This window comes from Cnephaeus nilssonii (assembly GCF_951640355.1).
Source record: "Cnephaeus nilssonii genome assembly, chromosome: 9".
NCBI lineage: Eukaryota > Metazoa > Chordata > Mammalia > Chiroptera > Vespertilionidae > Cnephaeus > Cnephaeus nilssonii.
In genome coordinates this window covers 80,780,471-80,902,366 of record NC_137080.1, presented here as the reverse complement: position 1 = coordinate 80,902,366, position 121,896 = coordinate 80,780,471, and the positions used below count along the sequence as shown (strand labels likewise).

The window sequence follows — 121,896 nt, the reverse complement described above, 5'->3', positions numbered from 1 at the left end:
AGAGTAGGCCTTCCTTTCCCTGGCTGCCGTTACGTGGGACCTGGAGCGACCCCGGCTGGTCTAGTTAGCATATCACCCTTTTATTATTATAGATTAGTTATCTGGAAGATAAAAGTTAAAAACAAAGTTTGGGTATCATTTGGAGTACATTGTTCAGAAAGCAATGAGAGAAAGGAATAATTTTCCCCAAGGAATTCCAAGCTGCTTAAGAGGCCAATTAGCCTAATGACTTCAGGCTTCAGAGTCCCACAAACCCCGGTTCTGATCGTGACTCCGCCACTTTTAAAACCTGCATAACTTTTGGTGAGTCATACTACTTCTGAGCCAGAATTCAACATCTTCTCCTTCACAGGGATTACGTTATACATCTCTGCTATTTGGCACAATTGTCAACACATAGTCAAACGTTAAACAAACGGTAGGCATGTTAACTATTAGGAAGAAAATAAGGGTATAATATTATTCCCATAGATCATGTAGTAGTCACGCAGGCTTAATTAATGCCAAAGATAATGAGTATCCTGGGGCAGGGACGAGACCATATTGTCCTGAGAGCTTTCTGGACTCTGTTCCTTGGTGCTGCACCGCCCCCACTCCCCCGGTACCAAGGAGACATTTATTTCCAGGTAACCAGGAACTCTGGACGATCTAAGCAAGAGTCTTATTTTTTTATTCCAAATGATGCTCTCTTCCAGCCAGTTGGTTTACTTTTCTCAGGACAAACACCTAACATTGGGTTTCCCCTTATCTTTGTAGGTGGAATTTTGGGAACCTCTGTGAGATAAGAAACCAGTATTTTCTGCATGGCTAAGTGAATGTTATCCAGACTAGACAGATGCAACCATTGTGCGGTGCCTGCTTTTACTGGAAATGAGAGGCTACTGTCTACACAAACAATTGGAACCCACATTAAAAAAAAATACTGACAAGGATAAAATTTTGATTTAATTATTTAAGCATTTAAATTTCCTTTGCAAAAAAGATACATGATTGCGTGAAAAGCAAATAGATTGAAATCAAAATGACATCAACCTGGCTTGGCCTCCAGCACTGATTATCTGTGTAATCTTGAAGTCATTTGTTTTCCTCGGTCCTCAAATTCTTCATATGCAACGAGAGAATTAAAATGTATTATCTCATCACAATGCTGAGTTTATATGCAGAAACTATGAAAGAAAAATACTTATATATTTATGAGTGTGTGTATATGTATGTTTATATGTGCATCTGCGTATCCACATTCACATCTATATATGCATCTTAGTTTCTTAAGAAAAAGCAAATTATAGGCAAGGAGGCTGGAATAGGTGATAGGTAAGGTCCAGTCCTATGCTGCATCATTGACTAGCATTTCTGGCATTAAAATGCTTTTATCTGCTTTCCCCCATCCGAGGCAACTAAGCAGTGGGGATTTGTTAGAAGGGAGAGGCTGTGTTGTAACCAGCCCTGCAGGTGACTCTGAAGTGTATCAGATGTGAGAACCACTGCCTCCCAATACTCCCAGGGAAGGACTCTAGGCTAGAGTCATAGGCAGAAGTAAAGAGCCAGGAATTAAAGACGAAAAAACAGAACAGTCCACAGAGAACTGGGGTCAGAGGTGGTAGGCACTGCGTTTGGGGAGACAGAGCAATGTGGGCCCAGGTTAATGTTACTTAGGGTAGCAGGGAACTGGTGTGGTTGTGAGACTTCAGAGCGGAAGCCCAGGCAGGTAGAAAGCAGTAGCCACACGCTCCCCTGTTAAATCATTGTCCTCCTGCTGTCATTTCCGCTACTGTGCTGAAAACTGCTGGCTGCAGGACCTGTTTCCTGCGGTGGATCCCACAGGAGGGTCATTCCCTCTGTTACAGCCACAGCGACCCCTGACCCCGGCTATCTATCCATCTATCTATCTATCTATCTATCTATCTATCTATCTATCTATCTATTTACCTACCTACCTACCTACCTATCAATCTATTTATTTTCTGGTTATTGATTGTAAAAACCTGAGACAGGGCTGGTTAAGGCTTCTCAGGCTGAGCCTGCATGTTTTCTCCAGGATTCTCCTGATCCCAGTTTTCATTTTCTCTTCACTGGCCGTTAAGGAGGATGTGAATGCTCAGGGGACGGAAGATGTTGCCTGCTGCTTCGCTGGACTAGAGGTGAACTTGGCTGGACAAAGCTGCTGGGGTGAGGATGAGCCGGTGGAAGCGACAAGGCAAGAACTCGGCTTTGATCGTCTTCAGGAGGCTTATGGAGGCCACGTTGTCATCGAGGACGTTGCCCTGCATGGGGAAGCCCCGGCTGTGCAGCTTCCTGGCCAGGGTGAGGGCCACCAGCTGGCTGTACCCTTTCCTGCGATGCTCTGGCAGGGTGTAGCCATGGCACATGGTGGCAAACTGGTCTGTGATAGACCAAGAGACCGGGCTTCCGTTCTCATCGCGGACACACACGCTGGGGAAGCAGGAGATGAGGTTGGCGATGTACCGGAGACACTGCTCATTGCCGCCCCGCGACCAGGTCCGGTTGAGCAGATCAGCATCAGCTACACTCAGGTAGGTGAGTCGCGGGGGAGAACTCCTTCTAGAAGGAAAGGACAGGAGAAGAGATGGGAACTCAGGGTCATGTGACTTCCAACAACTCCTTCTCTTTGTAGACTGAGTTAAGGGGAGACGCCATCCCAGAGATAGGGCCTAACCAATACGAAGACAATGTCAATGAATTAGATTCCATCTCTCCCCCCCCATTCACAGACATCTTGCAGAATTTCATTTCTGATAGGACAAAATACTCATTATTTCAAATTGATGTCTTTCCTTCTAATTTTATGCCCATTTCTTATCATCCTCAGTATAGATTAAGGCAAGTGGAACAACTCTCAGACTTCTAAGTCCTGATTTTATTGACACCTTCCCTGAAGCCTTGAAAAGACCTGATTCTTGGGCCCCGAATCTTTTGGTTTACAAAAAAGCCCAGCTGGTGTGGCTCAGTGGTTGAGCGTCGACCTGTGAACCAGGAGGTCCTGGTTTGATTCCCGTCAGGGCACATGCCCAGGTTGTGGGCTCGATCCCCAGTGTGGGGTGTGTAGGAGGCGGCCGATCAACGATTCTCTATCATTATTGATGTTTCTCTCTCTCTTTCTCCCTCTCCCTTCCGCTCTGAAATCAATAAAAGTATATTAAAAAGTGTTTTAGGATAGAGCTTCTATCTTGATGCATCCATGCCCAGAAAACAAACACAACCTTAACATTCCAGGCATATGTAGATGCTCAAACAACGCTAGCTGGGCTCTGGCCGGATGGCTCAGTTGGTTGGAGCATCGTCCTGTGCACCAAAAAGTGGCGGCTTAAATTCCCTGTCAGGGCACATGCCCAGGTGGCGGGTTCGGTCCCCAGGAGGGGAGCACATGGGGAGCAACCAATCGGTGATGTTTCTCTCTCTCTCCCTTCCTGTCTCTCAAAATCAATAATAATAAAAAAAATTCTACTTCTTCCAGACCTTCCCCTACAAGGTTTGGAAGAAGGTCTACCATCTCATGGCATTAAGGTAAAAAAAGATAAGAATTGGTGCCATTTCTAAGAGCCAAGGTGGGTTATTTGGTTGAAAGCATATGGGGCTGGTTGTGTTTCAGGATTTAGCTAAGATCTTCTTTATAAAGCTTGTGCTTTCTTTTCATTAGTTCTGCAGTGTTAGCTCACATCCCAGGCATCCTGTGGGCCCTGGCACTGGGACAATTACCTAAGCAGGGGTAGAAAAATAAATAAATACAAGCAATAACTGGCTTAATAGAATTTTTATATTTAAGTTTCAAAAGGAACTTGAAATAAAAACATTGCTGAGACTAGCCAAGTGCTTCAGTGGTTATACTAGAGACTATGACCTTGTATCTGAAGGGCAGGGTACCCTAAATACAGCGCACACATTTGGGTGATGACTCTGTTAAAAGACAAATTGTCTAACTTCCCATGCAGAAGGGAGCAATTTAACTCAAAAACTGATTTTAAAAGGCCTGATAGGGGATAAAGGAAAATTTTAAATAACACCTCGGGGAAAGGACATTAAACAGACTGTGGAAAACCCTAACACTCTAAAGGACAAATAGCCTGTTTTTTTGTTTTTTGTTTTTTTACAAAAAGTAATGTAAGAAATATAAAATGAAATGAAAGGGGAACCTATATGTTAAGAGAGATATTAACCAGTTGCAATGTATGAACTTTATTTGGATGCTTATTCAAAACAAACTGCTAAACATCATGGTAATTTGGGAAATGTGACCACTAACTGGTTATTTGACTTTAAGGAAATATTGTTAACAAAATGCCAGGTGTTGTGCAGGCAGAGTTCAGACGGCAGGCTTGAGGCCACTACCGATAGGATGATAGGTTGCCAGGTTGGCCCTTGGCTGGGGTCGGGCAATGTGAATTTCTGGAGGGGCCCTGCCATTCCCGGAACTGCTAGGCATGGCTCGCTGTGCCTGACTGTTTGCACAGTCAGTGTGGTTTATGCTGAACACCTGCTTTCTGCTGGGATTCTAGGAAATTGGCATACTAGGCCAGTGGTCAGCAAACTGCGGCTCGCGAGCCACATGTGGCTCTTTGGCCCCTTGAGTGTGGCTCTTCCACAAAATACCACGTGCGGGCGTGCACGTACAGTGCGATTGAAACTTCATGGCCCATGCACTTAAGTCAGTTTTCGGCCTGGGCGAGTCTATTTTGAAGAAGTGGTTCTAACGCCGAGCCACTCTCAAGGGGCCAAAGAGCCTCATGTGGCTCACGAGCCGCGGTTTGCCGACCACTGCTCTAGGCAGAGGGTGCCTCTAATAACAGTCCGATCACACGCTATCACAACTCATTGCTGGGGAAATTACGCATTTCATGTGATTCCACCAGGAAAGGACTCTGGGAAGCTTGTGCCTGGTTTCCTCCGGACTTAGCCAAAGCATCTTAGTCCTTTGCTGATTTTGATTTGTATCCTTTCATTGTGATAAATGACAATATATATTGGGTCCTGTGAGTCTTCCTAGTCTATCACTGTCCTGTCACACAAGAGATATTAGTAAATTTTTAAGAATCCTTATCTTTTCACTGTATACATATAAAAATCATTCTTTGATATCCTCTTTCCCCAAATAATTCCAAATGGCCTCTGTTGTCTGAGCCCAGACAGACATATATATCTTTTGGAGATATATATCAGAATGTTTAAGAATAATGGATAATATCTGGAAAATTTCCTTCAGAATAATCCACGGGTGGAAAGAATAGAAAGGGGTATGGATAAAACAAGAGAGCTCACATATTGATGGGAAGGTTTATTATACTACTCTCTGTACCTTTTGTATGTGTTTGAAAATCTTCATAACTGGGGAAAAATAAGTAAAGTCCAGCCTGGCTGGTGTTGCTCAGTGGTTGAGCATCAATCTATGAACCAGGAGGTCACGGTTCAATTCCCGGTTGCCCGGGTTGCGAGTTTGATCCCCAGTAGGGGGCGTGCAGGAGGCAGCCGACTGATGATTCTTTCTCATCATTGATGTTTGTTTCTATCTCTCTCTCCTCTCTTAAATCAATTTTTAAAAAGTATATATATTTTTAAAAAGTAAAGTCCAATTGCTTTATGTAACTTAAAGCGTCCATTCTTGTTTAGGTTTAGTCTTGTTCTGTTCAATAATTCCTTCAACATATTTCATACAAGTGAAGAAAACTAACATTCACCAAGCTGGGTACTTTTCAAGTACCATGTTTCATTTGCTTAAGAAAAACAGATAAGGAAGATATTATAAATTAATTTTCAAGAAGAAGAACTTGATTGAGGCTCAGAAAGAGGAAGCAAAAGGGAAGGTAACTGGTAAATGACAGACCAGAGACTCCAAAGCAAGAAGAAAATAAGAATGCAGATATGAACCAACACGTGTTTGGAAGAATTGAACTCGGATCCGGCTTTGTGGGATTTGTTTCCTGGCTCTACAGTTCACTCCTGTGTGTTACTTTGTTCAAAGGGAATGATAATAGCGCTACTTCGTAGGGTGGTAGAAAGGGTTCACGTGGTCATCTATTGAAAACATCTAGTGCCTGGCCTATAGAGCTCCACACGGCTCAGTTACACACCCTCATCCCTGAAACAACACAACCACCACCACCACCACCTGGGGCTCAGACAACAGAGGCTGTTTAGAATTATTTGGGGAAGGAGGATATCAAAGGATGATTTTTATATGTATACAGTGAAAATGCAGGACTCCTGAGTTCATTTGTTTCTATGGACAAAGACACTGATTCGATTTTGTAGGAAATTATGAGCAGTCAAGCACAGCAGAAAGGAAAGGCGTACACACACACACACACACACACACACACACACACACACACATTTAGACTCAATAGCCCCAATTCAAGGTACCTAAATATTCCTTACTGATCCTAAGTACTCCAGGTACCACTCTTGGTACTTCCATAGCACTAAGTCCTATCCCAAACGCAGAAACTGGATTTACATACAGGAGACTGGTGTCTGGCGGAGCTGAGACCAGGGACAAACGGACCGCCTTGCTGGAAGTTAGCTTCACATCCAACTGCTTGGAGTTGGCAACAGCTTTGGAAACGTCATACAGCTCACTCTGCAGCCCTGTATAAGGAAAGACATCAGGAAAATCGCGGCATTTTATCTGAGACCACAAAAAGGAAATTCGTTGCAGTGTTTTTGAACCTATTACCATCAATACCTCCGTGCATGATCCTAACCACTGTGTATTTACATATGAATCATTATAACTACTCCCTATCTGATTTTCAAACTTAGTGCGGGGTTTTCAAATTCCCATCATGTTGCCCATGGTCAGTGGTCGGCAAACTGCGGCTCTGTTGACTAATGAGTTTGCCAACCACTGGGATAGGGGCTTAATCACAAGGAACAACAACAGCCTGTAATTATTGGAATCGAGAGTCTAGGTCAGTGGTTGGCAAACTCATTAGTTAACAGAGCGGCAAACCGTGGCTCGCGAGCCGCATGTGGCTCGCGAGCCGCAGTTTGCCGACCACTGCCCATGGTGATCATGAATGTCCATGGAATCTTCTGATGGAGACATCCCCTAGGCATTTGGAATGTCTTGTGGGCATCTGGATTTCTCTGACTTCTCAGGCTGATCGGGGAAGAGACGTTATGGCAGCTGGGGGTGTAAAGAGCTTAGATTCATTTGGCATGGAATTCTCTCTTCCAGCTTCGTGGCGTCATGCTTGCTGCAGAAATATCCAGGTAAAACTCAGTGTTGGTGAGAGTTACCCGGAGCTTAACTCAGCCGATCCCTCGCGTTGACCATAGCTATACTCTGTGATCTGCAGCTCTCTAGTCAGTGCTTGTCCTGGGCACTGCTTCCCAGTGGGAAGGAAGAGTGGCCGGCCTGTTCTGACAGAGCTCACAGCGTGGCAGCCTCGCTTCTGCTTACTAGGCCTGACTTGCTCTGCTTCTCCAAATCCCCACCGCTCTGTCCTTTCCCGTCAGCGTCCTGATGGATGGAGTCCTCTGGACATGGACTTTCCCGCTCCCTTCCACGTCTAACGGCTTGTTTCCTCCTCTCAGTAAGTCACTTCCTCTTGATGAAGACACAACTGTTAAGTCATGTTGAACTCAGTCGGATACCTAAGCCTTGGCTCCACCCTCAGGGAGTTACATCTAAGAAAAGATAAGGAAGTCTTCAAGTTAATACCATCAACTTTATAGATGCTGTGGCTAGCATCCCACGTAATAACACTGAATTAGATCGAAGTGATTCAAAATACTATCTGAGGGGAAATAAGAGTAGGGCTAACTAAAGGTAGGGATGGTAGTTCAAACAGAATTTCTTTCTCCTGAGGTAGACTGAACCAGTTCTTTCCAAAAGTCAGATTAGCCCTGGCTAGGTAGCTCAGTTGATTACAGCATCACCCCGATCCACCAAGGTTGTGGGTTTCATCCCCAGTCAGGGCACATACAAGAATTAACCAATGAATGCATCAGTAAGTGGAACAACAAATCCATGTTTCTCTTTCTCTCTCCCTGTTTCTCTCTCTCTCTCTCTCTCTCTCTCTCTCTCTCTCTCTCTCTCTCTCTCATTAACCATTTGTACGCCATAAGCATCTATAAACACAAGCAGCGGACCTTTTTAAATTAAATATATTGTGGCAGTTAACTGGTTAATAAATAAAAATTTAAAAGTCAGATTAACATTTATTTAAAAAACATTTAAAATGATAACATATACAGAAAACTGCAAAAACCAAATGTATAGCTTAATAATTATTACATATTTTAACCATGTACTGCTAAAGCCTCAGCTACCTTCTATTTACCACTCTCCCAATCACAACTCCTTCTCTTGCCTCTAAAAATAACCACTATCATCGTTTTGATGATAATCACTGTTTTCTTTATAGCTTTATTATCCAAGTGTGCATCCTTAAACACTATAGTTTGATTTTACCCATTTTTTTGTCTTGTAAGTCTTTTGATCTGAAGGTTTTCTTTTAATTCCCACTTCCTCTTTAAAAATTATTTCAATTTATTTGTTCAAGAACCCAGTTGTTTGCTGGGTAGCGTTTCCTTAGTCTGGACTTTGCTGATTGTCTCTCCACAGTGTTGTTGACCCTGTTCTGTCGACTGCACACATGACCGCTTTTAACAAATGATTCTCTCCTTTCTCACCGAAGATAGGAACTGCCACGGATTGTTCTGCCTTTGTACCCACCTCCACAGACAGGAGGGATTGCTAACTGGATGAGCCAGATTCAGGACATTCATTGGACCACAGTTACCCGTGGACAGGCTTTCAAGTTAGTGCTCACGTAGACAAGCTCTCTCTCGCCCACGCAGCTAACAGTGAGCCAAAAGCCTGGCCTGTCTGGGTGACTGTATACTTTTTCCTCACTTGCCCTCGCATGGCAGACACAAGGAGTTGGGCTCCTCTGAGTAGGTTAGTGGCTTAACCCTGATTTAATATTGTTTGTGCTGCTGCTCTGAACACCCAGCACTGAAGCAGCGTGATCTGTCCAGGCAGCCAGCTTGTCGCTCTGACAGAGCCTGCCCTGTGGCAAAGGATGGGACACGTACGTCAGTAGATGGGCTTTGGAGTTGTTCAAAAGATGGAACACATATGGCAGTAGACAGGATTTGGGAATGTTATGAAAACAGCATCGTTTTGGGTGCTCTGATTAAGATAGGGAACATACTGATGGCCTCTCAGAAGCTCTTCAGTATTCCAAGCAGGTTCTAGCTATTGTCACAGAAGCCTACAGCCAGGAGACCACGTCAGAAGCCACGGATAACACCTGCTCTGACTTACATGCTGAGTGAGGGGCCTTCGCCACTCCAGCTATATTAGGTGCTACTAATTCACATCTGTCCCCACCAAGCCTCCAGGAAGAGGGGATGAGTCCATTTAAATGACTGTAACTGACTCGTGGCTATCAACTTAGCCTGTTGGAAAAAGAATATTGGCAATTGGTAATGCTGGATTCAGGTGATTTGAAGATTGTAGGCCTATAGCACCAATATCCACCCAATTACAGCCATGATTTCTCACACCAAGGAAGAGGTGTACTCATCTCCACGTTGAAGTAATACTGGTGAGAACATTTTTCTGAATTGGCTAGACAGTCGGTAAAACCATGTGTCCCTTCTAACCAGCGTGAGTGGAGTAAATCTATAAAGGCGAGGGATGGTTAGAACGTCCTCCATAAGGTCTTTCTGAGCATTTGCAAATGGATTTTATACAACATCCCACCTCCTTAGATTATGAATATGCATTGGTCATTGTTCATAGATGGACACAAGGAAACCTCGTGAGAGGGCATCAGCTGTATGTGACCGAAAAAAAAAAAGACCAGACTTCATATTTCTAACATGGGATTTCCTGCCTTCGTGTCAAAGGATCAAGGAACTCATTCCACTGGAACGGTTACAAACAGGGACTTCATCGCCTGTATTAACCCCCAAACATTAGGAAAAATTGAAAACAGTAAGTGACACACTGAAGCATAAACTGTCCATCCGAACGATCAGAAATTTTTAACCTGCTTCTTCTACCTTGGCCTACAGTTCTTCCAGTAGCATTGGTGGCCACACAATTATATCCTGGGAGTTCACATGTATTCTTTCCTTATAAAGTCACTTCAGGACATACGAGGCAGATTAGCTGATTAGCCCTTTCTAGAATTATTTGCTTCAGAAAGAAGAAAAGCTTACCTGTTGGCTTAAATTGAAGTTAGAGTTATTTTAAAAGGGTGTAACAGCAAAGGGTTAAGAGTAATAAGGAAAAATATGCTGATACTCACTGATATCCCTATTACATAACAGTAAAAAAATCACTTAAACACAGCCCATTTCAATGGCCTCTACGCACCCCCAAAGGCAAGCCTCATTAGGAGTAAAGTAAGTGTTCTTATAAAACTACTAGAGGCCCGGTGCATGAAAATTCATGTACTGGAAGGGGGGGTCCCTCAGCCCGGCCTGCCCCCTCTCATAGTCTGGGAACCCTCAGGAGCGGGAGGCGACCCGGTGATCAGGGGCAGGTGATGCCCCCATCACACCTCTGCTGCTGCCACTGCCGGCAGCGCAAGCCTTGGCCGGCCCTGGTTACCTGAGCCGTGGGCTGGCCCTGAGCGGCTGGGCAGCCACCATCCGAGGCTTGCCTGTACCTCGGCCGGCCCTGCTTGCCTGAGCCTCAGTCAGTGGGGGGTGCAGGAGGACCCGAGGTCCCCGGTGGGGCTGAGGGGACTCCGGTGGCAGGCGCATGGAGTGGCTGGCCCTGGCTGAGGAATGGAGGATACTGTCAATGACATGAATTATAATTTCCAATTTGTTGGACACAACAGTCAGGCTTCAGCTTCAGGGGAGAGATGAAGAGAGGGATGAGCAGCTCGTTGGAGGAGCCTGGGCGAGCTGTCAGTGGGGGGTGCAGGAGGTGGGGCTGAGGGAACTTCAGCAGCAGGTGCGCTGAGCTGAAGGGACGTCTTATGACAGTGTGATCATCAATTTACATATTACCTCTTTATTATATAGGATAATACATGAATTGTAAAACATATAAAATGCATAGACATCTGTTTGTGCATATGTGTATATATATATATAGCGTATATATGAAATATGCATATCTGTCTATCTGATATATGTAACTAAAAGGATTTAACAGTGACCTAGTGTCTTGCCCTTGACCTCACCTTGTATGTGAAAAACCTGGTCCCAGTTGATAACGTCAGGTTCTTCCAGCAGCCGTTGGTAAGCTCTCACATCCTTGTAGAACACAGCATAGCCGTTTGTGTAATGGTCCAGGTTGTCTGTCTCAGCCTGGGTCAGAAGACACATCATAAATACGCATCCTCTATCAGCGGTCGCCAACCGGTGGTCCATGGACCACTGGTGGTCTCTGAGGTCCGAAAGATTGGCGACCACTGGTTAAAGGAAACCTTTGGATTAGCTAACTGAAATCCTAGATGGCGTGGATACCATTAGCTGTGCGTGTCCAGGTAATTTCCATTAGCAAACTCAGTCACCTGCACACAGTGGCTATGTGGGAATGTGGCTAATCCCCTGCAGTGAGGGAAAGCACAGACACTCGGAGCCGTTGCTTGACTATCTCTTCTAGTGTTAGGGAGCTTTTACATTTATTAGTTCCAGGATTTGTAATTTATTTGTAAAAATATAAAGGGTGTGACTCAAGGGACCCACCGATAAGAATTAAATAGAACTCTCACTATGTGGTCACGGCAGCACGTCTTTGATGACTTGAGCCTCTCTTTGGTCCCAGAGTCAGAAGTGGGCAGATGCTGCCTTTTTCAGTGTTCTTCCATATTCACACTCGTGACCAAAGTCCCCAACGTCAGGGAATCATCAACCCAGTAAAAACACTGGTATGTGCAAGTATGCATGCTTTCTGCTTTTAGAGATTATGAAACACTAAAGATATAGTTTATTCAACGCATTTAGGCTAGAGGTTTTCCGTACGTCCGATACTCCAAAGACAGTCAAATTAGAAGCCAAGGATGAAATATGTAGCTTTGTAAGCTAAAGTATTTGGCTACGATGGTTATAATACCCCCTATACCTAATCTTTTCTTTCTAGTTGATGCCAACTCTTATTTTTTTGGCCTTTCAACACTGTACCTCTTTCTGACGCCGAGTGATGACAGCTTTGAAGTCTGGCCATGAGTCCAATACCACTTCCTTTTGAAAGGGGTTCCCACGATTTATGTTCATCACTGCTCCATACACCTGAGCCAGAGAACCCAGAGAGACAAGCCAGCGGCATCACCAGCTGTTGCAGTTGCACTTTACCCTTTTCACCTGTTGTTCTACCGAAGAATTATGGCCCTCAAAGCAGATATTATAAATATACACACAACATACACACATACAAACTTCCCCCTTGTTACTTCATCAGTGCACATGAAAACTGCTAAAAAGTCTATGAAAGCCTAAGAAAACTCTCCCTAAACTTAGTGCTTCACAGTACAACTAGGAGAGGTACTAAATCAATAGGCTTACTAGGCGGGTGCTGGGTACATAGGTTAGTAATAAACATTACTGAATGAATCAGGATCTCTTGTATGGCTTTGGGGCTCATACATCTTTTAGAAGTTCCACAGGTGATTTTGATGCTCACTGCTTTTGAAGTGTATTATACTATCTAAAAAATAATCTGTGAAGTGCAACTACTCCTTCCACCCTGAGTTACAATTAAACATCACAAACATCACAAGATAGTGAAATACACCCCCCCCTGAAAAAAAAAAAGCCAAAAACACACCCCTGTATTTCAGATTTGATGAAGCAAGGCTCTGCAGTATTCCCTGAGGATTGTAACTATGTCTCATTCATTATTACATCTATGGAGCCTGACACAGCTGATCAAATGCTTTTTAAAAAGTATATTTTTTTTTATTGATTTCAGAGAGGAAGGGAGAGGGAGAGGGAGAGAAAGATAGAAACATCAATGATGAGAGAGAATCATTGATTGGCTGCCTCCTGCACACCCCCTGTTGGGGATGGATCCTGCAGCTTGGGCCTGTGCCCCGACCTGAAATCGAACCGTGATCTTCTGGTTCATAGGTTGATGCTCAACCACTGAGCCCCACCAGCTAGGCTCAAATGCTTTTTTTTTTTTTAATAAATATATTTTTATTGATTTCAGAGAGGGAGAGAGAGAAACATCAATGATGAGAGAATCATTGACTGGCTGCCTCCTGCATGCCCCCTACTGGGGATTGGGCCCGCAACCCGGGCATGTGCCCCTGGCCAGAATTGAACTCGGGACCCCTTCAGTCTGCAGGCTGATGCTCTATCCACTGAGCCAAACTGGCTAGGGCTCAAATGCTTTTTGACTAAACAATACTAAATAATAGTATTGGAATTCTCTGTGGCCTTTCACATTTTTTTCTTCACTAAGAATCAAAGATGTCTGTCCTATAAAACAACTCCCGTATGTCACCTGTGTGCTTCTAGAGTAGGAAAAGTGTGGTGGTAATGAGGAGAGCTGAGCTCTATGCCAGTGTTCATAGATAAAAACTGGAAACAGTCTGTTCACCAGAAATGGAAAAATAAATCAATTGTGGCATATTCATACTCTGGATTACAAAACAGCAACACAATGCTGAGCAAAGGAAACTAGATGCAAAAAGATAATTCCTCTGTGATCCAATGTATATTAAAAAACACGCAAAACTAAATGGTGGCTTTAGAAGTCAGGATAGTGGTTTCCCTGGGGGAGCAGGGAAAGGTAGGATTGGAGAGGAGCATTGGTGGTGGGAGGGGCAGCCTCTCAAGTCACGTTCTTTCTTGGAGTGGAGGTTAGTCAGGTAATCCTTTGTGAAAATTCACTGAGCTGTGTAAGTATGTATGTGCACTTTTTTTTTTAAATCCTCACCTGAGGATATTTTCTCAGAGAGAGTGGAAGGAAGGGAGGGAGGGAGGGAGGGAGAGAGAGAGACATCAGCATGTCTCTCACTAGATTGGTTGCCTTCCACACCCACCCCAACCGGGGCTGGGGGTCAAACCTGTAACCCAGGTACATGTCCTTGACCAGGAATCAAACCCACGGCCCTTTGCTGTGCAGGTCAATGCTCTAACCACTTAGCAACACTGGCCAAGGCTCTTGTGTGCACTTTCTAGTATATGCTTTACTTCAGTAAAAAAATTTAAATTATAAGGGCATTAGTACCTATGTTTTATCTCCTTTATCACTTAGGTCAAATTACCTCAACACCTAGAACATTTTCCAACTAACTCTCTTTTGGTTTACCCAATCTGGGATTTCACTCAAATCTTCTCAAGGAGCCGAAACCGGTTTGGCTCAGTGGATAGAGCGTCGGCCTGCGGACTGAAAGGTCCCAGGTTCGATTCCGGTCAAGGGCATGTACCTTGGTTGCGGGCACATCCCCAGTAGGGGGTGTGCAGGAGGCAGCTGATCGATGTTTCTCTCTTGTCGATGTTTCTAGCTCTCTATCCCTCTCTCTTCCTCTCTCTGTAAAAAAATCAATAAAATATATTTAAAAAAAATCTTCTCAAGGAACATATTTTTCCCAGTGTAGTCTGGCTGATACCAGTGTGTAACATGGATCACACTTAGTGAAAATCCAAGAACTAAAGTAAACTGGAAGGGTAATGGCTTTTTCTGCTAATCATTTAATCTGACTTGTTCTGTTAACCATTCAATGCTAGTTTGCTGATCTTACATATACTACAGAGTAATAAGTTTATCAAAATGGTTTCCCAGAGGAAGCCAACCACCCTTATTCAAGAATGGAGCTTAAGTATGCTTGGAAGCCTTCTAGAAGGGTTAAAGGAAAAACTTGTTGCAATATTCAGATTCTGCAAGAAAAAAAAAAAAAAACAACAACATAGCTTTCCTGCCAAAGATTTGGAACCAACTTCAAGATTTCTCATTGACTGAAAACAAACCAACCCTTCCAATAGTTATTTCTTTATTTTTAAAATATATTTTATTGATTTTTTACAGAGAGAAAGAGAGAGGGATAGAGTTAGAAACATCGATGAGAGAGAAACATCGATCAGCTGCCTCCTGCACACCCCCTACTGGGGATGTGCCCACAACCAAGGTACACGCCCTTGACCGGAATCGAACCTGGGACCCCTGAGTCCGCAGGCCAACGCTCTATCCACTGAGCCAAACCGGTTTCGGCTCCAATAGTTATTTCAAAGGGTGAGTATTGAGAGGAGATGGGAAGTGGCTGGGGAAAGTAAAGATGCTGGAGGAGTGAGCAATTAGAGCTTGTGATGGAAATTTGGAGAGATGTTTAATTACTTTAACACTAACATTATATTAGATTATAAAGTGCATAGTCATAAACCCCAAAGAATGGGAGAAGGGTGCCCTGGCTGGTGTTTTTGTGTTTAGAGCATTGGCCTGCACACTGAAGGGTTGAGGGTTCCATTCCAGGTCAAGGGTACATACCTGGTTGCAGGTTCGATCCTCAGCCTTGGTCTGGGTGTGTGTAGGAGGCAACCAATCGAGGTGTCTCTCTCACATTGATGCTTCTCTCTCTCTCTCTCTCTCTCTCTCTCTCTCTCTCTCTCTTTCCCTCCCTTCCACTCTCTAAACAAAAAGTCAATGGAAAAATATCCTCGGGTGAGGATTAACAACAACAACAACTGAAATTCTATGTAATAAAAGCCTAAAATGCTAAGTGGCTGGTCATCTGTTCAACCAATCAAAGCATAATATGCTAATGATATCCTAAGGTCCCTCAACCGCTCACTATGACATGCACTGACCACCAGGGGGCAGACGCTCCTACCGGTAGGTTAGCTTGCTGCTGGGGTCTGGCTGATTGTGACTGAGTGAGATGGGCCAGACACACCCTGGAGCCCTCCCACGGTCCCTCCCTGGCTGACCAACCTCCCGCATCCCTCCCCGGCCTTGATCATGCACCAGTGGGGTCCCTTGGCCTGGCCTGTGCTCTCTCACAATCCGGGACCCCTCGGGGGATATTGTAGAGCCGGTTTTGGCCCAATCTCACAGGCCAGGCTGAGGGACCTCCGGGCCTCTTAGTAATAAAATAAAAAGCAATGGAAAAATCCTTGGGTGAGGATTTAAAAGATAGCATATATGCACAACTCATGCCTACAGACAATAGTGTGGTGAAGGCCTGGGGGTGTGTGGAGGGGGTCAGTGGGAGAAAAAAAGGGGACATCTGTAATACTTTTAACAATAAAGATAAAATTTTTAAAAAAGAATGGAATAAGGGTAAGTAACAAAACTCCTTTATCTTTTTTATCTCTAAAGGACTTAGGGTAACATCCTTGGTGAGGATTAAAAAAAATAGTGTTAGGAAGTTATTGGAAGACTAAAAAAAAATCGAAATTCTCTGTGTGCTAAAGTACTATACAAATATAATAATTATAATTCAAGGGCTCGTCATTTGTCTTGATTATAACGTCCTTCATGACCCTGTGAAGGTCACTGAAACCTTTTCAGGTCTCTCTGCTAAAAGCGTTAGTCAAACACGTTGTCAAAGAAATGTAGCCGATCCTCTCATTCCATTTATTCACCTCAGTGCAGCATTCAAAACGGGAAAATTTAGGTCAGCTGGTCCATTTGGCACTTTTTCAGCTGCATGCTTCCACTTTATCTCTCTGATTTTCCCTGCCACATACAGTTTAAGCACAATCAATACGGCAAGGTGACTAGATTTAATCAACCCAGTAGGGGGCACAAGGACTTTCTTTAGGTCATTTTTGTTCCAATTTTAGTGTAAATAAGGGTTATCCGAGTGTTTTTTTTAAACATATAGGTCCTTGGTCTCTATCCTCAGAAACTCCGATTCATTATATCTCTTCTGGGTTATTAGCAGCCACACATTTGAAAACCATTGTTGTCGGGCTCTTTGCTCAAGAAACTCAACCCTCAAAGACAATTTTCATTTTTTCTTCGAGTGTTTCAAATATTTCTAATCTTACATTGAATTGTGATCTTTGATTAACGTCATCCACAGTAACACTGAGTTACCAGTAAGCCCTCAAGGACTTTTAGAAGATTTCAACAGATAGAGGCTAGATGACCAAGAAAACCACTGAAAATACTTCAAAAATAAAGCTTTTGAAATAAACAGGAAAGGAATTTATAACAACCCCTAAACTTCAGTTCCACTGTGTACCTAGTACACATTCTTACCAGCATTGCCAACCAGTGCATACCCATTTGCTATTTAAAAACATTTAGAACTCAAATTGACTTTAAAAACAATCTAGTCCAGCATGACCTAAATTTTCCCAGGAGTCATCTAAAGTGACTGTCAGGAATATAATTATCTGGGTCATACCCACAACCCATTGAATCAGTCTCTAGCCAGTGGGGGAGTGGGAGCTGTGTATTTAACAAGTTGCCCCAGAGTCTTATCACTGGCAGCTTTGGGAAACAGCCACCAGTTGGACATTATTTTCACAGATCAACACAATAGAGAAAATAAAACTCAAATGCACAGTACCTTGAGTGATTCGGGAAAGTGACTCTTGAGCACTTTTTCCAGTGTCAGTAATTTGGTAGCACAGTTTAGCACCAGCATCTTCTCCAGAGCTCTAGCAGCTCCACACCTGGTAGAAACGTGAAGGTATACATTTAACTTTTGCCTGTTAGCATATGAATCCACCTGGGAACATCCTGGGAAGCCTGTTTTCCCTGGCTGTGATTCTCAATGCCATTGATCCCTTTGAAGAGGGAAGGAGGAAGAGAGGGAGGCCCTGGGATGGGTAAATCAGAGAACACCTAGAAATGGAAAGTGTTAATGACCTGATTCTGGAAAGATGTATCTCCACTGGGTAAAGCCTTCATCATGTACACATGCATGGTACTCTGAACTCCTCCTTCAGGATGCAATAGCAGTTGTAAATTTACATGTATGTGTGTTTCTTTTGATTGAAGTCTTTCTCAAGTAGACTGTGAGATACATGAAGAAAGGGACCAGGTCTGCTTTGTGCTGCACCGTCTCCCCAGCACCTACCACAGGGCCCAGCACATAGTAAAGGACATTCCAAGTAGTTGTTGAATGGCTGATGTGAAGCTCAGGGTAAGACTCTTCACAATGTGGGACAAAGACCTGAGGGGCTCAGCTATCAGGTGCTCCGGAGGAACAATTTGGAGAGGAACAGCTAGATTGCAGATGAAGAATCCCGTGTGAGCAAAGGCTCCTTTCAGCCATATAAAATTAAGGAACAATAACAACCAGAAAAGCCTACAAATAATGTATACAGCTTCACCCATTCTGATGCAATTATATTTTATAGATTTGGGGGCTCCAATCTCCTGCTCTTTTGCCCCAAGAAAACTTTTCCCTCAACATTCCAGTCAAGTCTTGACTAGATTACAGATATTATATATATAGTATTCAACTAGAGTCCCGATGCATGAAATTCGTGCAAGGGGCTCGGCCCTTGCAGCTCCGGCTTCGTCCGGAAGGTCGTCTGGATGGTTGTACCGAATTTTGGCCATCGGGTCTAATTAGCATATTACGCTTTTATTATTATAGATGTAGCAGAACTTTTGCACCTCATCTTCACAGCCAGGCACTCAGAAGGCAAAGAAAGCTCAGGAGACTTGGGAACCGGGGTCTTCTGGATTGTGGTGGATTATTCCCTCACAACACATTTCCCATGGGGCATCTCTGTGTGGCCATAAGATACTCAGAGTGTTCGATTGTGATTTACTTAAATCCACTGTATAAAACCCTGTCATATTGTTTACGTGAATCTGAACTTTTAAAGGGCATGTTTGTGATGACTGAGCTGGCTCAAGGTCAGTGAGGGGGGCACGTGAGGTGTTTGCATTCTCTGCAGGAGTCCGAAGAGAACTAAAGGTCCAGGCAGCATCAGATAATAGTCTGGGCCTCATTAGAAACTTTGAAAAAAATCAAGTTTCCAGAGTTCAGGTTGAACAAAGAAAGAAGTGTAGCCACTACCTCCTCATCCTTGTACCTGCTCACATTTTCACTCCCTTGTGTCAACTCTACATAAAACTTTAACTTCTTCATTAAACACATTAATTTATTTTAATTCGAGTCATTTTGGGAGAAAATGAAATATTATTTCACAGGGAGGTTGATCATGCATCTCTTATTAGGTTTGATGCCTAGATCATGCATCTCTTATTAGGTTTGATCCTAATATACAGCAAATAGCTAGTGCAAAGAGGAGGAATCCTAAGCTGACTTTTTGCCTGGTTTGTTCCCCGAAGGATTTAAAACCACTTATAAGCATAGGTAAAATATAAAATAAAATTCAGGCACGGGGGAAAATAGAGGTACCAAAGTAACATGAATGCCAAGCCGGTGTTGCTCAGTGTTTGAGCATCCACCCATGAACCGAGAGGTCACTGGTTCAATTCCCAGTCAGGGCACATGCCTGGGTTGGGGATTAGAGCCCAGTATGGGGGTGCAGGAGGCAGCTGACCGATGATGTTTCTCTCATCAGTGTTTCATCGGTGTTTCTCTCTATCCTTTTCCCTTCCTCTCTCTCTAAAAATCAATAAAAACATATTCAAGCCCTAGCCGGTTTGGCTCAGTGGATAGAGCATCGGCCTGTGGACTGTAGAGTCCCTGGTTTGATTCCAGTCAGGGGTACATGCCTGGGTTGCGGGCTCGACCCCAGTGGGGGTGTGCAGGAAGCAGCCGATCCGTGATCTTCTCTCATCATTGATGTTTCTATCTCTCTCTTCCTCTCCCTTCCTCTCTGAAATCGATAAAAATATATTTAAACAATTTTTTTAAAAAAACGTAACATGGAGTCAGTCAAGAGAGAGGTCAGCAGGCAAAGCATGTGGAGAACGAGCCCTACACGTAGAGTTGATCCTTTTTATATGTGGAGTCCATATTTGTAAGTTCACCTGCTTGCTCATGTATGTGTATCACCCCAAATCAATACTGACAGTGCTTTTGCAGTCAATTGTGCAGAGCAGTAAAACATTTGACTCACCTAATAACCACATTTCCAGCTAACGTTGAAGAAGGTGATTTTTTGTTCCAGCTCTCATGCTGTACAAAAGTCTTTTATGTGTCTATTGAGTGCCAAGGTTTTCTCTTTTTTTTGCTTTTTTGTTGGTGATTTCACTGTTTAAAATGGCCCCTATGCCCTGACCAGTGTGACTCAGTTGGTTGGAGCATCATCCCCGTGCACTGAAGGGTCGTGGGCTCGATTGCTGGTCAGGACACATGCCCAGGTTATGGGTTTGATCCCTGGTCAGGGTGCTTTAAGGGAGGCCGCCAATATATGTTTCTTTCTCACATCCATGTTTCTCTCTCTCTCTCCCCCCCCCCCCACCCTCCTTCTTCCTCTCTTTCTCTCAAATCAATTTTTAAACATTAAAATCATAAAATAAAATGGATCCCAAGTATAGTGAAGTACTGGTTAGTGTTCCTAAGTGCAAAAAGGCTGTAAAGTGTCTTATGGAGAAAATACGTGTATTAGAGAAGCTTCCTTCAGGCATGAGTTATAATGCTCCTGACTGTGAGTTCAATGATAATTAATCAACAATCTATATTAAATCACGTGGCTTTAAACAGAAATATACATAAACAAGGTTACCGGTTGATCTGCTGATGTACACGTTGGGACCGGAAGTTTGTAGGAACCTAACCCTGTCTATATTTTCCCTAGGAGCATTGGTTCAAAATTCGCCAAGACAGTATTGTTGCCTTTGATGTAATTGAACACAAGGACTGTGGAGAATGAGAATTAACTACTTGCAGGAGGTGAGAACCCATTTTTTTACTCTGAACTTTCTGGCGGCTAATACCAAGAGAAAGAAAGATGGGTAGTTACATGACTCAGTTTCCCATAGAATTATCCTTCTGGTCTTCACCACAGCATTTGCTTGACTTTTCACTTGTGCCATCTCTAAATGAAGTCCAGATCTCTAGCTTCTAAATATTCAAAACCCTCCTTGATCTGCCTTTAATCTACCTTTCTAGACTAAGCAGCTATTTCAACTCACAAACAAATGACTCAGGATGACAAATACTGATGACATTAAAATCAGGGACATTTCTCCCAGGAGTTCACACAGAGAAAAGATACTATAATTAATGAGCAACATTAAAAAATATCCTTTCAGTAAACTGTGATGAACTTCATAAGGATATTTATTTTATTAAATGAAAAGATAGTTTTTTTAAAATTAAAATAATTTTTTTTTTGTTAATCCTAAACTGAGGATATTTTTCCCATTGACTTTTAGAGAGAGTGGGGGGGGGGGGGGGGGGCGGAGAAGAGAAAGAGAAGGATAAAGATCAATGTGAGAGACCTCAACCAGTTGCCTCCCATACTCACCCTAACTGGGGGCCAGGGATCAAGCCTGCAACCCAGGTACATGCCCTTGACCAGGAATTGAAACCCAAACCCTTCTGTGTGCGGGCTGGTACTCAAACCACTGAGCAACACTGGCCAGAGCTAAAAAGATAGCTTTTTTTTTTTATACCCCTAACCTATTGACCATCATATTAACCTAGCCTACCTTAAACATGCTCAGAACACAGCATCCAAAAACCACTGACAACAGAGTACACTGTAGAATATTGGTTGTTTACCCTCATGATCACTGTGACTCACTGCCACTACCCAGCATTAGGAGAGAGTATCCTACCACACATAGCAAGCTTGGGAAAGGTAAAAATTCAGAATTTGAAGTATAGTTTCTACTGAATGCTCACTGCTTAAAAAGATAGCTTTTGAAGGCCACAAGAACATACAGAAATTCTCATAAGTGCAGAAAATATTTTTTACACATTATTGAATTATATCCGAAAGTCATAATGGCAACTATTAACTCTGAAAGCTGCAAGATTAGGATATCATATTCTCACCACTCAATTATAAAGTCTCTATAATTAATATGGGGCCCAAAATTGGAAGGTAAATGTTTGTAAATCCCTTAGCCAAACTCTTATCAACAGAGTCACTAAATGAAGTCTTTGTGAAGGAAATTATCATGCTCATATAACTTGATTTATTGTTAAAATAAATTTTTATTGATTTTTTTTTTTTTTACAGAGAGGAAGGGAGAGGGATAGAGAGCTAGAAACATCAATGAGAGAGAAACATTGATCAGCTGCCTCCTGCACACCTCCTACTGGGGATGTGCCCGCAACCAAGGTACATGAACTAGACCGGAATCGAACCTGGGACCTTTCCGTCTGCAGGCTGATGCTCTATCCACTGAGCCAAACTGGTTAGGGCTCATATAACTTTTAGAAACTGAAGTTTCTTTGGGGCACCTAAAGTATTTTATTCATATTAACTAGACAATAAAAGCACGGTACTCTCCTGGGAGACTTTTAATTCTCACAAATAAAGAAAACAGAAGGTCCCTGTGTTTATGGAGTAAGGCACCATTTGTAATAAAATAGTCATTATTTTTTTCAGACGATAGATTTTTTCTGTTTGCAAAGATTCCTGTCTTATCTGTTCAGGAAGAAACCTGTCTTACGTGTTCAGGAAGATTCCCGTCTTATTTGTTTGCAAAAACTTATATATTTCATAGTGCTTATTTTCCCCATATCAAAATTTAAGAGTAAAAAAAAACAAAAATAAAAACACCCATAAAACAACTTTCCCTCCGAATCTAATTAAATTTATTCTTCCTATACAATGTTGAATTTCCTCTCTCCTTGTTCTATTTCCCCATTTATTCTTGCATTAAAATTAATGATTTGAAACTTAAATTAAAATGTATTAATTAAAAGCTGGGTTTTCATTGATAAATGCTTACCTGCTGTTGAGCGGCTAGCCTGTAACAGGGTTTTCACTGGGCAAGCAGCAGCTCTTTCTCCCCAAATGGCGAGTTTATTCCTCAAGCCTCCTTCCTTAATCCTTAGTGCACAGAGAAGGGAGGGAAAAGGAAATATCACACCTGTAGAGAGGGAGGAGTTTCTGATGTCAGGTGAGATTTACCACGAATGCAGCACCAGTGTTTCCCACCACCTCCTCCTTTCGATCACATTTAATCTGACAGTGGAAAAGCCGCTGAGTACTCATTTTGATTTAGATCGGAACATTTTCTAGACACAAAACCTGTCTATCATCCACCAGGCTCTAATGGAAGAGAATAAAAGGTCAATGGGGAAAAAAAGGAGACATATAGTACTACTATTCGTAATACTTTAAAGAATAAAATAAAATTAAAAAAAGAAAAAAATGAAACGGGACATAGGCAAGTGGGGAACAATAAAAGCATGTGGATATTGACTTCTTATATTTTTTTTATCTATTCTAAAAAATAATAATTTTGCTGCTCTGAGCTCCCCAGGCTGAAAGAGGGTAATGTCTAAAGAGGATGCTTGTAAAATTGAGAGTATCTTTGAAAATGTTAATTCTTTTACCCTATTCTTTTAAATGAAAAATCGTTCACAGTTTACTTGCTTCCCTCTAACCATTAGTAATGACCACAGAAGCATTTGCAGGGAATCTCAGCACAAAACACAGTCCCTGAGTCTTAGATAACAAACAGTACAAATATCCCCAAGGTATATGAAGACTGCTTCAATTTGAATGTGATCACCTGGGAGGATACTGTTTACCACGTATGTCTCATAAAGTCAAGTTCAAATGAAGGGGTAGGTTAGGGCATTCTTTACTTGAAGATGCTGGTTTTAAGTAATACACTGGGTAATTGGTGGATGAAAGTGACTGAAAAACTTGTATTCGATGACAATTACTGGACGTCAAAATAAGTGTTTATGGATCCTGATATTATTGATAACTTTGTTTTTTAAAGGTGTTATGGAGGGCGACATATACCTGTGCATGTTCCTAAGGATACTATATAAATCTCGTCTTCTGTAAATATTATTGAGGAAAATTGATTTAAAAATGAACAGAAGCCGTTACTGGTAGAACAGAATCTGCTTTAGATATAAAGTACAATACCAGAAACACCTTAAAGTTAGGGGTCAAGTTATTTATGGACTCAGAGAGATCTATACAGCAAATGTCTTCCCAGATTCAGGTTACCTCCTGTTTCCTGGTGCATCCAAAACGGAAACGTCTATTCTTTTTTCAAAGTTCTTTGCTCTCTATAAAACATCAGAACTAATTAAAACAGTTGCTTTTTGCCATTAGGAAAAGTAACCAATAAGGCAAAGCATATTACTTTTCCAGGAAAACTACATTGGTTGAAGATAATTACAATTGAAATATGTGCATTACGCTAAACTGAAAGGTTAACTCTGGGATTTACAAGGAAAAAGTGGGAGGAAAAGGAGGTTACTAATACAAGATAAATTTAAAGAGATTTTCTTCTATAAACTCAAGTGAACAAATCCATAATACATATTATCATAGGAAAATAGATGGACTTGTACATTGTTTTTAACATGATTCACACGTCAACTTCGGTAGCCCCTTCTATTTGTAGGGTATCAGCAAATTCCTAAGTCAAAATTACAACTTTTTTTCGCTTCCTAGTTCTATTACTTGCTATCGGAGGATCTTATGACAGTCCCTTAGTTTCCCATGCCTCAGGTTCGTCACCTCCAGGATGGGGATAATGGTGACTGTTATGGGGTTCAATCCCATAATGTTGTTAGGATTAAACACTGGCATGAATGTATGTACACATGCGATGGGCTTAGAATAGTGTCTGGCACAGAGCACGCATCAGGAAATGTCAGCCGTTTTTATCAGTTACTATTGTCATACGGTGCTGTTGTCTCATGTGAAAACCTACACTAATTTTAAAGACCTCGTTGGGGGTATGAAATGGTGAAATTGCACATTTGTGTCTATTGGTTAAAAAATGAATATTTTCACTTTTAAAAAGCCATCTAGAATCGTTTATTGAATTCGGGGAACAGCCCTCTTTCTTCTTCCTGTTTGTCCAATTTTAACACGTTAAGCGCCAAGCCTGTTCTGTCTTCCTTTCCGTTTAGCCCGCGGTATCCGTTTTCACCCATATGCTGGCGGCCGGAGACTGAGGCCCAAACGGAAAGTATAGTGTCAGTCACCGGTGACTGACATGGCGCTTCACGTGTTAATAACTATAATCTGTCTTAAATGTGGCGGCTACAGCAATTTCCTAGCCTTGGTAACGGCAGAGGTCACTTTAATGAGAGCAAACATCTAAGCCAAGAGAGACTATTTCTATGGTGGTGTAGTAGTGAAGGACCACCTTCAGTGGCAGCAACTTTTAGTAAGAAAAGCTAGTTAATACACACAGGGCTCAGTCACTTTTGACATGGTCAAGTCCAAATGGGAAATTTGAATTCCTCTCTGCTTTTGCTTTCCTTCTTTCCTCTCTCTCTCTCCCGCAAAGCTGAATATTTCTTGACAATGAATGAAACATGAGAGGATTTAGAAGTCTTATGTTTGGAAACTAAACCAACCTGCATTCAAATACTAATTTTGACGGGTGCACCTGTATTTATTTTTGGTAAATAGAGAATGCCAGGAAATTCAACCCAACCAAATAGGAGAAAGTAAATCCTTTAATTTTAGGTTCCAGCGCAGGTCAAATTTAAACAAAACCTGTTTGTTAAATATATGCCCCTCTGAGATTTGGGGGAAACGGAAGGGCTCGTATAAAGAATTTTTAATGACTGGCAGTACCCTAAGGTTCTGCAACATATGTGTACAAGCTGCCTCCCCCTAACCCTGGTCACACACACAAATTACACCAGTTTACCTTCCTTCCTCCAGCAGCATCAGTGGGGACCCATTTTCCCGTATGTTCAGCAACTTTCCTTTTTAGCCTTTTTCAATCTGATAGGTGAAAATGTTTTATTTTGCATCAAAGTGAACATCTTCCAAATACACATTGGCCATTTATGGATCTTTGAGAATTGACCACTTACCTACTGGTATTTAATCTGTCTGTTACTGATATTTTAAGTTTATGTTTAACTTTATTTGGAATCTATCTATACTAATAAAAGGGTAATATGCTTATTAGGGTGGACGTCTTCCAGATGTCCATCCAGATGTCCATCCAGACAAAGCCACAGCGGCTGTGAGGGCCTAGAGCCGTTGCCACATGGGAGAGGTGGGCGGGTCCGGCCCTCATGGGAGGGACGGGTGGGTCTGGTGCTCGTGCGGGAGGGGTGGGCCAGGCCAGTGCCACTGGTCCAGTGCCACAGCCCTTTTGCAGAGGCAGAGAGAAGGTGGTGCTGCGCCCCCTGCTGCAAAGGTAGCGCAGGACAGGCTGCGGCGCAGCCCGGTCCCAGTGCTGCCCCTTCCACAGAGGCAGCAGCTCTGGCTGGGTCCAGGAGCCACGTCTCTGCAGAGGCTGGACAGGGTGCAACCTGCTGTGCCTCAACCTCCCACAGCCAGCCTGGCCCCAGATCTCCCCCCACCCACCAGTGGGCAGGGGGCGGGGCCAGCACTAAGAAGTGAGGGCCAAGGGCCAGCAGTTGCGGTGGCTGGCAGTGGCAGCAGCAGCGGGGTGATGGGGGCAGTGCCTTCCCCTGATCAGCCTCCCACAGAGGACATCCCCTGAGGGCTCCTGGACTGTGAGAGGGGGCAGGCCAGGTTGAGGGACACCCCCCCGCAAGTGCACGAATTTTTGGGCACCGGGCCTCTAGTCTATATATATAAAAGCCTAAGCAGCAGTTACAACTGGACAACCGGCCGGTAGCTGTCATGCAGTGACCACCAGGGTGCAGACGCTCAACGCAGGAGCTGCCCCCTGGTGGTCAGTGCGCTCCCACAGCCAACCTCCCGGAGCTGGCCAACCTCCTACTGTTCCTCCCCCCGGCCAGCTGGCCCTGATCGCTGGGTAGGCCGAGAGGCCACACACATGCACGAATTCGTGCACCGGGCCTCTAGTTTTGGCATAAAGTAGGAATTTTAACCACTGTTTCTCTGTCCCCATCTCTGGTGTGGTTAGCAGTTTTCTCAAGACCATTTATTGAATATCTTTCTGCATTTTACTTGAAATGCTATCTTTATCATATGTTACGTCTTTACACTATATATCCTCCACTTCAAAATACGTATTTTTAGTATTTAAAGTTTCTGGCATTGGCACTTACCATCTCCTTGCTAGATGGTGGGTCATAGTTGGCATGGACTGTGCATGTGAGAACTCAGGTGGGCGTGGAAATTACTAGGAACTACAGCCATTTGAATTATTGGTACCAAGTACAGTTGAATTTTATTTGGGTTTGTAATTAACTTATATTATTCATAAAGAGTACACTAACATGCATCCTTTAAAGAAAATATTATGTATGTTTTAAATTGCCTGATACCTGCCAGAAGAACTGTAGATCTCTCAAAATTAGGTCACATACTTTTCAAAGCTCCAAGAGTGTAGTATGACCAGTTCATGAATGAAGAACTGTCACTCAGTAAGTACAAGTTCCAGTTGATGTTCAATAATCTGTTTAACAGATTTTCTGAGAGAAACAAGACTTTAAAAAAATCAGTGAGTTGGGGCTCTATTAGACACTTTAAAACCCTAAAGCTCTAAGTCTCCAAGTGAAGTTTTCTAAGATATTTTGTAAAATCTTTTAGTTGCTTTGCCTGATGTAGCAGACAGTCCAAAATACACATAAATACTTTCTTTAAATGCTGCAGTACAGGTTTCTGTTATTGAAGGCTTTCTTTCCCTCTAAAATCCATTAATGGCCTTTTGGACCATTGCTTCCTAAGAGGTTATTGCTTTTGACCCTTTTACTGAGCTGCCCAGGGTTTCCTGTGGCAAGTGGCCTCGCTCGCGGCAGTGAGCGTTATACTGAGCTTGTTCCTGGTGGTCTCCGCCTGGAGGATATTAACAGATTTGTGGCACCTTCTACATTAACTGGCAAAGTATTCTAGGTGAGACAGAAAAATAATTAAATTTCAGTTATTTTACTTATAGATAAAAGCAACCCAGACAATAAAAATAATTTTTAGTATGTTTTACTGATCATTTATTTACATGTATATACATATTATAATCACAACGAGGAAAGGTTTATGAAATTCATTTTTATTTGGTTTTTGTTTTAAGGGAGTAAATGTGTTTATGTTCCATTTTAATAATTTTATGAAATGAAAGTATGATTTGATGATAAGGGAAAATAAGTATGCAACATCTATTCACTAAACCAACCAAAGAAATAAAATGTTCATGCTACCTCCAAAGTTAAAGACACATGGTGAATCTTAATTATACCACAAAGTCTAGAGAGTTACATAAAAAAGTAAAGGCATTTGGAGATTTCTCAAGTTTCAGATGACCAGGCAGAAAATGCAAGTCATCAGCTAAAGAATAATAATGACAGCAAAGATGTTTTTATGAACTAGGTCCTTTAAACACGTTACATATATTAAGTCACAGTATCAAATTTCCTCTGCACTGATCAATAAATGAGCTTTATCTAGCATATAAATCATTGGACTGTGTCTGTTCTTATTTTTGTGTCAGGTAAATAACGGGAACAAAAATGTGAGCTCCTGTACGCAGCAATTGCTAAAACCAGTTTTCAGGACTACACTAGATGCTAATGGTAGATCTGCAGAGGCTCATTTTAAGCTCCATATTAGGAAACAATAAACCCTGAAGAAGCCTTAGCCTCTGAAATATCATCAGGCTAACAGTTTTACAACTTATAAACACTATAAATTAATGTGGAATAACCTAAAAACATTCTTCAAGAGGCATCCAATCTCTTATAGGCTTCTTCGATGAAAGTTAGCATGTTCTTTGTCTGAGACGAATTATGGAGAACATCAAAGTCCTTCAGAAGAGCATTCTGGTTTGGAATTTGTGCCAAAATTTCTTCCTGTGGGTACAATGTTTAAAAATGTTTATTGAAATATAGTTGACATAAAACATTATATTAGTTTTAGGTGTATAACATAATGATTCAATATTTGTATATACTGTGCAGTGAATCTAGTTAACATCCATCACCACACAGTTACAAGTTTTTTGTGTGATAAGAACTTTTAAGATTTACTCTTACAACTTTCAAAAATACAATACAGTATTATTGACTAATTAGTATACTGTATATTACATCCTCGTTACTTATTTATTTTACAACTGGAAGTTTGTACCATTTGACCACTTTCACCCATATAATTGTTTTTTAATCTTATTATGAAAAATATAAAATGTATGTTATTTAGAAAATGGTATAATAAATCTCATGTTCCCATCATTCAACTTCAAAAACCATCAACTCATTCTGTTCTCCTCTCAAATCGATATTATTCTGTTTTTTTCTCTGCCCATTTTGCTCCTTACATCTAGATGAATTGTAAATAGGAAAACTTCAAAATACCTTTTGAGAAAATATAAAGACTTTCTACCACTATACCCATTTACACTATAATATCTACTAGAGTCCTTGAAGAAAGACAAGTTAGCAGTATATAGCCTACTACAAATAAGACATAATACTATTTTATGAAGAGTTATATGTCATTGTTAGAAGCATAAGCAAAAGCAACTGTTCGAATTTACTTCCCTAAATCTATTCTACAGTCATATGACCACACAAATGCGTAAAAATGTATGTACAAGGGTATACTCAGCATTATCTGATAAAACTTACTTATTTCCATCAGTAACTCACAACTTATATTATGGTACATCCATACAATGGAATATCATACAGCTACTAGTAGCCCTTCGCAAGAATCCGTGTGTGAGTAGCTTGCTGCTGCTGCTTGCCTTAGCTGGCCACCCGCCCACCACCACTGGTAGCTCTCTGCTGTAGATCGCTGCCCCGCCCTCCTGTAGCTCTCCACCACTTGTTGATTAGTTGTGATGTTATGGTGTAATGGATAATTAGCATATTCCTCTCATATTATATAGAATTAACAAGGACGAGACACATCTACATAGACTGACAAAGAAAGATGTTCAAACTATAGTGTCAAATAAGAAATAATTGTGTGTATATGTATACCATGAATTCCATTTTTTTTAAAGAAACAGGATATATAATGCTTTTAAATATTAAATTAATAACTGGTGATACAGTCAATATAGTCAGTTGTTACTTACCTGAAGTGTGGGTGCTTTGAGACTCTTCTGAGAAAGTTCTGGAAGGGAGAGTACCCCACTGCTATCTATTTGAAACATCTAAAGTAGAAAAAGAAAACTATAGGTTCTTTAAAAAAGACTAATATCTCTGAACTTATTACACGGAAAAGTTGTCTTGGTAAAATGTAAGCATTAAAAATTACACCAAGTCTAGCAATATATTATTAAACAGTTACCTGTTTAACTTTCTCCTCCTCTTCTTCCACCTCACTTGTCAGAATTTGAATTTTGTTCTTTAGGCTCTGGATATTCCCAGTCACTGCCTCTGTGGTCTCTACTATTTTATCTATTTCTTCCTGAGTCAGAAAGAGAAAGTTAATGTTTCAAATTAAATATTTTATTAAATAAACCCCAAAGATATTCACATATCTTTTAAAAACCTTATATATTGCAACACTGTTAAAAAGAAACTGGTAAATATATATATTTTTTCAAAAACCAGACTTGCTAGGAACTAATTGACCACTGTAACAATGCATTATAAAGAAGTGAATTTCCTGAAACAAAAAGATATACCTACGTACAAGAATATTTCCTCAAAAACATACTGAAGCTGCTAGCTTCAGATTCTGGAAGCCCTGTGTAAATCCAGCAGAGCCCGAGGGCTGATGGCCTGTTCATCTATACCCCCACCACACACCCTGGCAATCACTCTCCTTTTATTGTCCCCACAGTTTTGTCTTGTCCAGATGTCACACAGTTGCAATCATATAGTACACAGCCTTCTCAAATTGGCTTATTTCACTTAATAATATGCATTAAGTTTCCTCCTTGCCTTTTTGGGCTTGATAGCTACTTTCTTTTTAATGCTGATTTTAATATCCCATTGTCTACATGTGCCACTGTTTATTTATCCATTCACCTACTGAAGGACATCTTGTTTTTTTCCACGTTTTGGAAATCCTGAATGCTGCTACAAAGATCCATGGGCAGGCTCCCTCTGAAGGCTCTAGGGAAGATTCCTTTCTTGCTTCTTCCGGCTTCGGAGGCTGCCAGCATTCCTTGTAGCTGCATCACTCCAACTTCTGCACGTTTGTACAAGGCCTTTTCCTTTATGTCTATCCCTTATAAGGATATTTCAATCACTTGAAGGATACTTGTCACTGGATTTAGGGCCCACCCAAGATAATCCAGGATGATCTCACCTTGAGATCCTAACTTAATTACACATGGGAAGATTCGCTTTCTAAATAAGGTCATATTCCAGGAGTTAAGATTTAAATGTATTTTTCGGGGCCCACCATTCAAATAATATAGAGGGAAATGAATAATAGCACTGATGGGAGAGTTAATAATAATGACTAAATTTTTTCATTATGAATTTTAAAAAATTAATTTTGTTCCATTGCTTTGGTTATTTACTTTGGGTATTCCTACCATACCCATGTTGCAACTTTTGTATTTTCCATTTTTTTCTCGATACCTTTAAAAAATAATCCTTCTTTTTGATTCTTAACATTTTCTCATTTCACCTTCTATGTATTGTATTATCAGTTGTATTTGTTTGCTTTAATACTCTTTTTAACTCAGTCTGCAAATCCGAAAGGCTTTTTCTTTTATTTCTAACTAGAGGCCCGGTGCACGAAATTCGTGCACTCGGGGGCGTTCCTCTCAGCCCAGCCTGTGCCCTCTCGCAGTCTGGGAGCCCTTGGGGAAGTGGGCCTAAGCTGTCAGTCAGACATCCTTAGCACTGCCTCGGAGGCGCGAGAGGCTCCCACCACCGCCGCTGTGCTCTCCAGCCATGAGTCCAGCTTCTGGCTGAGTGGCACTCCCCCTGTGGAAGTGCACTGACCACCAGGGGGCAGCTCCTGCATTGAGCGCTGCCCCCTGGTGGTCAGTGCACATCATAGCAACCAGTTGTTCCACCATTTGGTCAATTTGCATATTAGCCTTTTATTATATAGGATTCTTGCCTGAATTTTGTAACTTCACTTTTTGGTATAGCATTCCTCTAATAACATTGTTTCATTCAACCTCATCTATACTAACATAAGGGTAATATGCAGATTGGTCCAGATGCCCTCATGCTACGACAGAACAGCAGGCTGCGTGGGACGACCAGGCCGGCAGGGGGGGCAGTGAGGGGCGACCAGGCCGGCAGGGGGGGCAGTAAGGGGTGACCAGGCCAGCAGGGGGGGGGCAGTTGGGGGCGACCAGGCAGGCAGGAGAGGGCAGTTGGGGGCAACCAGGTCAGCAGAGGAGGTAGTTGGGGGCGACCAGGCCAGAAGGGGGAGAGCAGTGAGGGGTGACCAGGCTGCTGGTGGTGGGGGGACAGTTAGGGGCAATCAGGCTAGCAGGCAGAGGCGGTTAGGGGTGATCAGGCTGGCGGAGGGGGGGGCAGTTAGGGGCGATCAGGCAGGCAGGCAGGTGAGCAGTTAGGAGCTAGCAGTCCCGGATTGTGAGAGGGATGTCCAACTGCCAGTTTAGGCCCAATCCCTGGGATTGGACCTAAACCAGCAGTCGGGAATCCCCCGAGGGGTCCTGGATTGGAGAGGGTGCAGGCTGGGCTGAGGGGACCCCAAAGTCACCACCAGCAGTAACTCTAGGCTGCAGTAGGAAAAAGCTTTCTAAGTAATGCACATAGAAGAAAACGAATGAATACAAATTCTACAAACTCCTACTTCAAAGACTCTCTCATGCCAACAAAGAACTCTTATGCCCAAAATGACAACAGTGCTTCTGCTGAGTAACTGACTTATCAAGCAAACCACAGACTGCTGTAATACAAGAAATATACATTTATTCAGTCTTCATCCTCAGTTCCTGGCACAGTTTCTAAAAACCTTGTAACTCCTAATTGATGGGGGGTGGGGAAGGGTGGGATTAGTTATATTTGATTTTTGTCCTGGTTCCTGGCACAGCTACCAAACCCTTGTAATTTTCTGAGTGATTGGGGTGAGAGGAGCGTCTTTCGTTATTCATAAGTCCTTTCAACCTTACCAGAATTTATGATAATGCACACACAGAGGATGAAGGCTGGTTGCCAGAACAAGCAACCATGTGATCAGAGGTTTGGAACTTCCAGCCCTACTCCCTGATCTGTGAGGAGCTGGGCTGGAGACTTAGTTAACAATCAATATGCCTATGTGATGAAGCTTTTATAAAAACTCCCAACAACGGGGTTCAGAGAGCTTCCAGGTTGGTGATCATATGAAGGAACTGGGAGGATGATGTGCCTGAAGAGGCATGGAAGCTCCACATCCCTTCCCATATACCGTGCCCTTAGGCATTCTTCCTTTGGCTGTTCCTAAGTTGAGTCCTTTATAGTAAACTCGTGGCCTGGTTAGTGTAAAATGTTTCCACCTGGCTATAAAGCAAGTCGTATTCCTGGGCTGAAGAAACTGCAAGGAGGCTAGTTGTTGCTAGGGAGAGGAAGCTGGGTGTTGCTATGTGATGTCATTACCCGGACGGACACTTAGCATATTAGCATATAGACTAGAAGCCCGGTGCATGAAATTCGTGCACGGCGGGGGGTTGTCCCTCAGCCCAGCCTGTACCCTCTCCAATCTGGGACTCCTGGAGGGATGTCCCACTGCCCTCTCACAATCCAGGACTGCTGGCTCCCAACTGCTTGCCTGCCTGCCTTCCTGATTGCCCCTAACCGCTTCTGCCTGCCAGCCTGATCACCCCCTAACCACTCCGCTGCCAGCCTGGTTGATGCTTAACTGCTCCCCTGCCAGCCTGTTTGCCCCCAACTTCCCTCCTCTGCCGGCCTGGTCACCCCTAACTGCCCTCTCCTGCAGGGTTGATCACCTCCAACTGCCCTCCCTTGCAGGTCTGGTCCCTCACAACTGCCCTCCCTTGCAGGCTGGGTGCCTCCCAACTGCCCTCTCCTGCTGGCCATCTTGTGGTGGCCATCTTGTGTCCACATGGGGGCAGCTATATTGTGTGTTGCAGTGATGATCAATCTGTATATTACTCTTTTATTAGATAGGATAGAGGCCTGGTGCACGGGTGGGGGCCAGCTGGTTTGCCCTGAAGGGTGTCCCGGATCAGGTGGGGGTTCCCTTGGGGCGTGGGGCGGCCTGAGCGAGGGGCCTGTGGTGGTTTGCAGGCCGGCCACACCCCCTGGCAACCCAAGCGGAGGCCTTGGTATCTGGAATTTATTTTCCTTCTACAATTGAAACTTTGTGGCCTTAAGCGGGTGAGCCCGGCCAGGGTGTGCGGAAAGCTTTGCTTCCCCTGTTGCCGCCGGCAACCCTGGCCTGCTCTCTCAAGCTCCATTCTGCTGCCATTTGTTTGAATTTGTTTACCTTCTATAATTGAAACTTTGTAGCTTGAGTGGAGGCTTAGGCCTGCAACGGCTATGGAAAGCTTGGCTTCCTCTGTTACCTGGGAAACCTTGCTCTCTGTGGCTGTAGCCATCTTGGATGGGGTTAATTTGCATACTCGCCCTGATTGGCTGGTGGGCGTGGCTTATGTAGCAGAGTGATGGTTAATTTGCATATTACCATTTTATTAGAGAGGATTGGTAATAGTAACTATTGCTTTCCTAAGTTCTATGAGCCCTTCTAGCAAATTATCGAACCTGATGAGGGGGTGACAGGAACCCCCGATTTATACTTGGTTGCTCAGAAGTACAGGAGGCTTGGGCTTCAAACTGGGATCTGGGATCTAAAGTGGGCATGGGGGGGGGCAGTCTTGTGGGACTGACCCTGTGGGGTCTGTGCTTACGCCAGATAAGTGTCAGCATTGAATTAAAATGTAGGACAACCAGTGAGAATTGGAGAACTGCTGGGTATGGAACACCCACACATTTTAGCTGTAACACAGAAATGCCTCCCAGTACTACAAAAATCACACTGTCATTTGCTATCTCTAATCACTTTCAAGTGATTTATGGAAATATTAAATGTTAAAGTAACATTTACTATTATTACACTTTAAAGCCATTTAAAATAACCTCAAAAAAGTTGAAGTCATAGAAACAGAGTAGGAAAGTGATTGTCAGGGGCTGGGGAGTGGGAGAAATAGGGATGTTAAAAGGGTACAAAGTTTTAGTTACAAGATAATGAGGCCTAATAATCTAATGTAAAAAACAGTGATTATAACTGATAACACTATCCTATATAATTCCTATATAATAAAAGGCTAATATGCAAATAGACTGAACGTCAGAACTGAACAACTAGCTGCTATGACATGTGCTGACCACTAGGGGGTGCATTCAGAACATGGCTGGTGTCAGCAGCATGTGGCAGAGTGAGGAACATGGCAGGCATTGGCCGAGGTCGGGATGGTGGAGCAGGTGAGCGGGGGCGCCAGACCAAGGCGGGGCACCAGTTGCTGTCATTGGGGTGAGCCTCTGGTGGTTATTGAAAATTCTTTGCTCCCATGCGCAGTGGTCCTGCCCAGCACTTGCACCTGCTGCCAGCACTGAAGCCGCCACTTGCACCCGCTGCAGGCACCAGCCCCAATCACTCAGCGCTGTCAGCGGGTGCGAGTGGCAGCTTCTGGCCCCAATCGCCCCTTAGGGCTTCTCCACCTCCCCCTGCTCCTGAAGGGCAATCGGGGCAGCAACCGCTGGTCGCACCCACTGCTGGCACCGGCCCCATTCGCTCCGCGCCGTCAGTGGGTGTGAGTGGGGCCAGCATGGTCAGTGCATGGGAGCAGTGGCGGTGGGAGCAGGGCTGCTGGCAGACAGGGGACCAGGGGCTGCAGCGGGAGGGGCCGGGCGGGGGCGCAGAGGATGGGCCAAGTCCCACCCCTGTGCTCAGTGCAGCCTCATGGCCCACAGTTCCTTTCAATAATCCTATATAATAAAAGCATAACATGCTAAGTGTCCAACTGTTCGGTCGACCACTTGACCAGTCGTTATGACATGCACTGACCACCAAGGGGCAGATGCTCCGAATGGTAGGTTAGCTTGCTTCTGGGGTTCGGCCAATTGGGACTGGGCGAGAGGGCTGGATATGCCCTGGAAGCCTCCCGTGGTCCCTCCCCGGCCGGCCAACCTCCCACTATCCCTCCCCACCGGCCAGCCCCCATCGGCCCCAGTCAGGACTGGGCGAGATGGCCCTGATCGGCCCCGATTGCTGGCCAGGCTGAGGGATCTAACCCACGCGTGAATTCGTGCACCAGGCCTCTAGTATTGTATAATTGAAATTTGCTAAAAGAGTAGAATTTAAATGATATTATCTACACCTCTCCCTAAAGGATATATGTGAGAAATGGATGTGGTAATTGACTAGATGGGAATCCTTTCACACAAATGCATACCTATATAAAATCACCACGATGCACACTTTAAATCTTAGAATTTGTCAATTATACCTCAATGAATCTGAAAATAAAAACAATAACCCATAATAATGTCATCCAACTGTTAGAACTAGTGCCAGTACTGAAAATAATCCTTGAAAAGTAGTAACACTGGGAGAAAATTAAACGTAATCTCACCCTATGAAGAAAGCCAGGTAATCACTAAAAAATACCACCCTATTAATTTACAATATATGTAGATTTGTTGCTCAGAAACGAATCCTTCCAACATTATCTAAATTATATGGATAAACTAGAATAAATTATTTGTGAATTTTGAAATATTAGAAATCCTTGGCATTGCTTGCATAAACTACTACCACCTTGTACTTACTGAATTACTAACAAAGATCTAAACACCTCATCTACAAACAACATCAAAATGACTAAGGGATATATGGTCCAATCTGCTCTACTTTTTTAGAATTATTCAATAAGCCCCTTAAGGTTGCTTCTTTCTCTCTATATATAGATCTTTTTGATTTGCCTGCACTCTTTAAAATATTTTTAAATTACAGTTGACATGCAATATTATTTATATTAGTTTCATGTGTACAGCATAGTGATTAAACAGTTATGTAATTTATGAAGTGATCTCCCAATAAGGTGCTTTTCTTAATTGTTCAAGTATCCACTAAGTACAAGGCTGAAGTTAATGATAACAACTAATGTTATTTCTCAGTAGCTTCTACAGCATAATGATTAAGAATCATGCTCTGACATTGGACTGGCTAGCTCTGCACTACAGCTTTAAGCAGTTTGTCTAAGGTTCAGCCAGAAATGTCAGTATGTCTTTTTCACATTTGTAGCATGAGGATAATATAGCATAGACCTCTCTAAGTCCTTGTGAGGATTAAGGGATATAACTATAAGTGCTTAGAAAAGTGCCTAGAACAAAGAAAGCCCTCATTATATGTTAGCTATAATAGCAATGATGATGATGACTGTGTTCCTGACAATGAAGTACAGGATGGAAAAACTAATGTTTTCAAATTCTACAGCATTTAGTGATGAGTTCCTATAATTTGATATTAAAAAATACTAAAATAGCCTGGCCAGTGTGACTTAGTGGTTGAGTGTCGATCTATGAAGCAGGAGGTCACAGTACGATTCCCGGTCAGGGCACTTGACCCCCAGTGAGGGTTGTGCAGGAGGCAGAGATCAATGATTCTCTCTCATCATTGATGTTTCTATCTCTCTCTAACTCTCCTCTCTGAAATAAATAAAAATATTTAAAAAAATCACTAAGATAGTTCAGTTATAAAGTCTGGTAAAAAAAAAAACAAACAAACACAAGACAGTTACTTAATCACTAATTTATTAGAAATACTTAACTTTAGAGGCCCCAAGTTTAGGTGAAGTTTTTGGTTAGAGTTAAAAAAAAAAAAAAGAATTTAATGAACAAACCTGGTCCAAGATCTAGTATTTATTTATTATTTATCATCATAATTTATAAAACGTTTTGTCTCTTCCCCGTCCCCCTAGGTAGGGACTCCCTGTTCAATCTCATACCTGCAATGACGCCAGGCCTTCTTCATTGGCTCTGTGACGGGCCCTTTCCATTTTCAGTAGACTTGACATGTTAGTTAAATCTTTCAGTTTTGGGGGAGGGACTTTTAGGGTTTCAAACATTTGTAGCAATCTTAGGAATAGAATTAAAACACAATTATTGGTTTATTTTTTGAGTACCATTAATATTACTTTTGTTTTGTTTTGAAATACTGTTATCTTTTTTATTTGCTGTCTTGCTCCCAAAGGCTTCATCTTTATTAAAAGTGACTCACCTTAAAAAAAAAAAAAAAAGTGACTCACCTTAGCAGTAAGTCTCCCCAAAAAAGCCCTGACAAATCATCATTTAACATTTTATTTTTTTAAGATTTACTTCAAATCATGGGGCCCCTTAAGCTTCTTCATAAAAGGAAAATTTTCTCTTTATACATTTAACAATTACTTATATGCATTTTAAAATAAAAATTTCCTTGTTTTTTTAAAATGTGTTTTCTAGACTATTCCAGCACATAGGTGTATTATTTATTGTGAATTATTGAGTAAGAGATGGAGCACTGCTCTATAAATCTTAACAATGAGCCTGGATTCTAAATCTCAGTTGTTATGGAGAATGTGATTAATAAAATGACTTTAAAGAAAACTAAGTCCCGTAGACTTTAAGACAAATAAAACACTGAGATTAAAGTGCTTTGTTTTAAAGTACTATCAACATGAATAGTATTAAATATTAAAGTTAAAAAGTCCTCCTTCAAACTGGGTTGATTAGAGCACCAATAAAAACTGACATTACTACCCTCACTTCTAGCAGAGAGCAATACAGCTTTCCAATATTTGATTCTTGTTTCCATAGTAGGAAAATCTGAATTTGGTTGCTTTTACCTAATAGGAGACTTAGGGGTGCTAAAAAGTTCTACTACTCAATCTGAACAACAGTGGAACCTAAGACTTATCTTCCTGGGGTCTTATTCAAAATATTAATTTTTGTAAAGAAAAAAGTAGGCAGTAAAACCCCCACCAATCATAATTTTCACCAAACTTTTAGGATAAACTTCAGTTTTTCCAGAAAACCATCATTAGGGCATCATGTTTAAACATAAATCTTCTCTGTATAATCTTCCCAAGAGGCTAAGCTTTTGACTTCTTAACAAAAATAAAGTTTCCATTTAAAATCAGTTTCTTTTAAAAGTTAATTAAGTCAATTCTGTGGAAGGGTCATCCACTATTCCAATGTCCTAAATAGTGGTCAGATTTCCAGAATTCTTTTAAAACTAATTAAACTAAAAATATAACATGAATACACCCTACTTAGCAATAATACTTAATCACCATTGTTTCTATATGACAACTTTCCCAAATCATGTTCCTCTAGAAACTATAGGGTATAACCACTTTATCTGACTAGCAACTCTATTTGTCTGATCATCTGGGTATGTGTATGATACAGTCTATATCAATCATAACAGTCTTGCCACAAACTCAGCCCAAAGACAGGGGTATCATCCAAGCTGGGCCAATTACAGTCTATCTCCTAGAATTTTGTGACTGGAGCTAAGAGGATAAGTGTTTTCTTTCTCCTCTTTCTTCACAAGGCTGAACAGATAAATAGGAAGCTGTCTATGTCTACAATTCTAACCTAGTGAGGATAATTTGTCTAAAAGAATACAGCCAAATGTAGACAGAGCAGAGATGAGATTAATATATGAAATAAAGAGTCCCTGTGATAAATACTAATTTGGGAGATGCTAGGTTAAGCAAAATAAAATACATTTACTAACTGCAGGACTTTTAATATGCTAATGAACCAAAACATTATTCACAATGTATCACTTTTATTCACAGAGTATCTTTAAGAATAAGTGTTCCAAATATACTTTGAGAAATGTTGCTATAGGAAAATGTATTCAGAAATCCAGTTAAAATAAATTTGCTAAGGCTGTAAACATAGCTAAATTAGTAAAAGGGAAAGTGTCTTGAGTATTATTATTTTGGGGATTAAAGAAAGTGAGCTGCAAGAACAAACACCAAAACAGGCAGTCTTTAAAATATACATCTCCATGGCTGCTACATAATGGAGACAGCCTATGTGTTGAACAGAATTTAATCTTTTCTGATTACCACGGTGAAGAACAGCTATTATGTACTGTCATATTCTCATTTATAAACTAATCATGGTTATTGTCCCATATTAAAAAGACCATGAATAAGCTACACCTTTATTATATATTATCTAATTTAGTAGCTTTTTTGGGGCACTCCTTCAATATTAGGCTGTTACTCCTATAAGCCATTTTCAGGCCTGCTTACAGAAGTCTTTCTTTAATCTCTTCAACTTCTCTCCACCAACTCATTTACTCCATCCCAACCTTTCTATTTTGCTACTTTACACTTAAAGTAAGCAGAATTTGTGATCAGTCTTCTGAAGAATAAAGTACTAAGTTATAAACATTTCTGGGTACACCAGTAACTAAGATGCAGAACATTCTTCTATGGAAAGACAACATTGTGCAAATACCAGAAAAAAATAATCAGTGAAAATCACTCATAGTGGTGTGACTTTTTAAGAACACATGAAAAGAAATCTCCATTTGTGACTCGCCGTAACAGGAAGAGCAGTAATATTCTGGAAAATTACATGAAAACACAGTGATAGAATAAATAAGAGTGGTCAGTGACCTGTTAACTTCAAATTGTTCAAAATGCAGTTGAAGGGAGTTAAAGTTGACAAAATATTGTTCAAATCCCAATACAGAGAAGTGAATTATAGGAGGAGGCATTTTGTCACCTTCAGATTCTTCCTAATAAATTCTCTTAAAGAACGCAGACTTGCATATAGCAGCAATTTAGGATGGAATGTATATTCCCAAATTGTTCCTCTTTTTAAAACAACAACAAAAATCCCAAATGAAAAACTTTTCTATTCCACAAATGTCTGTTCTGCAACATAGAGACAGATTAAACTTTTCCTAAATATGTTTTAATCGTTTCATATTGCATACTATATTACCTTTTCTTCAGGCAGTTGAGATGATATTGAATTTGTTCATTTTCTCTACCTTTGTTACTCAAAATTGCTCTAGAAAATAAAAATAAAAAGGATTGAGTAAATATTAGTTTGCCTCTTTCCTAGCCAGGCAGAACCAATCACTTTTTCTTTTGCATACATTTTAAGTGGAGGAATAATCAAAGTGGTTTTTATTATATTATGTTGTTGTGTTTAATTTATATGCCTGACTCTTCTGATGGATTTCAGCTCCTTGGGGGCAGAATCCTTATTTTCTTTGTATCCCCTCTAGCGTGGTAACTTCCATATAGTGTCAATTTGAACTCAACTTCTTCCTAAAATGTCCATATTGTATGGATCAGGCCAAATAGACTTCATTTTTATTTCCCTGATGGAATTCTAAGTTTCTGAAATTAATCAAAACTTTTCTGCTTAGGCTAATGCCAATAAAAATATCTTCTGAAACAGAAAAACATCCTATCACCATAAAACAGAAAATAACATTTAAAAGAATACTATCTATAGAAGACGTAAGTAGAAATAAAGTTAAGTGAAAAAATTTCCTACTTACATGATGACTGTTTCCATCAGAGTTTGCAAATGCTTTCTGCTACTCTCCGAAAGAGGCTGCCAGGTTTTTCTCCTGCTGGATGCTATCTTTACCTGTCTTAGACTAGTTTGCTCTGTTTGTCCTGGTGAAAGAAGAGACTGGTCAGTCTAGAAGTTTGTATGATTTTACTTAAAAAGTGATTAAAGTATAAATTTATCTAAAATAGCTAATGGAATTAAGAGAACCAAATATTATAAAGGTATATAATCTGTTTAATTTACTCTTTATTGCACAGCCCTCACATGCCAGGTGTTAAATATGAACATGCTACCTATTGTTATGTTAACTAAAATAATATTAATCGACACTGCAGATACAAAACCAAGGTAATTTTAAATGAAGAACCAAGCTACAATTATTAGGATTCAACATAAAAGTATGGTTCTCAGAAATGATCTTAATTAAAGAGTTTGTAAGACTTGGGCACTTTTTCTACTAAATGTTGGGTGGCAACTGGAACAAAAGAGATTAACCAAACCACAGTGTTTAGTAGATGGTTAACTATTCTACTGAGAAGGGATAAACAAAGGAGATATACTATTGGATCACATGAAGATTTACTTCGGAGAAAAAAGAGATTAAATAAAAGAATGCCAAGCATTATAAAAGCAGAAGTACTGTGTGCTCTGGAAGTATAAAACCAGACAACATAACCTGGTCTTGGGTGAGGAAAGGCAGGCAATTCTTCAAGGAAAGGTGATATTTAATTAAGCTAATTTACTCCACATAAAATCAGGTAGTCGTTTCAAACTAATCTGTGCAGTGGCGGCAGAACAGAAGCATATTTGTCTTGAGAAATCACTAGGTGCTTCTATGTATAACACATCAGTATAATTCAGACTGTGGGACACTTTTTCTCTACTTCCTATCAATTTTAGAACCCTACACAGTATTTTGTTAGCGATAGTAAATAAAATTTCAGTTGACCAAAATAACTGACTAACCAGTGCTACTTATTCTTGCAAAAATGAGAATGCTGCAGTTTAATATCCTTTGCTTTTGCTTAACTCAGAAACAAGATACTGATAATTTTTTCATGAATAAACATAGCTTGAGAAAGGCCAGTTCAACAAGATATAGAAAGGAAATACCTTCAGAAGACAGATGCTTTGGATGTTTTTTATTTTTTTTCACTGTGTTTTTAATCTAGAGGGAAAAAAAGGTGCACATACACAGAAAGAATTAAACATCAGATTAAAAATTTTTGCTTTGGAAACAGATTTGTCATTTATTTGGAAGAGTATTCATATAAGTTTTGGCTAGGTAGAAAAAAGTATATTGCCACTTTTACAGAAAAAGGGTATGTACTTGTCTCAGGCAAAAAATACAACTAAAGCAACTCCTGGACAATGTGATAATGTATAATAGAATGTCCTAGGATCTCAAACAATGTTTTAAATAAATCATTTCTCATTTTGCCAGTGAAATAGTGTTACATACTTAATCTGCAAAACAAATAGAGGCACTCTCTAATTAGGGTAAAACGGAGGAAAAAGGGTGATTATTTAGTAATTTATTCTTTTAGAAGAGATGGTAAAGTCATGGTAGGAAAAAGCTAATTCCCACCGATCTAATTTTTCTCTATCTTAATAAAAATCTCCTCCACCAACTGTCATATTCTCTTGTCTTTTAACATATGAATGCCATAGAATTTGTATCCTTTATTCCTAGTTTCCCATTTAAATACTTTAGCAATGTCTTATGACCCACTCCTCCCCAAAGAATTCTGATTAATATCTTCAGAATTGAAGTAAACAATTTTTGTCTGAGATCTTTTACAAATCATGCTGTGACAGCTCTCACATAATATGAATTACTATAATTTGCAGTAAAATTGGCCTTTAGTCTTCATATACTCCTTTACAGAGAAAAGATGATATTTCTAATGAGTTTTGGATGATAAACTAGATTATTTTCATTACCTCTTTCTCTGATAACTCCACGTCCTTATCATCAATTTTTCTTTTTGGATTTCTTTTTAACTGTCGAGATCTTTTCTTGGAAGCATTTGCTTTGCTAGACATCTTGATCTAAATAGGACAATTCTAACAGTGCTCCAACAAAAATCTGTAAAAATGAAAAGGACAGAAAAATGCCTAAGACTTGCATAATATTTTGTTCAAAAACTACCTATATCTATAAATATTCCAAATTGGCCTTTTAAATATTTTAAACATTTAAACATATTTAAAAACAAATAACATTGGTTCTTATTAGAGTTAGAATATCCAATTTAATTTCATTCCTAGAAATTTCTTCCATTTGCATGACTTTGCAAAACCATTTTAAAATGCTTTTGCATCTATAACTTTATATTCCTTCATACAATAACATTATCTCCATATTTAAATCCAAGTATATGGGAATATAAATTGCTGAATTGTCTTACTCTGGTCACAGCTAACTTTCATATCTACTGTCTCACAGGTATCACTCAGGTCTTTTTGCTTTAAACGTAATGGATTTATCATTCAACTTATGCCAAAAATGGAAGAAGGTAATTTTTAGAATTACACCATGAATCTAACTTGTGCAGATTAATGTGGGAAATTCACTCATAAGGAATTAAGCTATGTAACTGTCTGGGTTATGTGCATTTTAACAAGAGCACAGAAGTATATACTGATTCCTCTGTCCCTCCCACAAATTAAAAAAACAGGCACAGGAGTGGAGTGAGAACATCAATGACAAAATTTAGAATAACCCCCTTTCTCCATCTGATAGTTTTTAATCACCAAACTCATTTCTGATAAAAGGAACAGAGGAATAGGATATTTATTCTTGCATTAGGTTATAAGGAGTAGATAGCCAGAAATTAGGTACAGTATACATGGAAATATATAAACACATATACATCCATACATAAATTCTTATAGTCCTTTTAAGTATAGAAATTGAGTTTTGATTTAGAAACTTTTCAAACAATTTGACAATTTTGTCTGTATTGAATCTGATCAGAAATAATTGGCTTTGTTTTTTTCTTTTTACTAGACTTCATTTTTCTAGTAATTTTTTTTCTCTAAAAAATAGACTGTTTTTTTAAAGCATCTTTAGGTTTACAGCAAAAGTGAGCAGAAAGTACAGAGTTCCAATATACCGGTATACCCCCTCCCACCACTAGCCTTCCCCACCATCAACATCCCACACCAGAGTGGTACATTTGCTACAATTTATGAACCTACATTGATACATGACACCATGCAGAGTCTGTAGCAAGTATGTCAAACTTGTGGCCTGCGTGCAGCCCACAACGAATATTTTTGTGGTCCAGTCAATATAATGGTATGTAAGAAACATTTTAATAAACGTTTTGTAACTATTTTTTACAATATCCTGTTATACGTAACTAGAGAACCGGTGCATGAAATTCGTGCACTGAGTGGGGAGGGGAGGGTGGCCCTCAGCCCGGCCTGCGCCCACTCGCAGCCCAGGAGCCCTCGGGGGATGTCCGACTACTGACATCCGTAGCGCTGCCCTGGAGGCAGGAGAGGCTCCCGCCACCACTGCTGTGCCGGTCAGCAGTGAGCCCAGCTTCTGGCTGAGCGGCGCTCCCCCTGTGGGAGTGCACTGACCACCAGGGGGCAGCTCCTGTGTTGAGTGTCTGCCCCTAGGTGGTCAGTGCACCTCATAGTGACCGGTTGTTCTGCTGTTTGGTCGATTGGCATATTAGCTTTTTATTATATAGGATTATTAATAACAAACTACAACATTCACTAATCACTGATTACTATAATTGTGTTGCATTCATTTCCCTTACGTGCCTTACATGCAGGTGCACCATTTCTCCTTTAATACTAGCAGTGAATATGTTAGCAGCCGATTGCCACGTCATTGGTCTTGGACTGACTTGTTTGGTGTGTGTAACAGGAAATATTTCGCTTTCGGAGAACAAGAAAAATAGGTTTATTTGCATTACCCTTATTAATTTGTGCAGTTATTCAGTGTCTGGTAAGTTAATGTTTAAGAAAAAATATTAATTTTTATTAAAATGTTCTATTATTTTATGTTAACAGTTACTCATTTATTTCAGCCTTTTGTATTCAGTATGTCTCTATCGAAATAAACCTGTTTCTATGAAAATTGAAGCTTTCGTTTTTTGCGGCTCACATAAATTTAAACCTTATTTGGCCCGTGTTAGCCTTTGAGTTTGACATGCTTGATCTATAGTAGACATTAGGATTCCTTCTTGGTGTTTAATATTCTATGGGTTTGACTAGCAATTCATTTTTAATTGCATTTTACAAGTGTCAGATGTGACTGATTAAAAATTAAAAAACAAAAATTGGTCCTTTATTAAAGTTTGAGAAGCACCGTTTTCACTGAAACCTACTTGAAGCAATAAACCATAATGCAAAAAGTTTCTCAACCTTGGCACTACACTGTATTCACAGTGGGAATGGGATAATTCTCTGTTGTGGGTGCTGTCCTGTGCACTGTAGGATGTTTAGCAGCATCCCTGGTTTCCACCCACAAGATGTAAGTAGCACCTTCCCCAGTTGTGACAGCCAAAATGATCTCCAGACATCATCAAATGCCCCTGCAGTGAAATCGCCCCCGGTTGGGAACCACTGCCAAGAGTGAGCCAGGAGTGAGAATACATTGCCCAGGTTCCAAATACTGGCTCTGCCATTTAACTAGCTGCAGAGCCTTGGCCAAATAAATTTGCTCACTTTCCCACTGGTAAAATGGGTTAGTAAAAGTACTAACACCAAAGGCTTGTGTTTTACAAAAGCTAAAATTTTGTATTTTGTACAGAATACAAAAGCTAAAATTTTGTATTTTGTACAGAATACATCAACTGCCTAGTCCTAGACTCTCGATTCCAACAATTACAGGCTGTTGTTGTTCCTTGTGATTAAGCCCCGAACAATATCTGGGGTATAGCTCCAAAAAAAAAAAAAAAAAAAAAAGGAATAGGAATTTTAGATCCACAGAAAACCACAGCTTAGTGGTAGTGGGTACAGACAGATCCAAAAAAGCAATGATTATTTACAGTTATATACAGTGTGACAAATGTTATAGGACAAATGAGTGAATGACTATCTCAAGATGGTGTGTGAGAGAGAATATACAGTATTCAGATAAAAAATTAATATTTGAGTTACAGTTTGAAATACTGAGCCAGAAGGAGAATGACGTATTCGAGAGAAAAGAGCGAACACCTGATGACAGGACAGCCTGATGGAGACTGGTGCGTTCGCTTCACTTGAACGTGCATGGGAGGACTGGACAGGAATACTAGTAGCTGGAACGGTGGCTGGGGCAGACTTTATTTTGCAGTAAGAATGTATGCTTTACGGTGCAGGACACAGGGAGGCACCCGAGGTTGCCTTGTTTTCTTACTAGCTTGCTGAAACACGTGGAAATCAGGGATCTCAATCTAGACCTCGGTGAGGGCCGAAGACGTGAGCACGACGGGTGGCAAAACACAAACACAATGTTTACCTCTCGACAAGGACGCCAGCGGCCGCCGACCGCAGTAGCCTCAAGGCCAGACCCTAATCTCGGAGGCTGCACTGGGTCCCGCCACGGGCTGCGGGGAGAGGAAGGAGGGAGGACGAGGGTGAGGATGAGTCGGGGAAAGGAGGGGCGAACCAGCGTGGCTCCGCTCCCTCCCCGCGAATCAAATAATTCCATCCGTGGCCCGGCAGGGCAGACCTGCTTGCATTCCCCCCCACCCCCCGCCCCCCCCGCCCCCTTGGAAAAGTCACCTCACGCTTCTCAATGCAAACCGCGGAGTTTGCCACGAACGGGTCGGTCCCAAAACTCACTCTCCCACCGCACCGACGGGCGAGGTACGGCTTTCACTACTCACCGACCGCTCCTCTCGAACCCTTCAGCGAGCCGGGCCCGCCGCCATTCGCGCCCAAACAATCAAACCCGGGGAAACCCGGAAGTGGACGGGTAGAGACCGGAAACGCCACTTGCGAGAGGCAGGCTGCTAGCCGCCCCCTGACGTCATCAGGAGCGCGCCCCGAGTGCGCGAGGTGATTGGCTGGAAGGAGGGCGTTGTCGACCTACGCCCCCCGACTGGCTGGCTCGCGGGGGCCCGGCTGTGTGGACCTCTGGCTGGTGGGGCCCGGGGCGCCCAGCGGCAGCCGCGTTCTCCCGAAGCCCAGGTCCGAGACCGAGCGGCCAGTGAGTAGGACTGTGCACCTTGGGGCACGCCAGCCTTTACAAGCCCTCCACTCTTCGGGCTCCTTTCTCCCCGTCACCCCCGTCCTCTGCGCCTCTGACCTCTCCACCCTCCCCCACTTCTTCCTTTACGTCCTCCTGCTCGGGACGGGATCCCGCTCTCCTCTACCCTGTCCTTAGGTTTAGATTCGCCACTGACCTCTCTCACTCTCGGTGAGGCCCTTGGGAGTTCCGAGGTGCTGCTGGGAAGGTGTTTTTAACGGGTCGGGGGCCTTGTCGCCATTTTCCCTGGCCACCCAAGCACCCCGAGGTTCCTAGGCAGAGGTCACTTGTTAAGGCTCCAGAAGCGTGTGTTGGCTCCGCATGTTACTGTGAGTGTGTGTGTGTGTGTGTTTGTCAGAGGTGGCGGTACTCAAAGTGACTTTCGGTGTACAGGTAACGGAAAGACAGATCTAAGTTGACGTAAAATTGTAAATTAATAACTTGTTCTCCGCTCTATCTAGAAAGAGCATTATATCAGAAGGTCGAAAACGTGGATAGTGTACGTGTGGTTTTAGATCACTTGATGATTTCCCCCCCCCCATATGTTATGTTTAATGACTTATTTATGCTAGTATTTAATATGCATGTTCTATGTTGTCATCTTCAATCCAGATTTGCTGAACATTGGAAATTGGTTAGATCTTTTTTTAAAAAAAATATTTTTATTGGTTTCAGAGAGGAAAGGAGGAGGAGGAGAGAGAAACATCATTGATGAGAGAGAAACATCATTGATGAGAGAGAATAATTTATCAGCTGCCTTCTGCATGTCTCCTACGGGGGATGGAGCCAGCAACCGTGACCCGCTGGTCCATAGGTCCACGCTCAACCACTGAGCCATGTTGGCAGAGCAGAGGTGACTAATTATTAAAATATTAATGTGGAGCTACATGTAAACAGCCAAAACTTGAAGGTTATTTGCTTTGCAAGTTGCTTCTTTGAATGCTTGAAGCTTCTCTTTAAAAAATGTTTTTATTGATTTCAGAGAGGAAGGGAGAGGGAGAGAGATAGAAACATCAGTGATGGAAGAGAATCATTTATCGCCTGTCTCCTGCACGCCCCCTATTGGAGATCCAGGTGGCAACCTGGCATGTGCCCTGACTGGGAATCCAACCGTGACCTGCTGGTTCATGGGTCCTCACTTGACCACTGAGCAATATGGGCTGGATTCGAAGCCTCTCTTGATGGGTCTGAGAAAATTTAGAAGTCCTGTTGCCATCAGCAGTAGTCACTGATGGGTGGGTGGCAGGGTGGGGTGTCCCTCAGCCCGGCCTGCACCCTCTCACAATCCGGGACCCCTCGGGGGACGTCCGACTGCCAGTGTTTAGGCCTTATCCCGCAGGGATCTAAACTGGCAGTCGGACATCCCTCTCGCAATCCGGGACCACTGGCTCCTAACCACTTGCCTGCCTGCCTGATGCCCCTAACCACTCTACCTGCCTGCCTGATCGCCCCTAACCACTCGCCTGCCTGTCTGATGCCCTAACCACTCTGCCTGCCTGCCTGATCAACCCTAACTTCTCACCTGCCTGCCTGATCACCCCTAACCACTCACCTGCCTGCCTGATCATCCCTCACCCATCTGCCTGCCTGCCTGATCACCCCTAACTGCCTCTGCCTTGGCCCCCGCCACCGTGGCTTCATCCGGAAGGTCGTTCGGTGGTCTGGTCTAATTAGCATATTACACATTTATTATTATAGACTAGAGGCCCGGTGCACGGATTCATGCACTGGTGGGGTCCCTCAGCCTGGCCTGCAGGGATTGGGCTGAAACCGGCAGTCCGACATCCCCCGTAGTAGTGTGCGAAGCATCAGGTGGCTGGGAGGAACCCTAGCCTGGCCGGACGCTACTCCCACTCATTCCGGCCCCGCTGCACCTGCCGCTGCTCAGTAGCGCTGCCATGGAGGCGGGAGAGGCTTGCACCACCACCAGAGCTGCTCTCGCCAGTCATGAGCTCGGTGTCTGGTACCCATGGGTCAGCTGAGCAGTGGGGGTGCACTGAACACCAGGGGGCAGCTCCTGCATTGAGCATCTGCCCCCTGGTGGTCAGTGCATGTCATAGCTACTGGCTGGTCATCTGGTCGCTTAGGCTTATCCTCTCTAATAAAAGAGTAATATACAAATTAACCATCACTCCACTACATAAGCCACGCCCATCAGCCAATCAGGGTGACTATGCAAATTAACCCCAACCAAGATGGCTACCAGAAGGGAGGCTTGGGTTACAGCGGCAACAGAGGAAGCCAAGCTTTCCACACACTCTGGCGGGCCCAGGCTTCCACTCAAGGATACAAAGTTTCAATTATAGAAGGTAAACAAATCCAAACAGAAATGGCGGCAGCCACAGATCTAGCAGGAGGCTTGGTTCCGCTCTAGACTACAAAGTTTCAATTGTAGAAGGTAAATAAATTCCAGATACCAGGGCCTCTGCTTGGGTCGCCAGGGGTGTGGCTGGCCTGCAAACCACCACAGGCCCCTCGCCCAGGCCTCTCCACGCCCCAAGGGAACCCCACACTGATCCAGGACACCCTTCAGGGCAGACCAGCTGGTCCCCACCCGTGCACCAGGCCTCTATCCTATCTAATAAAAGAGTAATATGCAGATTGACCATCACTCCAACACACAAGATCAAGATAGCTGCCCCTATGTGGTCAAAGATCCTGCCCCCATGTGGACACAAGATGGCCACCACAAGATGGCCAGCAGGGGAGGGCAGTTGGGAGGGACCAGGCCTGCAAGGGAAGGCAGTTGAGAGGGACCAGGCCTGCAAGGGAGGGCAGTTGGAGGCGATCAAACCTGCAGAGGAGGGCAGTTAGGGGTGACCAGGCTGGCAGAGGAGGGAAGTTGGGGGCAAACAGGCTGGCAGGGGAGCAGTTAGACATCAATCAGGCTGGCAGGCAGAAGCGGTTAGGGGAAATCAGGAAGGCAGGCAGGCGAGCAGTTGGGAGCCAGCAGTCCTGGATTGTCAGAGGGATGTCCGGTGGGATTGGGCCTAAACAGGCAGTCGGACATCCCTCGAGGGGTCCCAGATTGGAGAGGGTGCAAGCTGGGCTGAGGGACACCCCTCCGCCCCCGTGCACGAATTTCGTGCACCAGGCCTCTAGTATATATAGAATATATATAGAGAGAGATTACACTAATGGTTCAGTTATAACTTATTTTTCTCATCCACCTTTGAAGTTAATACATGTATGTGTGGCTTGTTAGATGGATGACAAAGATTCCATGGATTTCATAAATTAAAAATCATAATAGCTTTTAAAATGGGCTTGTCCAGTGTGGCTCAGTGGTTGAGTGTTGCATAGGAACCAGGAGGTCACGTTTTGGTTCCCGGTAGGGGCACATGTCGGGTTGGGCCTCCATCCCCAGTTAGGGGTGTGCACAAGGCAGCCAATCAATGATTATCTCTCAGCATTGATGTCTCTCTCTCTCCCTCTCCCTTCTCTGAAATCAATAAAAAAATATTTAAAAAATTAAAAAATGGGAATTGTTTTTGTTGTATTTCCATTAGATTTTATGTATTTTTAGCTAGTTGAATATATTGTATTTACAATTTTTTATCCTGATTCTTTCACTTGATACTTTTTGAGCCTGTCTCCTTTTTAAAGAAACTATGTATAACATATTTAAAATTTTGACCTATGTATAATATATTTACATGTAAGTGCACATGCAGTAATTGTACAGTTTGACAAATTTCCACAAACTGAATACATCTATATAATCAGCATTCAAATCATGACCACCTCAAAAACTCCTCTCTTGCTTTCTTTCTGTACTAGCCACCATGAGTAACTATTCTCCTCCCTTCTAACATCAAAGATTAGTTTTGGCTATTTTTAAAATACATTTTAATGGCTACATAAAATTCTATCATTTGTATTTTGCTATAATTATTCATTTCTATGTTGTTGATTATCTTTCTAAGTCTTCTTTATTACAAGTAAAACTAGAGGGAATACGTATTTTATGTAGTAACATTACTAGGAGTGATGTTCTTCAGTGGAATGGCAAAATCATTTCCGAGACTTCTTGTACATATTTTCAATTTGTTTTCTGAAGTGGTGAAAGCAATTAATACTCCCATAAGTGGTTTATGTGTTTTATTTCACAGCCCTCTAATAAAAGTTGGGTATTTTTATTTTCTTTTAAGCTTTACTATAGGTAAGAAATGGTATGGAAACTAGAATTTTAAGCTCACATTACTTCTTGACTTATCTATTATAAAACAATATGGCATGATGGATATATTGTAAAATTTGCATATCAGAATATTTTAAAATACTAGGTTCTAACAAGTAGCAATTCAGATAAACAGTTTACTGCTTTGTGGAATTTTGATCAAGCTATTTTATTTCTTTATTTTTGTGGACCTAAATTTCTACATATGTAAAATGATGAAATTGGACTTAATCGGACTTAGATACCTAGTGTAAGACTCTATGCTAGTTATAAGGAATATGTAGCTCTAATGTCAGACCAGTGTGTAGACTAGCAGTGTATAGACTAACCCCTATATATATAGAGAGATGTATATATGATTTTATATACATGTATTTTATATAGATATCAAATGTATCTTACATAAATAAATGCATTTTATAGAAGCATAAAAGATAGTGTTCTAATATGTTGTCACATGGGAGATGATCTATCTGTATAAGAGGCTAATATGCTAAGTGTCCTTCCCTCTGCCCGGGTAATGACATCATGTAGCAACACCCGGCTTCCTCTCCCTAGCCTCCTTGCAGTTTCCTGAGCTCAGGAACACTTTAGCCAGGTGGAAACACTTTACACTGTAACGAAATGTCAAGCGTTTTCCTGTGCCTCATTTAATCCTCACAGAAGTCCTGGAGTAGGTAGATAGGAGACTTGGTGGAATCCTATTTTCTTTTTGTTAGCCAGAAAATGGAGCTTTAGAAAACTTAAAACTTGACCCAACTGAAAAGAAGTAAGAAATGTTGGACCTTGAAAATGACTTAAGGTTTTCTCACTGCACAGAATATAGTCAAACACTGCTGCAGTTAAATATTTTACCCTTTGTTCTCCCTGCATGATCTACAGTAATAATCTACTTCATGTTGATATTTACTGCTGTGTTGCTGACAATTACCTGAAAAAGAAGTTGTGGTGCTTCACTGGGCTGGAAAAAGTTTAGCTAAATCAGAAAGCAGGTCTAATTGAGCAAATTTGTTCTATATCTATAAAAGGCTAAGTTGACTTGTGCATGTGCGATACATACTACTATAAAGCTCTCGCTGGCACCAATCGCATGCGTGTGTTTCGATCTGTCATTGTCAATTGTGAATTTGGTTGACACTTCTATTATAGAGAAAGGGCAAATAGCGACATTAAAATATTTCTTCTAATTAATTTCCTTTCAACATGCACAAATTCGTGCACTGGGCCAATAGTAGATGTATAAATAGGGAAACGGAGTTCTGTGGATTACTGAAGAGGCCATTTAGCCCAGCTTGTGGATTCCAGGAGAGGCTGTGAGTATATTAGTTCAATTCAAGGCCTTTGAAATGGCACTGCCTAGATTCAATTGCTGGCTCTTTTGTGCCTCAGTTTCCTTGTCTGTAATAATATTAGTTCCTATTTCTTAGTGTTGTGAAAATTAAAATTGGTACTTTATGTATAAAGTTCTTAGAGCAATGCTGGGCCCATAGAAAGCCTTGTATATTTGAGATGATGCCTTAGCTGAATTAGCCAAATAAGAACATTCTAGGCACATGGGAGAGCAAGAACAAATCAAAGAACTTTGACATATGCAGGGAACTGTGGGTAATCCAGTATCTATAGAACACAGATTGTCTAGAGGACAAAGGCAGAGATAAGTGAGAGGCAAGCAGGTCATGAAGGCCTTAAATGCTTGTTTGTCTTCCTTACCACTTTTTATCCAGCAGCCAACACGATGCCTGTCATTAAATAAGTGTTAAATGAAAACCTTTTGAATGAAAAGAATCAATTAAGATATTATATACTATATCCTCTATACAGTGCAGAACCTTTGAAACGTCTATAAGAGCAATGTGACATCAGATTTGCTCTGCTGTCGGTGTGTAGAATCAATTAGAGCGGCCAAGACTGGTTAGTAAAATCAGCTAAGAGGCTATTGAGGAAGAAGACTAGAACAATAATAGTAGTTGTGAGAGACGGGCCAGTTATAAAATATCAGATACAGGAAGCAGAAAAGAAGAAGAGATAAAATCATACTAATATACCTTCTTCCTTCTCTTTTCTCACTAATAGCTCCCATTTTGCCTTTCTCTTGTAAATAAATATACACTGTGCTTTTTTTCTAGGTCAGTTTTTTATTCTGTTGGGTGTTTTCCATGCTCCATCATGTTGAGGGCTAAGACTCGGCTTGTTTTGCTTTCACCTCATCATCTGAAGCAACTAAAAGAGTCCTCAGGCTCCAGACTTATATGGCAGCGACTTCTACATCAAAAACAACCCCTTCACCCAGAATGGGCTGCCCTGGCTAAAAAGCAGCTGAAAGGCAAAAATCCGGAAGACCTAATATGGCGCACCCCCGAAGGGATCTCCATAAAGCCCTTATATTCCAGCAGGGATACCAAGGACTCACCTGAAGAACTTCCAGGCGTGAAGCCATTCACACGTGGACCATATCCCACCATGTACACCTTTAGGCCCTGGACCATCCGCCAGTATGCTGGCTTTAGTACTGTGGAAGAGAGCAATAAATTCTATAAGGACAATATTAAGGGTGAGATTTTAATGAGATATAATATTTATGATCAAACATACACTTTCTCATCTTGGCTTCTTTTTGAGGGGAGGTTGGTTAATCTCTGTAAAGATAATAGTTATTTTATAATTTTGTAGTTTAGATTGTATTTTGAAAACAACAAATGGTTTTCAACTTCCATGGTCAAAAGATAGGTGAGCCAGAATAAAATACTCAGTTCTTGAAAGCAAAAAACACTTCCATGCACATTGTGTAAAAGAAATTAGGCGAAATGAAATTGTAAGAAGAAAAGAGACATTGGCTTTGCCTTTGAAAAGTTTAAATAAACATTATTTTAGGGTAGGAATTGGAGGACAAAATGGATTAAGTGATGTCCAAAGAAAGTAATAAATAATAATGTGGTATAAATATATTCAGTGTAATCTGGCATTCATTCTCTGAAAATAGTATTTACTATTTCTTCTTTCTGATCTATTGTAAAGTCATATTGTTTGAATGCTGGACTTGAGAGTCTATAAGTTTGTATTGGCCATAGAGGACTGAACTTATATTTAGTGTAGAACATTTCAGTTTTTCGCATGATTTTCATAGTTTCCCAGAATATTTGAATAGCCAAGACATCCTTTAATGACCATATTAAATTAACAAAAATAAGGAAGTGAGCATTGAAATACTAAATACTGTTAACTATATATAAACAGCCAAATCTTGGCATGAATCATCAACATATTTCTATCAAAAATGGTTAAGATACAAAATATCTACAAATGGATGTGACATAAATGAGGTGTTTTGTTTCTTTCATTCTGATAGTGAGGTCTGGAGCTCAATTTGCATTTTAGCACATGGGAAACAACTGTCTGTCTTAGGAAATAAAATATCTATTTAAATTTGTTTTGACATTTACAAACATAAAAATGTTTGTTATAAAAGTATACTATGATGAGATGAATCAACACTTAGTTGTGATAGGCAAATCAGTTAACTTCTATGCCACACTCTTTCATCTTACATTATTTTTTCTTTATATATTTAGCTGGCCAACAGGGATTATCAGTTGCCTTTGATCTGGCAACACATCGTGGCTATGATTCAGACAACCCTCGAGTTCGTGGTGATGTTGGAATGGCTGGAGTTGCAATTGACAGTGTGGAAGATACCAAAATTCTTTTTGACGGAATTCCTTTAGAAAAAATGTCAGTTTCCATGACCATGAATGGGGCAGTTATTCCAGTTCTTGCAAATTTTATAGTAACTGGAGAAGAGCAAGGTGTACCTAAAGAAAAACTTACTGGTACGATCCAAAATGATATACTAAAGGAGTTTATGGTCAGAAATACTTATATTTTTCCTCCAGAACCATCCATGAAAATTATTGCTGACATCTTCCAATATACAGCACAGGTATTCTTTGTGTTTATTATAGGTTTTTCTGTATTTCTGTGAATGTAGGAATTTTTATAAAATACCATAACCTAATTTGAATTCAGTAACTGACTGTGAATAATACTTACTGTAGTATAAAGTCAGATGTGGGCTTTTTTTGTCTTGTTTTGTTTTTGTGTATGTGTGTTGTTAGTTTTTTTTTTGTCTTTCATGTACTAATGTTATGGTCTGTCATTAGCTGTAGAAATCAGGACACTAGACATTTACTGTATTTTCTTTATTATTAAAATTTTTATAATCAGAGAGGGCCCATAATTTACACTTCTTCATTTCTTCAGTTGTGAATAGACACAGGTGTCAGACAGATGGGGATCAAAGTATCAGCTTTATTTCTGCTAAAAATTGGATTAGAACAGCAATTTTCAACCACTGTGTCCGTGATACACTGGTGTGCTGCAAGAATTTTTAAAACATGCAATACCTGACTATTTAGTCATAGGCATTGACCTTTTTTACCTTAGATTATGAAATAAAAAAAATGACAACAGCCAATACAACAATGGCCATCTGGTGTGAATAAATAAAAAAATATAGCTATTTTCTTGTTATATCAGCAAAATATATATTTTTTGGTGTGCTGCAGCATTTTAGTAGTTTATGTGTGCCATGAGATGAAAAAGATTGGAAATTGCTGGATTAGAAGATATCATTTATATCTGCAACTTACAATGAGGCTCCTAATATTTCACCCCTGAATTAGGTTCATCTTTCTCAATCGGAGTGGTGGGAAAATAAGGCCTTATAATGTTCTTATATTAACAGCAGTCCCTCCACAGGAAACCCGGTTTCTTAATTTCCCTTTGGGTAATTCATATATATATTTTCTCCCCATCATTCTCACTTTGCTTTTAAAAATATATATAATTTAAGCATTTTAAAAATACGTTTTTATTGATTTTTAGAGAGAGAAGAAGGGAGAGGGATAGAGAGATAGAAACATCGATGAGAGAAACATCATCAATCAGCTGCCTCCTGCACACCTTGTACTGGGAATCGAGTCCAAAACCTGGGCATATGCCCTGACCAGGAATCGAACTGTGACCTCTTGGTTCCTGGGTTGATGAGCAACACTGGCCGGTCTCTCTTTGTTTCTTGATGGCAATATTCTCCTTTTCCTTACCAACCTTAAAGTTAGACCACTGCTTCATAAAGGGCAAATCTCACTTCCACCATCAAATCTTTATCTCTTTCACCTCTTATAATTGCTATTATCTCAGAACTCTTACAAGTATTGCATACTCTCCTCTTTTGAGATTTAGCCTTTACACTTTGCAATTTTATTTATTTTCATAGATTTCATCTGTCCATGAAAATGATATTGTATAGAATTGTACATTTCCATCACCCTTTTCAATGTCAAGAACACATGCCCAGGAGGATAGCATATGACAAACCCAGATATACAAAAAGTAGTGGTTTAAACTAAATAGGAGGTAGTTCTCTTTCACGTAGAAGTAAGGTGGGCTGTCAGAAACCACCACAGTCATAGGGTTCCAGTCTCCTTTCATCTGGCTTCTCCTCTGTTGTTAGTGTGCCAGCTCATGGGCCAGGTGTGTTTGTATGATAAAAGGTAAACTTCCAGAAGGAACAAACCAAATTTCTACTTGTATGTCTCAATGGAGACACCCCAGTAGTGAGAGAAGATTGGAAGTGCAGTTCTGGACATTGGCACTCTGAATTTATAGTTCAGGCATTATAGGAGAGTGGAGAATATAGCAGTCTGTGCTGCCATGCTTGTACATTTCATCTTGTAAAAGATCCTAATGTTATCTACAGGCTCAAAATTGCTTTATATATAGTCCTTCATATAAATGATAAAAGTGCCAGTTTCGGATATTGATCAAATAATGTTGTATTAAAGTGCTTGTAAACTGTAAACTTCTGTATTATTCCTTAAAAAATTTCTAATCGTGGCAAAATACACATAACATAAAATTTACCATCTTAATAATTTTTAAGTGTATAGTCAGTGGCATTAAGTACATTCACATTGTTGTGTAGCCATCACCACCATTCATCGCCAGAACTCTTAATCTTGCAAAACTGAAACTCTGTATATAAGTACTAACTTTCCATTATCCCCTCCTTCCTCACCTTCCCCCACAACCACCATTCTACTTTTTAATCTTTATGAATTTGACTAAGTACCACATATAAAGGGAACCATATAGTATTTGTCTTTGTACAACTGGCTTATTTCACTTAGCATAATGTCCTCATGGTGCATCCATGTTGTAGCATGTGTTAGACTATACTCCCTTTTTAAGGCTGAATAATATTTCAATAGTCCAGTATTTTTATTATTATTAAGGAAATCCTACTACTAAACTCCTCTTGGTAGAGAAGCACCTGTTTATTTCATTGCTTCTTACTTGTAAACTCCCAATATACTCAAGTAGTATCTTCCATGTAATTCAAGTCCCTTATTGCTTTTGTGATGGAAAATTTTAAAGAGCTTTTAGTTAGTTATAAATAAAGTATTTGCAAAGTAAAATACAGATAATTCACATCATATGCTAGAACAACTGATTTTTTGTTGTTAATTCTCACTCGAGGATATTTTTTCCATTGATTTTTAGAGAGAATGGAAGGGAGGGGGAGAGACAGAGAGAGACACATTGATTGGTTGCCTATCGCACATGCCTGAGACTTTTTAGTCCACAGGCTGACGTTCTAACCACTGAGCAAACTGGCTAGGCCAACTAATTTTTTGTGTGCTTACTGTGCAGTGACATAATACTAAGTGGTTTAGATGAATCATTTCATTTAATCCTACAACAACTTCATGAGGAAGGAACAATCATTATCTGTAGTTTATACTTTAGGAAATGCAGGAATAATAAGGTCGAGAAACTTTCCTACAGTCAGTCTCATGGCTAGTTAAGTGACAGCTAGAATTTGAGCACTCTGATTCCAGAGCCCAGTTCTTAACCACTGTGACTTGCCATTATCTTTCTGGTCACTTAGTTTTTATTATTTTATGTTTGGTTAATATTTGGGAAGGATAATAATTTTTTGGCTCTTGAGAATATGTGTGATATGTGATATTTCATCCTATCTAACATGAAATTTTAGGAGAATAGTGGAAATGCTGTTTTCTTAGTGATTATGGTAGAAAGAATCTGTCTGAGATATGCATAGCATTAAATATCTCAGTAAATTAAACTGAAATATTTGATTTTTGTCACTCATTGTATCCTGTTTTGTTTCAATATGTAGTACTTGGGATTGAATAATTTTCCTATTTGTTCCTACATTGTGTACTTACTCATGTTCAATGACTTCACTCAAATAAGATAATTAATAACAAATAAATAACAATTAAATTTATACATCTTCAGCAGATTAGCCCCAAGTTATGAGGTCCTAGGACCCTTATGAGGTTGAAGTCATTGGTCTTGAATTAAAGATGTCTTTATTTAGTTCTTAGGGCAAAGGTTACATTCCTGACCTCAGCCAGCTAATTTTGAAGTTTAAATTTTTGGTGTTAAAGGTTCATTGGATCAGTCATTTAAATTGGCAAGTGAATTAAATGTAACAAAGTAAGCATTAAATATTTTCAGTTAATATAAGCTATAAGTATATCTGAGTTGGACATCGTTTAAAAATAATATTATCTTATAAAATAGATTTAATAGAACCTTTTGATATTTTTATTCAGTGTTGTGTTTTTATTTTATTTTATGTAGCACATGCCAAAATTTAATTCAATTTCAATCAGTGGATACCATATGCAGGAAGCAGGAGCTGATGCCATCTTGGAACTGGCCTATACTATAGCAGATGGGTTGGAATACTGTAGAACAGGAATCCAAGCTGGCCTGACAATTGATGAATTTGCACCAAGGTGAGTAAATTAAATTCGGATATTGCTTCAACATTAAGAAAATGCATAGGATTATTTTATGAACACACACAGCAAAATATATTGATAAAATGAATTTGTATATGTGTTATACTATATTCTATTGTTTTATCAGAGTGTTAATGAGAGAATAAGTCAATACTGTTCATAATTAAAAATCAGAATAAAGTTTGACTATACTTCTTAGTAAATAAGAATCTTGTCTCCTATGATATTCAGAGGATACAATTAACTGGCGCGTTTTGACAAATAATATTAAAATGTGAATATAATGCTTAAGATAGATTTATTTTTGTTTTATTTTATTTATTTATTTTTTAATATATTTTTATTGATTTTAGAGAGAAAGAGATAGAAACATCAATGATGAGAGAGAATCATTGATCGGCTGCCTCCCGCACGCCCCCCACCAGGGATGGAGCCCGCAACCCAGGCATGTGCCCTTGGCCGGAATTGAACCTGGGACGCTTCAGTCCACAGGCTGACGCTCTATTCACTGAGCCAAACCAGCTAGAGCTGTTTTTATTTTTTTAATGAAAGTTTAAAATACAGAAGTCACCTATTACATTTTAGTTTTTCATCTGTTGTACTTATAAATTTGGAATGCACAGTGCTATTAAAAATTTTCTTTCAAACACCTTGTTAAAAAATTGTATGAAAACACGAACAAACTTAAATGACGTTTATGAAGCATTTAAATATGGAGATCAAAATCAGTCTGATGAGCAATAACGTGCTAAGCTTTGCTCTGGGCCAAGCACTAGTCATGTAGCATGTGAAAAACATGGCTTCTGCCCTCAGAGAGTTTATAGACTAGTTAATGCTCATATGAGGGATTGTTGCATACTTATTATGACAGCAGTTCTCAAAGTGTGGTCCAAGAACTCCTGGGAGTCATTAAAACTTTCCTGGGTTTTAGAGGTCAAAAGGGATTTCATGATTATATTAAGAATTTGCTACTTTCACTTTGATTCTCTCAAGAGTATGCAGTGGTTTTCAAAGTCTACATGATATGTGATGTAACAGGTTAAATGCAGAAGCAGATATGTGACTCCAACTATCTTCCTGGAGCCACACATTACAGAGATTTGAAAAAATGTAGATCAGTGACTCATAATTTTTTGTTTTAGAAAAGTATTATTTTTAATGAAAATGTTATGTTAATATGTTGGATTTGTTCTTTCTTTTCTTTTTTTTAAAAAATATATTTTATTGATTTTTTACAGAGAGGAAGAGAGAGGGATAGAGAGTTAGAAACATCGATGAGAGAGAAACATCGATCAGCTGCCTCTTACACACCCCCTACTGGGGCTGTGCCCGCAACCAAGGTACATGCCCTTGACCGGAATCGAACCTGGGACCCTTGAGTCCACAGGCCGACGCTCTATCCACTGAGCCAAACCGGTTTCGGCAAGGATTTGTTATTTCTAAATGAATTAATATATAAAATATTGATAGATATTATCCAAATAACTTTTCTTTTGTAATTTTTAAGAGTTAAAGGAAGTCTGAGACCAAAATATTTGAGAACTGCTGTGTTAAGAACTTCCAGCTAAGTGAAATAAAAAACAAAAACAAACAACTCATAGACACAGACAACAGTATGGTGATTACCAGAAGAAAAGGGGGGTGGGGAGAGGTAGAAGAGGATATAGGAGGGATAAATGGTGTTGGAAGTAGACTTGGCTTGGGGTGGTGATCACACAATATAATATATAGATAACGTGTTATAGAAATGTACATCTGAACCCCATATAATTTTATTAACCAGTGTCACCCCAATAAAAATAAAAATAAAACAAAAAATAAAAACAAAAACTTCCAAGTATATATCAAGAATTTTTATTGTGTTTTAGTTTCTTTACTTAAGGCTCACCTTGTTTTATATAGGGGTTCACAACCTTTTTGCTTTTAGACTCAGGCAAGTAACTTAAATGTGTACAGCTCATAATGTAAAAGGGAGTAGTGGGTTGGGAATAATTGGAAAAATATATGCCTAAACCAAGGATATGCCTAGATAGTCATTCTTTTAAAAAAACTTAAATTGCTATTCAAACAAGCAAGCTTGTAGTTTTATTCCCTTTGTAAGTGACCCCTGTCTTTGGATATTCTTAAAAAATATCTACGTGTGTGTGTGTGTGTGTGTATGTGTGTGTGTGTGTGTGTGTGTCTGGTGTAGTAAATAATTCTTTAAGGACACAAGAGGACTTTTTTTTTTCTCCTAAAAATTCAACAACACAATTCTTACCTAAAGCAAATAATCACAGCCATTTCTTCTGCATGCATAAAACTGTACTTTTATATGTTAGGTTTAAAGTGACTAAAGTATGTATGCTTGATTTTAATTTAAATTAAGTTGTGAAATTAAAATCTGACATTGTTTTTAGTGTGTGATAAAATTCGTTTTATTTTCCATTTTATATTGTTAATTGTAATCAAATTCTGGACTTAACATTACTATTTTAGGTTGTCTTTCTTCTGGGGAATTGGGATGAACTTCTATATGGAAATAGCAAAAATGAGAGCTGGGAGAAGACTCTGGGCTCACTTAATTGAGAAAATCTTTCAGCCTAAGAACTCTAAATCCCTTCTTCTAAGAGCACATTGTCAGACATCAGGATGGTCACTTACTGAGCAGGTATCCATATAATTTAAAGTGTAGAATTTTAACAAAGCCATATATTTTCTTGTAAGCAACATGACCCAATCAGGAAACAGACTTAAGAACCTATCTACTAATATTTGAAAATAATTATTAATCTGAAGCATAATTCATACTTAACACATTCATACTTATTTTTTTATACATATTAAAATAAATAAAATTGTCTCCCTCTAGTGGTTAACAATATAAAATTACTTAAATCAGCTTACATGTTTTACTTTGATGTATTTTTATTTTTTAAAATATTTTTATTGATTTCAGAGAGAAAGGGAGAGGGAGAGAGAGATAGAAACATCAATGATGAGAATCATTGTTCGGTTGCCTCCTGCACACCCACTACTGGGGATTGAGCTCACAACCCGGGCATGTGTCCTTGACTGGAATCGAACCTGGGACCCTTCAGTCTGCAAGTCGATGCGCCATCCACTGAGCAAAACCAGCCAGGGCACATGTTTTATTTTTAAAGGGGAAAAAATGTGGTGAGGAAGAAGTAGAAATCATAATTTAATGCTATTGTTTAAAATAATTTTAAGGGTGAAAATTCATAACATAAAACTGCCTAGTTAAATTGATTATATATATTTATTTATTATAGTTGTATGTTTAAATAAGCATGCATGCAGACAGAGCATTTAAAAAATATCATCACTTGGGTAATTTAATTTCATTCTATTAAAATTTTTATGGTGGTCTTTTTTACATGCATTTTTCTTTATATATTAAGTTTTTTTGATAAATTTAAAAATAATTTATAGCTTTAGAGTTAGATTGTTTTTATATATTTAAAAGTGAATAAAACGAACATGCTCCATATTAAATACTAGGAGCCCGTTGCACGAAGTTTCGTGCAATAGACTTTTCCTTCACCTGGCTGCCGGCACCAGTTATCCACCAGCAGCAGTTTTCCTCTGGCCACCCGCCGATCAGAGCGCCTCCTGCCAGCACGATTGGCCACCCCAAGAGGAACTCTGATCGGGAGGCGCTCCGATCGGGCGGGTGGCCAGAGGAAAACTGCTGCTGGCGGAAAACTGGTGCCAGCAGCCACGCAATCGGCCACCCCGAGTTCCACCACCAGCGTCTTCTGCAGCACCGGCCTAAGCAGCGCCGGCCGTTTAAGCCGGCGGGAGGAGCGGGGGTCGGGAACTCGCGAGTCCCCGCCCCCCGCTCCTACCGGCAGCCAATCGGCCACCCTGAGTCCCGCCCCCCGCGCCTCCAGCCGGCCCAATCGTGGGCGTAGCGGAGTGATGGTAATTTGCATATTACCATTTTATTAGGTATGATGATGATAACTTCATGTCCTTATAAATGGAGAAATACAGACTTTAGGATTGGAAGGAACTTTAGTAATTGTTTTTGTCTTAAACTCCTCATTTTTACAGCTAAGGAAATTGAAGTCCAGAAAGGTTCAATGACTTGCCCAAATCACAACTAGGAGCACAATAACTCATTTATTGAGGGCCTGTTTTGGGTACATCTTGTGGCAGATACTCAAGGTATACAAAACAAGGTGTACAATTATGATACACTTATAGAAGAGTAAGGAATACAAAAGTAAAAACAATAAATATTTAATATTTCAGGGATTATAAGAGGTAATAATTTTAGTGCCTATGCACAGACTAGACACTTTGACTCTTAATTCTAAGTCTGGCTCATTTACTAATTTGTCTAAATTTATTTGATATTCTGAAGCCTAATGAAGCCTAATATATATAACTGTTGCCTTTTTTTTCTCCTTTAAATATTTTAGGATCCTTACAATAACATTGTTCGTACCACAGTGGAAGCAATGGCAGCGGTCTTTGGAGGGACTCAATCTTTGCACACAAATTCTTTTGATGAAGCCTTGGGTTTGCCTACCGTGAAAAGTGCCCGAATTGCCAGGAACACACAAATCATCATTCAAGAAGAATCTGGGATTCCCAAAGTAGCTGATCCTTGGGGAGGTTCATATATGATGGAATCTCTCACAAATGATGTGTATGAAGCTGCTTTGAAGGTCAGTTTAGTCTCTTTGAAAATTTGTTTTCAAGATTTACAGGTTTATACAGATTTATAGATGTTTTGATTTATAAATCAAATCATTTATAGATTTATTTTAAGATTAATAAAATGTTTGATGGAAAAGAATTTTAGATTTGACTTTCTAGTATTTGAAACTGAAACATAATTTAAAAATACATGTGCATTTGCCCTAGCCCGTTTGGCTCAGTGGATAGAGTGTCGGTCTGTGAACTGAAGGGTCCCAGGTTCAGTTTCGGTCAAGGGCACATGCCCAGGTTGCTGGCTTGATCCCTCATAGGGGTTGTGCAGGAGGCAGCCGATCAATGATTCTCTCTCATCATTGATGTTTCTATCTCTCCTTCTCCCTTCTTCTCTGAAATCAATAAAAATATATTTTAAAAAAAGAAAAGAAATGCATACTTGTAAAAAAAAAAAAAAAGTACGATTGACCTTATACTCCTTTCTGCTGTCAGGTACTATTCCACCACCCCTTTCCCAACCTTTTCATTTATATCTGAGGCTGTGATGGAAGGTTTACATGGCTCCTGGTGTCAATAAAGATGGAGTTATACCATTACTCTGCTGCGCAAATAAAAAGTAGAATTGGCCCTGGCTGGTTTGGCTCAGTGGATAGAGTGTTGGCCTGCTGACTGAAGGGTCTCAGGTTTGATTCTGGTCCAAGGCACATGCCCGTGTTGTGGGCTCGATCCCCAGTGTGGGGCATGCAGGAGGCAGCCGATCGATGATTCCCTCTTTTCATTGATGTTTCTATCTCTCTCTCCCTTTCCCTTTCTCTCTAAAATCAATAAAAATATATTTTAAAAAAAAGTAGAATTGCATTTTGAAATATTTTAAAGAGTATTTAACTATGAAAACTTTATTTATGTAACTAAAAATAAAGATTAGAGAATTGATGTTATCTTTAGTTTCCTCCTAAGACCTGAGAGTTTTTATTTTCCAGAATATACTTGTTAGTTTTTCTGTTGACTTTTAAGAAACTTTAAACAGATTTTTTAAAAATTGAGATATAATTGACATATAACGTTGTATTAGTTTTAGGTGTATAAAATAATGATTTGATATATGTATATATTGTGAAATGATTACCAGAATAAGTTTATTTACACAGGGTTACAACTTTTTGTGTGTGAGGATAAATTTTAAAGTCTACTTTCTTAGCAACTTTCAAATATAACTATAGTATTATTAACTCTGCAGAATTTCTAATTCCCTTGATGTTAACTTAATTCTTATAAATGATTAAATTTACCACTGAAATAATTCAATATCAGTAATTATGTAACATAAATCTGAATAGTTTATGAAAATCTGCACTAATAAAAGAGAAATATGCAAATTGACCATACCTTCGCGATGCCCACCAGCCAATCAGGAGTGAGTATGCAAATTAACCCAACAAAGATGGCGGGTTAATTTGCATATGCAGGCACAGAGTGAAGACTGAAGACGACTGAAGACTGAAGAGGCTTGGCTTCTCCACTGCAGCTGGAGCGGAGAAGCCTCGAGGCTTGGCTTCTCCGCTGCAGCCGGAGCGAAGGCCTGGGTCCCGGGTGCTGGAGGAAAACCGGTGCTGGCAGCCAGGGGAAGGAAGGCCTATTGCACGAATCTTGGTGCAATGGGCCTCTAGTAGTTTTATATTCTCTTCTCATTTTGTTAATCTATTTTTCTTATTAGCTCATTAATGAAATTGAAGAAATGGGTGGAATGGCTAAAGCCGTAGCAGAGGGAATACCGAAACTTCGAATTGAAGAATGTGCTGCCCGAAGACAAGCTAGAATTGATTCTGGTAAGATAAAGTAGAAATGTTCGTATGTGAAATCCAGTATTTAAAATGAAATATTAATTTCTGTTTGAAGATAACATATGTAGTCAATAAAACAAAAGTAACAGAAAAATGGAAATGTGGATAAAATGTTTCTCATCTAAATTTATCCATCTAGCTGTCTGTCTGTCTTTCTCTGTATTTTAGTATGTATGGATGCACATGGACAAGCATATGTACAAAGTATGCAAGTATGAATGGAGGCATGCCCATTGTGTCCATGTACATGTGTGTGGGTGGGTATCTTTAGCATTTGGAAGGTAACATGATAATTGGTCATTGGGCTCTGCATTGGAGTTCCATTTATTCATTCAATCAGTCAACACTTTTTAGTCTTACGTCTTTGAGACGCTGTGCTGTGTCTTAGTGTACAACTGTAAATAGGACAGGCATGGTCTGTGCACCCACAGAGTTAACATTTTAGTAAGAGAGAGAAAATTAACAAGTAAACAAGTAAATAAAAAAAGCAATTCTAGATAGTGGTAAATTCTATGAAAGAATTAAGGAGGGATATATAACCTGGGGTTGGGGTAGCAGGTTGTCTTTTGCTAGACTAATAATCGGGGAGCTTGAGGCAAAATATATTCTTTATCATGTTAAGGAAGTGTCTTTGTAATTCTAGTTTATCATTTGTAGTTTTAAAAATATTTTTTGTTTTCATGTGATTGGCCATAAGAGAATTCAAGAAAATATTAGAAAACTTGTTGGGTGTTAATTCTCTACTTTATAAATCTTAGATGGTTGCTGCTATGACTGTTATGATTTTGTAAAAGTGTTAAAAGATGGTTTGTCAGAAACTCTGGGAAAGCATATTGTTTGAGAGAATAATAAAAAATGGTCTTTTACAGAGTTTCTGATATGTACCAGTTTTTTCCTCCTCCCACCTTCATCCCAGATTGGATTTTGCTGATTTATATTTAAGTGTTTCACTAAGTGTTAAGAAGACTACTTAATAATATTAAACTTACAAGAGAAATACATGACTATTACTATTAGGCATTTATTTGTGAGTAGAACCTACATATTATTTTCCTCTGGGAAATAACAGGTTCCGAAGTAATTGTTGGAGTAAATAAGTACCAGCTGGAGAAAGAAGAACCTGTGGATGTTATGGCGATTGATAATACTTCAGTGCGTAACACGCAGATTGAAAAACTTAAGAAGGTAATAGCTATCATGTTTTGAGTGCTTTCTGTGTTCTGGGCACTGGCTAAGCTCTTACATTATCCTGTTAATTCCTTACAACAACCTCATGAGGTGGATATTATTTCCCAATATTTTAAAGATAAGGAAAACTAAAGATAAGGGAAATTGAGAAACTTGGATAAATAATTGTATAGCCAAGACTCAAATCTAAGTATGTTGACTTAGTGCCAAAAACTCAGTGCTTTAAATCATGCTATCTGCCTCTGAGAAAATGATATGTCAGTATTAAAAACCACACCATAATAATATTTCCTATAATTTGCAGATTAGAATAAGGCATAGGTGATTATGTAATTCACAGTAAAGTTCAGAATCAATATTGGAACCCAGGGCTTCTCACTGTAATTTATTTCCACTAGACCATGGATCCTGATACTATTATGAATCATTTATCTTCTGTTTTTGTATTTTTAAGTAAAATATATTTGGTAGTGCTTTAGTAATCTACACTTTATAATGAACTATATTTATTTTGATTGAAATGAAAGTACTGTCTTTCCTTCTTATTTCTACTTTCTCACTAAGATGATCTAAAGTATATGAAATACTAAACTAGATAAAACATACTAATTTTCACTGTTGTAACCTATATATTTCTATTGTATGAAGCTACCTTGGTCTCTTAATCTCTGACTGTTGTATTTATGTCTAAGGCAGGAAACTTGAAATTCCTTAATGGCTTTTCCCTGTTCACTTTCCCTGTCATTATTTAAGACAAGGGTGGGGAATGACTGGCCCTCAGGCTATATAAGACCCCAGAAATCATTTGGTCTGGCCCTGCCAAGGCATTAGGGGTGAGTTATTAAATGTTTGACCAAACATAGCAGACCAATTTTTAAGTTGATAATTTTGTATGGCTCACGAATTCTATATAATAAAAGCCTAATATGCTGAGTGTCTGGTCATCCGGTGATTGGTCTACTGTTCAACCAATTAAAGTGTAATCTATAATAATAAAAGTGTAATATGCTAATTAGACCAGACAGCCGAACGACCTTCCGGATGTCATTTGGACATCCTTCCGGACAAAGCCACTGCAATGAAGGCTGAGGCAGAGGTGGTTAGGGGTGATCAGGCAGGCAGGTGAGTGGTTGGGGGCGATCAGGCAGGCAGGCGAGTGGTTAGGAGTGATCAAGCAGGCAGGCAGGCAGAGGCAGTTAGGGATGATGAGGCAGGCAGGCAGGTGAGTGGTTAGGAGCTAGCGGTCCCAGATTGCGAGAGTGTGCAGGCCAGGCTGAGCGACCCCCCCCCCCCCCGTGCAAAAATTTCATGCGCCTGGCCTCTAGTATGCTAAGGTCACTCAACCGCTTGCTATGATGTGCACTGACCACCAGGGGGCAGACAGTCGACTGGTCAACCAGTCTCTATGATGTGCACTGACCACCAGGGGACAGACGCTCCGACTGGTAGGTTAGCTTGCTGCTGGGGTCCGACCGATCGGGACTGAGCAAGATGGGCCGGACACGCCCTGGAGCCGTCCTGCGGTCCCTCCCCAGCTGGCCTACCTCCCACGTCCTCCCTGGCCGGCCGGCTCTGATCAGGACTGGGCAAGACCAGGCCAGACATGCCCTGGAGCCCTCCTGCGGTCTCTCCCTGGCCTGATCGTGCACCAGTGATGTCCATCGGCCTGGCCTGTGCCCTCTCACAATCCGGGACTCCTTGGGGGATGTCAGAGAGCCGGTTTCAGCCCGATCCCATAGGCCACTCCCCTCGGGAGGGCACCAGATGCAGGGCTCATGGCTGGTGAGCACTGTTGTGGCAGTGCAAGCCTCTGCCGATTGGGACTGATTGAGTGTGAGCCTGCAGCAGGCTCAGTGGGGCCGGGATGAGCGGGAGCGGCAGGTAGGAGCTGCAGGCAGTGTTGGACTGCGGGTTTTGGCCCGATCCTCGATCCTCGCAGGCCACCCAGAGGGGCCTCACCCGTGCACAAATTCATGCACTGGGCCTCTAGTGATGTTATAACTATCCAAATGGTCCTTTGCAGGAAAAGGGTTCCCCATCCCTTGTTTAAGATATAACTCTCCCCACCTCTCGGTTCAAATGATCTGTAACAATCTAATAAACTTTGTCCAGGTAGATTGACTGCATAATGATAGAGTTAATGGTAGATGTTTAATGATATTTCCTCCTATTTAATCAGGAGATAGTGACTCCTCTCTTACATTTTGTCATTTTAAAAGGCCCTTTTAGTGTGTAGCATTTTATTTCCAGTGACCACAGAAGTCTCAATCCTACATAATAAAATGGTAATATGTAAATTACCATCACTCCGCTACGCCCACGATTGGGCCAGCAGGAGGCGCAGGGGGCGGGACTCAGGGTGGCCGGGGTAGCTGATTGGGCCAGCAGGTCTGTGCCATGGCTGCGCCGGAGGCTTTCGAAAGGCCTGGTGCACCAGCGGATAGACAGCCAGCTCCCCCGCGATCAAAAGCCAAAGCGGGGGAGCTGGCTGTCTGTCTGCTCCGGCACAAGGCCTTTCGAAAGCCTCCACCGCGCCAGAGGCTTTCGGAAGGCCTGGTGCACCAGCGGATAGACAGCCAGCTCCCCCGCGATCAAAAGCCAAAGCGGGGGAGCTGGCTGTCTGTCTGCTCCGGCACAAGGCCTTTCGAAAGCCTCCGCCGCGCCGGAGGCTTTCGGAAGGCCTGGTGCACCAGCGGACAGCCAGCCAGCTGGTGCATCAGGTGCATGATTAAATCATGCACTGGGCCTCTAGTATTTATTATATTTGGGAAACCCCTTTTTTCTTCTGTTATACTTTAGGCTTTTATTAATTCTATACCCTCAAGCTTGAGGGGTTCCATTTATAATAAATGACAATAGATCTTATTTTGGGCAAGAGGGAGAAATTTAATAATGGAGTTGGTTTTTTTCCTTGCCCTTAATATACATTTTCTGGCCCACCTCTGCTTATAGATACCATGGAATTTTAGTGACATAGTGAGCAGTATAGTATTTTAGACTCTTTTACAAGTGACGAAAACCTGTAAAATGTTAGATTTTAAGTAACTTTTTTTAGACAGGTTGTTGACAGAGCCCAGTAGACCTAGGACTTGAAAGGAAAAGTTTTGACCATGCCTTTCATTGTCTTTCTTTATCTCAGTATTTCTCATGGTCTCTGTCTCTCTTTGTCTCCTTGGAATTTTTTAAAATATATTTTTTATTGTTGACATTATTGCAAATGTCCCCCATTTCCCCCTCTTTGCCTACCCTCCGCCCAGACCCCACTCTCCCCTCCCTCTGGCCCTCACCACACTGTTATCTGTGTCCATGGACTATGCAAATATGTTCTTTGGCTATTCTCTTCACCTTCTTTCATCCTGTCCACCCCACCTACCTCCCCTCTGACAGCTGTCAGTCTGTTTCATGTATCCAATGTCTCTGTTTCTCCTTTGGTTGTCAGTTTATTTTGTTCATTAGATTCCACATATAAGTGAGATCATATGGTGTTTGTCTTTCTCTGGCTTATTACTCTTAAATACAAAAGAAAAAAACAGTATACATACATATTGATATATTGTTAATTAGTTAAGGAAACAAAATGTAACTAAAATATTATCTAAGTTGTAATCTGCTAATTTTTTTCTTCCTTGTCATTATTCATCTTTAGTGCCTTTGAAATTCCTCATATAAAAGAGCCACTTGTTTTCAATGTCTTATAGAGCTTATCATACAGTCAGGGGATACAGACAATACATAGTAAACAAATATTAAGATAATCATGAGATAATACTACAAAGACAGTAAAGTAGGCCAAACGGAATGGGGTGGCTGGGAAAGCAGTTTTGAAGATATTGAAGATATGAAGACTTATGAACCAGGACATAAATAATAAGAAATAGAAGATAAGGGGAAAAGCCTAGAAGCATGTACTACTTGGGATGGTCAGCACTGTTACTTATTACTTCCCTGCTTGTTTCTAATTTATCAGGGTTGTACAGATTTTAGTCTTATTTAGGAAGCTCTTAAATGTTTATTGAATGAGTAAATGAATAAATTAAAGGAATATCAGACTTAGGATACATATTACTCTCTTTTCCCCTCTTCTTTTTTAAGGTTAGGACTATGGAACAGTTTCTGTGTGATGTATAACAGGTTCTAATCTCCTAACCTCTGCTTTATTCTCTATTCACTTACCTCCTCCCTTTCCTTGACCTTTCCCATAAGATCAAGTCTAGCAGGGATCCTGCTGTGGCGGACCAGTGTCTTGCTGCGCTGACTGCGTGTGCCGCCAGTGGAGATGGGAATATTCTGGCTCTTGCAGTGGATGCTGCTCGCGCAAGGTGAGGATATTACCTTTGGAGATTTCCAAACCGTAAAAATTGGCCAGTTAGCTTTTCAGAGTGTACTAAAATAAAAGGTTGATTCCATAAACCATGGGAGCCTAAAATAAAATATTGGAGAACAAAATAAAGTTCATTCTTGTTTTTCTTAAACATCTGTGCATTTAAAACATTCATATATTTTGAATGCAGAGTATTAATATTTGTGTATTTCCCTGCGGCTCAGGACATTTGACATTGTAATGAATCCATCTGCAAGTTGAAGTTTAATGCACTTTCACATATAGGGAGACATGAATACATTGGACAATAAGACGACTTGCCCTTTGTCCAGAAGTGGACTATATGTCTGTCTTCCAGGGCTATTCACTATGTAGATATCTTCGAAAAGAGAGTCCAGAATAAGGGGCAATCAGTGCCTTGCCTCCTAGGACATGGAAAAAAGCGGGTGACTCACAGAAACTTTTCTCCCAATGTATGACAATGTCACTAAATAAATTATTTTTGCTTTTATTATTTATTGCTGAAGATAATGAACTTTTTAAAAACATGTTGTTTTAAGTGCTTAAGGGGTAGAGTAAATAGTGTGTGGGTTGTTTTTTATTTTATTTATTTCAGTTTTAATTTCTTAAAACCCCTCCAATGGAATTCTAGTACTTTTAAATTAAAACCTAATCTTACCAAGGCCTGCAAGGCCGCGCTGAATATGACTCTTGCCTACCTCTCTGACCTTATCCTGATTCCTTCACTATGCTGTGTCCTCAATGCCCCCCTTTCTATTTTTAAAATACAAAGTTTTTCTACTTCTCAGAGCCTTTGTATGTAGTGTTTCCTTTTTCAAATACTCTTCCCCTTATCTTCTATTTCTTATTATTTATGTCCTAGTTCAAAAGTCTTCATAGCTTCAGTATCTTTAAAACTGCTTTTCCAGCCACCCCATTTCTTTTGCCCTACTTTAGTGTCTTCGTAGTACTTATTACCACATTATTATCTTAGTATTTGTTTACTATGTATTGTCCGTATCCCCTGACTGGATGATAAGCTCTATAAGAACAGGTACGTGTGTTCTTTTGTCTTATATATCAATGAATTTCTAGCACTTACCAGTGCTTGGCCCATATTAGGTACTTAGTGCATGTTGAATGAATTAATAAACAAATGGAATAAACAAATCTTTCATAAAAGATTATCTTTTAATGAAAATATATTGCTCTTTGCACATTTATGTTGTGGTGAATTATTCAGTAACCTTTAGAGGCTTATCTATATATAGTTTTTAGGTCAGTCATTTTTTTGGTTGAAAATGTTGAAAAGAGTTTACTATATATAAAGGCATCTAAAATCACTTTTTCTTTTTTTAAATTTATCTTTATTGTTGTAAGTGTTACAGATGTTCTCCCCTATTTTTCCCCCATTGATCCCCTCCACCCGGTACCCGCCCCTCCCAGGCCTTCACCACACTATTGTCTGTGTCTGTGGACCCAGGGGCTATGCATATATGCATATAAATTCCCTGGTTAATCTCTCCCCACCCATCCCCCACCCCAGCCTTCCCTCTGAGATTCACCAATCCATTACATGCTTCTATGTCTCTAAAATCACTCTTCATAAGTATCTGAGGAAGATACTTTCATGATGCAATAAAAAATTCTTACTTAGATTTTTGACAGCCTATTTTTTACTTAGGTAATAAAACATGTCTAATTATATTGATATTAAGGTAACTAAATATTTTTAAAATATATGTTTTATTGATATTTAGAGAGAGGAAGGGAGAGGAATAGAGAGATAGAAACAGAGAAACATCGATCTGCTGCCTCCTGCATGCCCCCCTAGTGGGGCACGAGCCTGCAACCTGGGCATGTGCCCTGACCTGACTGGGATTCGAACCATGACCTCCTGTTTCATGGGCCAGCACTCAACAACTGAGCCACATTGGCCAATCAGTAACTAAATATTTTAATCTCATAAAATTATGCTAATAGAATATTAACTTTAATATTTTAGATGTACAGTTGGAGAAATCACAGATGCCATGAAAAAGGTATTTGGTGAACACAAAGCTAATGATCGGATGGTGAGTGGAGCCTATCGCCAAGAATTTGGAGAAAGTAAAGAGATAACATATGCTATCACGAGGTAATATGTGAGATTTCTTATAGCAGCATATCTTCTTTTCAATTAACACAGGCCCCATGAATCTACTGCAGGCTTAGTTTTTTCACATATCCTTTAGAAAATATGTAAATTGTCTTTCCTGTTAGTCTGTAGTTTTACTAAAACAATATTCTGAACTTTCACCGTAGTCCCTGTTAGTAGTTTCTCATTTTCAACAGATGTTTATTTAACTAATGTGATATTGCTTCATATCCTCCAGGTACTTCAATTTCATTCTCCTTACTAAAGTACTAAAGTGCTTTCATATTTTCTCAAGTTTATTTACATTAATTGCTGAAAATAATTATAAAATCTTAATTTTCCTATTTGAAAGTACATATTTGGTTGCCATCTCTATGCATTAATTAAAATCAGTCTTCAGTGAACTGACAGTAATAACTGTCAAACGTGATTTGGAAATATATATTAATATAAAAAGATCATGCTTCTCAAGTGTAAGAAGTAGCTTCCTAGTGATTAGTTTTCTCAAACTTTGTAATAGAAGTTCCCACTAAAATTTTTATGTGACTACCTATATACGAGATAAATACCAAAACAGCCAAGGTGAAAGTCATCAAAATGGAATTTTTTTTTCCTTTTGTCAGAAATAAATGTAGTGCTTTTTCATATGGTGTATACAGTTATTGATTTAATTAAGCGAGCATTTTGATTACATGTCATTGTAAGACATGCTGCAGTCAGCTTGGGGGAGTTCACACTTGTGAAGGGAGGTATATGGATAGTTCACTACAGCTAGTGAGTAGCATATGTATGTAAATAACTCTGAAAGGCACTTTTTAGTTTACATTTAAATATCTCTAATATTTAATATTCAATACTCTGGAGGTGCTTAAGAAGGTGAAAAGATTTTCTCATCTTGGTTCACTGTGATGCTCTCAGGGATATGGGCTTACATGCTGTGCCATCTTTCAAACTTTCCTCTAAGGGGGAGATGGTAAACATTCAGGCTTTAATGGAGTAAAATGTAAAACAGATGTTAAAAATATTTTAATAAATAGATTTTTAAATAAACTTGAAAGATTTGCTGCAAATAAATTGTAGCTTTTATATCCTACTTTTGGACAACTAATATATAATTATTGTATTTTAAAATGTTGCTTAGGGTTCATAAATTCATGGAACGTGAAGGTCGCAGACCTCGTCTTCTTGTGGCAAAAATGGGACAAGATGGACATGACAGAGGAGCAAAAGTTATAGCTACAGGATTTGCTGACCTGGGTTTTGATGTGGACATTGGTCCTCTTTTTCAGGTACTGAAAATTGTTGGGGAGAATTTCAAAAAGTATATCATAAATCACATGTAGGAAAAAATCATAAAAACGTAATAGACCATGATGATATTTTAAAGTTTTAAAAGAAGAACTTGAATTCAACAAATTTCCTAATTTATTTTTGAATGCATGTAATCTAATTAATTAGGACATAAGTAGGAATGAAATATAACTCATGCTAATGTACTTGTTAATCAGACTTTGTAAAAATCATTGTCAGTTCTGAACTGTAACTTTTATTAGGCTTCTGAAGCTGTGAAGATTACTTTCAAGTATCTTATTGTGCTACTTATTAAGATGTGACTAATATTTTGTGGGAAAGATAGCCCACATTGGATTGGTGGAAAGTGTTTTTAAAGGGAAATCAAGCATCAGAGTAAGCTCAATTTAAAATTAGATTTTCTCTTTTTTACTCTCTAATAGTATTTTATTTGATCACAGAATATTAGAATTAGCAGAAAAATAATTTGTTGCAAGTAAATGAAGCTGAAATTCTCTATAGGATGATGAGGCATTAATCATTCACTCCCCCAAAAATCTTTGGTTGAGGAGTAAATTGTAATAACTTTTATATGAAAGGCTTTATCCATTACATATTTACTGATCATCTACCAGCTGTTAGCTTCTGAGTTCTATAAGATACGATTTTATTTTGTCTTCAGGGAGGTTACAAGCTTCTAACAGAGATTTACTTACTACCAATCACAGCATAGTAATATCCATGTAATAAACTAGGGATGAGGAACTTGTCCAAGAATCCTAGGAAGTTGCATTTGAGCTGTGCCTTTCAGAAGCCTGAGAACAAAGCAGGGAAGAGCATGCTAAGAAGGGTTGGCTTGAGCAGAGGTGCAGAACTACGGAGCATGATGCCTCCAGGAGGTTCAGGAAAACTGGGATGGTGTGCAGATTGTGATGAATGGCCTTGTATGCCATTCTAAGGAGTTTGAACCTTATCCCAAATGTGTTTGGGTAGAGTGACACAATCAAATTTATACTTAAAGGTCACTTTGTACTAAAGTCCCTTACTGAAATGGATTGAGAGGAGCTATGACTAGATAGATTGCAAGGTGTCCAGCTAAAACGTTTGGTAATCTGAGTGAGTAACAACAAAGGCCTTAACCAAGGCAGGATCAGGGTCTTCACAGAAACAAAGAGTCAGCTAGGGTTTTGAAGAAAATTTAATGAAGGGGCTATTTACAGATAGGTTGGCAGGCTTAAGAGAACCAGCTGTGGGACATTCAAATGAAGATGACCACATAAGTTGGATATACATGTCTGAAACAGCAGAGAGGCCTCAGTTATAGACAAGACTTTGTGACTTGTCACTACATAAATATTACTTAAAACCATGACATGGTTGTCATTTTCCATAAAGAGTTTATATAGCAAGACAAGAAAACTTGAACATTAAAAGGAAATAGAAGAGAAGGAAACAGCAAAGGAATTAAAAGAAATGGGATAAATAGGGGGGTAAAAACTAAGAGAAGAGTTTCAAGGAGAGGGAAGTACTGTTATTACAAATGCAGATACGTCAACTAAACTAAGATAGAGACTAAAAGAGTACCTATTGTATTTTTACAGTAAAGAAGTAAACCTTCCTTTAGAGGTCTAGCCTTTGTAGAATCTCCCATAAGAGTTTTCCCTTTTTGAATATTACTCAAGAGAGTCTAGGAGAAATTGTTACTATAAAGAGCCCAAATTTCTGGAGATATGTCCTTGAACTGTGTTGGTAGGTGAATTTTGAGCCAAAATTCTTAGTTTTTATAAGAATTTTATCTTATAATGTGTTTAGTCTTATGCATTTAAGGTAGGTTTTATTAAGAATCTCAAGTATATTTAATTTTATTATTTTTTGAGAATTTTTATAAGTGTTTATTTGAATCAAACTGATGAAATATACCAGGAAGCAAGATTTTAAATGCTCCTCAAATATATTTTATAAATAAATAAATATATATATTTAGGTTGTTTTCATTCTTTAAGTTGAGTATTTTTCTATTTTTAAAGTTATCTTCTACCATTTTACTTTAGTTTTTTGTTTGTTTGTTTTAAAGTGATCAAATGTAATGCATTTCCAATATTTAGTAATTGGGAAATATTTCTTTCATAAAATAAAAGTAAATAAAAGCCTTTGGCACCTAAAAGAATTTTTCGAAGAACTGTAAGTTCATTCCCTCTTAAATCCCATCTATAAAAATATAATTGGCCTTTTAGTACCATCAACTTTGTTAACAGAATACTGTGTCATTTAAATAAAAACTTATCTGTGGTTGAAGGTACAACCCTATAGTTCTTTGATGACTGATTTAATCAAAATTAGATGTGAGGTTTCAAAATTTTCAGCCTTTGATAATGCAAAATATAGTTTATATAAGTATAAAGTATGGAACTGAACTGTTTAGATGGAATTTTATCTTATAAACTAGTAGCCCGTTTGCACGAAGATTCGTGCAATAGACCTTCATTCACCTGGCTGCCTGCACCAGTTTTCTGCCAGCACCAGGGACCCAGGCCTTGGCTGTGGCCACCGCCTTCTGCCTTTTTCAGGGTCGGGGCTTGGCCCCGGGCGGTGGCCTTGGGCTCGGCAGCACCCAACATCCTTGCTAAGGATCGCAGGAGCCGACCCCCAGTGGTTTCCTGCGATCCGTGCAGGCTGCCCACTGGTGCCCAAGGCCCGGAAAGCCTCCGCCCCAGGCTTTCCTTGCCTTGGGCTCGCTGCACCCAGCGTCCCTGCTACCGATCACAGGAGCCGACCCCCAGTGGTTTCCTGCGATCGGTGCAGGCTCCCCGCAAGTGCCCAAGGCCCGGAAAGCCTCGGCCCCTGGGACCCCCGGGAGCGGCGGGAGTGGCCGGGCCACGCCCCCGCAGGTGGCCGATCGACCCCCCGGAACCCCCGGGAGGGGCGGGAGGGGCCGGGCCACGCCCCCCCAGGTGGCCGATCGACCCCCGGACCCCCGGGAGGGGCGGGAGGGGCCGGGCCACGCCCCCCCTGGTGGCCGATCGCCTCCGGGACCCCGGGAGGGGCGGGAGGGGCAGGCCACGCCCCCCGGGTGGCCGATCGCCCCCCGGGACCCCCGGGAGGGGCGGGAGGGGCAGGGCCACGCCCCCACAGGTAGCCGATCAACCCCGGGAGGGGCCCGGACACGCCCCCCTAGGTGGCCGATCGCCCCAGGCACCCCCGGGAGCGGCGGCATGGGCCCGGCCATGCCCACCCAGGGTTCCGATCGCCCCAGGCACCCCAGGGAGCGGCTGAATGGGCCCGGCTACGCCCCCCCGGGGTGCCGATGGGCCCGGACACGCCCCCCTAGGTGGCCGATCGCCCCAGGCACTCCGGGGAGTGGCGGCATGGGCCCGGCCACGCTCCCCGGGGTGCCGATGGGCCCGGCCACGCCCGGGAGCGGCGGCATGGGCCCGGCCACGCCCCCCCGGGGTGCCGATGGCCCCAGGCACCCCCGGGAGCGGCGGTATGGGCCCGGCCACGCCCCCCCGGGGTGCCGATCGCCCCAGGCACCCCCGGGAGCGGCGGCATGGGTCCGGCCACGCCCCCCGGGGTGCCGATCGCCCCAGGCACCCCGGGGAGCAGTGGCATGGGCCCGGCCACGCCCCCCCGGGGTGCCGATCGCCCCATGCACCCCCGAGCGGCGGCATGTGCCCGGCCACTGGGCACCGCCATCTTGATCTTCTCAACGGCGGATATGCCACCCAGAGTCCCGCCCCCAGCCTCCTGCTGGCCCAATCGTGGGCATAGCGGAGGTGCGGTCAATTTGCATGTTTCTCTATTATAAGGTAAGATTGTGGTAGCATGGATGAAATGGATGACAAATCATGCTGAAATTAATTAAATTTTTCACCTTTAAGAAATCAATGGCAAAAGTATGCATAATTTTTAAAAAGGTTTTAATTTTATGTATTAATATATTTAATTTTATGTGTTAATATATTGCATATATTTAAAATTTGATCTATATGCTGCATGACTTACCTAGAGATCTTCTTGAATGTAGCTCCATTACTGAGAGTATAGAATCTCTTGTTTCCACACTAAAATTATGAGCCTTAAAATCTTGCAAAACTTAGAAAATTCATAGATTTTGATAATTTTTTTAAAAAAATATATTTTATTGATTTCTTACAGAGAGGAAGGGAGAGGGATAGAGAGCTAGAAACATCAATGAGAGAGAAACACCGACTAGCTGCCTCTTGCACACCCCCTACCGGGGATGTGCCTGCAACCATTGTACATGCCCTTGACCGGAATCGAACCTGGGACCTTTCAGTCCGCAGGCCGACGCTCTACCCACTGAGCCAAACCAGCTTCGGCGATTTTGATAATTTTTTTGAACTTATAATTGTGCAGTGGTTTCTGAGGTGGCCTTATCCTTCTGAAATTTCTCAATTTACATTATATTCTCAATGAGAAACTCTTAGGCATTTTTATATGAATGACTTGAATACATGTAAATTATCAAAGCAATGTCACAGACTCATTACAGAAAGTAGATATGATCTTGGGTAACCCAATTAATAATGAATATGGGAAATATCCTTTATAATTTTGTATTCCAAACTGGTTAAAAGTAGAGTTCTTACAACGTTATTTTGGTCCACATATTGCTGTTAATTCAGTGTCTCTGTGGGAGAACCATGTCCTGGAGTTTCCTTGCCTGCTATCTTGTTAACATCACTCTTTCCCATTCTGTTTTAAAATCTTAAGATTCACTTTTAACATTGCATTTTATATTTGGCTTTTTACTTCTTCATATATACTATAACAAGTTGCCTTATACTGCACAACTACTCAATAAATGTTGATAATGAAGACAACAGATACATTCTTAAAAAATGATAATGAAGAGGAAATATGTTTTGGTATAGCTTAAATCTGATAAATTCTAGTGCTAGAAGCAAATACAGCACTGGTGTTATTGCAGCCATTGGATGAGTTGGTATTTATGATTTGAGAATGATGAAATAGGAAGTTATATTCACTTCAAGATTTTTAATGAGTAAAATCTGAGAATGTCGATTAAGTAGGTAATACTTTTTGGAATAAATGAGATTTGTCCCTTTCCTTTCTAATTGTTTAGACTCCCCTTGAGGTGGCCCAGCAGGCTGTGGACGCAGACGTGCACGCTGTGGGTGTGAGCACACTTGCTGCTGGTCACAAAACCCTCGTTCCTGAGCTCATCAAACAGCTCAGCTCCCTTGGACGGCCAGATATTCTTGTCATGTGTGGAGGAGTGATACCACCACAGGTATTTTTCATCGCCTGTATTTTTCTAGTGCTATGATGGGAATCCTGAGTAAACAATGTGTAGCTCTGCACACCTTTCCTGAAGATCAATGTGTGGTAGATTTTGAGCCAAATTATTTTCTGGTGATTTCACTAAGTTCTACAAAGTCCACAAGTGGGTAATGTTGTTTTCTCTTTAAGCTATATATAATCCATATGTATCATTTAACAATTTACAGAGCTTCTTTGAGAGAATTATCCCCTTGCAAACTAGTAACCGAAATAGAGATCTACTTTCTTTATATTCAATAAACAGTGATGAGAAGGAACAGGATAAGGTAATAAAAATCTCACAGCTGGAATAGAGAAGAATGGTAAACACACTGTGCATATAGCACCCAGAGATATAGTGAGCACTCCTCCCCTCGTAGTAAAGTGAGTCCTTAGCCAGTTGGCAGCGTTTGCTTATGTTGTTTTAGAGCAGCTACCTTGTCCCTTTCCCCCATGCTCCCATCCCTAAATACTGCCCTACCTCAGAGCTGTAATAATTACATGGTCCAATAAAACCCCTCTTTTATTAAAGCTAATTTGATTGGGTATAGTTTTCTTTGAGCCCAAAATAACATATTTCATATGTAAATGGAATCAGCCTGTTCTAAAAATTATTAGCCAAATGGAGTAGAGGTGGATTCTTGAACAAAAATGTGGATCATCTTAGGAAAGGAGAAATGGACACTAGGTAACAATCAGTGATGTCAATTAATTTATTAATGGAGTGGGGGACTCCTTCCACATATTACCTTTACCTATCAGTTAAAATAATTAGTAAAGATATAAATTGGGCCCTAACCGGTTTGTCTGAGTGGATAGAATATCGACCCATGGACTGAAGGGTCCCAGGTTCGATTCCGGACAAGGGCATGTACTTGGGTTGCAGGCTCGATCCCCGACCCTGGTCGAGGCACATGTGGGAGGTAACCAATTGATGTGTTGCTACCACATCGATGTTTCTCTCTCTCTTTGTCTCTCCCCCTCCCTTCCACTCTCTAAAAATCAATGGAAAACTATCTTCAGGTGAGGATTAACAACAAAAAAAATATAAATTGGGTCTATTTCCAATCCAATTTTTAATTATATCAAGTTCTCTCTCTTTTTTTTTTTTACTGAGAATGGAAAAAAAAATCAAGATAGAAGAACTGTATATGAGATTGCTCTAAGGAATGATTTATAGATGCTACAAAGCCCCCACCACTAGAGCAGGAATCTATCATTGAAACGGGAGCTTGTGTCCCAGTCTATAATTTTTTTTCTCCATTACAACTCAGAATATAAAATAGTGGCTTTAGATACAACTTATGAAATGAGAGAATACATATGTATGAGGTTATGAGATTGGTAATAACATGGTACTAGCAAACAAACTATATATATAGGTATTTTATTCTGACTACCAACACAATACTTAAAGGTAATATAGTCAACACAAAATTGCTTTTGTTAACATACTTGCCTAATTTTTCATAGCTATAGCTTACTATTTGGGAATATAAAGGGCTTTTATTCTTTATTGCTATCTATCATTGGAATACTTCTATCTATATTGCAGTTTTAGAGACTAATATCTAAGCTCTTGGGCATGATATTAAAATTTAAGAACCAAAATAATTAGGCGGAATAAAATAATGGAATTGAAATACAAGCTGAAAACACACACACAGGCTTGTTATATGAGTAAGCAGACATTTTCAAGGAATATATTTCACAAGTTGTATTAACTCTGGATATTTGAATCACTTGGAATATCTGTAGGTGTTTCTTATACTTTTTTCCTCTGAGTTTAAAGACTAAGTATCATTTTCTGTAATGACACACTTGAAAGTGTTAATATGGGTATCTGTTATAATTATAGCAGTCGGTACCCATGCATTTTTTTTTATTATTATTTGTTTGTAGTAAATATATCAAATGTTATTACTTGATTGAAAGATGCATAGATTTTAAATTAGATAGCACTAATATATGTTGGTTAATTAAACAGATTTAGCAACTGCCATTGTGGAGCTTGTAGTTTCTGCTGCCTGATTAAATAAATGTGGTTTGCCCTCACCAGTATGTGTAACTACCTTCAGGATCTTCTAACCCCTTTAACAACAGTGGCTTCCAAGTACTCTAGGCAAAATTAGCAGCCATCATGAAGCAGACAATGTGATATGCCTGGCCCAGCTCAGTGGAAGACACTTTATGATAATAACTTTTTATTTAGAAATAATTTCAAACTAATAGATAGGGTACAAAATGAAAATAGTACAAAGAACACTGGTATGCCCTTTACTCAGATTCACTTGTTTCTAACATTTTATCCTCTCATTAAAATACATTTACAAGGCTTATGTTAGGCTTAGATAAGTCAAGGACCCTTTCTCCAGTGGCAACATTTCATAGTCCTCTCCTAGTTGAGTCCTCCATTCCAAATCCATAACTTGGATGTCAGAGCAAATGGTACATAGCATTGTTAGAAAATATAGAAGATAACCTAGCAATTTAACCATCCCCAATTTGGAGTAATTGTTATTACATGTTTTATCAAGTTTTCTTATGAACTTTTAAATCTATAGCATCTGCCCAAGAGCGATGGCATAGTTTCAGCACCTTTATGTGTCACGAACTGAGGATATAAAGATGCTTAGATGTGATCTTTGTCCTTAGAAGTTCATAGACTAGGAGTAAAGTTCAATGAGATGGATTAAGTGCTATTGCAGGATTATAGTATTGCAAGAATATTATAAGGAAATAATAGAAACAGAAAAGAAATAGTTGGGGGATAATTAGCATGACCATATAATTTATCCAAATTTGATCACTTGATAATGAAAATGGGTGCTGCAATAACCAAAGAGTGATTTAAAAATGGCTTGAGTATCTGAATAGACATACTTCCAAAGAAAACATACAGATGGCCAACAGGTATGTGAAAAGCTGCTCAACATCACTAATCATCAATGAAATGCAAATTAAAACCACAATGAGGTGTTACCTCACATCTGTTGGAATAGCTGTTATCACAAAGACAAAAATAACAAGTGTTGGCATGGATGTAGAGAAAAGGGAACTTTTGTACCCTGTTGGTGGGAATGTAAATTGGTACAGGCACTATAGAAAACAGTATGGAGGTTTTTCAAAAAATTAAAAATAGAACTACCATATGTGCTAGTAATTCTACTTCTGGGCATTTATCTGAAGAAAAGGAAAACATGCACCTCCATGAAAATGTGGTCTGTATACACAATGGAATATTATTCAGCCACACAAAGAATGAAATGTTGCTATTTGTGAAAATACTAGAGGGTGTTATGCTCAGTGAAATAAGTCAGACAGAGAAAAACAATACCATATGATTTCACTTACATGTGGAAGAACTGATTGATGATTGCCAGAGACAGAGGGTGGGTGAAAATGGGTGAAGGGAGTCACAAAGTGTAAACTTTCATGGAGATGTAATGTATGGCATAGTGACAATAGTTAATAATACTGTATTGCATATTTGAAGGTTACTAAGAATAAATCTTAAAAAAAAAAATTCTTACCCGAGGATATGTTTTTCATTGATTCTAGAGAGACAGAAAAGAAGAGGGGGAGAGGGAATGGGAGAGAGAAAGAGAAAGAAAGAAACATCAATTGGTTGCCTCCCATACGCAACCTAACTGGGGATCCAACTCAAAACCTCAGTATTTGCCTTGACTGGGAATCCAATCCGAGACCCTTCGGTGCACAGGATGATGCTGTAATTAACTGAGCCACACCAGCCAGGGCAAGAGAATAAATCTTAAAAGTTCTCAACATACACACACACACACACACACACATAATTTTATAACTGTGGTGATGGATGTTAGTTGGACATATTGTGGTGATAACTTTGCAGTATATACAAATATCAATTCATTATGTTATGTACCTGAAACTAATATAATGTTATATGTCAGTTATACTTCAATGAAAAAAAAGGCTCACAAGAAAAGAAAAAGGTTTGTGCTGCAATAGCACAAACCAGAATGTCCTGAAATATATAATTGCCCTAGTGGTTGAGGATCAGGGCTTTAAAGCATGCCCTAAACTTGATATTATTATAGCAATAAATATTCCAATATTGAAACAGCCTAAAGCCTGGAGGAGTATTTCTGTCCTGTGAATATTTTCACTCAAACTTTGACTTTATTTAAAATAAACTAATGAACAACAGCAGGGTGTTTGGGAAATGGGCAGAATGTGTTTTGTTCTTTTAATGACTTGGAATATAAGGGCCTGCTAGTGGTTTTTAGCAGTCCCAATCAAGGAAGAATTTTCACCCCCAAATGCCAGTAGTGTATTAGTGGAGAAAGTTTGGGGCATTGGGGACAAAGAAAAAAGAAAGCAAGTATTGTTCTTTTGCTTCATTTGCTTGAAATTAAAAATATTATTGTTTCTATTAATTAAACAAATCTTTCAACAGGATTATGAATTTCTGTATGAAGTTGGTGTTTCCAATGTATTTGGTCCTGGGACACGAATTCCAAAGGCTGCTGTTCAAGTGCTTGACGATATTGAGAAGTGTTTGGAAAAGAAGCAGCAATCTATGTAACATCCTCTTTCTGTTTTAGCTTTGTTCTAAAACATTCTTTCAATGATGATTAAAGAAGATATTTTCAATTTAATTCAACACCGTATATATGCTTTCCTGAAAGTTTTACATTAAAATACCTGACATAAGAATGTTGCCATGCTATAAGTGTGTATGTACAATTTCACTGAAAAAAATTATCCTAAAAAACTCTCAATAACACATGCTCACTGCTTTACCAGAAACTCTAGACAAAGGTGTTCTTTTAAAAAATCATGGTGGTTTTTCTTTTTGGAATATTACTTGTAAAGCTATTTACTTTCTATTTTAAGAATTAAATTGTACCTTAAAAAATCTGACTAGTCCCATTTTCAATTTAGGATTATATTGACTTGAACATCAGAAAATAAAATCCATATGTGAGTAAAAAATATATCTATCTTGGAAAATAAAGTGGGTGAGTATTTATGTAGGGAAATAGATTGTGGTTATGGTTCTCAGCCAAATTCTAATAGGATTACCTCAGTAAGAGTATTAAATCAGAAGGTTGTAAAGGGTGGGAAATGGCAGAATATTTCTGGTCTGACTACTTTCTTCCTGGGCATGAACATGTGACCTTGTTATTGCTGGACTTGGCTCAAGACCCGGGAGAGTGATAGATATTTATGAATATTCCCTAACATGAAAGTGCTTTGGTTGTGAGTATTGCTTCCTCAGAATGGCAATGTGAGCTGAGAGTGTAGAAGGGCCATGGTCTATACATCTAGAAAAGTCAGTGATATAATTCAGCCCACGTCTGAACGCCTGAGAATGAAAGGAGACCATGATGTAAATCCCAGTTAGGCGGGGAAAAGGGGAGAATCCCTCCGTCCTCTGCCTTTGTTCTATCCAGGCCCTTAGCAGATTGGATGACACCTGTCCACAGTGGGACTTGACTAAGCCCACTAATTCAAAGTTAAGCTCATCCAGGAACAGCCTAATAGATACAACCAGAAAGAATATTTAATCTGGGCACCTCATGGCGTCTAGTTGACATGTAAAATTATCTATCACAGAGCCCCTATACATTGCTGGTGGGAATGTACGGTAATGCTGCTACTGTGGGAAATGATATGATTAAAAAAAAAAACACCAATTACCAAATGGCCCAGCAATTCCACTTCTGGGTATATATCCAAAAGAATTGAAAGCAGGGACTCAAACAGATATTTGTACACCTATATTTATAGCAGCATTATTCACACTAGCCAAAGGATTGAAACAACCCAAGATCCATTGACAGGTGAATGGATAAATAAAATGTAGTACATACATACTTACATAAGAATACTATTCAGCCTTAAAAAGGAAGGAAATTCTGATACATGCAACAACACCCTAGAGCAGTGATGGCGAACCTATGACACGCATGTCAGCACTGACACGCGTAGCCATTTCTGATGACACGCGGCCGCATGCCGAGGATGAAACATTTGCTGCTCCTGAGGATGAAACATTTGCGAAATAATGTTTTTTCCTCAAAGTGACACACTACCCGAGTTATGCTCAGTTTTTTAGCAAAGTTTGACACACCAAGCTCAAAAGGTTGCCCATCACTGCCCTAGATGAACCTTGATATTCAAGTGAAACAAGCCAGTCACAAAAGGACAAATATATGATTTCAATTATGAGGTACGTAGGATAGTCAAATTTGCAGAGACAAAGAATGGTGGTTGCCAGGATTTGGGGAGAGGAGGGAATGAGGCATTAGTGTTTAATGGGTGTAGAGTTGCATATGGGGAAGAAGAAACAGTTTCAGAGACGGATGGTGGTGATGATTGCACAACAACGTAACTGTACGTAAAGCCACAGAACCATACACTTAAAAATGTTTAATAAGGTCAGTTTTATGTTCTGTGTATTTTACTACAATAAAAAGTATTTAGGACAGTCTTGACATGGTACATGTTTTATAAATGTTAATTATTGTTATTATTTAAAAAGAATGAATGGTAAGGCATAACACTAAGAAGGTCACATATAGAGGCTTGTACAGTTAAAGGATTTGGACTTTATCCTGTAGATAAAGACAGAATCATATAAGGGTTTTAACCACAGAAGTAACCTGATAAGACTTGTGTTTTTAGCACAGTAGCTGTGTGGCAAATGCCTTTTAAGGGGCAAGATGGAGATAAGAGTTATGAGACTGTTACAGTATGGAAGAGAGAAAGTCTTAAGTATTACACTTGTCTGCTTAGGTACTGCTCAGAGATGGCAAAGGTGGAAAGGATGTGATCTTATTTTGGAAGATTGCTGTGTGGAATCTGCTGTTTCCTAACCTATTTTGGTTGTTCTTTTGTGGACTTCTTGTTTTTGTTTTCACATTTATTGGGGCCACAGTGGAGGGGACCTCCTCCCTGTCAGTGGAGGTGTTCAGAGTTTTTTCAGTCACTCCAAGCTTGGGCCCTGGGGGTGTAGGGACTGAGGGGGCAGAATTCTAGTGTGGCCTTAATTTGTGAAAGACATGACATTCTTGAGGAAAGCAGTGAGTCTCCCCATCATGGTCTTGACGGTGGCGGGGGCGGCAGTGGCAACCTATGGACCTTTTTGGATGTGCGGTTATTTGATGACTGGATACACAGGAATAATATCAAAAGCAGGAAAGATAAAATTTTTAGATTTGTTTTCCAACGATCTTTTTGTCAGTACTAGAGCTTGGGAAGCTGTTCTGGCTTTAGAAGTACACTGGAATGATATCTTTAGGGGTCTCGGAAGACATTAAAATCCTTTCCCTGAAACTTATTGGAAATTTAAGTGTTATACAGTATTATAATAGCAATATAGCAAGTGGAGGAGAGGTTTAGGAGGCATCCTTTCTGAGTGAAACCTGCACGGAAGTAAGGGAGAGAGAGTAACAAGCAAAAGAAACCAGGATGAATTCTCCTTGCTCTGATTTCCATCAGGAAGGGAGATGCAAGTAAAGGAGAGGAGAGACGGGGGTTGTTGAAGATCTCCAGATCTAGGCACAGACGAAATTATGCCAGATGTTATCACCACCCTCCACTAGTGCCTTTAAATTCCTATCCACCTCACAGTACTAAAAAAACCTGTTTTTAAAAAACAAATATGGGATTTAATAAAACCATTTATGTTAAGGCATAAATGTCTGCTAATGTAGACTATGCTCATTTTCCCAGTAATATTTTATTTTAAATGAAGAAAAATACTTATTGAAGTAATGAATATCTAAATATACTTGTGCTATTTGGTAGTTAGTAAAAAAATGACAATGATGATGATGATTATGATAAAAGCTAATGTTATTTCTAATAGGTAAATTCTGGCTTATTTTAAAAGAATTATGGACCATCCTGTAGGCCATTAGGCAAAGCTTGATTTTTTTTAAGTAGCCTACACATGAGAGGTAAGATTTAAAAATCTATATAGTTGTTATTAAGGTATTTTCTAATTTGTGCTGATCATTATGAAAAATGCTCTGAGCACTTAAAAATACTTTTTGAAGAAAAATCACTTTGCTTTTCCTGGTTAAACATAATGCTATGGTTTTCTGGTTCTATTTCTCGTTTTAATTTTTTCTATTGTACCTGTAGGTGTCTCCCTAAGTCCAGGATTATTCTATATCCTTGAAACACTGTTTGAAATGATGTCCATCCCAGAGACTCATAGGTGCTATAAACACTCTCAGAAAAAGCACATCTCTTTAAATAATCTGCTTCGATGCACCTACTGTCATCCTTTGTGATTGTGATCTGTGGTCAGTAACACTCGCTGTTGATCATTGCTCTTGAACTGTGCTGCATTTGTGTTAAAATGGTTAGTTGATTAGCAATGAAGCTAGAATATGACCTTGGACATGAGATTATTATTGAATTTTATTCAGTAAATCCACCCATAATTCACACTGACTCATTTTAAGTTACTAATTCTTCATGGCCTATTTCCTCCCTCTGCACTCAAGCCTTTTATTGTTATAGTGACCTTCTCTTTCATTTACCATGAATTCAGGCACCATAAAAGTAATTTTCACCCAACAGGATACACATATTCCCCCAAAGTCCTTTAAAAAAGAGAAATGCAGAATTTAATACCTTCTTTTAGGATTATTCCAATAATTTGATTCTGAGATCATGGACAAAATATTAATTTAGATAAATGCCATGAGGTCATGGGATATATATTTTTATTGGTTGAATATCATTTGTTAAATTCTAATACACTATACTTTTTGGAAAAAAAATACATACAAGATTTTATTGTTTTAGAGGGCTTCACCTGGCCAATAAGCATTACATATGCCATAGAGCAAAGAGACATTTTCCTGTTCAATTCTTTCTGTGAATGGAAAGCCTAGCCCAGAGCTTTCTTAGGGGGTAGAGAGTAGAGTAACAGTGATGACATTTGATGGTTTTCTAGACCGTCTTTACTAGACTTCAGTCTGTCCTATTGTTTCCTTTAATGGTGTCCTTCTCATCAGACCACATGATCATCAGACCAAAGTTAATGACAATTTTCTGTCAGTGTAAATGCTTGCCTAGACATTACATTTTAAAAGACACTAGGCAGATGGCCCCTTTGGCCCCTAACACGTTCTTTGGTTTAAGGCATCAAGACCTATAAAAATAGTCTTTAAAATTGCAAATATATCTGCTAAAAGCCTAATGTTAAATTGGACATTTAAATTTACTCTGAAAGCATCAACTGAGAGGGCCATTGCTAATTGTGCACAGGCTGTGCACTGCCCAGCTCCTGGAGTGCCATCTCCTCTGTGGTCATGCACCATCCTAGCTCTGCTTGCTCTGTGTTGCAATTTTCCATCTTAGGAGAGGGTAATGATAGAGCCCACATAAAACGTTCATTTTAAGGATTAAATGAAATCATGCATCTGACATGCTTTGAACTATGCAACATGCAGTGGAAGGCCAATAAGTGTTTTCTATAGTATTTATTATTATTATGGTATATGCTAGCCTCACTGCTAGCCCTTGGATATAAAAATAATATATGCACATGACATGGTTCTTCTCAATGAGCTGGTAGCCAGTTTGTATCAACTAAGATTAACTCATAGGAAGACTGACTACATATGTAGACATCTCCACATAGTGCTGTGAGACACAAGGAGTTGCTCATTTCTCCGCTGGGAGAAATGAAAGCTACAAGGAGGAGACGACATCTGGAGCCTAAGACAATGGGAGAGTTTAAGTGGGCAGAGGTATGAGTATGCATAACAGAGATATGAGGAAACAGAGAATCCGGGAAATGGGAGCAGTTGTGTAGGTTGAAGCATGAAATTCATGATAAGGTTAAAATGCAAGATGAAGATTTTATCATTTATTAGCATCTTATTGTGAATTCTTTCTAAAAAATCTATTTCCTCTAGGTATCTTGCTGACTTCAAGTAGAAGATATTATTGAAGTAGGAAAGTAATTCTATATTACCTCCTTTTTAAAATTTTTAAGTTATAAGACTTTTTTGTTTCTTATATGCTTCCTATAACTAAGGCCTTTGTGATAGATAATAGCTTTCTCAAATGCCAATGAAGTCAGGGGCAGAATTTTGCATTTCTTTTTTGCCTGAGGTTGGCCAAGGCTTCTGCGATTAGGGAGGTATTTCTCAAGTTGTGGCTGATGGCCCTCTAGCTGTGCAGCCCTTTATGACTGCTTATCAAAAATGCAGATTAACTCAGAATACACCCCTTACTTTCAATCCATTTTGTAAACCCCACACTCAAACTCAGGGCCATTGTACTAACTATGTTTGGTCACATAGGAATCTCTTAACTGGATCACTGGCAAATCATTCCATTGTAGGGAGAAAAACAAAATTTTTAGATATGTGCCTTACATATATAGTAAGACCTCACTTAACGTTGTCAAAAAATTCTTGGAAACTGTGACGTAAGCAAAACGATGTATAATGAAACCAATTTTAGCACAGGTTAATTGATATAAACAAGAGTTAAGTTCCTACGGCATATTTCTGGTCATTAAACCATCACCAAACTTCTAAATAAAGGCCCCAAATGCTCCTAATATTAAACATTGAAATAAATGTGAGGTATCCATACATTGTCCAACCTGCTATTCCAGTGCAGGGTTGTTGGTGGCAGAGCCCATCCTGGCAGCTCAGGGTGCAAGACTGGACATAGGGGTCCTGCCATTGCAGGGTAAATCACACACTCACTGAGACTGGCACAATTAGGACACCCCATTTCACCTCACACGCACATCTTTGGAATGTGGGAGGAAGTCAGACTACCTGGAGAAAAGACATGTGCAAGCTCTACATGGACAGTGGTTATAGTTGGGAATCAATCCCGCCCCTCCCCCCCCATCAGCATTATAATGAAACAATATTGAATGGAAGGATGTTATTTGAGGACCTACTGCCCTTGAATTGGCAGCATCATTCATATGAAATGGTTCGAGATGGTGTCTGCAATAAGCCAAAAAATTAAGACCAGCTCTGCTCACTGGCTTTTCAGGTGAGAAAATTCAATCACTTACTATTTTGGCTTAACAAAACCAAGAGACATTTCTCCCCCAAAATGAGGCTTTTTGACGAGAGGATTAGAAGATTTAGTATGATATCAAGCAAAGAGCCAGGAGCGGAAAGGAATTTTTGTTTGTTTCAAGATTCAGAGTTACCTTTCTGTTCTCCAAAATGCCAGACCTTTTTATAGAAGACATTTGAGATAATTCTAGACTTCCATTTGCTAAGAATCCAGCTAAGGGTTCTTTAAACATCTAATTGTTAGCCAACCCGTGGATATGAATCCCTCTTCAGTGGAGTAAAAATGGTTCTGTGAAATACCTTTCCTCCATCGTTTTTATGAGGATGTGGCTAATCAGAATTATCATGATAAAAAATAGCATTTTATTCAGTCAAATTTTCTGACTCATCAAAGTCTCTATTCAGTTGGACAATAAATTGGTAGACCAAAAGGAGAAATAATCCATTAGTATGATTTCAAAGACGTTGTTTCAAAATATACTTTCCTGAATGCTTAGCTGTGCTGGAAATTCCTTTAACAGCAAACAGGATCTTTAATTCCAGGGAGAACTGAGAGTAAAATGTAAATAATGGAAAGAGATATTGACAATCCTTACTAGTCCTTTTTACACACATTTTGATCTGGGAGAGATTATAAAGGAGCTAAGGGTGTGAATAATAGAATTAGGGGAGGATCCGTGAAAAAGAGAAGATTAAGGCACAGAAAAATGTGTGTGTTTTTTTTCTGAGTAATGTGAAATAGGCAGCAAAGTTTTTAAAAGTCACCTGTGTACAGCTTACGCTTCCATTTGCCCTAGTATGGCTTTACTGAGCCCAAACTGGTTCAACAACAAGGAGAGCCCAACCTATGCATCCTTCCTGAAGAGGATGTCCACAGGAACTGTGCTCTCCACAGGGAACCACGAGTGGAAGGAAGTAGTATGCTAAGGACTCTGCATATGCACCTCCTCTATATAGACTTATTTCCACTGTCAAATTCTTCATTTCCCTTAAATAGTATTTCAACGTGTGCATGTGTGTGTGTGTGTGCACGTATGTGCATGTACCTGCAGAGCTAAAACAAAACAGTTTTTACTTTATATCTTTGCTGAGGTAAATGGTAGTGAAGATATGCGAGTGGTGTGGAAGTAACCTAATTATGGGTACTGATGGATGTAAAGCTTTCTGTTTCCATGATTCTGATTCCAATTTGGAAACGCATTTTCTTTCCTGCTCTCTGTCCACTGGATCAAGCTCCGCTCTAGGCTTTTATGTTGCACCCAGGACGTAGCATCTCATCTCAGTCCCTGGGAACCATACTGAGCCGTGCAGAGAGCAAGGACGTGCACATGAGACCGATCCAAGTTCTAGTTCCAAGTTCTAGTTCCGTCTCGGCCTCTTACCAGATGTTGGATTCTGGGCAAGTTACCTATTTGTCCTGCTGAGCCTCTTTCTTTTAAAAAAAAAAAAAAATTTATTTTTTTATTTTTATTGATTTCAGAGAGGAAGGGAGAGGGAGAGATAGAAACATTAATGATGAGAGTAAATAATTGATTGACTGCCTTCTACGCATTCCCCACTGGGGATTGAGCCCACAACCCGGGTATGTGCCCAGATGGGAATTGACCTCCTGGTTCATAGGTTGATGCTCAACCACTGAGCTACACTGGCTGGGCCTCAGATTTCTTAATACTTTAATACTCTCCTTGAATGTCTTTTATTAGAATGTGCGTATCAGAGGAAACACTGAAGAATATTAGTTTTACTTCCCTGAGGGAGAGAGAAACAAATAGTGTGGGCTATCCAGTGAGACAGTGAATACAATTTTTCACTCAGTTAAGACAAAGTAAAAAAAAAAGATTGTTAACTACTAAGATATCAAAGGACACTATACATAAGGTGTGATATTTATTTAGCTTTTTCCGAGGTGTGGACATGTGATATATAGAAATCCACAGCAGCCCATCCCAAGTAAGTTTTGCAAATGGATTTGATTTGAGTCACCTTGTCAGTTTAAAAACAATATCATCCATATAAATGACAAAGTCCCAAGGAAAGGCAGCAGACATCCCCTTTGCTGGCTTTCACAAAACCTAATTTCCCACGCAATCTCTAGTGCATTAAAAAAATGAAATGTAACATCAGCGTTGAAGGGTGTCCCCAGATGGCCTTTTATTAGCTACTGAGGAGGCTGCTTCTATTCTCCATCAACTGCACACCTTGCAGCAACAGTGTCCACCTTTATATGCAACAGGCTCTCAGTGTTGCATGAGATACTAAAGGACACCTGGAGGACTGTTCCTTGAAATATTTGCTGAAATGCCGTGACCATAAATCTGGATTTGCTCTGTTTACCTGGAGGTCAGACAGTGTTGGCTTGAAAACTACCTCGGGAATTTCGCAGGTGAAATCTGGAATTGTCTCGGGAGCTTCGCAGGTGAAATCTGTAATTGGCCCCGTGCACAGAGGGCAGGGAGAGATGGAAGAGGCGGGCCAGTCCAGATTGGTAGGTGGCAGCTGAAATATGCAAGGAAACTTGCTTTTCTTGGGCAGCCACAGGACAGTTACATCTTCACACCTGCCCACTAGAATCTGAAACTTTTAAATAGTTTAACTGGGCTCAGTCACTATCCCGTTCGGTGGTCTCAACAACGTCTTACTCCTGAAGGCCGAGCCCTTGAAACAGCTCCAGCTGCGGAACATTGGGCAGAAAACATGCATTCCAAGGACAGGGGAGGAGAGGGAGAGAGAGCCTCCCATTGCCTGGGTCTGGTTCCAGGGGCAACTGGTGGTCACGTCTTCTCGATGACCCCCTCCAACAGGGGGATAGTCCAGAAGATAGCAGGAATTGACTGGAACACAGTGAAGAAGGCCCAGGATGCTCTGCGTAACCTTAGAATTCAGGGAAATCTAGTTGCTTATTCAGGGAGCTGTGGGCTGGATGTTACAGCGACAGATGGAGCCGAGGAGCTGAAATGGACAAGCACAGCTCCCTCACGTCCAGCTTTACCAAGGTAGGCGACATTTCCCATAGTTGACCCTCTTCCCTCTCCTTTTCTAACAGACGAGGAAACAGACACTTAAAAGTAACTTCCTGAAAGCTGCACAGGCAAGTTGTGGTGAGCAGCGATTAAGCCCTCAGCGGCCTGTATTAAGCTGACACTGTGGAGCAGGACAAATGGTCGGGAGTCTGCTCTGCTCTGGGGCCAGAACTCACCTGCATCTTTTGTTTATCCTGGGACATTCTCTGTTATTTCTCTTCCATCCCCCCCCCCCCCCCCCCCCCAGGCTTCCAGTTCAGGCTGTCCTACCTGTTTTCAGATCAGCGGCTCCTGGGCATGGCTCTTCTGGGTCAGTCCTGCCATGTCACCGCTCTGTACAGATACAAAACCTTCCAAGCCACACAGGTGACAGACACACCCTATAAAATGCATATATGCATAACAACATGGAAATGTTTGTTAAAAATGGGGAAAACCCTTCTTCACCCCAGCCTCCAGATATATTCACTATACAATATTATGTGTATAATTTACGTATGTTTTTACATGGTTTTTATATAAATGGGGCAATTCTGTATGTTTTTATATAAATGGAGAATCCTGTATGTTTTTATATGAATGGGACAATTCTTTGAATTGGCTTTTATAAACATTTAATGTGTTGTGTCAGTAGGTAGGGATGTACCCCATTCTTTTTGATTCTCCATGGCATTTCAGAACTATGGCTATAGGACAACCCTTCTATTGCTGAATATGTGGGTTGCTTCAGTGTGTGCTCCTGTCTTCTTGTTTATTTCAAATGGGCTCCCAGGATTGGAATTGTTGGTCCAGTGCTTTCTAGCATTAATACTCATTGTTCTGTTAATAACAGAAGCCTCCCCTCAGCACTAACATGTGAGGCTAGGCCAGCGTGGTCACTCACCTCAGTCATAAAAGAGTGGGAGGAGGCCTGCTCCGGGTGAGCAGTAACCAGGTGGCGTTCTTGGAGCTTTCCCGCAGGTGGCTTCATCTGTGCCCACCTCTCCGAAGGTGGGTGCAATGTCTACTGCCCAGAACTCTGAAGTACAAGAGGAACCTCGCTTAGGGAGGCCCCCAAAACCAGTGCAAGTAAAACATGATTATCCCTTAACGTTACCTTGAGTTGGAAACAAAGCGGGATTATTTTGGAAATGCATTTTGGTTGGCTATTTGCCTTTTGGAGCTCCGCCACTTGCACTTCCTGCCTCATTGAGAAAATCAGTAAAGCGTCAAGACTGACAAAAATAAGAGAGTCTAGTGAACTTGACATTTGGTCAAGCATTTCCCAAACACAAAGATGACTTACTCATGATATTTGGAGCTTGTCCTGGAGTTTATGTTTCTTAAGAAAGATCAGAGCTCTAAAATCAGAGGCTCATTGAGAGGGTAAATGCAAGGGGCGGGGCTCATGGTTTCAGTAGATGGATAGACTCCTGTAGGGTCCAACTCCCTGGTGCCAGCTCTCAGGGGCCGCAGCGTCAGGCATACTTAAATGCCCCATTCCTGTTTGGCTGCCCCTTTTGTATGTCTTGTTTCATGGAATTGCTCCCTGGCCAAAGGTCACTTAATTTCAAGATAACTATTAACTGATGATTATGTTGACACATGCAAGATGTCATTCTCCATCCTCTCTCCTCCATCAATTCCTACCTAGCCAAACACTCTACCTGTTCTGTTAGCGCCCCCGTTCTATTCTTCCATACACTCTGGTTTCTATTATTATATCTCTGCTAATATTACATATATATATATATATATATATATATATATATCCACCTGTGGCACATATTTTTTCTTCAAGGTTAAGTGAAAATGCTGCCTCCTCTCTAAAATCTGTCTATTTGCTTGATCTTTCCCCATGTATTTATGGACTATTGAGCTTTATATTCTATTAGAGCATTTACTAATTTGGTATTATATGACTCCTCTTAGAAGGTAAAGACTAAGTCTAATTCACATTGATTTCCTCTACAGTCTAAACAGAGAATTAGTAGGTGCCCAATAAGTAGTGTGGAATTAAAATTCTCAGTTGATTTTGCATTCATGGCCCCTATCTTAGAATTTATCCATTTATTGGCTTCTCATTTTTTCTTGTTTGCTAATTTCCTCTTTTCCTAGGCCATGAGTTAAATTTTGGTAGTGATCTGGCTATGTAGTGCCTGGTTCCCCTGACTGTTTCTGGTCTTAAAGTCTCCATGCCAGTTCTAACTGATGTCTATGATTTCTAGGTTTGTATACTACTAGACTTACAAAGTTGAAGAAGGCTTAATTGGTACAACATTAGTAGTCTTTTTCCATACTGAGGTTTGCTTCTCTTATTAAAAATATGGAATGATTTAATCTATTCTGCAAGGTAATGTGAAGGTTAAGTGAAGTAATTCATTAGAAAGTACTTTGTGAACTGTCAGTTGCCATACAAAATGATGTTATTAATAGTCAATTAATAGTCACAAAAGCTATTTGTGAGCCCTGACCGGTTTGGCTCAGTGGATAGAGCATTGGCCTGTGGACTGGGGTGTCCCAGGTTCGATTCCAGTCAAAGGCATGTATCTTGGTTGTGGGCACATCCCCAGTAGGGGGTGTTCAGGAGGCAGCTGATCGATGTTTCTCTCTCATCGATGTTTCTAACTCTCTATCCCTCTCCCTTCCTCTCTGTAAAAAAAATCAATAAAATATATTTTAATGAAAAAAACTGTGAATTTACCTTTATGCAATAGATTATGTTGTTTGCTCACATACCAGCTGTCTGCACCCTACAAACTCCTTCGTGCTTTCTTGGCCGAAAGTGCCTAAAAAAACTCTTTGCCATATCTCTGGCAGCTAGGACTTGGGTAGTGAGTCCATTTCTGGCCAAGGAGACTTGAATAGAAGGAAGCAGGCGCTATTGTTTCTGGGAAATATTTAACTTCCTGATTTAAAAAATGCCTGATATTAAAATAAAATCCCCTGTTTTGTTCCTTGCGGTGGTTGCTGGGAGCTCTGATGGCAATCTTGCCACCCAAAGGAGAAAAGCCAACAATGAGAGCCAGTAATCTACGGTGGCAGAGTGGACACATGGGTCCATGTATGGAACATGGATCTCTGATTCTATTGCTGCGTGACTACAGAAATCATGGAACTGCCTCACCTCTAGAGCTTTTGTTATGGGGGAAAATAACTGTTCTTGCCAATTAAACCAGTTTTAGCTGCATATGATATGTTCCTTGCACCCAATGAATTCTAACTAATACAGGGTGGGGCAAAAGTAGGTTTACAGTTGTGAGTATGTGAAACACAGAGTTGATTCTTGTACTATTGTTTATTAATTCTGGTATTATTTTCCATACAAATAACTGTAAACCAACATTTGCCCCACCCTGCATATACTCCTATTGTATCTTTCACAGTGTCAAAACCAAGTTTAGGTTCTTAAAATACTTTCTGTTTGATTACAGTTGTATGTATCTTCATCACATATATTTTTAAATGGGTACTCATGTTCCTAGACTCCTTGAAAAAGCAAAGAAATTGCACCCAAGGAAAACAAAGAGAAACTAGACTTAACTTGAAAGCAGACATGCTGTTAGAAAAAATACAAAGATTCAATGACAACCTCTTGCTTGAACGCCCCCCACAGTAGCTTCATTGTGTTAAATGCTCAGTTCTTCTCTACTTCTTCTCCACTTTCTCACTCCTGGGGTCAGTGTATCAAATTTATGTAATTTAATGGGCTACATAATAATTTAAATTCAGAAAGACTTACTACAAATATGCTCAGAAACACTCAAAATAGAGTATATTATCAAAAGCCTTTAGCCTAAAAGAATCCATCTACAATTTTTTATCAGGCTACAACCATAATATAAATTGCAGCAAATACATGTTACCAGTTGAATAAGCTTCATTGTTAAACCTTTACTTTCTGATTCTATCCTAAGCCGGCAATCAACTCTCAGCATGAAGAGATAATGTTGCTTCAATGACTGACAAATGCGTTTATCTGTGAGAGTACTGGGCTTGTTGCATTGCTGGCAGGAGACCTAGCTGGTCATTAGTGGCTACAACAGTTTTATGACCGATGAAATTGCTTCGTAGTGTAGTGATTGTCCACAGGAGCTACCCCAAGTGAAGGCTCTGTTTTCAACCGTAGCAGGAGACCTCTGGATCCTCCTTGCAGATATTAGAACAGAGCCTCTAACATTGAAAGTTCCCCAAAATGACAGATGGAATTTCAGATGTCCATGGGCCCAGCTTTCCTTCTCCCATATTAATAATGCCGCCAAATTCAGCAGTTTTATCGTCTAGTGTGGAGACTCAAAATTATTAAAGTGAGTCATACCGTTCAATTAGGCAGAAGGAAGACACAGGTGTGAGTAGAAAGGTATGAAACCAGGGAACACAGATGATAACATTCAAATTCATTATGGAAACCCAGCCTGCAAAAACTGCCTTAATCAAAAAAGAAAATTGCCAGTGCCCAGGGTTGGGTGGGGAGGAGCTTTCAAGAGTGCCCACCATTGTGAACTTGGATTTGGATAATGGCCAGACTGACATAAATGGGATTAAGGATTGTTGGCAGTGGGTCCCAAGCAGTGTTAGCCTCTTAGGCACCTGTGGTCATTTCAGTTAATCTTGGAACAGTAAACAGTGAAGAGAACAGGTTGATAGCTGCCTTAGTGCTAAGTGTGCTCCAGTTGGAAGAGTTGTAATACCAGAAATGGCCAGGAGAGGGCAGCATTCCTTGGATATTTGGGAACTAGGGTGGGAGCAGGTGGAAGTGGGCAAAAGGGGCATGAGTGGGGATGGAAAAGACTTTGCTTTGGGGATGGCATACGATGCAGTGTACAGAGAATGTTTTGTTGAGTTGTATACTTGAAGCCTGCATGCTTTTGCGAACCAATGTCAACCCAATAAATAATAATAATAAAAAGCGATAGGAATCTCTGACACAGAAAGGAAAGGTGGTTTTATTTAAAGGACTAGGGACTGAAATAGGATGTTGGTGAGTATAGTTTGGTAGGATTTCCATGGGCCCTGACTTTGCCTTCATGGCCAAGAATAGAGCGACATATTTTCTCTATCACTGCCTGTCACCTATACCCCTATTTCTCCTTGAAATTTATGCTATTTTCCTTCCTCATCTGTGTGTGTGTGTGTGTGTGTGTGTGTGTGTGTGTGTTTTATTAGGGCCAAACTGTCGACAATTGCCGGGAAGCAAAATCTCAACGTATTGGGATGCTCCCTTTTTGTTATTAATGGTTAGCAATTTATATAAATTTGTGTGTCATTCTCATACACAGACACATACATATACAAGTATGCACATAACATGATTGGATTTGTTTCTGACCATGTTTATCCTAAAATTTCCAACTAATATTGTGCATTTAGTTATGTCATTAAATATATTTTTGGAAAACAGAACTGTTAATAACTGTTCCTATTTCACTGACTACATATGAGCAATTCATGAGTAATTTGAGGTTTTATACTGTTTAGAGTGGTGTCTACTTGACCTCAAGCCACTCCTCCGTGGGCAAGCTCACCTGCACTCTGTGTTTTGACGACAGAAAATCAAGGAAGCAGCTTAGTGTAGTAGAAGCTGCCTAGAGTCTGTACCCAGCTTATCTGGATTCCCATCTGTAATCCATCCTATCCTAGGCAATTGTGCCACCTCCTTCAATTTTAGTTTTCTCACATGTAAAAAGAAGATTAATAATATATACTTCATAAGGCTATTATTATTAAGTTATAAGGCTACCGAGGAAATGAATTAAACATTGGGAAATCAATGGCACTTAGAAAGTTCTAAAAAATGTGTAATAGGAATTAAAAGGAATTTTCCTTTTTAAACCAAAATCAATAGAATTGGAAGGGAAACTAAATAGTAATACCTGCCTCGGTCAGGGTTCTTGGCTACAAGAAATAGAAACCAACTCTGACTAAATGGAAATTATTGAGAGGACAATACATAGATCTGGGCTTAAGGGAGGGCTGAGGAAACAGACTCAGTGAGTGGACCAACATTTAGAGCTATGCCACGGCCAAAATTCCATCCTACAAAGAGTTTGCTGGTGATGTCTCTTGCTCCTTCCTTATTGGAAACATCAGTCCCTATTATCACCAGCATCTTCATCCTTCGTCATCTGTTACTGCCTAGCTCTCAACTTCACTACTGCTGCTCTGAGAAAACACTAATTCTTTAATTTCTTTCAATGGTGTTTTATAGTTTTTGAAGGCTACATTTTACACTTACGTTAAATTTATTCTTAAGTATTTTATTTTTATGACGCTATTGTAAATGCTTTGTTTTCTTAATTTCATTGTTCATTGCTAGTGTATAGAAATGCAGTTGGTTTTGTATATTCATCTTTTGTACCTTGCAATTCTGCTGAATGCATTTATTAGATTTTCTATATGCAAGATCTTGTTATCTGAAAACGGAGAAAGTTTTACTTGTTCTTCTCCAATCTGGTTTATTTCTATTCCATTTTCTTGCCTAATTGCCCTGACTGGAACCTCTAATACAATGCTAAAGAGAAGTGACAAGAGTGGACATATTCATCTTTTTCCTGAACTTAGGGGAAAAGTGTTAAGTCTTGCACCATGAAGTACGATATTAGTTTAGTTTTTCCATATATGCCATTGATCAGCTTGAGAAAGTTTCCTTCTATTCTATTGGATTTTGTGGTTTGGGGTCTTTATTCTATTGCTATGGTGTATTACATTGATTTTCAGATGCTAGTGTACTTGGTCATGGTTTACAATTCTTTTTATATTTTGTGGATTCTGTTTGCTAGTATTTTATTGAGGTCTTAATTTTTTCTTTAATTCTTTGGTATTAGTCTCTCAAGGTTCAAAGGCTCAAATTCTCAGTTGGGATATCAATTGGCTGATACCATGTGTGACAGCCATGCCCAGCTGCCAGAAGTCTTGGGAAGACAATCTTTCTTTCCTTATGTTGTAAGAGATGGAACCCCACTTGTACTTGAAGATATCCCTTGCTGGAGGCTAATTCCAGCATGTCATAATAAATGCAAGAAGTCCTCAAAAGGCTGATGGGCTTCTATATTCAGCAGGGCTGAATAACTATTATTGCCTACTGGAATGGCCAAAAAGCATTTCCCCAAACCTGAATTTACAGAAATGATTGCTTGCTGCCAGTCAGCTGAGGGCATTTTAATCTACATGTTATTGCCTCCTGCTGGCCAAACACCTGAACAGCTGAAGGCAGTGCCCCCAAAACTGACAATGCCTACTGTATACTAAACCTTAACCTTTGATATGTATATCTGCTTTGCTTTAGGGCAATTTGTGTTAATAAAGAGCGAGGGGTCCAGATTCAGAGAACTTGGTTACTGAAGCTAAGCCCTCCTCTGGCTCCCCCGTGGATTACAAATTTATATTGTATTTCTAGTCTCCTTATTAATTTACACGCGGAGCCTTCTCCAGATTCCTGAACACTTCTAGATGCTGGATATCACCCCGGCATTAATCCCTCAAAGAGAAAAATGTTTGCATACTAGATATTAAAAATGGCAGTGTTCATTATAACATTCCATACAAATATCCACATTTTGGAAGGCATTATTTTGTGTTATATATTTGTATTCATAGTTATAAACATGCAGTCTAACACCATGAAAGGGCAGGTTTATTTTATATCGTAAGGTGAATGAATCAGATCCTGCTTTGCATTTTCACTTTGATTTGTAGCCTCTTTGGTGCCTCTGGGCTCCCGATGTCAGCATGGGGAGAGGTTTACTACCTAAAGTGCAGATGCCAATGGCAGCATGTGGGGTGATTTTTGGTAAAATGAATATATTTCAAGTACTAAAGAGCCCTTCTCTCTACTTTAATTCTTTTATTTTTTATTTATATATTTAATTCCTTTATTGATTAAGGTATCACATATTTGTCCTCATCCCCCCATTCCCATTCCACACCCCTCCCCACACATGCCCCCACCCCCCTGTTGTCCTTAACCGCTGGTTAGGCTCATATGCTTGCACACAAGTCCTTTGGTTGATCTCTCCCCTTTACCCCCACTCTCCCCTACCCTCCCTCTGAGGCCCGACAGTCTGATCCATGCCTCCTTGTTTCTGGGTCTGTTCTTGTTCATCAGTCTATGTTGTTCATTATTTCCCCTAGATGAGTGAGATCATGTGCTATTAGAAATACACTTATAAGAACCGAAAATGAGACAAGCAATAATGGTTATGGTGACAGGCAAATGAATCAGTGTGTAGTGAGTTTCTTTCTGGGCCAACAGTTCTTTTGAGACCCAATTTCAATGTCCAACAGTTCCTTATGTGTACATGTCAGCACTGACATTACAGTTCTGGATGGTGGACAAATGGTGGTAATGCAGGTCCGACTCTCTCTGGTTTGGTCCTGGGCAACCTGCAGTGATGCACAGCTGCTACCTGCTAGTATGGGAAGGCTGGCTTCTGGGTGAACATAGTAACACTCAAGAGTGTCAGTGGTCCTCTTTTATCCCCACTCAGTTCCCATGTTTCCGTATTAATTCTTCCTCTTCACAGCATCCTTCCACTCTCAACACACATACCCGAGTGTGCTGGCAAAGCAAGTGTGCACACTCACCAGCCCGCATGGCCTGGAGGATGAGTCAGAGAGGGGAAGCGCCAAGCCTGAGCGCAGCGAGAAACCCCCATTGAGTTGCTTAATGAATGCTTGTGAATTGTTTATCGTAAGCTCCACAATTATGTTCAGCTCCAAGCTCCCCAGCACTAGGAAAAGAGCAGGATGTTCACACTGTGCTGACCAGGATTTGCTTTTGAGTTTAGGTCACAAGTCCACCAGCCCTGGCGCTGAAGAGCTCTCCTCTGTTACCCTTCAGTTTAACTCTACCGAGGGCAAGGCGTCACTGATAATTGGACACATTCATCTTTTGGTGACAGCATGATGCTGCTTACCATCCAGCCCATCTCCTCGAGTGCTATTCAGAGGGAATGAGCTCATTCTCTGATGACGGAGGCATTCGAAGATAAACATGCTCTTACATTTTAAATTAAATCTTGCGTTTTTTCCCCCCCTTGGAAATGAACTTAAAATGATCAGATAATTGTTTATGTGACAGAGGAAATGCTTCTGAGCCTTGCTGGAGGGACATCAGACAAGGATTTCATCATCAAGATGGAACAGAGGACAGGGGGTCATGACTGAGCCAGGAAGCTGCTCGGGCAGCTGAGAGATGTTGATCAAGACACTTACCCTCTGGGGACAACCGGGGTGGGTGGGTAGGTGGGGGGATTTATGGGCATCATTGCATTCTGAAGTGAAGAAGGGGGAGGAGGGAGACTGTGAAAATTCTTTAAGGATCATTGACAGTTTTTTTTGCAAACAGAGCACGTTGACTTTGAGGCCAGGAGGAGCCTATTTATGGAAGGGATTTGAAAAAAAAAGAAAGATGGTTTCTGAACTCCGTGAAGCCCCATTAGTTTATCAGTAATGATTCTAATACACCATCCAGAGCCATTTAGTGGGTTTCAGGCATAGCTTGTCGGTATTGCTCTTTCAAAGAACTTATATGGTTTGTTTTCAGTTTGCCATCTTGCTATTTAGCATCTACCACATAGGATTTTCTTGGTGTGTGTGTGTGTGTGTGTGTGTGTGTGTGTGTGTGTGTGTGTGAGAGAGAGAGAGAGAGAGAGAGAGAGAGAGAGAGAGAGAGAAATAGAGGCTACATAGGAAAATCCCTTTAGAGCTTTAAGTCTAGCTAAGAAAAGAATGCATGTGCATAAATAACTTTAATATAAGGCATACAGTGACACATTCCTTGAAAAGAATGTTTCAGAAAGGAAAACATTTCTTATTATATCTATTAATTTTAAAACTATATTTAATAAATATTTATTGAGCCATATTATATGCCAGACACTGTGCTATGCATACATGAAAAAAATAGATATAATCTATTTCCTCATGGAGCTGACGGTCCAGATTGGGGACAGAAAGTAAATGCATAAGACCATCGCTGCATACACAGTTACAATGCATGTGTCAACCCCAGCTAAAGAAAACGGACAGCTATTAATAGGGTAATAGGGTGGCCTTATTTAGTCTGGGATGTTGGGACAGACCTTGCTCGGTCAATTGACATGTAAGTGAAAATCCAATAGAGAGGAGGAGTTAGCTGTATGAAGAACAGAAGACAGAGGTGACAGTATTCATAAAAGCTTAGAGTAGAGGAGAAATATATGGAGCCGAGCAAAACTCACATTGGAGAACTTGAAAGCTGGCCAGTGGAGCAGAAAAATCAAGGAGATTAGAACAAGATGAAGTAGGGGGCCAGCAAGGACAGGGAGGACACAGGGGAGGCAAGCATGGAATGGGGTGAACAGTATATAAAGGAATATTGTGGAGAGTGATAACAGAAAAGGAAGAACTTTCCCTTTTAAAGCAGCTGAAGTAAAAGCACTGAGTGACCATGAGCCTAAAAATGGAAATGATGCTCTTATGAGGATTTCATGCAGGCTTATGTTATTAAAGTGGGTAAAGTATCTACTAAGTGTCTTGGTGGATGACAGCTGCTCAACTAATCTTAGCTCTGTCTCTCCCTTCTCATTTTCCTCACATCCTTCCACACTCCCTTGCTCTCATTTTTATTTCTGGAGAAAGGAAGAGGTACTAAATGGCTTAGTAGGCACTAAATGTTGCTGGACTCCCAGAGAGAAGGAGGTACACAAAAATGGAAGCGGGAGATCCCGAAAGACAAGTTGATCATCTGACCATGGCCTTGGGAGTATGTGCAGTGGTTCCAACTAGGGGGGTGGAACTTAACTCTGGTTCCTGTGAGCTGTGGGATTCTGTATCAACTAAGCCTCATCTACAAAAAGGGATGGGTATCTATATCAATACAGCTACTATGAGAACAGATATGAAAAGATGATGTAAGTGGTACCTAACACAGTACCCAGCTCCCCGTATGATAGCTGTTCACAGCGTTGCCAGGAATTGATTCTCCCTAATGAATACCATGCTTCTTCTTGTGTGTGAACTTGGCATGCCCTTCCTTCATGGATCCTTCTCAATGGACCTCAGGAAACTCTCATCCTAGCCTTATGGCTTCTAAGGGGCAGTAGTCCCAGCAAGTAAATTTGGAGGAAGAGAGAGAAAGGAAGAAGGAATAAAGAGACAGATAGAGAAAGGTAATTTCAGAGAAATTGCTTAACATCTGTTTCAAAATTGCAGGTGTTTTATTTAAATGTATCTTTTAAATAAAAATTTTAAACTTTAGAACAGTTTTAGATTTATAGACACATTGAGATGATAATACAAAGCTTTCCCACATCTGCTATTATTAACACCTTACCTTCTATGGTACATTTGCTACCATTGGTGAACCAAAATGGGTACACAATTATTAAGTAAAATCCATATTTGATTCATATTTCATTAGTTTTTACTGAATGCCTTGTTTCTTTTCTGGGATCCCATCCAGGATACCGCATTGCATTAGTTATCAGGGCGCTTTAGGTTCCTCTTGACTGTGACAGTTTCTCAGGCGTTCCTTATTTTTTTATATGCTTGGCACTTTGGAAGCTTACACTTCAGGTATTTTGAAGAATGTCCCTCATTTGGGATTTGTCTGATGTTTTTCTAAGGATTGCACTGGGGTTCTATGTTCTTGAGAGGAACACTACAGAAGTAAAGTACCATTTTTTATCACATCCTATCAAGAGTAATATTATATGCCCTGGTCAGTGTGGCTCAGTTGGTTGAATGTCATGCCATGCATCAAAAGGTCATGCATTTGATTCCAAGTCAGGGCACATGCCCAGGTTGTAACACGATATATGGATCCAGCAGTTTGAAAGACCAGATTTTAACAACAACACTACCCTTTCATCCCTATTATGAATTGGATATCCCTCATCAACGTTTTCTGTTAATGAGAAAAATATTCAGATCTACATATAAAATGAATGAGACATAAACAAGCAGTAAAATCTTCAATTAACAGAAGGTATTACAAAGAGTGATCCTTTTACAAAACTCACCAAATGAAGTGTTTGTTTCATCTCAAGCAATTAAAAAATATTATGACCCGAGAGTAATAGTCAGTTTGAAGAAAATCAATGCTAATTAAACAAGAACAGACGGTTCCTCCTAACAGTACCCTTGAGGAAGGAAAACCTGACATTCATTCCTCTTTGTCACAAGACGTACTGACAGGGTGTCAAGACTTAATTCAGGCGATGACTACACAGGTGTTCTGAGCATTCACAAAGATCCAGTGATGCAGGGCAGGTACTTGTATTGAATTTAGTGAGTACATTCCCTAGAGAAGGTGCACATTCAGACCTTCCAGATAAAGGTATGTTACGATAGTGCTAAGAAGTCAATGCTCTTTAGAACTGTTAACAAAATGTTTTCGCGCCAGCCTAGTATTGTGTTCTATAAAGAATGAACAACAACAACAGAAAGATAAACAATACAGAGACAAGCCAGAGTTGTCTCTGGCATCAGGTCAGTCCTTTCATTTGTGTCACCTCTTCTATCTTTTAAGATCTCTTCTCACCTCTCCCCTGGGGCATTACCTTTGAAGACATCTCCTCTCTTTTCTATATCGTCAACCTTCCCTCGCCTTTGGCTTGTTTCACTTGGCCTGTGTTCAGCTTTTGCTACCATTGTCGTCACCGATAGTTCTTCCCTTCTCACACAGACTTTTCCAAATCTTATTCACCCTCTCTCACCAGTTCTTCCTCACCCCCCATTCGCACCACGACCCATGACACTGCTTCAGAGTTCCCCACTGTACTTTTTCTGGTTTGCCCTTCTTCACGTCACCCCTTCTGCCTGGCATGTCCTTCCCTACTCTGCTTCGCGCAGCCCCCACCCTTTTGCCTGGTTAACACCTACATAGCTTGATCTCAGCTCAAGTGGCTGTCCAGGAAGCCCTCCGTTTCCACAATGGCCTGAGTTAGGGCTCACTTCCCATCTGTGTGTGTCTCCTTCAGTGCATCTACCTTCAGTACACCTATTTGTGGGTATAAAACTTATTTACTTATGGGTCTATCTTCTCCATAAATGAGAAGTTCCTTGTGATCAGAGCTATTTATTCTTTGTGTGTGTGTGTGTGTGTGTGTGTGTGTGTGTGTGTGTGTGTACAGAGTGATTGGAATGTCAATTTAATCCTTTTTTACTGTCTCCCAAAAGATTTCTCAGGAGACAAGTGCCTCTATCTCATTTTGGCAGAACTTTTTGAATTTGATAACTGTTAAATTCTGTCAGACGTATTTATTTTTGTGTGTGCTAGTTGTAGGGTTAAAGGCTTTAAGGATCTAGATAAGAAATGAGAGAGTAGGTTAAAAATAAAATAGGTGAAAAGAAGTACTAGCTTTATAGATTTATATTATGAAAATCCAAGATATTTGTTTTTGCTATGAAATGCTGACACATACTAACAGTCATCAAATAATGATATTTCTGTTTATTAAATACTGTAGGTAGTATTACTAATATTAGTGCCCATGTGACTCATGATATAGGAAAAAGATCAAGTTCCATTCTTTTTTTTTTAAATCCTTACCCGAGGATATTTTTCTGTTGATTTTTAGAGAGAGTGGAAGAGAAAGGAAAACAGAGATCAATATCAATGTGAGAAAAACACATCAATTGGTTGCCTCCTGCATGTACCAGGGCCCTGTTTGGGAGGAGCCTGCAACCAAGGTACATGCCCTTGACCAGAATCAAACCTGGGACCCTTCGGTCCACAGGCCAATGCTTTATCTACTGAACCAAACCGACTAGGGCCAAGTTCCATTCTTTGAATGGAACAGTTTTCTTTAGCTATATGCCTGAGAAATATTCAAATATTCAAAGAATGAAAAGCTGGATCCTCTCACTTTTCATTCCAACCTTCATACCTTAGGACTTAATTCAAAGTTGGGGCAAAGACGACTGTGTACTTACACTAGCCATTTTCAACCAGTGAGCCACACGAATTTTTAAAACATGTAATATCTGACTATTTAGTCAGGGGCACTGACCTATTTTCCCTTAGAATGTCAAATAAAAAAATGACACCAGCCAGCACAACAATAGCCATGGAGTGTATATAAATAAAAATTATACCTATTTTTTTTTGTCAGACCGGCAAAAGGTATATTTTTTGGTGTACCATAGAATTTTGGTCATTAATTTATGTGTGCCATGAGATGAAAAAGGCTGAAAATCGCCGACTTAGACAATAGGTAGCTCTAAATTGCATTATTTGTTAGATCGCTCTAATTCATATTCACATTCACCAATTACTTGGTAGCTGGTTTTAACCAACTTATTCTAAATACAAGTCCCAGAGGAGAAATCAACTTCTTCATCTACATTTTGGATAACCTGATCCTTTCTTAGTATACCCAGCGTTTACCTATGGGTATATCTTCTTTAATTAAAGCTGTCATAAATGTCAAGCATAATGCCCCAGAGGTATTACTAATGGCATGACTTTTAATTATTAAAAAAATTCCGTGAGACCTGTGGGCTGCGTTTGCATCCATGGTGTTTGCTGATGCAGTGCAGCAAGCGCCTCTCGAGTGATTCATCGGTTCTTTCATGCTGCTGAATCTCCTCTCACTGCTGTTTCCTTCAAATGCCACTGGGGTGCATGGCTGCCAGAAAAAAGAGGATGTCAAAGGAAAGAAGCAAGGAAGGTTCTGTCCCTAAAAGTCACCTGGACTTTCATTAGAAAATTTGGAGACTGGTCCTAATGAAATATTATAGGAAACACAGTTGGATGGGCCCGGATATCACCTATCAACATCTCCCCCAGGACAGAAATATCTCTTACAACGTTCTCAAACACTAGTTACTCAGCTCTCACCTAGATACATCAGTGAGGGAGAACGTATTTGCTGTGGCATGCATATTTTCTATACATTTTAAAAGTAATTGCTCATTATAGATTTCATTTTATATTCTATTCATTTGATTTACACTATAGCTTTAAACTTTTACCAAGTCTACATGGCTTGCTCTTTTCCTTCCTCTCTCCCATTTTACTTCAAGTTTTAACACCAACATTAGTTTGGTTTTAGACATGTGCCCCTGAATCTTAGCACTTCTTAACTGAAGGTCATTGGCTGTGTTACCTGTTACTTAATATGTCTAAGCTTCAGTTTCTCATGTGTAAAATCGGGGAAGATAATGACTACAGAGCTGTTATAATAAGTTTCTTAAGTACATACACATTAATGATATTTTCTTCCTCCCTCCCTCCCTCCCTCCCTCCCTCCCTCCCTCCCTCCCTCCCTCCCTCTCTCTCTCTCTCTCTCTCTCTCTCTCTCTCTCTCTCTCTTTCTTTCTTTCTTTCTTTCTTTCTTTCTTTCTTTCTTTCTTTCTTTCTTTCTTTCTTTCTTTCTTTCTTTCTTTCTTTCTTTCTTTCTTTCTGTATTGGGTATCCAGAAATACAAGATCCTGTTCCTGACCTCACATTGCTCTGTTTACTGGAGAAGCAAGATGATAAGCATTGACTAGTATAATGATAAGTGTGCTATACACAGAGCAAAGAGGGTCATCAGTCCATCCTTAATCATTCAAAAGAGGCAAGAGAAAACAACACTCCATGCTAAGCACTGTTGGCATCTTGTAGGATTTACTCCCAGATATTTTTCTTATATACATATATTGCATACGTATATTATATCTGTGCCTATATATCAAATATTTATAAGTAAAGGGGCTCACATTAAATCCTGCATTTTGTAACCTGCTCTTTTCCTTCGCAATGGAGCATGACGTGCTTTCAAGAGCCACAGTTTTTTGGGTGTTTAAACACCCTGCATTTTGGATATTTTCATCCCCAACTTGAGTGTTTCTGTTTTCTTTTTCAAGACATCCAGGGGGAATTCACTGTTCTCTCTGCAGAGGTAATGCTTGCCAGGATTCGGCTGTGGAGCATTGTGGCAGCAGCGTACCATCCAGTTTGGTTCCCAGAACTCTAAATGTTACTTGTAACCTCTGCTGTGTCACTTGCTGGAAAATAACTAAATATAGGACAAGGTTGTTCTTTATTCCCCTACTCCCCAACTCTCTTTAACACTAAAGCACTTAGAACACAGTGAAAAGAATATGTGACCTCTTTGATCTACCTTTTCAAAAAGTCTCATTTTCTGATATACTGGGTTATATTCTAAACTAATTTAGACAGAAACAAGCCTGAAGTTTTCTTTTTCATAGTCCACAAAAAGGGTTTTTACAGAAAAAATTAATAACATAAACATGCCCAGGGAGTGATAGTTTAGATTCTTGTAAAGAAAATTATTTTCCTGTCTTTTGGGTACAGTATTTAGTTGCAAACATCATTTATATACATATATTTTGGGCACTCCAGTCTCTCACCTTATGTGTGTACTTTCAATACACTCACTCTGATTCCCATTTGGAGGAGCTGGAGAGAGGGTGTGCAGTGCAAAGCCCTTTGATGGAGCGGCATGTTCCCAACGCTGCTTTTCTAGATGCTTCAGGGATGGCTTCTCTTTGAAGGTCAAAGCGGATGGATTCCATGGGAACAAGGGATTAGGTTCTCCTTTGCTTTAGGGCTCCTCTCCTTGCTGTTCAGCTTACATTCTGCTAAACATGATACACTAGCAAGATCTGAGATGCTATGTTTATTTATAAGACTCAGAATGGAAAAAAAAGGTTCAGTTATGCAAGATGAATAAATTCTAAAGATCTTCTAAACAACGTAGTGCCTGCAGTCAATAGTATTGTATTTGTTAGGTGGGAGGTTTCATATTAAGTGTTCTTACTACAATGAAAAAAAGAAGGAAGAAAGAAAGGATGGAAGGAAGGAAGGAAGGAAGGAAGGAAGGAAGGAAGGAAGGAAGGAAAGAAGGGGGAAAGTGGGATTTAGGGATGATTCCCTTTCTGGCTTTGATTAACAGGGATATTTCAGACACTAAAGCTGAGAAGCTTGTTTTCTAGTCTTTTATTTTTTCAATTAGTGCCCCAGTGCATGGATTCATGCACATTGAAAGGAAATTAATTAGAAGGTGGCCAGCGGGGTAGGACTGGGTGAGATGGGTCGGACATGCCCTGGAGCGAACCTCCCAAAGTCCCTCCCTGGCCAGCCACACTCAAGGGGCCAAAGAGCCGCATGTGGCTCACGAGCCACAGTTTGCTGACCACGGCTCTGGGGCATTATGCTTGACATTTATGATAGCTTTAATTAAAGAAGAAGGAAATTTCTCAATCTGATAAAAAAAAAGTCTACAAATAACCTACAGCTAATGTTATAGTCTATGTAGAAATATTGAAATAATTCTCCCTAGGATCAGGAATAAGATAAGAATGTCTACTTCTCCCACTTTTATTCAGTACTGTGTTGGAGGTCTTAATCAATTCAGTAAGATGAGAGAAAGAGAGAGAGAGGAAGAGAGAAAGAGAGAGAGAGAAAGAGGAGAGAGATATATTAAATACATAATAACTGGAAATTAAAATCCCAGGAGAATTTTTACTAGAAATCTTTCATCTGATGTAAAAATTATTATAAGCAGCACAGGACATAGAATATTCAAAACAATTTTGGGAGAAAAACTCTTGAAGGACTCATATTTCTGCATTTCAAGATTTAATATAATGTTATGGTATTCAATAGAGTGTGGTTTTAGCAAAACAATTTTATAAGTCAATGGTATTACCAAAATCATTTCTCTTGTCCATACATTAATAAAACAGGATGGAGAATCCAGGAATAGGCCTACACATAGGGGCTCAATTAACTGTTGACAGAAGTGGCAAGGCGATTCAATGGAGAAAGAATAACCCTTTACACAAATGGTGCTGGAACAATTGGATATCCATATGTAAAAACAAAACCCCCAAAACAAACAAAACAAAACTATAGCATTATTTCTATAACTATTCTTTTATAAATGCACATTTAGATTGCTTTTAAGATTTGAACAAACAAAAATGAAAACTCAATTCATATCTCACACTATATAAAAACTTACCCCAAATAGATCATAGACCTAAATGTAAAATTCCAAACTAGCAAACCTGTAGAAGAAAGCCCACACAAAAAGTTGTGGCCATACATTAAGGAATGATTTATCATTCCAAACACCAAAAGTTTGAACCACAAAAGAAAAAAATAAATAAGTTTGATCTCTAACACCTTGTTGAATAAAACTGATGAAAATAGACATCCTTGTCTTATCTCTGATTCTAGGGAGAATTATTTCAATACTAGAGGTCCAGTGCATGAAATTCGTGCACAGGGGTGTGTGTCCCTCAGCCCAGCCTGCACCCTCTCCAATCTGGGACCCCTTGAGGGATGCCCGACTGCCCGTTTAGGCCCGATCCTACCATAAGAAAATATTAGCACCAAATTCCAGTAATATTTATTTCAATAATGACTAAATAGGGCCAATCCCAAGATGGGAATGAATAAGTTTGATCTCTAACACCTTGTTGAATAAAACTGATGAAAATAGACATCCAGTGGCATGTGAATAACACAGTAGTCAGAGGAAATTCAGCAGCATGAAAGAACTAATGAATTACTAGAGAGGCCCTTATTGCACTGCATCAACAAACACCATGGATGCACATACAGCCCACAGGTTCACTGATCAGCTGCCTCCTGCACACCCGCTGTGGGGATTGAACCCACAACGATCAGAATCAAACCCAGGACCCTTCAGTCTGCAGGCCAATGCTCTATCCACTGAGCAAAACCAGCCAGGGCTATAGCATTATTTCTATAACTCTTCTTTTATAAATGCATATCTAGATTGCTTTTAAGATTTTTCTACTTTGAAAAACACAGCTAAACGCATTCTTGTACATAAAAGTTTTTGTAAGTATTTAGAAAAATAAATTCTTGGATTTGGAATGATAAAATCCATGGTACAATTTAAAAAATGTTGATAGTTATTAATAACCAACCTGCATTTCTCTTCAAAAAGGCTTTCCCTTAGCTAAAATGTAGAAAGATGACTTTTTCTGCACACTTGCCAAAACTAGGTATCATTAATCTTTAAGGACTTGACAGAGCATTCCTAAAATATGAAATATCTTCTGCCCAAAGTTAATTGCTCTGAGTCCAGTAGGTAGTATCAATGTTTGGATCAGGACATAAGACAATAAGAAGTGGTAGGTATTGTGTCAAAATGGAGACGGTGTGGCCAGCATAAAGGCATTCAAATAAAACAGATCTGAGCTGGAGCCCACCAGTTTGAGCTCACCGATGTAAAAGATCTCCAGTAGGAAGATATTTGGCCCCAATGTTCTTGGTTCTCCAAATCATTCCAATTGGCTGTCTATCTAATACCTCATGTCCAGAAGGTAGGCCTGGTCTCTGAATACATTGCTAGACCCACAGATATGAAAATCTCTTGTTAAAAATTGAGATGGTGGGATTTCACTCGCTGACACCTTAGGATGTGGTGATTTTTTTCATGCTCCCGGAGGGCCAGCTATGCATTAGAGTCAGTCAATATAATAGAAGAAAATTAGAATATATTTCAAGGGATTTCTTATATTTTCATTAAGTTTCACACACAATAATGAAACAAACTCTTTGATAACACTTACTATGTGCTCTGTATAAGACTCAACACATTAACTATGAAAAGGAATTATCATTTCAGTAAAACTCTACAAATATGATGAATTAAAAAAAGAATTCTAATATTTTTGTTTTTGCAGAAATGTAATTTGATAAGTCTCAAATGACAATGCTTTACCTTATGAATTGATTGGAATCATAACACTAAAAATTAGAACAGTTTTTGAAGATCAATTAGAAAGAAAATAGTTTCAATTCACAAATGTTTTCTCAGCCTGGAAGAGTTCCTCTCTCCTGTTCCCAAATCTAATTAAAACTATATAGTTGACATATGTTAACATACCTGAAGGCCATGAGTGTGAAGAACATTGTACCCCAATGCTTTTCATGTCAAGGAGCCTTGAAAATTCCCTTAGCTAGAGGAAGCAAGGGACAAATTTAATTTTCTCCAACTAAGCATATATCCACTTTAATGAGCTCTCCAGGCCTCTCTTAGAATGAAAAGATTCCATTTTGCCTAGATAACTGCATAATAACAAGAATTTTTACACAGAATGTCTTTCATGATTGACCCAGGTGAAGTTGTGAAATCAGCAAAATTGAATGAGAGCTACCTGGTGGGGCAGTGTGGCCTTCAGAGCTAGCAGGTCTGTGTTTCAAGTTCATCTCAGGCATTTGCCAATGATTGCTGGACAATTAATTAAAACTGGTTTGTTATTTGCATTAGAGAGGATAGAAAGTGTGTAGGGACTCAACACTGAGTCAGCACATAACTCAGTAAATACTATGATATAGAAAAGCAATTAAAAAAAACCCCACACCTTTTCTTCCTGTTGTCTCTGCTCTTTGGGTAATCACAGTTGGATGGTTGTTCTGATTCCCCTCACACAGCTGCCCCTCACTCCTTCTCCATTTCCTGTGTAGCCTTTTAAAAGTATGGACATCTCAGAGAGAACTGAACTTCTGCTAAAGATTCATGAAGACTGCATTCAAAGTCACCTCATCCCCCATACTTGCAATTCAATATTTGCCTCATTTGACCAATGTCTTCTTTCACTATTCATATTGCTTGATACCAATCATTACCATCACCCCCCACAAGTTTCGAGTAACTCTTAACCTCTCTTTCTTATCCTCTCCAACCAATTAAAAAGCAGCTCCTGACTTGGTGCAGAAGATATTTCATATTTTAGGAATGCTCTGTCAAGTCCTTAAAGATTAATGATACCTAGTTTTGGCAAGTGTGCCAAATAGTTCAATCCCTTATAGTTCAATCACAAAAGTGATATCTTTGGCTTCATTAGCAATAGAATGACTTGCATTTTTTGTGTGACTTAATTCCTTACTGAATTTCACTGGCATGCTCTTCCTGGAGAAAATCTCTGAAGGACAAACTTCTCAGATTGATCAATTTCATTAAAAAAGATTATTCTGGAAAGAAGACAACTTGAAAAGAAGTTCAATATACATTTGCTGTTATCATCAGCTCCTCCTGTCACAGATGGAAATGTAACAAAAAGTCAATTGGGAGGATTTTCATGCCATTTCAAATCCAAAAATGAGAGTGTTGATTTCTTATTTACCAAAAATTAAAAAATATAGGGGCAAAAGATTGTTGCAACTGAAATAATATATTAAAAATTGGTTTGTTATTATCAATTAAGAGGAAACGTTTTGTATGTGTCCTGATGGACATTTTAGCAGTGGAAGATTACAATGTTGAGAGTTGTTTTTTAAAGTAAGTCATGAGAATTGTTGGTGTTTTGCTGTTGTTAAGTAAAGTTGTATTTAAAAGTACAGAGGATGCAGCAGGAGATAAAGAAAGGCAGAAGGAAAAAGACATCTTAGGTGAAGTTTGATTTACTTTGTGCTTAATAAGCAATCTAAATTCACAGCTTTTCCCCCACAGTCATTTCTCAATATTGAATAGCAGTGTATTTAACGGAGTGGAAAGACGGATACTTGGGGATAGCCTTTTTTTACACTGGAAAATTTTCCCAAAAGTAATGACTTAGACAATAAAAGGGAACAGAGAATTACATAAAATTAACCACTTAGCTACTCTCTCCCTCAACAGCTATTTAACATTTGTGGTTTTTACTTAAGGACATCAAAGTAACTTGTCAATTAAGACTTTAAACTGGAGGTACATGCTGAGGACATTTTTGCTTTTTGATTCATTGTTTGCAGCAGATATATATATATGAAAATCCATTTTGAATACCTACATTTTTGTAGTTGGAAATTGTTTTAAAAAAGAAAAAAGTATAAAGCTGTTATTTATTCTGCATTTATTAATACCCTTTGCTAGCTGGTATATCGATTTGGTATATATTTGCTTCTATATTTGTATTTGCAGCAAAAGAAAATACCTACACAAAAGAAAATAAGTGATTGAAATAGCTGTTGGGATAATTCTCTCTCTCTCTCTCTCTCTCTCTCACACACACACACACACACACACACACACACACACACACACACAGTCACACAGTATCAGATAGATGCTGGGCAAGTTCATGGCCTCCTACTGAGAGCTCCCGTAATTATTTGGAGCAGGAGTTTTCTCTCCTGTTGCTCAGCAGGCCCAGGCTGGGTGCTTCTGGCAGTGATGCCTTGAGAAGCAGCTTCCATGAGTGATGATGGGAGTTGGATGAAAAACACCCTGGCTTCCCTGGTGGGATAATCCTGAGGTGAGTTTACACCTTTCCCAGCGAATTGAAGCCCTTTGATTAGATCCCTTCACTTCCAGTTTCCCTGTCCCTCTCCCCACTGGTGCTTCTTCAGATCAGCTCCCAGACAAACTATTTACCCTCCAATTCTGGCCACAGGGTCTTCTCCACTTAAAACATAGTATCCCATTTGATTTCAATTACTTGACTTTTATAGAAAAAACTATTGTGAGTTTTTAAACTTCTTTCTGACTGCCCTGCTTATTATTATTTTTTTGCTGGCGTTATATAGTTATGTTAATTTTTTCGCTTTGGTGTTAGAAACCCAGTTTTTAAGTGTGATATTTGTTTATATATTTTCTACTCTGTGAAAAACATTGAGAGCTTGGGTAAATGCCTATGAAGAAGCCAAACAAGATGAAATAATCTTCATTATTCTCTGTGTGTTTTTTTTAAAATCAAATCTAAGAATATTACTAGCAATATCCAGAAAAAGTAAAATGACACAATGAAATAAATTGCTGTGATTATTTTCATTTAAGAGGTATAAACAGTCCCACCTAATGGTTTATTGCTCAATTTTCTACCATGTAAAACAGATACTTAGAATAAGCTTTTTCTTCACAGAACTGAATATTTTATAAAGTTTGTGATCAGTGCTTCCCTCATGCATTTATTGCCTAAATTAATAATCCTAAATTCTTTTTAGGTCCCATCACTCCATAATTGTGTATCTTCTGCCTTCTGGCTACTCAGCACCCCCCACGGAAACCTCTTTCCTCTGTAGACACTTGATAAATATTCACTGAATAAATATTCCCTGATTGTGGGAGCTTTCTGACCTTCCATTGTAGCAAGGTTGGAATCTGGAAGCCAGAAGCTGGGACAGAGGCTGCCTGATTGTGGCAGAAAAGGAGACTCCTCGCGGGGCTGATTCTGTGGTATTTTCCTGGAAGGAATTTTTGAAAATGAACCACAGAGAATTTTTCTAATCCTCACAAAAATTATGCAAACACCCAATTCCTTATATTAAACTTCTTGCTGTTTAAAATGCCCAGAATATTTTCTGCTAGAGTAAACCAATACAGAATCAGGTACCAGAGGACATTATAAGCAACAGACTTCAAGGTTGGTAATTAGGAATTTATTATGTGACCTGGTTGGATTTGAAGGCCGTGAAGAGCAGGATACTATTAGAGAGTGCCATCAATTTCTTTAAAATATTAAGGACAGACCAAGTGGTGGTTGCCATGGCATATTATGATGGGTATGTGTTATAATGAGTTATACAAGGACTATGGAGTGAGACAGTTTCTGCAAACTCTGCTATAGAGAAAATGAATCAGGGCTTTAAATTCTACACTCAAGGCTATATGTGATGGAAGGAGATTTGACTTTGGGTAGTAAACACACAATGCAATATAGAGATGATATATTATAGAATTGTACACCTGAGACCTATATAATTTTATTAACCAATGTACCCCAATAAATTTAATTAAAAAAGAGAACCAAAGATTTTCTATGAAGACACTAAAATTTTTTATTTCTTACTAGAGGCCTGGTGCATAAAATTCATGCACTGGGGGGGCGTGTCCCTCAGCCTGGCCTGCACCCTCTCGCAGTCTGGGACCCCTCGGGGGATGTCTGAGAGGCTCCTGCCACCGCCGCTGTGCTCACCAGCTGTGAGCCCGGCTTCTGGCTGAGTGGTGCTCCCCCTGTGGGAGCGTACTGACCACCAGGGGGCAGCTCCTGCATTGAGCATCTGCCCCCTGGTGGTCAGTGCACTTCATAGCGACCAGTCGTTCCACTGTTGGTCAATTTGCATATTAGGGTTTTATTATATAGGACAGCCATGAGGTTTCTGTAAGTAATTTCCAGGTGCAGAATATGATTTTGTCATTTCTTAAATTTAAACATATATTAATTTTATTGTCTCAACATATCTGTTGTGGAAGTTAGGATTTATTGGAAGGGTGGGACATGGAGATATGGAAGGAGTACTTTGGAGGATATATATATATATATATATATATATATATATATACTTCAAGTCCAAAATTTCACAGAACTTTTCACATCAGGAGAGGCTGTCCTCTTACATTTGTCTGAGGACCTGGTCTACATTGCTTGAAGACCCTTCATTAAACTCACATGAGCTTGTTATGTGGCAGGTAGATGCCAATTCTCATTGCCTTCTCCTATAACTAGAGTCAGAATGCCTGTTGGTTAGCAAACTGCCCCAGAGAGCAAGGAGAGGTGGAAGAGAGAGGCAGGGCATTCCAGACTAGTAGGTGGCAGTTTTAATAAGCAAGGGAACTTTCATATGAGGCTTGTCTTGGTGGCAGCAAGACAAATAGACCTCCTCACCTGCCCACCAGAATCTTGAAAGTTTATCCAGAGGCCTTAACTGGGTTCAGTCACATATACCATCCAGATGGTTTCAGTACACATTGCTCCTTCATGGTCTGCATCCTTGAACGGCTCAGTTGAGGGAAAGGTGGGCAGAATATACATTCCCAGCACTGAGGAGGAGGTGAGGAGCCTCCGATTGCCAGGGTCCAGCTGGGGATGAGGCTGTCAACTGGTTCCAATGTCCTCTCAATGACCTCCTCCAACAGTGCCCTATGGTGAACAGGCCGATTGTAAATTCAAACCTTAGAAGAAAGGTTTACCATGGATAGATTTGTAAGACTTGAAAAAAGTTATGTAGCAATAGAGCCTGAGAGCACTAGACCCAGGAGAGAGGAACATGGTTTTAGAAGAGGCTCTAAGAAGTGGCTCTGCTGTAGCTTGAGCAGCTGAGAGAAGTGTGGTTTGTTAACTGGAACTGGACTAAGGGGAGCCTATACTGGAAGAAGTTTGAGATGCCAGAAATTCCTAGAGCAAGGAAGAGGAAGGAATTCAAACGTTTAGGAAGAAAAGGCCCAGGAGACTTTCCATTTTACATAAATAATGAAGGCTACATTGATGAGGAGGACAGCACCTTCCTTGAAGAATTCTGAGTGGCTGTCTTGAACTTGGAGGAAGATGCTGCCACTAAAATAAATAACCCGATTTAAATTTTTTCCTAATGTCTCCTACTTGTAAACAAGTTTGTTTTCTCTTGATGCATTTCTTCTGCTGCAGTCAATATTTCAATCAGTGCTTGATCTGGTAACATCAACACATATTGTAATCTTTGAGCACATCTATAGTGTTTGCATGATAAATACAATGCTTGGTGACCTAATCTGTGCCTTAGAAGTATGAAGTCCAGAGTACAAAGCCCTTCACTGTGCCTTAGGAGTACGAAGTCCAGTTTTCTTTTCTTGTTTTTGCATGATGGGTATGCAGTGGTAATTGAAAATATCAAGTCCCACATGGTGATATGTATGGCATTTGAAGAGTGGCCAAATTATAATTCTGTTACTGTGACTTGTGCACTGAGCAGCAGTGAAAGTAATGAGTACCACTTATGGTCTCTGATGCACATGCTCAGCATTGTTGTTAAAACACAATGGCAGCCATAGACTTTGCATAAATAATGAGCATGGCTCTGTTCCCATAAAACTTTATTTGTGGACATTGACATTTGAATTTTATGTCATTTTGTTTAGTCATTCTTTGTCAAGAATGCAAAACTGTACTTCAAATACATGAAAGTATGCAAATAAAGCAATGAAAACCCAGAGCCTGGCAATCAGTGAATTGAACAGAATTATAGAATGTGTGACTATATATTAAAGATATTGAGTCCAACTCAGTTAATTTATTAGAAAATAAGTTGAGGCTCTGAAGTGTTCAGTGATTAGTTAGTACAAGTCATGCAGACAGTGAGTGACAGTGGAGGCTAGACATTTTGATTTCAAATTTCCTGTGCAGCGCATTCCGAGGTACAACATGGACTTTATATGCACAGCAATGAAGACATTCTTTTTTGTTTTATAATTTTTCATACTTTCCCCCCTAAAATATAGGCATAAAAGTGTCTAAACACGATATACACTTTTTTATTTTTTACAAATCTCTTTTTATTATTATTTTAAAAAATATTTTTATTGATTTCAGAGAGGAAGGGAGAGGAAGAGAGAGAGAAACATCAATGTGAGAGAGAATCATTAATCGGCTGCCTCCTGCACGCCCCTTATTGGGGATTAAGCCCACAACCCAGGCATGTGCCCTTGACTGGAATTGAACCTGGTACCCTTCAGTCCACAGGCAGATGCTCTATCCACTAAGCAAAACCTGCTAGGGCTAAAATACAATATACATTTTTATATAGCAATAATAATAAAACAAATACCAATGTACCTACTATTAAGTCTAAAAAAGGCAAGTGCTAATAGCTATATACTTGACTTTTTAAACTTAAATGTCATGCTTTTACCATTCATAGTTTTCTGTGATGTTTACTGTAACTACCCTTTTCTAAACATAGATTCCCTTTCTCAGGTTCATTCCTTAGTTCCCTAAGAGGTTCTCTGGTACTTGTCTTTTCAGTCTTCTGGCCTGGAGCTGGGGTTTCCCTTATTCTGCTCTGCTGCCCTCCTCCTGGGGTCAAGTGATGGAGGAGAGAGAAAGGAGGCTCGCTAGCCCTACTCTCTTCTGATCATCTCTGCCCTGACTGAAGAGAAAGTTCCCTCTTCTCACAGTGGAGGCACCTCTGGGCCCTGGCTGGACCAGTGGTGCTCTTGTTTCTAGCGCTGCAGTGGGATGGCCCGGGGGCTGGGGTGAGAGAACAAAGAAAAAAAGGGATACCCCCACCCAAGTTTCTCTGTGTGTTAGGAGACTCCTTTTCCATTCTTTAAGACAGAACCTGAGGATTTCTGGAGCTCTCTCTAATATCCCCAGGTATCTGAACATCTATATCTTGAGCTGCCTTGAGTCCAGATTGGATGATACCTTGAGATAAAAAAGAAACTCATCATTAATTTAGTGGTATTTCAAATTCTGGTATCTCCCCTCCCCGCCCCCCACAATCTACCTGCTATCATTTACTCTTCAGAATCCATGCATTCTGTCCATTCAGTGGGTGAGACAGGGCGTAGGGTGCCTGCTCCTTACCCAGAATTGGAACCGGCAAGTTGAACTTATTTTTTCAGCTCCACCCAGAGTGAAGTTCTAGCTCTTCTATTTCCCCCTTTCTTCTGGGGGCCAGTGTTTAGCTAGTGGACCTTATGAAGGTATTGCCTGCCCTTTAGGGATCCTTCTCTTATATGGAGGCATTCACCTTGATCTTCTACCCTACTTACCCTCCTGGCTTTATCTCTTGCCCCCTGTGCTCAAGCTCAGGGACGATGCCCGCTTCAATGTTCTTTCTGCATAGCTCTCTGGATTCCACTTTTCCTTCCTACTTCTTCCTTTTGAGAAT

The 121,896-nt window shown here is 40.1% G+C and overlaps 3 protein-coding genes across 7 annotated transcripts; 1 reads left to right on the top strand and 2 right to left on the bottom strand.

Moving 5' to 3' along the window:
- Positions 1–934: 934 nt before the first annotated feature.
- On the bottom strand, positions 935–23,891 carry GLYATL3 (glycine-N-acyltransferase like 3). Of its 2 annotated transcripts, none has more exons than XM_079780213.1 (6): positions 22,721–23,891; positions 17,451–17,556; positions 12,112–12,219; positions 11,169–11,295; positions 6,474–6,600; positions 935–2,562 (listed from the first exon to the last, which is right to left on the bottom strand). In XM_079780213.1, exons 2-6 carry the CDS (start codon positions 17,526–17,528, stop codon positions 2,136–2,138), a joined length of 867 nt encoding a protein of 288 aa, XP_079636339.1. In that variant the 5' UTR covers positions 17,529–17,556; positions 22,721–23,891; the 3' UTR covers positions 935–2,135. The 2 variants fall into 2 exon arrangements, with proteins under 2 accessions (XP_079636339.1, XP_079636340.1); XM_079780214.1 differs by having other exon boundaries at positions 935–2,559.
- A 4,009-nt stretch (positions 23,892–27,900) lies between these two features.
- Positions 27,901–47,250, bottom strand: CENPQ (centromere protein Q). 4 transcript variants are annotated; one of them, XM_079779736.1, is made up of 10 exons: positions 47,180–47,250; positions 46,810–46,897; positions 43,287–43,431; positions 42,456–42,510; positions 41,326–41,446; positions 40,758–40,826; positions 37,757–37,886; positions 30,160–30,279; positions 29,945–30,022; positions 27,901–28,712 (listed from the first exon to the last, which is right to left on the bottom strand). In XM_079779736.1, the coding sequence occupies exons 3-10, from the start codon at positions 43,386–43,388 to the stop codon at positions 28,581–28,583; spliced, it is 807 nt and encodes a 268-aa protein (XP_079635862.1). In that variant the 5' UTR covers positions 43,389–43,431; positions 46,810–46,897; positions 47,180–47,250; the 3' UTR covers positions 27,901–28,580. The 4 variants fall into 4 exon arrangements, with proteins under 4 accessions (XP_079635862.1, XP_079635863.1, XP_079635865.1 ...); XM_079779737.1 differs by having other exon boundaries at positions 47,076–47,223; XM_079779739.1 differs by lacking the exon at positions 46,810–46,897 and having other exon boundaries at positions 47,180–47,209.
- A 121-nt stretch (positions 47,251–47,371) lies between these two features.
- MMUT (methylmalonyl-CoA mutase) lies at positions 47,372–85,242 on the top strand. Its single transcript, XM_079780211.1, has 13 exons — positions 47,372–47,502; positions 53,848–54,272; positions 55,291–55,658; positions 59,390–59,547; positions 62,032–62,203; positions 63,981–64,229; positions 65,930–66,041; positions 67,126–67,241; positions 71,448–71,563; positions 73,571–73,702; positions 74,844–74,991; positions 80,100–80,267; positions 84,735–85,242. The coding sequence occupies exons 2-13, from the start codon at positions 53,888–53,890 to the stop codon at positions 84,861–84,863; spliced, it is 2,253 nt and encodes a 750-aa protein (XP_079636337.1). The 5' UTR covers positions 47,372–47,502; positions 53,848–53,887; the 3' UTR covers positions 84,864–85,242.
- The last annotated feature ends 36,654 nt before the right edge of the window (positions 85,243–121,896 follow it).

Coding starts and splice junctions, on each gene's coding strand:
- GLYATL3 (XM_079780213.1), bottom strand. CDS start 17,528: ATGCTGGTGCTAAACTGTGCTACCAAATTACTGACACTGGAAAAAGTG. Junction 12,220..17,450: donor ACTTTCCCGAATCACTCAAG/GTACTGTGCATT, acceptor TCTCTGGCTCAG/GTGTATGGAGCAGTGATGAA. Junction 6,601..11,168: donor CCAGGTTTTTCACATACAAG/GTGAGGTCAAGG, acceptor TTCCTTATACAG/GGCTGCAGAGTGAGCTGTAT.
- CENPQ (XM_079779736.1), bottom strand. CDS start 43,388: ATGTCTAGCAAAGCAAATGCTTCCAAGAAAAGATCTCGACAGTTAAAA. Junction 37,887..40,757: donor CTCAACTGCCTGAAGAAAAG/GTAATATAGTAT, acceptor TCTATTCCTAAG/ATTGCTACAAATGTTTGAAA. Junction 30,280..37,756: donor AAGGCCTGGCGTCATTGCAG/GTATGAGATTGA, acceptor TTTCTGACTCAG/GAAGAAATAGATAAAATAGT.
- MMUT (XM_079780211.1), top strand. CDS start 53,888: ATGTTGAGGGCTAAGACTCGGCTTGTTTTGCTTTCACCTCATCATCTG. Junction 66,042..67,125: donor ACAAGCTAGAATTGATTCTG/GTAAGATAAAGT, acceptor GGGAAATAACAG/GTTCCGAAGTAATTGTTGGA. Junction 74,992..80,099: donor ACATTGGTCCTCTTTTTCAG/GTACTGAAAATT, acceptor CTAATTGTTTAG/ACTCCCCTTGAGGTGGCCCA.